At 47.5% G+C, this 144179-nt stretch overlaps 1 protein-coding gene across 1 annotated transcript; it reads right to left on the bottom strand.

Moving 5' to 3' along the window:
* Positions 1-970: 970 nt before the first annotated feature.
* Positions 971-5147, bottom strand: LOC144784256 (myeloid-associated differentiation marker-like protein 2). The gene has a single exon (XM_078662921.1). The coding sequence runs from the start codon at positions 4405-4407 to the stop codon at positions 3538-3540; it is 870 nt and encodes a 289-aa protein (XP_078519047.1). The 5' UTR covers positions 4408-5147; the 3' UTR covers positions 971-3537.
* Positions 5148-144179: the final 139032 nt, after the last annotated feature.

Here is a 144179-nt window from a genome sequence, read left to right as displayed (position 1 = left end):
AGCGGCGCAACCACATAAAAACACCCCACTGACTTCTCTGCTAACCCTCTCCTACCCCCTCACAAAAAGGCACGTCAGATTGGAGTTAGGAAAGAGTGCCGCGACCGGTGATCCTGTGTTTACAGGTTTGGGAAAACAGCGAGTAGAAGATAATCGAAGATATGAGATTTGCCGCCAGAAGAAGGGTCTTGGTTGGTGTTCGCTTTCCCTTGTAATGAGCTTTTGAACCCATGAAGTATTCGTGTGGATTTACCATCCAGATTTAAAGTTGGATGACAGATACTTTGATTTCACCCTCGTCCTGAGGAGGCCAAGATATCAGAAGGCCGAAACGTGTCTGCGTCGACATGCTTCAAATCCATTAGAGGAGTCTGAGGATATCACTTTAATTATGAGATTTTGAGTCATCACAATCGCTGATTTATTGTTCTTGATTGAGTAGAACTTATTGTGTTGAGACAGGACTTCCTCTTAGTGGACTCGCTGAATTAATAGGGGGGCACTGTTTTTTTTAGTACATCTTTTGGGTGAAAAGTGTTCATGTATTTAATGAAAAAAAGTATGCTTTTTTGTTTGTTGTTAGCTGTACAGATTGTTTGTAGATATTTGTGAATATATGTATAGATGAATTGTTATTGATTGAATTATATAAAAGCATTGATGTGCTGGATGGATTATTATAAATAAAATTGATAATCCTGTTTTCGTATTAGGTATGCAATCATTGATGTATATATATCTACCCGATGGAGAGACTAATGCTCTGATTATAAGTAAATTTGGAGTCCCCTATGATTTAAGTATCTGATGATTTATCCCCCCCCCCCCCACTTCCGCCTTTTGTAGTTCTTTATTGGAGAGGCCAGCGAGCCTTCTTCTTTGCTGTTCCTGCAATACTTAAAGTAACAATGTAAAAATGCCCCACAAAATACACACACTTATTTCAAAAGAAAACAATTGACTGCAAAAGTTTTTAAAAAACATTCTGTGCTTTATGTGCTTTTATCAAAAACATTTCATTTCGGCAGAATCCGACAGGACTGCACCTATACCCTCCACACAGCTGTGCACCACCACATACCCCGTGCCACCCGCGCAGTGGCAGTGTGTGATAACAGCCAACACTTAGTGGCGCAACCACATAAAAACACCCCACTGACTCTCTGTTAACCCCCTCCTACCCCCTCACAAAAACACACACACACGAATAGCACCCTAAGTTACCACAGTGAGGCTTCAGGCCACACATGCATTGAGGTCGAAGAAAACTCCGGTCACTGTGAGTTCACGTCAGGGTACGTTACAGAGCGTGGCGGCCCCGCCCACAATGCTCCAGGTCACTGGGCAGCCAGCCAGGTGAGGTTTCTGTGTGCCCCGGGCTGTGGAGTGTTTGACCCGTCCTTTGACTCTCGTACCGAGCCCCCGCCCACCCCTTACGCTGCTGAAGGGTGCGATGAAGGAGCGGAAGGGAGTTTCGGGAGCGAGCGGTGTGTCAGTCATTTTATGAACAAATAAGATACGGAAACATCACATAGAACTCTTACACAGGGGCGATGTGATAGCTGCCAAGCAATCAAACCTCGGGAAACGTTTGGAGACACTCAGGGCCGCTTTGACCCTGGTTGGCGTGCGACAAAGTCTGTTTAAGAAAACCGGATGTATTTCTCATATTGTTCTCTACTGAAGAACAGGCAATTTCAGTCGGAAGACATACAACAAAAAGAAAAATGTTTGCGTGTAAAATCGGGACTCTGACGCCTGAATGGGGTCTGCTGGCATATATGCCACCATTGTCTGTGTTTCTTTTTATACCATTTGTTTACACATAGACCCGTTTCAATGCCCGTTTTTATTAATCACTTGGGTTCTGAGACCCGGCCCACTTGAAAGTCCTGAGTGTGCTTACTACCTTACATGGACCCCCTGGAAATAACAGGGATCTGGAAAAAGCCATTGGCAGGACATGTAAAAAATACTTTGAAGGCTATGTAGTGTGGCAACTATTGTGAAAACGCTACTGACTTATAAGCAACCAGCACACAGATTATAAATGTAAAGTACTGGGTCTTCAGACTGATGACCTCGGCTAACAGTACCCGTGCTGGAGCCCACCTTCAAAATGATGAAAAGGTGAAACACCCCCTGAACTAGAACTGCATCCAGATGCAACCAAACCTGATATACATCATACTGAAGCCATTACACCGCCTCTATGGCCGGACGCCCCGGCCTGCATGCAGCTTGGCGTCCATGGCGTCTGGCTGGGAGCCACCTTGCAACAATCCAAGTATCTGCTGGCTATAATACCTTTCTCCGCGTGGCACTGACTCTGCCCCCTTCTCCTACGTATTCCCCTGATGGGGCCGCGAAGTAGTCCCGTGCCCATCTGCTCCTGTGCTCCCCCTTCCGAGGCATGGCTGTGAGGGTGTCTTAGCCGGGCACACCGAGGAGCAGACACACTGGGTGCGGTCACCAACAGCACAGACACCAAGGATCACTCACAAGAATACTGGAAGACGGTAGGTACATCAAGATGTATCCTTGGCACACAGACATATAGCGCTGTCACCCTGCGCATCCGCCGGATCACTGTTTCACATCACAAAAAGTCTAACTCAGCCTTCATCTCTCCGAGGTCGGCAAAATGTCTAGTGGGAAAAATGTGTTAATAATAGCGCTTAGAGGCCATGAACGTTGATACGTATGTATAATGGCAACATTAAATTATAGTAATTTAATAAAACACGAACACATAGAGAAAAACATCCTGGAGCAGTGACACAGAGCTATGTCGAAGAGTAGGCCGCCTGCTCCCGGCTAGGAGTAGGGACAGTGGTGCTAAACTTCACAGAGGCGTCCAGAGTCAGTCACATGCAAGTGACGCTACCATATCGCAGAACATGCATACACAGAGCAGTCAGACACAGAAACTCAGGGGCAAGTTACGCTAAGGTTTAACCCGGGGCACCGACAACCAATAAGCATCCACACATGCAAAGCAGGTAGCTGTAGCATCCAACCATAGAAAAAGACATACTCCCTCACACAAACCAGGCCATGGGGCAGTCACGCACAGGCACAATATGAACCACCCCTCCCCCATTGGCATACCTTTGAAAGCAATACGGAAAATATTCAAAGAATTTGTGAAGCAACCACACACCAGTTGGCAGGTGCCTGGAATTTTGCCACCATCCCATGTTGTCACCCTCTTCCACTGCAAGGGGGCAACATCTGCTGGCTCTGGGATCCCCCAGCTACCCTCTGCTGGCGGTGCCATGGAGGGCTACATAGGCTGCCATTATCCTATAACTAGCACTTGTTTCAAGCACACAGTAGCACCGTAGGCAGTCTCACATAGGGGCACGGTGGAGCTGCCACACATAGCAGAGGGTGCTATGAGGTCCAGAGGGCAGGGGTCGACGGGCACATTGTGGGAAGACAGAGGCACACAGGTGACGCAGCCGGGACCAGTGTGGCCTGGAGCTGGATCAAGAAGGAAGCTCCGGCCTGAGGCTCTTGGAGGTAGTCGTCCACCTAGGCCGGGGTGGTGAAGAAGACCATGCGAGTAGAGTACACCAAATCAACAATGTAGGCCACAAGGTTGATGTAGGTGAGGAAGGTGGCTCCCAGCAGGCTGTTCCATGGGCACTTGTAGTTGTCACAGTTAGGGGGTCTGGGGTAATCCTTGAAGCTGAAGATGGGCCAGACAATGGCTGCAGATATGTACATCAGCACAGCCAGGATGTTGTAGCCAATCAGGAGCTTGTCAAATGGCAGGGGGAGGCTGGTCAGCAGGCGCCCGATGGTCAACACGATGATCAGCACAGTGATGATGAAGCAGATACAGAACACCGCCATGCACCATTGCCGCCCACTGTTGATGCTGTACAGGTGATTGTTGTCGAGCAGGGAGAAAATGAGGCAGGCCACATAAGCCTCAAAGACCTTCAGCAGGCCGGGCACGGTGGACAGGAAGCCGCTGATTTCTCCGGGCTTGGCCCTGGTGAGGCCCACCTCCACCGCATAGGCTATGAAACACAGGATGGACATGGCAGTGGCAGAGCCCTTGCAGGCACAAGTGTGGCCAGAGCAGGGGCTGGCCAGGAAGACTGAGGGGTACATGATAGAAGTGGTGAAGATCATCAGGGTGGCCAGCATGGCGAAGGCCGAGGTGAAGTCCTCCCAGGACAGTGGAAGACGAGGGCCTACCTCGGTCATCTCCAGCACCACAATCAGCACAGACACAATGAAGCAGAAGCACCAGGTGAACATGCACCAGACACCATACGGGCCAGAGTAGCCATTGACACTCGCCACCAGGCTAAAGGCTGTGCAGGTCAGGAAGATCTGGAAGAAACGGGCAATGCTCACCGGGGCAATCAGAGACCGCCAGGCAAACCCCATAGTGCCTAGAGGCAGGCCGGGCAGGATGTATGCTTAGAGGTGAACACCAGCCTCTGAATCAGACCCGAATCGCGCCTCCGGAGCGAGCCCTGATGCCAGGATGAGATCCACCTCCCGCCTGAGATACACAATCAGTCCGATCAATGGCCTTTGGAGAAACTTGGGAGCTATGCAGGGCGTCCTTGCAAAACCGTCTCTTGTCTTGTCCTCTGGCACAGCACATGCAGTTCACATCTGGTATCGCAGCGCCTGGCACCTCCGATTCTTCAGAAACAATGCTGCCAGTCTCAGCCCCTGTGTTCTGCGGCTCTCAACTGATAGTGTTTCAATGCCAGTTGTATTTTCCTGCACTTTGGTGCTTCGCTTCGGAAGTTGCGGTGCCAGTCTCAGCCCCTTGCACCGTGTGCTATCCTGAGCTGGCGCTCCGGTGTTTGTCTCAGCCCCTGGCACCGGCAGCTCTTCAGACTCGGTACTCGGGGGGCAGTCTCAGCCCCGTGCACCAGGGACAGACAGGGCTGCTGTTCCAACGCCAGCTCGAGTCCCGAGGGATCTTGAGTCTTGAGAGCAGGGATAGCGGGGTGTATAACTGTTCCAGTGCCACCTCGGATCTTCTAGGGCTCGGTGGGATGTTAGAAAATACTCCCAGTGCTTGACATTTGTTCTTCTTCACAGAAAGTGACGCAGTGCCAATCTCACGGCCTTGCACCCGCGGTTATTCGGTATCGGTGTGAGCTCAAAAGTAGACTGAAACACCTGACACACGGGCTGATGGAAATGCTGCCATTGGCTGCGCGAGCTGAATGAGGTGTTGGCCCCCTGCCTAGCCCGGCCCTGAGCTGCCCTACCCTGCTCGACCTCACCCATGACAAGGTTCTGATTGCGCCATGCTCTCGGCCAGGCCCAGCCCTCGGAGGGGGAGGAATGGACTCTGAGGCACACTCACTCGGTGCGGTCACCACACTGCAGCGTGACACTCCCTCAGCAAACAGACACCAACCCATAGCAGGATGTGGCGGCTGGCGGCTCCCCTCACTCCAATCGTGCTCTCTGACTTTTCCGCGTCGAAGTGACTGCTGTCCAGTCCCGCAGATGCGGGGAAGAAGGGATAGAAAACAAGCATCGCGAAAGCGGATAGGTCTGGCAAATACAATACCTATTTGCTTTGGCAATGTGTATTTTGCCATGCTGTAGAAGCAGCGTGGCTGCTGTTAGCATGGCTAACGTTAGTGGTGTGGCGTGTTCCAGAATGGGGTGGGGGCAGTAGAGTGTTACAGACTGTTTTTGTTGGAGTAGAGTGTTATAGAGTGCTGTAGGGGAAGTAGGGTGCCATAGAGTTGAGCAGAGTTCAGTGTTTCAGTAGAAGAGAATGTCATAGAGTGCAGTGTCATGGAGTGGGATAGAGCGGAGTGGCGTGAGGTGGAGGAGGGTAAAGTGGGTTGTAGTGGATTGAGGAAGTGGGTTGGGTTAGATTGGATTGGAGTTGAGCAGGGTGGATTGGATTGGGGTACAGTGGGTTGAATTGGGTGCAATGGGGTGGATTGTAGTGGGTGGACTGTATGGGATGGATTGGATTGGAGTGGGGTGGGGTGGGATGGATTGAAACGGGGTGAGCTGGATTAGATTAGGGTGGAGTGGAGTGGATTAGATTGGTTTGGGGTTGGGTGGATTAAATTGGGGTGGAATAGATTAGAATAGGGGGTTTGGAGTGGGGTGAATTAGAGTGGGGTGGAGGAGGTGCATTGTTTTGGAGTGGGGTGGATTGGAGGGTGGTGGGTTGGATGGATTGGCTTGATTATGGTGGACTGAACTGGGACGAGGTGGATTAGATTGGTGTGGAGTGAGGTGGCTTGGAGTAGAGTGGGGTGGCTTAGAGTAGAGTGGGATGAATTGGACTGGAATGAAGTGGAGTGGACTTGATGGGGTGGATTAGATTGGAGTGGGGTGGGATGGATTGCAATGGGGTGGATTGGGGTGAGGTGGACTGGAGTGGGGTGGATTGGACTGGGGTTGAGTGGAGTGAGATGGACTGGAATGTGATGGAATGGCATGGAATGAATTGGGGTTGATGGATTGGTGTGGGGATGGTTGGATTAGGGTATAGTGGGTTGGATAGAGTGGATTGGGGTTGATTGCAGTGGGTGGACTGGGTGGGGTGGATCTGAGTGGGTGAATTGAAATGGGGTGTGATGGATTGGGTTGGGTTGAAGTCAGGTGGATTAAAATGGGGTGGGGTGAACTGGATTACAATTGGGTGGTTTGGAGTGGGGTGAGTTAGAGTGGAGTGGGGTGGATTGGTTTGGAGTGAGGTGGATTGGATTGGAGTGGGGGGGATTAGAGAGTGGTGGATTGGATGGGAGTGGGGTAGATTGCATTGGAGAGGGTTGGATTGGAGTGTGCTGGGCTGAATTGATTGTATTGAGCAGGGTGGGCTGCACTGGGGTGGGTGGATTGGATTGGGGTAGAGTGGGGCGGCTTGCAATAGAGTGGGGTGGATTGCACTGCATTGGAATGTGGTGGATTGGAGTTGGGTAGACTGGATGGGATGGATTAGATTGGAGTGGGGTGGATTGAAATGGGGTGGATTGGGGTGGGGTGAACTGGAGTGGGGTGGAATGGAGTGGGGTGAAATAAATTGGTGTGGGGATGGGGTAGATTGAATTGCAGTAGATTGGATTGGAGTCAGGTGCATTGGTTTGGGGTGGATTGGATAGAGTGAGTTGAACTGGATTGAGGTGGACACGATTGAGGAGGGTTGGGGTGAACTGGATTGGCGTGGGTTGGACTGGAATGCTGTGGATTGGATTTGGTTGGGTGAATGGGAGTGGAGTGTGGTGTATTTGAGTGGGGTAGATTGGATTTGGCTGGATGGGGTAGATTGAATTGGGGTGAGGTACATTGGATTGGTGTCGGGTGGATTGGATTGGGGTGAGGCGAATAATTGGGGGGAGGTGATGTGGATTGGATTGAAGTGGGTCAGATTGTTTTGGATTGGAGTGGGTCAGGTTGTTCTGAATTGAAGTGGGGCAGATTGTTCTGGATTGAAGTGGGGCAGATTGTTTTGGATTAAAGTGGGGCAGATTGTTCTGGATTGGGATGAGACAGATTGGTTTGGACTGGTGTGAGCTTTCTGTTTTGGATTGGAAAGGGGCAGATTGTTTTTGATTGAACATGGCGGATTGCTTTGGGTTAGTGTGGGAAGATTGGAGTGGGCCAGATTGAAATGGGGCAGATTTTGTTCGGTTGGAGTGAGGTGGATTATGGTGGATTGGATTAGAGTGGGATGGATTTAGGAAGGAGTGTAGTAGATTGGATTGGGGTGAGGTGGATTGAATTGGAGTGGGGCAGATTGGATTGGGATGGATTAGAGTGGAGTGGATTGGTGTAGGATGGATTGGATTGGAGTGAGGTGGATTGGAATGGGGTGGATTGTGGTAGATTTGAGTGGGGAAGATTGTTTCGGATTGGACTGGGAAAGACTGGAGTGGGATGGGTTGGAGTGGGGCCGATTGTTTTGTATTGGAGTGGGGCAGATCGGAGTTGGCTGAATGTGGCAGGCTGAATGGAGTGGGGACAATTAGAGTGGGGCAGACTGTTTTGGATTAGAGTGGGGCTGATTGGTTTGGGACAGACTGGAGTGGGGAAGATTGAGTGGGGCAGATTGTTTTGGATTGGAGTGGGGCAGATTGGAGTGGGATCGAAGATAGTATGGCAGATTGTTTTGTACTGAAGTGGGGCAGATTGGAGTGGGCAGATTGCTTAGGATTGGAGTGGGGCAGACTGGAATAGGGTGGATTAGAGTGGAGCAGATTGAAGTGGGGTGGATTGGAGTGGGGCAGATTGTTTTGGATTGGAGTGGGGCAGATTGTTTTAGATTGGAGTGGGGCAGATTGTTTTGGATTGAGAGGGGCAGATTGGAGTGGGATCGACGTTAGTAAGGGCAGATTGTTTTGTACTGACGTGGGGCAGATTGGAGTGGGCAGGATGTTTTGGATTGGAGTGGGGCACACTGGAGTAGGGCGGATTAGAGTGGAGCAGATTGGAGTGAAGCAGATTGGAGTGGGGTAGATTGTTTTGAATTGGAGTGTGGCGGACTGTTTTGGATTGGAGTGGGGCAGATTGGAGTGTGGATGATTGGAGTCGGGCAGATTGTTTTGAATTGGAGTGGGTAGAATGTTTTGGATTGGAGTGAGGTGAACTGGATTGGGGCAGATTGGAATGGGGTGGACTGGGAGGATTGGAGTATGGTGGCTTGTAGTGGACTGGATTGCGGTGAGTGGTTTGGATTGGAATGGATTGGATTGGATTGGTCTGGGGCGGATCGGATTGACTGGGACGGATTGGTGTGGTGTGGGGTGAGGTGAGGTGAGGTGGACTGGTGTGGATTCGAGTGTGGCAGATTGGAGTGGGGTAGATTGGGTGTACCATGCGATTATGGGTTAAAGCATGATTTCAGAAATTACAGATAAGGAAGAACAATGTAGCTTTTCAATAAAATAATCCTCATCTTTTAAGAACAACACCCACAAGCAAAAACAAAAGAAAACATGAGTGCAAAGTGAGAAAAGAAGACTTGGTACAATAAAAGAAAGTTAACTATAGAAAAATAAATCTTTACAATTTCATTTACCCTGCTGGGCACGTTTTTGTCAGTCACACACCTTCTCTTTGCAGGGCACTAGAAGTTAAAAGAACACTATAGTACCTCAATAATGTCTGGAGCAGGGGACCGGCATTGAGTAAATTGAATCAATCAGTGCTTAGTCCCTGTTTCACAGAGAGGAGCAGAAATTATGAGAGGCCTGCCTTGATGAATTACGGGGCTGTGAAGAATAGTTCCATGCAAGCCAACAATTAGTAAGCAACGGGAGAGCTTCTAGACCCTTTTTAGGTCGAGCCTGGGCAGCGCATGTGCTGAGAGGTGTGCTGTATTGAGGTAGGGACTTGAAGCTCCGCCCATTTTTTTAATTGACTTTTGTCATTGTCTACTATAAACTGTGGCTGCTCACAGGTCAAAAGGCTCAGTAGTCCCTCCTTAGTACCGCCTTGTCTCATTTTGTTACCTCCCATGGCTACACTCCCAGTTACGTGTGTTGTTACTCGGTAGGCTTTAATTACAGCCTCCAAGCACAATTTTCTCAGATAGTTTTGTCCTGCCTGCTGTTGCAGGCAGGCCATGCTCTCTTCTAAAGCATTTAAAAAGAATGTATGGCACGCATTTGCAATGCAATAGATCTTGCATTTGCGAGAGTTTAAGCTATTGGTATTGTAAATGACAATGCCTTTTATTTATATGTTTTAAAAACAACACATACATAAAAGTCATTGTCATTTCCAATACCAATAACTCAAACTCTCGTAAATGTGAGACCTATTGTATTGCAAATGCTTGTGTTAACTACAGTGTCTAGCAAATGAGACGCACGCATGCACTAGCGCCGGCTCTCACAGACTCGACCTAAACACACGTCTGTTCCTCCAGACAAAGCCAGTCAGGAGATTAAAAGAGACAAAGAGAAATGTAGAGAAGATATGAAGGCACAGAAAGAACAGTGGAGAGAGATAAAGCTGGCAGTGTTGGACTGGTACAGAAAATATGCCTGGCATAAAAAATAAGAGAAGCCCATTTGCTAAAAAATAAAAAAAAGTGGCCCACATTAGCGAATGAGGAAGTTTTGAACTTTGCATTTTGCAATGTATGGGACAATGTATGCATTTATGCTCAGTGCAGGCCATGTTTGTTGTAATATCAGAAAAATCAACAGTAAAAACCTGCCAACCAAATCACTAAATCGTCTCGCATACCAGCCTGCTATACCAGCGGCAGGGAGCTTGAGAAAAGGACAGAAAAATAGGAAGAAGACAGGAAGACAGAGAAGACACAGGGAATTCAAAGACAGGAAGAGCCATACAGAGAGAAAGATAATCAAGGGCAGACAAAGAGAGACAGGGAGAGGAAGAGATCTTTGGTGAGACAGGAGATAGAAAGATAGGAGGGGCAGAGACGTCAAAGAAATGGAGAGACATATAAAGATAGAGAGACATGAAGAAGAAGAGAAAGATCAGGAGAGGCAGAGAAAGACAATAATGGGTGAGGAGAGAGACACCAGGAGAGATATATAGTGACAAAAGGAGAGAGAGAGAAAGGCAGAGAGACACAGAGAGAGAGACAGTGACAGGAGAACAGACAGAGAAAGAAAGAGATCTATCTATCTATCTATCTATCTATCTATCTATCTATCTATCTATCTCTCTGTCTGTATCTCTTATTTTTCGTCTCTCTAAACCTCTGTCTCTGTCTGTCTCTCTCAGAGCCTTTGCTCAAAAGTGGCTCCCATCCTCTCTCTCCTCCCTCGTCCTTTAGCCCAATCACACTCTCTCCAAAATATTAGTTCATTTAAATAAAATCTGTCCCACTGTCTGCAAAGAGAGCAGTATATCCTTGGTACCCACTGATATTCTCACCTTCCTAGACAGCAGAGTGTCCTGTGCACAACTGAACCATTGTTCGGCTAGGGCAGTACAGCATTCTGGGCACATTTTAACCTGCATCTGCGGTGAAAGTAGTCTGGGTTTTCTCAATTTACTCTTCTACAACACTGTGGAGACCCAGCCTCCCTCTTGCACCTCGCTGTTTTCTTCCACACTACCTTACCTCACTGACGGTCACATGTATCAAATTTGGACATTGCAATTACCTAATTGCGATTTTCTGAGAATCGCACTTAGGTAATCACAATTTCCAATGTATGAAACTCCATGAGTTTCATATACCGATTCCTAGTGGATCGCAAATTGACCTACCTCATTAATATTAATGAATATACAAAAACACCCAGGAGCGGCTGACCATGGGTTTCGCACAACAATCCCTATTCAATTTAATTAGGAGTTCTGTGCAAAACACCTCTGGAGCCTGCCGCAGTGAGGCTCCACTGACATCCAGAGTAGAACTATTTTCGTTGTAGAGGGTGCACCAGAGAAGAAGTCAAAATCTCTAGAGTAAGTCCATGCAGTTTTTTTTATTCTTCACAATAATCAGAATTGGACATCAGTCAACGCGTTTTGTTCCTTTCGGTGGAACTTCGTGTATGGGCACACTTGCCGTATGAACGAAGGATAACTCCAAAGTATTATGGCTGGAGGTGACTGATTTGACCCAGGATCGTGGGACTTCTTCTTTCATTAAATGTTGAATTTTGCTTATCTGCATTTGGAGGCTTTTGAACATATTTTCCGTTATTAATCACCCTGACGAATTTCCACCAAATGGAACGAAACGCATTGGCTGATGTCCAATTCTGAATATTGTGAAGAATAAAAGAAACACAAAGAAAATATTATTTATGGGGTAGATTGCAATTTGAGAACCCCTAGGAATCACTAAAATCATGGGGATGGTGGCCTGCTGGGGTCAGCAGACCACCATGTCCGTGATTGCTTTTAAATAAAGCAATATTTTTTTTAAATGCAGCTCGTTTTCCTTAAAGAAAAACGTGTTGCAAAAAAAAAAAAGAAATGTTTTCTTTTCATTTGTTAAGTGGGACCACTGCCTGCTCCTAAAAAATGTTTTTACAAGCATTCCCAAAAGGGAAGGGGTTCATTGGCGACCCCTTCCCATTTTCGAATGGGTTACCACCTACTTGAAGTAGGAGGTAAAATCCAAATGTTTTGCGACCTCATTCACGGTCACAAAACATTCATACATACCATTAGGGTTCGCTATTTGGAAGGGACGCTCTAAACACGCCCCTTCCACATACCGAATCGCAAATCCATTGGTTACCGAATCCCAAAGTGTTTTTTAAACATGTAAAAAGCCTTTTTATGTTTGCAAACAGGCCGATTCTGCGAATAGGCCCATTTGCGAACGCAAAATTGGTTGATACATGTGGCCCTGAATCTCCTAATTCCTCTCCCCTGTCTTCCACCCTTCCCCATTCTTATCAAGCTGCTCTTCCACTCTGCTTCACCTTCATGTATTTATATATGCAAATTATACTGTGCAAACGTGGCCCAAGGGTGTTAGAGCAAATACAAAATAACCCATTGTAGGAAAGTAGGATCTGCTTTTATGGTTACCCCCACTTTTTGCCTGGTGCTATGCTGTTTCGGACTAGTCTGACTGGGATCCTGCTAATCAGGACCCCAGTCTCTCCGCTTTCTCCCCTACATTTTTATGGTAAGTACTTAGGCACATCCCAGATTGGATACTGGGGTACCCTTCTAAATCCCTAGTAAATTGTACTAAGGTACCCAGTGCATAGGTACCCCAGGGGTCCCCCATAGACCGAAGCATGTATTATGCCACATATGAGAGAATATTCAAACTGTCACTGTAGGCCTGCCATTGCAGCCTATGTAAGCTGGTGTTAACATCACTTACGCCAGATATAGGTTCCCTATATCTAGTGTCACTACACTTAAAACCTGTATGTCACCACTACAGCAGGCCTTTTCAATCCTGAAGGCAGGGTGCTTGGTTCAAAGTGTTAGGATGCCCCTGCATGAGCAGGACACCCCTACGGCCTTTGGAGTCCATTCTCCCAGGTTGTGAGACAGCCATATAACATATCGAGGGGCACACCGCCATTACGCAATGACCATCTCGAAACTGGCTGTAACAAACCCTGTCATGTTTGGTATCAAACATGTTGTAATCATACCCCCAGACTATGATTCCAAGCACTGTAAAGACCCTCCGTTAGTCCCTCAGTGCTCCCGGTACCAGTCTTCTAGACCACACAGCACAACATGGCTGCTGCCGACCAGAGACACGATTCTGCCCTCCTGCTGCTGAACCAAGCTCGAGCAGGGGAAGGCAGAACAATAGGTATCCAGTCACAGGGAGGTGTGACCACCTCCCAGACAGGGTTTAGTGTATTGGGGCCGAGTCGGAGCTCTCGCCAATGCCACTCTGGCATTGGCAAGAGCTCTAGGCCAGGTCTGGCGCCAAACTGGACAAAGGACAAGGGAGTAACCTCCCCTGGGAGGATACCCTGAATCTTCCCAACCCTTTCCTCAGGGTACGTAAGGGCTTACCTGAGGGTGGGTGCTTGGATTCGTCTTGGGACACAATTCAATTCAGATACCACTTCAACTTCGACCGCCTGGGCACTCTGGACTTCATTGGACTTCGCTCTGGGCATCAAGGCTGCAATGGGAAGAGTCCTGCTGCTCCTGATCTCTTCGCCCTGCTCGTCTGCTGCAATGTCTGTGCCTGTGCCCCATACAGGAAACCTTCCAAGGCCTGTGGGCATCCAAGACACCTGAAGGAATCTCCCTTGAAGTGAAGGAGTCACTTCTATGCATCTGCAGCACCACAACTAAGCTGACCGGTCTGCTGATCCTGGGCTCCAACAGACTCCAAAAGGCTCAACAACGCAGGTGGTGGTTCTTCACATCCCACTAGGCCTGCCCTGTCCTCTCACCAAGTTTGAGGCCAATATCCCTCGTCAGTGCCGCAGAAACCAAACCCGTGTGCACTGCGTCTACTTGCCATTGCAAAGGCTTGTTGGCTTCAACCATCAAGATCTTTGGGCTCCAAGTAGCCCCAACCTCAAGCATCTCCAGTAACCAGAATCTTTGCCAACACTATCGGTTGCACCGTGGTCCTGCTTCTTTGGTGAGCTGCTGTAGGTGACTCCAGTGCCTCCTGCCTGTGGGTCCTGTTGAGGGTCACCTTTAGATTCTTTGGGCTCCCCTGATTGCTCATGGATTGCTCAGGGACTGCCCTGATTCCTCTATTTGTGGTGAGTCCCCTTGACCTTGCTGGTCCTGACACTGCACCTTCTTCGCTTTCCACATTGTCGCAGTTGCCAAGGCTTGTTGGTGCTCCCGAGGGACACCGACCCCATAACTCTCGACATCTGACGTGGGACAGATTGTGAATAGGTCCTGGTCTTCAACAGTATTGCCTGATCCTCACAGCTGCAGCTCCAAGGTCACCGTCATCTTTCTTGCAACACCTGACATTGGTGGACATTACTCTTCTGTGCTCTCTGGTTACCTCCGAGTGACCTAGACTCTTTTCCCTCTACTTGCAGGTGCTCTCCACCTTGTTATGTTGTTATGTTAAGGCCATATTTTTTGAGCGCACGGCTGCCCAAGGGGGCGTCCCGGCGCTTTTGCAAAGAGGCCTAAGATCTACAAACACATAGAGGAGCAGCACAGTTGTCAAAAGAGTTACACAGAAAAGAGGAGAGTCTTCAACTCTTTCCTAAACGCCAGGAGGTTCGTAGCTTTGCGTAGAGGGAGAGGGAGCTCATTACAACATCGGGCTGCCACAAATTGAAAGGCTCGTTCTCCCATCCGAACACGCTTAGCCGGAGGCACCTCCAATTTAGCCAGATCGGCAGATCGTAGCACCCTCCGTGGCACATAGAAAGCAATCCGCTTCCTAATATAATTAGGACCGATGGAATGAAGGGCTTTAAAGGCCAGCGTAAGAATTTTAAATCTAATTCTTTTCGAAATCGGCAGCCAGTGCAGCCTATTCAAAAGCAGATGTGCGTTGGCTCTCCTTGGCAAGCCGAAAATAGCTCTGGCCGCCGAATTTTGCACAACTTGCAGTCTGGCCAGAAGATACTTGGGCAGACCTGCAAAGAGTGCATTGGCGTAATCTAATCTAGATCCCACCAACGCCTGCACTACTGTCTTCCGATATTGTAGGGACAGCAGAGGAAGAAACTTCCTCAACATCTTGAGGATGCCAAAACATTTCCCGGATATCCCCATAACATGGGGGCTAAACGAGAGAGCATCATCAAGCAGCACTCCCAGATTTTTTACTTGGGAAGATGATTGCTCAGGGGGAAACATGTCCTGGGGCCACCAGGACTTCCAGTCCGGATCAGGAGCACAGCCGAAGAAAAGCAGCTCAGATTTATCTGAGTTGCACTTCAGACTGTGCCTCAGAAACCACGCAAATACTGCACTCAAACAGCCCCTTATCCTGTCGCCGTCAAAAGCCTCACCTTTGCTGCAAGTGAACAAAAGCTGGGTGTCATCAGCATATGAGATGACCCGGGCCCCATAAGTCTCCGCTACAAGCGCCAGAGGGGCCATATAGATATTAAATATGGTGGGGCTCAGAATGGACCCTTGAGGAACCCCAACCTCTAGCGCTTGCATTTCAGCGGAGAACGGGGGAGCCCAGATCACCTGCCGGCGGTCCGATAGGAAAGACTTGAACCAGTCCAACACCGTCCCCCGCAGGCCGATCTCCCTGAGTCTTAAAAGGAGACCCGCATGAGGGACGGTGTCAAAGGCCGCCGACAAGTCCAGCAGGACTAACATAGCCTTCCCCCCCCGATCGAGCGTCTCCCTGATGGCGTCGGTCACCTCCACGAGGGCCGTCTCCGTGCTGTAATTCGCACGGAAACCAGATTGAGAATCATGCAGAATGTTATTCTTCTCAATAAAGGTGGTAAGAGTGAGTTGAACATGCTTCTCAACTACCTTCGCCAGAGCAGGGAGGAGGGAGATCGGTCTATAGTTAGCCCATTGCAGCGGATCTAACTGAGGCTTTTTGATAAGCGGCAGAATGAGTGCATGTTTCCACTCCCGCGGCACCGCTCCGGAACTCAAAGATAAGTTGAGCAGGGGGTTCAGCAAGTTGTTAAGTGCCGGAGCCACCCTGCCCAAACATCTCGCTGGACACGCGTCCAACGGTGAGCCCGATTGAAGCCGTGTCAGTAGCTACCTTGAATCCACCTTTGGGTTTCACCAGACACTTCTACCTTCTCCAGCAGCAGCACCATGCTGAAGTCCCCCATTGAGTTTGACGACGGTTTCCGACGCCACTTCACACCTATGCACCGGTGTCTCTAGTACAGCTAACCTGGTTCCAAGGGTATCCATGAGTGGGGTAGCTCTCCAACCTCTTGTCTTCCACAGGGTTTCTTGAGGGTCTACTGGGAAGGGTCCTATGTCTTTAAAATTGCAATTGTGACATGCACGTTGATTTGTACGGAGAACGCAGTTGTGCTCCTACACTACCAAAAGCAAGGGACCCCGAAAAAACGGATGTAGCCAGGGACTCTCGGGAACAACAATGAAGAAAAGTCCCCCTCAGGGGCAAGGGAGGAAGGTGTCACCTGCCACAGGATATTAGTAGAGCGTAATGACATCTCTAATAGATAGAAATGAACAATTCACTTTGTTCAGGGGAGAACCAAATGCATAGCCAAATGACAAACATACAAGGATACAGTACAAAAGGTTTTTATTTAGAAATAATGTTGATAAATCTTTTGAATTTCAAATTGTGAACCAAGGGAGCAAAAAGGAGGCAAAATACACAAAATATATACAATAGACATACAAGACAAATATGCCTGAAATCATAAGAATAATTAGGCTAACAGGCTAAGTCTCCCTACCCACACAATAGAGTTCTAAACAATAGAACAAACATCAAAAGGCAAAGAAATAAACATATACTTCCACCAATCTTACCATTCATACACTCCACATTCTCACAAAATAAAGCAGATTATATACAAGAGCAAAAAATTATATATAAAAGGCAGAATTCAAATACGTGTAGAGGGTGGGCAATAGTGCATCTTAATTGTGCTGTCGGGAATTTGTCACCCAGTGGTTTCTGTCTTGCACGGTGCCGGCACGCTTTTCGGTGCTGGGCTAACAAGTAGCAGTCACCTTCATCAGGGCACTGGTAACTTGAAGATCTGGGGGGAGCACTAGAGTGGAGAGGACCAAGGGGGGTACTGTTACAGGCTGAGCCCCAAAGAAGCACTCCTCACAAACAGTAGCTCTGTAAAAGTGGGGATTCAGCAGCAAATGGGTCCTAAGAGGTTCCTCTGCAGGCAAGAAGCAGAACTGAATGTCGGTCATGCATAGATCATGGTAAAGGAAGTCCAGTACCAAAGCGCCTATTTCAAGTTTATTTATTTGATTTAGTTCTTCACTGAGAACCACAAATATTCAGTACATAATATACAAATTTAAATCATTTTGTTAAAAGAGAGGTTCTCATTCTAATATAAAGTTAAAAAGGGTTTTAAAAATTTGAAAAAATTGTAGCAGACAAACTCGTTTGGCGGAGCCTTACATAGTATTATCAATTCCTGTACAGAGTTAATTCTACATTTTGTATAAATTGGTTGTAAAAACCTTTTTCTTGCCTTTACCACTGTCACTTTTGGGCAAGTGAACAACAAATGTTCCAAGTCCTGCTCCCCACCATTACACAGATTACAGATAATACTTGGTTTTTCTTTTGAATGCCACCTATATGTAACTGTTTTTACAAGTATCCCAAATCGGAGCAGCGCAATCGATCTCCTGACCCCATGCTTTAAATTAAAATTAATATACTGTTGTGTTTTCTTAAAGACTATAGATTCTGCGAAATTTTTATATAAAGACAATTTAGTGCAGTGCTGAGAGTCAAGATCAAAACTGAGTGTTGGAGTAAAATGTTTTAAAAAGAGCTTCAGCTGAGCAGGTGTCCGTGACTGTAACACATTAATATTAACATTAGATAACTTAAAAGCAGTTAAAACATTCTTTGAGAATACATGTTTCGAAGATTCTTTTTCAAATGTTTCTATTTTAAGTAGAGATTGACCAAAGCGCCTAAATTCAGAAGAATCTGAGGAAACTAATCCAAACGAGGCTATCAGAGGGTCCTGATAGGCCGAGAGCTATCGGCAAAAAGTGCTCCTCTAAAATAACACCTCTAGTTCATGGTGAAGTAAACACATTTCTCTGGTAAGGAAAATAGGAGTGCTACTGTCCCTGTGCTGACTCCAACAGGGCTCAGCTGGTGCAAGAGACAGTCACAAGAACAAGGGGGGACAGCGTCCTCCTCCAAGAGTGGCTGCAAGATTCCGGCGTCCCGGGCTTCCGTATGGGTGATGGAGCCTGTCTTCACAGATTGTGGAAGAACAGATTGTACTGTGTCCTTGTATGTTCGTAATTTGGCTATGCATTTGGTTCTCCTCTGAACAAAGTGAATTGTTCATTTCTATCCATTAGAGACATAATTACGCTCTACTAGTATCCTGTGGCAGGTGACACCTTCCTCCCTTGCCCTTGAAGGTGGACTTTTCTTCATTGGTGTTCCTACACTGCACACAACCTCCATGGAGATCCTAAATATCACCTTGGGGGGTACCTTGGGTTCCCTGCATTTCTACATCCTCTGAGCATTGTCTTGAGTCATGGTTCGCATCCCACTATTTTACTATATGGTTTGGTCTCCCACGGCGACCACTGTGTATTCTGTGCTACTTACCTGTTTCTATTGCAAAGTATTGTGTGCATTGTGTATATCTCCGGTTAGGAGCTATCTGTATGTGCTAGTGAGTGTCTTATAATAAATACATATTTTTATAACTACACTGTGTGTTTTTTCCACTTAATCTATCCCCATAAGAACATATTATCGTTAAACAAGCTGCTTTACACTCCTTCTGGACTAAGCCTGAAGGCTACTCTCCACAGGTACCACTTAGAGAGCTTTTTAGGGTTGTCTAGGACCACTAAAATCACCATAAGGGTTGTCTGGTTTAGTGCAATCTGTCCACTTACACAAGTGTACATCATATACTGAGCCAGCCTCTCACACCCATGTAGAGACATAGGTATAGGGTACAAAGGAATAAACAATCCAAACCATGGGTGAATGTATGCATCTTATCCAGTGTAAACAAAATAAGTGGGGGTTACTGTTAGACTTGGCATCTTTTGGCGTGTTTCTTCTGAGTTTTTGCTTTCTAACCTCCCTGTTTTGACTCTGTTTTTGCTGGAGTAACGTTTCTGCGCACTTTTTGCACTGCTGATCAGTGGTAAAGGTCAGGCGCTCTCTGTGTCAATTGTGTTATGGATTGGTGTTTCCACTATTGGATATTTGATTTACTTGTTAGTCCTTAGTAAAGTCCACTAAGTGTGCCAGGGCCTGTGAATCCAATGCTACTCATGGGCCTGCAGCACTGATTGTGCCACCCACGTGAGTAGCCCTGAAAAGGTACCTCAGACCTCCCATTGCAGAGTCTGCACGCAGTTTGTAACTGCCATGTCGACTTGGCCAGTGCACACACTTGCCAGTCCCTAACCTTCCCTTTTCTTACATGTCAGGCACCCCTAAGGTAGGCCCAAGGTACCCCTGTGGGCAGGTTGCAGTGTATGTGAAAGGTGGGACATGTCCAGGTGTGCATAGCATGTCCCGATAGTGAATTACAGCCAATTTTGTTTTTCACTATTGCAAGGCTACCTGTTCCCCGTAGGAGAGAATGGGAAGTTTGTTTATAACATCTTATAAACGTAACTGGCCCAAGGAATTAGGTAGAAAAATTAAGTATAGTATGCCTGAACTCGGAATCTAAAGGTGCATCTTTTAGTGGAGGTGATTTTTACATTCTGTGTTTAAAAATACCACTTTTAGAAAGTAGGTATTTTCTTGCTCAGTCATCCCGTGTGCCTCTGCTGGAATGTGGATTCCCTGTCTTGGTTTTTGGATGACAGAAGACTGTGGAGCCAGAGGGGCTCCAGATAGTCTAGGTAGGTCTGGAAAAGGCACAATAGACCTGGGCTGTGATGGGAAAAGGGGGAGGAGATTTCCTTGCACCTAAAAAGGCCTGGTCTGCTTTTGACAATGCTGTCTCCACCTCCTACCAGGAACTCACACCAGAGAAGGCCAAACTGGTTCTGGCCAGGCACAGACACCCTCTGCCTGCCAGAGCAAAGGATTTGTGTCTACAAATACTGGGGCCCAGACCCCTGAACTTTAGAACTCATCTGGATCAAGAAGACTGCCAAGAAGAAGACCTGGAGAAGCTGTGAGGAGGAACTACCACTTTGCTGTGTGCTTTGCTGGGCTTACCTGCAGTGGTTGCTTCTGTCTTGGGCAGTGAAGGGCCTGGATTGGACTTTCTGCAACCTATTTTGTGAGGCTCCCCAAGGGCTTGAAGAAGAGCTTGCCCCCTGTTCACGAAGTCTCAGGAACAGCAAAGACTTCATGCTCTTCTGCCCGCAGGGCTGGGGACTGTATGTTTTGTGCTGTATCAGAGGAAAAGCAACTCGACGACGTCTACGACACTGCTGCCTACTCAGTGTCCTGAAGGAACAGCAAAGGACACCGCCGCAATGCCGCACCGCAACCTTGGTCTTACTGACCATGCCCGTTGATGCTGCCACCGAGCCGCTGCTTGCACCGCGACCTGTGGGCACCCCACTCCGCACTGCCTCGCTTCACGCCGAAGCCTTGGCACCGCAGACAGCACCGCCGCACCGTAACCTTGGTCTCACGGACTGCGCCATCTGATGCCACCACTGAGCTGCTGCTCGCACCGCTACCTGGGGGCACCGCACGCCTCACCGCTGCACTTCGCACCACAGCACCTGACGCCTGCCGACGCCAGCGCTCCTGATTCCATCAGAGAGAAGCTTGACCTGCAATGCGAGTGGCTGTGAGGGCCTCATCGCCATGCATTTCTCACAGGTACTGTTTGCGGGTCTTCCCAACACTGTAGCAGGCCCGCGACCCCGCGACCAGCCAGAACTGTTGGATTTGTTGTTCATGACACTGTGGTAGTCCCGGACAGAGCTATCGACATCGACGGCCTTTGTTTGAAACTTATTTTGATAACTACAGACTGTTTTGACAGATAGTATTGTGGATTTTTGTCATTTTTGGTCTTGTTTTAATTATATAAAAATATTACATAGTTTTCTAATCTGGTGTGGTGTCCTTTTGTAATGCGTACACTGTATTACTGTGGGTTATGTGCAAATGCTTTACACACTGCCTCTAAGATAAGCCTGAGTGCTTGGGCCAAGCTACCAAGGGGGTGAGCAGGGGTTATTTTAGGAGTGTAACTCCCTTATCCTGACTAGAGTGGAGATTTTTGCCTGGATTCAGCACTTGCTCTAGCCTACCAGAAATCCCATTTCTAACAGTTACAAACTACGGCGAATGAAGAAAGTGAGACCACTCCAAGGTAAGAACCAGCCACAACAACATATCAGCACACAGAGGTTGGCAAGTAAGAGGAGTATGAAATTTAGGCACCCTGCGGTCTTTCAGATAATCAAAATGTCTATGGAACATGAGACATTTGAGCTTCATTTTAAAAGGTGCAAGGCATGGGGGGGTAAAGCAATCTCAGGAAGCGAATCACAAATGTTTGTGGTGCTACCTTAGAGTTATTGCTTCATACAACTTTGTGGTTAAGATGTAGGAGGCTCAAGGAGAAGGGATTGTGCATTTCTAGCTCTCCTGTCATCCTACACATGGTGCTATTAATTCCTACATCAGTCCTTCACTGCGCTTCAGCCACCCGTAAACCATCTCATTATACTCACCCACTGCTACACTCTCCATGTCTGTACTGCAGTGGCCCCTTGTGAACTTTGAAATTGGTGAGGTGGAAACACCTGCTACGAACTGGACAAGGGAGCACAATGAATGATCCCTTCTTGTAAGCTAATTTGTGAAGATGTTGTCCCCGAGTACATTTTGAAAGAAACAATTTCATTCAAATTGGCTAAAAAATACAGATGTTCTGACATTACGCTTTACTTGCTAGTTTTTAAAGACACACCATTTGCCATTCAAACATTTTCAGTAAGTGTAGAGAAGCTTTATTCCCAAAAACAAAAGCTTGGTATTTTAATAAAAAACAATATTTTAAACCAAAATCCCAGATTAAAATTTGTGGTAAATATCACAAACATCAGTTTGTAAGTTCCCCAGGCACACAATTTCAAACAGAGAAAGCATCCTCACATGGCTTTGGAGAGGGTAAGATTACTGCAGGCTGTGCTCTCCACTCATTTTTTAATTGCGCCGCATAATTTTTTAAAAATAGGTTATTTCAATTTGCACTGACTTTTAGGAATTGGGGGAATGTCGGGGAAATTGTAAAACCTACCTAGAACTTTGCCCTGCACCCCGGTCCATCGCGGCAAGTGCCGATCGAACAGAGGGTGAATACAGGGCACTACATCTCCTCCTCACTTCCTGTCCTCTCGGCTTCCAGCAGGTGAGCGGGCTAGTGCTCATGCACAGACAGCCTATTTAATCTTCTGCCGGGGCGGAGGCACAGTCGGACGCGGTAAGATTACTGCAGGCTGTGCTCTCTACTCATTTTTTAATTGCGCTGCATAATTTTTTTTAAATTGGTTATTTCAATTTGCACTCACTTTTAGGAATTGGGGGAATGTCGGGGAAATTGTAAAACCTACTATTGGACTTGGCTCTTTTGGCAGGTTCACCCCTGAACTTTTTGTCTTTTAATATGACACAGTGGTAGTGATTTCTGGTCTCTGTGCACTTTGGCACTGTGTGTCAGGACCTGAACGTTGATGGGTCGCTGATCGGCATTGGCAAAGACGCAAAACTTCGCAAACTACAGTTCCCGGCATGCCCGGGAAGAACGTTGCGTGCTTGACGTAAGGCACGCAATTCCCGGAAGTAAAGACGGCAACCGAGATGATGGCGGGCCTAAAATTCTGCAGAAGTCAGAGGCTGCGGTTGGTATATTCTGAACTGCCGGTAAGCGTTGTACCTGTGTACTATGTTTAGGCTTCTGTGAACCCCGTTTCGGATTGGGTTCAGGTCCTTTTGGATTACGAGGTGGAGTTTGCCTCGTGCGAGTTACTTTACCCGAGGTGCTATCTCGGCAGAGAGAGAGAGAGTAGCGGATCCCCGTTGGTGGAAACAAGCATCCTGCTGTTTCGTTGCGGGGAACATTAAGGCACCAACAGACCTCCCTATAAGCAGGAGACCAGTGCCGAACGTTCATTTCAGGATCATATGATGACCGAGTGAGTAGGATAAGGAACGGTTGGGGCTCCAGTCATACTCATTCTCCTACCTGTTGCCTGACATTGGAGTGCGGTCTAGAGTGTTCTAGATCACGAAGCGTTTCAGGATTATTTACCTACAGCTGACGAAGTTAAGAGTCGATTAACCCAGGCCTGCTATTTTACTTTCTTTATCTTCATTGATGTACATCTTTATATCCTAATAAGGAGAGACGAACTGGGGGAGATACAGAGGGATTTATCTAACTACAAGACGTGAACTCAAGTATATATAGGTATGTTGTAAATACGCTGACGGGACTGGAATTGTACTAAGGTTATGAGAGTCTCAACACCTGCCTTATGTTCTTCTATTGCAGTTGATGAATCTCTGGTCTCACCTCATTCTTCACCTCTGATTTACGTCCTCAGTATTTTCCTTTACAGGTAGGGACGAGGATAGTACAGGGTTCAGAAGTAGAGTGTTATTGTTGGTGCTATACTGAGTGTTTACTGGAGTGTATGTTCTAAGTGTATGCTCTTGTCATTTCAGATCTTCCTCCCTGCTGTCCCCTTCCTTTCCTTCCCTCGCCTGACTATCCTAGCAGTCTGTGTATTTCCTCCAGACTCTTGGGGACATCGTGAGGGGGAAGCCATAGGTAATTCAGCACAATCCCGAAGGAACAAGAAGGTGGAGCCTGACACTGTGGCCCAGTGTAAAGTGCATGCGCTCTCTGAGTGCGTGTGGTGAGATTGGCCTGCCCTCCCATAGGAATGCATGGGGGATATGTGTGTCCATGGTAGTTCCTGATGTGAGAGGAGTGCAGGGGCGAGTTTGGTATGTGCGAACTCGTGAGATTAAATGCTGTGCGATGGTGTGCGCAGATTTATTGTGTCTAGTGGAGAAGAGACACTTTTAAAAGTTGGCCTTTCTGTGTGCAGTGAATGTGAATTGACTGTCTGGCTTGTGATTGACAGGAGCTGGCTGGTGTGCCTGGCTCCAGGAGCCAGGATGGGTCTGCCCGGTGGTGAATAGGGAGATCTGCATGTTGATGGGAGGGAGGAGTTGCACCTGGGACCTGACTAGGGCTGGGCCTTCCCTCCACAATGCTGGCCCCACCCCCTGTGATGCGTCTGATGTCCCTGGCCTGTCCTGTGAACAGGGGAGAGGAGCTGAGCAAAACAAAGTGCTCCTGAAGCAGTGGTAACTGGTTCTCTCCTAGTCCTGTGCCGTGTCACAATGGGAAAAAGCTGTATAAATAAGGGGCTGTGACCCCAAGTAAATGTTCTTGTTCTGCTACTTGAATCTACCAGGGGCATGCTGCTGCTGGGGCCCAGGAGAAGGCTTGCCTCCCTGGGCCCTGCCCTGCCCCTGGATGCCTGGAGGACTTTCTGAACCTTTGGACCTGTTGCTCTTTATTTTTGCTTTAGCCAAGGTTTACTACAGCCTTCCAGCACCTGAGAAGTGCTTTATTCTGCTTGTAAACCTTCCCCCAGCAAGGGAGAGCCTGGGGTCCGAGCAGCACGGCGCTGCAGCCCTTGCAGAGGAAATCCCCCTGGTAGGGATTCCCCCCTCCTTGTGGTCTTTTGCTGATGCACGCCCGCTTTGTCGTGGTGTGTTACTTTTATTGATGCACGGGTGCCCACCCCGTAACTTTGCCCACTTATTGAATTCTTTTGATGCGCGGGTGCCCACCCCACGACTTTATCTGCATTGTTAAACCTGAGGGAGTCTACCCCTCATCCTCCCCCGAGATCGCCGTCCGCGGCCTGCCTGGTTGTGGGCGGGGCCGCCGGACAGAAGGGGAAGTAACGCCGCAGCTGGTTGACGCGGGGCTCCCAGGCAGAGGGGAGAGACCCGCGGTGACGGCAAAAGAGAAGAAAAGCCCAGGTCCCAGGAGGGGGCCCGGGTGAAGCGAAGCAGGCGGCCGAGGCCCCCAACGGCAGTGCGGTGCTCCCTGGAGTCGAGGGAAGCCCCGCAAGAGACGTACTGCCGCTGCCGGAGGAACCCCCTGCCAGAGGAGAGCAGCCCGGTAAGTGGAGATGGGCTGTGGGCTCCGGGTGTGTAGCATGGTGGGTGCTGGAGGCACAGTGTCCTGCCGTGCTCTAGGCGGCCCCGTCTTTGCAGCGGTCCGCCCCAGAAGGGGGCACATTGGCTTCAAGGGCCCCGAGTGACCCCACCAGCGGGCATGTTCTGTTTTCAAGTGCCAGTGCTCTCCACAGCATCTTGGGGGCATAATTGTTGTCCTGAGCCCCGTAGCTCCCACGTTAGGGGGCACGTTTATTTGTTTAAAGAGCCTGTGTGGCTCTAGCTTGGCCCTGATTTATTTAATGTCCCTGTGAGGGGCTTGGGGCCTCATTTGTTCCATGCTTTTGGCCCCACTATTTCTAGTGCCCAGGTGGCTCCAACGTTTGGTGCTATTTGTTTAAAGGGCTACTGAGAGCCCAGGCCGCATTTTAACTTATACAGCTGCCCAGCAAGTAGTGGGCAGCTGCACTGTTTAGGCGCAATTCTCCAGAGAGTCCATGAGAGGGACAGAAGTGGCACCAGGGTGCCAGGCCTTCCACAGCTGCGCAGCACTTAGCGCAAGCTGCTACATTTAGGCCCCATGTTATTGTTCTCAGCTGCTCAGCAAGTAGTGGGCAGCTGCAACGTTTAGGTTTTGCGCAGTGGCGCAACCTTGACCTTCGCTGCCTAGGCAGCAACCCTGACTCTGTGGACATGGGGCATTTGAGCCCCCTTTTTGAAATGGGCAGTTGGCCAGGGGGATGGTTACTTTTATAGGGTGCCAGGCCCTAATGTGATTTATGTGCTAATGCTTTTGGTGCTAGGAAATATATTGTGTGTATTATGTCTTGCGCACCCTGTTTAATACCTCAAAATATGGTTTATGATTATGAGGCTGGATTGCCTATTTTGGTTTGTGTTAGGGAGATTATACTGCCCTGTGTGATTTACACCCCTAACGTGATTTATACTTAGGTGGTTAGGGTCTAATGTATTTAGACTTGTGGGATACTGTGCATAATGTAGTTTATGTCACAGCTGTTGCAAAGTACAGTGATTACCAGTGCTTACTGGTTGTACGTTTTATGACCTATTTTACTTGTATGTTTATGATCTATTTTACCTTTACCAAGTTTGCTTTGTGATGGTTCTGACAGTGGTCCATGTGGGCCTGTCACGTGTACATAATCCCTTGTAAAAAATTTCCCAGTCCCAGTGGGCACAGTGTACATGATGTGATTACTATTCTAATGTGTTTTGAGAATACAAAGGCTATTTTTGGTATAGCCTTGTATTGAGTTCATTTTGTAGTGTGCCTGGGATGTTGTTGCTGTTGTGTGCGTGCGCAAATGCTTTACACATTGCCTCCGGGATAAGCCTGACTGCTCGTGCCAAGCTGCCAAGGGGGTGAGCAGGGGTTATCTTTGGAGTGTAAGTCCCTTGCCCTAACTAGAGTGGTGGTTTCTGACTGGCTTTGGCGCAAGCCTTAGCCAACCAGAGATCTCATTTCTGGCACCAACCTAAAACTTTGCCCTGCAACCCGGTCCGTCGCGGCAAGTGCCGATCGAACGGAGGGTGAATACAGGGCACTACATCTCCTCCTCACTTCCTGTCCCCTCAGCTTCCGGCAGGTGAGCGGGCTAGTGCTCATGGACGGACAGCCTATTTAATCTCATGCCGGGGTGAAGGCACAGTCGGACATGGTAAGATTACTGCAGGCTGTGCTCTCTACTCATTTTTTAATTGCGCTGCATAATTTTTTAAAAATTGGTTATTTCAATTTGCACTGACTTTTAGGAATTGGGGGAATGTCGGGGAAATTGTAAAACCTACCTAGAACTTTGCCCTGCGCCCCGGTCCGTCGCAGCAAGTGAAGATCGAATGGAGGGTGAATACAGGGCACTACATCTCCTCACTTCCTGTGCCCTCGGCTTCCGGCAGGTGAGCGGGCTAGTGCTCACGCAAGGACAGCCTATTTAACACCATGCCAGAACAAACGTGCTGCGGACGTGCGCAGCGGGCGTGCCGAAGGAGCCCTAAAGGCAAGCCTGTCTGCGCCCATCGGCACTCAGACAAGGCCAGAGGCCACAACCCCTGCGCAATCATATCCAGGTCTTAAGAGATTTAGCGCCCAGGAGCTCCACAAGCTCAACAGAAAGCCCCCGGTAAACTGTCAACAATTGTGGAATGTAGCAGAGAGGCACACTATTAGCCCAGACTGTGGGTTCCACCTTCAAACTAGAGGGACCAAATCTGATTACCTTCCTGATAACATTCAGCGAAGAAAATATCTTCTGAATTGTAGGTCACTTCCAAAGCACTCGACTGAAATCGCTTTGCTATTAGACGACCTTAAACCCAATGCCCTTCTTCTAACTGAGACCTGGTTAAATAGTGATTCAGCACCAGACATTATCTCTGCCCTACCCCAGGGATATCACATTCACCGCAAGGACCGTAAAACCGGGGAAAGGTGGAGGTATCGCAATTATTCTAAAGGACTCCTTTAATTGTCGCTGCTCCCCCAATCTAGTACCTGATTGTGAAAGCCTATCCTTCGCAATTGAGTTTCCCCCCACAAACACTTTCACCGGGATTCTTATCTATCGACCTACGGGGGCTCTTGGACAGTTTCTAAGTGCCCTCCCATCCATTACGGCCAACTTAGCGTCTACCCCAGCCAATTTTTCAATCCTTGGAGACCTTAACATACATTTGGATAATCCCTCTGACCATAATACCAGGCAACTAATGGCAAACTTGGAGGCCCTACAGTTTAAACAGTTAATACTTGAATCTACCCATGGAAAAGGTCACACTCATGATCCAGTATTTAGTAACTGTTCACATCTCACAGTAGGAACGCTCCGCCCGCTTCCTTGGACACATCATTTTCTGATCCCCCTTTCGTGGGAATTCTCTAATCTGCCTTCCCCATCAGCCCCAAATACCCATAAGCAATGTATTTGGTCCAAACTCTCACTTGAACTCTGGTTACCAGTTCTTGATGCCTCTACACCCTCCTCTAACACTAACCCCATAACAGCAAATGAGGAATATAATAGCTGGATATCTAGCTCTCTTGACACCACTGAAATCTTCTCAGGCCAAACGTAGTAGTTCATCGGCGTCATGGTATACTTCGAAGTTACAGTAACTGAAACGTAACTGCAGGAAGTTAGAGAGGAACTGGCAAATCGATAACTCCCCCCCAAGTAAAATGCTATACAGGGAAGCGATAAAAACATACAAAACGGAAATTAAAGCCTCTCAGGCAGCATTTTATGAACAAAAATTATAGCAGCCACCTCAGCACTTAAGGAAAGTTATCGCATCGCTAAAACTCTGCTTAAACTCCCTCAGATCCCTCCCAACACCACAGATATCCAAACCCGATGTAACAATCTAGCAGAATTTTTCATAGACAAAATACAAAGTATCTACACCTCTTTCCCCCTTCCCTAGCTTGCCCCTGCTTTGTTGCCCGATACCAGCTCTGGAGCAGTCCATGCAGTAACCTTGGATTCCTTTCCCCTCCTCGATTCTAGCACACTGACGTCCCTTATGTATAAGGTCAAATCTGGCTCTCCACTTGACCCAGACCCCCGCAAGCCTGTTGTCAGCTATAGATAATATCCTTACAACTGTCTTAAACCTGCTCAATGCTTCCATTTCATCTAGCATTGTCTCCCCCCTCATGGAAGCGGACTATGGTTAGGGCTTTATTAAAGAAGCCCACTCTTGACCAAGATAATCCTGGCAACTACAGACCAATCTCCTTGCTGCCTTGGTTGAACAAGATTTTGGAGAAACATATAAATATAACACTGGTGGACTTTTTGGCGAATAACAATCTACTTGACCCCTCTCAAACCGAGTTTCGCCCAAAACATGGTACTGAGACTACCCTTCTTGCAGTATCGGAAGAGGCTAGACATATCTTGGATCAGGGAGGCATCGCGGCAATTATTCTTTTAGACCTAAGCGCCGCATTTGACACGTTAAAGCATGAAATTCTGCTACACCGACTTACCACCTTAGGTGTCACAGAAAATGCCATCACATGGTTCCGGTCTTTCTTGACAGAGCGTACCTTCCAGGTCTTTGAAGCTGGCCATGTCTCTCCCAGTTTCCCGCTCGGCTGTGGCGTACCTCAGGGCTCCTCCCTGAGCCCTACATTGTTCAATGTATATATGAGCCCCCTACCTGAGATTGTCCGTCCTTTCGGCATAAATATCACCACCTATGCCGACGACTCTCAGCTGGTGGTGGCTCTGAGTCAGCCAAACGCCCCTTCATCCAATCTGAGTGGTTGCCTTGTGGAAGTGGCTAACTGGATGACTCGCTCCTGTCTGAAACTGAATGGAGAAAAAACAGAGCTGATGCTTCTGGGTCACGATCCTTCATTTAATGCACATCAATTGTGGCCTCCCTGTCTTGGACCCCCCCTCCTCCAAAAAGTACAATAAAAAGCTTAGGCATCTGGCTGGATAGCTCACTTAATTTCAACCAACAGGTGGTGGTGGTATCCGCCTCCTGCTACGGTCTTCTCAGACTACTACTTAAAATCATTCCTCTGCTCCCTTTTCAGGCAAGACAGAATATGGTACAGGGCCTAATCTTGTCTCACTTAGATTATGGGAACGGCTTGTATCTGGGAGGCCCTCAATCCACTATCCATAGGCTTCAAATTATGCAAAACTACGCTGTTCGAACTCTCCTTCAAATTCCTCGCCGGCATTCTTCTAGGCTGGGCCTGAGGGAATTACATTGGCTCTCAGTCAAGGAGCGAATCCAATTCAAGGCCCTATGTATCAACCACAGAGTTCTTTGGAAAACTGGCCCAGACATCTGCCACTCTCTGATCTCTCCCTATCGGCCCCCAGACAGCTCCGATCTGCTACCGCCCATCTTGCCCTTGTTCCTAAAGAACAGAGATCAAGAAGTGGCGGCCTCTCCTTCTCCTTCAAGCAGCTAAGCTATGGAATGCTCTCCCTCTCCACCTGCGGGCGGAATCCAACCTACTCGCCTTTCGCAAATATCTAAAAACCTCGGGCCTCATTTATGAAAAGTGATGCATCGCTGCGTGAAAACAGCGATGCGTCACTTTTCACTGCGCCCTCCTTGCGACTCCAATGATGCGTCATATTTACAGTATGACACATCATGGCGCATTGAGTTACAGATACGTCAGTATTTCTGACGTATCTGTATGGCGCAAAAGTGACGCATTGCTGGAGTGTGTCACAAAAGTGACGCAACTCTAGCAATGTGTCCTTTCACATGGGGCAAGGCCCATGTAAATGGGCCTGCGTCAGTCTTACGCCTGCTGTGAGGCAGGCGTAAGAAATTGACGCACTTGTGTCCTAGAAGTGGCGCAGTGAAATCTTATAGATTTCACTGCGTCACTTCTATGACCCTTTCTTGCGTCAATACGCCCCCCTTGCATACATTATACCTGGCGCAGGTATAATGTGGCGCAGGGGTTTACAAAGTGACGCATCTACCTAGATGTGTCACTGTGTAAATATGGCGCAACAAGGCGCATTTCTTACGCCTCTGGTGCGTCACAAAAAGTGACGCACCGGCGGCGTAAAAGTGACGCACAGCCTCATAAATGAGGCCCCTTCCTTTTAACTAATCTTTTCAGTGTTTAAACATCCTCTGCTCTTGTCTGTGTTCGTAGCGCTAGGACGCCTCAGGGTAGCTACCATGCTATACAAGAACTACTTTCATTTCAGTTCCCACAGCAAGTTGGTATGTTTTTGACCCCCACCTCTGCACACACAATCATTACATGTGCACAGATGCCTTTCCTCGATATGGGGAGAGACCCAGAGCAGGGCTCTGTGATCAGAGGGGCACACCTTTGGATGAGAGTGACTACTGTCACCTTACCAGGCTGCACAGGACTGACAGAGTCTGCACACAAATAAATATAGTAGAAGGACAGACCGTTTTACCTGTCGCCTTCTAGGAAGAACAGCCTTCTGGTCTCTCCTGTATTCTTACATTGCTTAGCCAGTCATCTGCAGCTGGGTCTTTTGCCTATCCATTTGGGACATGGATGTCGTGAGCCAGTAGCGTGATGAAACTTGCAGCCCTCCCTGGAAAGTGCATGGAGGGGGCCCCCATACTCCAGACAGGTCAGGAGGTCTCAGTGCTGCCCGTTCAAATTCAATAAGCTTTATTCGGTTTTTGAGTTTAAAACCATAAAAGCAACAGAAAGAAATACATACATGCATAAATACCTCAACAATTCATTTCAAGATTAAAAGAAAAACGACTATTTAAAACAAAAAAAACAAAAAAGTTTAGCAAATCAACTAATCAACATAATCAAAATAATAGCCCAATATGTACAGAGACTCCTTTTCACCAGGTATTATAATTCGGTGCTCGGGGTCCAGGGTAAAAGTCATGCAGGTCCCAGATACAGATGGGACCATCTCCAACTTTGGGCTGAGCAGATCGTAAATAAGGGGCAATATTGCTGTGTTTAAATTTAATTAGTATCAAGTCCCCTGGAATATCTTTGGGCAACATCCCTAGCCACCCTACCCTCCTGACGCTCAGGATCCCGCCATCTAGGGCAGGTGGTAGCGGTCTGTTGTTTTTGAGCCAAAAGATGGCTTTATTCAGCAAGTCCTGATGTAATTCACGTTTGCCCTGACTGAGTGGAGGGACCCCAGAAAGAACGGTGACGTAAGGGGCGGCTACAGGGGGTAGATTGATTCGATGTCTTCTTTCTTGAGAAATCCTAGGAGCTATGTTAGGGACATGTGCGGGATTAAAGTTAGCATTGCTGCCACTTGGATTGGGTGTAGTAAGAGGGGAATCAAAAGATTGAACTTTCCTAGGAGCAATAGTCGTAGGTTTTTCATGGTTGGTAGTGAGAGTAGAGCATATGGGTATAGCAGTATTTACAATTGATGGATAAATCCTATTTACAGTTTTTTCAAGACTGGTCAACCTGGCCCCCAAATCATTGAATTTCGCAAGCAGAGGTGACAAAGCGGAGTTTAACAATCGCTCTATTTGCGCCAGTAGGGTCAATTGGAGGGGAGATACAGAGTCATTTGTTCGAGTCCCAGCCTTATCCGACATAAATAGGGTTGGTTTGGGAGGGGATAATGAGGGGCTACAGCACAATTGGTCGGTGGAGGGGATAGCTTCGGGGGGGGTGAAGGTACCTCCTGGGGAATGCAGATTGTTTGGGCAGTGTCTCTGCCCACTATGGGGGGAGTTAATACATCCGGCCCATAGTTTGTGCCACACAGGGCATTCAGCTCCTCCCAGATGGACATAGTAGTTGGGAGACAGAACTCCAATAACAACAGTAGGCGGTCCAAAGTGGTAAAGATAAGAAGGATTAAACGTCTCTGTACCTCCTCCTTTGTTGCAGCCAAGTGGGGTGGCCCGTCCCGTCCTTCTCGGGTCCTCAGAGGGCCGTGGAGGGCCCGCCCTTTGCCCGGGCTTAGCCCCGGGCGCCGACCCGCGCGCGATCCCGCGACGCGGGGGCTGTTGTCCTTTTGAGGCGCCTCCTGGCGCGATTATCCTGTGACCGGCGAGAAGCGCCGCTGGGGCGTCTGGGGATCGTAGTTCTGACCCCTCGCGCTCCGGCCGCTGGTGTGCTTGCGGCGGCGAGGGGGAACTGGCAAGAAGAAATTATCCCCGGTTGAGGTGAGCCCAAGTGTCTTAATATTCCCCCGGTGCTGCTCACAGGCCCCCCGCTCCCCCGGGGCTGTTGTCCTTTTGAGGCGCCTCCTGGCGCGATTATCCCGTGACCGGCGAGAAGCGCCACTGGGGCGTCTGGGGATCGTAGTTCTGACCCCTCGCGCTCCGGCCGCTGGTGTGCTTGCGGCGGCGAGGGGGAACTGGCAAGAAGAAATTATCCCCGGTTGAGGTGAGCCCAAGTGTCTTAATATTCCCCCGGTGCTGCTCACAGGCCCCCCGCTCCCCCGGGGCTGTTGTCCTTTTGAGGCGCCTCCTGGCGCGATTATCCCGTGACCGGCGAGAAGCGCCACTGGGGCGTCTGGGGATCGTAGTTCTGACCCCTCGCGCTCCGGCCGCTGGTGTGCTTGCGGCGGCGAGGGGGAACTGGCAAGAAGAAATTATCCCCGGTTGAGGTGAGCCCAAGTGTCTTAATATTCCCCCGGTGCTGCTCACAGGCCCCCCGCTCCCCCGGGGCTGTTGTCCTTTTGAGGCGCCTCCTGGCGCGATTATCCCGTGACCGGCGAGAAGCGCCGCTGGGGCATCTGGGGATCGTAGTTCTGACCCCTCACGCTCCGGCTGCTGGTGTGCTTGCGGCGGCGAGGGGGAACTGGCAAGAAGAAATTATCCCCGGTTGAGGTGAGCCCAAGTGTCTTAATATTCCCCCGGTGCTGCTCACAGGCCGTTCAGAGTGCAGGGGGGGGGCACCGCGGGGCTGCGGGGGCTATTGTCACGCCACTGTCCTGAACATGTACACCACTGCATGTGTAGAGGATGCATATGAATAGTGTATGACAGGTGTGCCTGTGGTGATGCTGGGTTCCATGTTATATTTAGTAGAGTGTAGAGTTTCCTTGGATGGAGGCTTGGTGGGAGAGCCCCATATGAGCGCATGTGGAATGCAGGGCTTCCTTCCATTACATTGCAGCGATCCTCTGTGGTCGCCAGAGAGAAGGACATTGTTAAGGACGGAGAGAGAGCCTTTTTGAAGGCAGGGATTCTCCATCTACCCGTTTGGCCCCACTGTTCCGTGGGAGAGGCTACCACCGCAGGCTACAGGCTGTTGAGTGGGGACGCCTCCCTTACCTTTGTGCTTTTGTGTTGGATTTCTTCTCATTGGAGACTCCCAGCCTCTTCCTGCCTTCCTGTTCTTACTTGTGACAAAGATCGATTCGATAAAGCAAAAGAGTAAAACTGCCAAGAACCGTTGACAGAACTAAACTGCTGGAATACACAAGGTCTGCCCATGACTTGGGTAGAAAGATGGAATAGAAACTTCCAGTCAGCGTGCGAACATTTCCAGTCAGTAGCCTGGGGCCCTACAACAGTGGCAACCAGGAGATTCCTTTGAGTCAAGGGTAGGGGTGCTGAACACCTACTCCCCTTGCCAGGTTCATGAACAATAACTTGGAAAGAACTCGATTAGTCTGCCAGGAGGGGATGCCCGAACCCTATTTGTGGGAGAGAGCTGACTGACTGCTCATAAGGGGCATTGGAAGAGCCCTGGCATTACATGAAGAAGATTCATCTCTGAAGGTGTGGTGACTGCGAAGGAGCCCAGGTAAGGGGAATAGACAACGCCACTGGGACACAGGGTGGACATACACCGCCGCAATGCAGGCGAGGTGCATGGGCCTGAGGTGTCCTCACAGTCAGTCAGTCGACAAGCTTTATTCGAATTGAATTAACAAATTCATAAAAGCACACATAATAAAAAATCGCATTAAAAAAAAACCAACAACAGTTATATTCAAAAGGTGATCACTATTTGTACAATATAGATAAAATGTTAAGTTTATAAAAATGTAAAATTTGATTAAAATTCATTTTTGCACAATTCGGGAGTATTTAGTTATATGGTCTTTCTGAACTTCAGGATTGCTCGTAGGAGGGAAGTTACTGTGATAGTAGTATACTCGTCTTCTAAAGTTCTTAGCTTATTGTATGCCTCTCTAGATGATCTTAAGCCCCATGAAACAAGGAGGGGTTTTAACAATTTCCTCCTTGGATGAGTATAAAAGGAGCAAAAGAGGATACAATGAATATTCGATTGCATAGAAATATCATTACAAGTGCAAACTCTTTTTTCCCTCGACCAGTCATTACAATGTGGTAGAGATACAAGCCTATAAAATGTTTCAAGCCGGAAAAGAGTAAGGAGCATTCGATGATAGAACGGTTGTTCTAGCAACAAGTATTGCTGTATGCCCTGATATGGTGTTACCTCATCATGGTTCAAGACAGTTTTCTTTGCTCTTTGTTCCTTCCATCTTTTAGATTCAAGGTTTTCTTGAAGGGATTTTTTTAGAGTTGATCTTGATAACGATTCCATGGTAGCAGGATTGGAAAAATATTCCGGATGGCCCATTTCACCCAAAAACATTTTGAGGTAAGTAAGCCATTTAATGTTATTAACTCCATCTGTTGCCAGGCAGTCCTGAATTATGTCACTATTTAAAGTGGTGTCAAGATTGGTCCAAACATTGTGCCAGAGTAGAATCGGGGCAGCTTTTATAGTATCCGTGACATGCTGTAGAGCCACTTCCTCATGCAACACATACGCTGATGTACATTTCGGGGCGGCCAGCAAGAACCGCAGAAACCTATTCTCGATGCGTTGGATAGATTCTGCTGACTCAGACCCCCAAATGCCCGCCCCATAGGTTCCTATTGAGACACATTTGGCCTTAAATATTTGTAGTAACTCCCTAACTGGCCTGGTCTTTAACTTGTTGGCAAAATTTAAAAGTGCGCCTGTTGCTCTAGTAAATGCTAGAGCCCTAGCATTTATCGCTGGTTTCCATGAGCCCCTTCTTTCGAACTGTACCCCCAGATATGAAAAAATATCCGCCAGCTCCACCCGCCTGTCGTCCAGTGTAATCAAGCATGGTGCTCTGCGTTTATTTGGGTCACATGACATGGTAAACGTCTTTGACACGTTTACTCGTAATCCCCTTAATTTCATAAATTCTGAAAAATTTTGCACTGCTTTTTGGAGGCCTACCCGTGTCTATGAGAGTATAGCCGCGTCGTCGGCATAAAGGAGTATGGGGATAGGTTGCCCTTTTACTGTAGGGTAATCATAATATTGGTTAGGTAGGGAAGCTCCCACATTATTTATATATAAATTAAAAAGCAGGTGCGCAAGTATGCACCCCTGTCTTACGCCTCTATTGATGCGAAAGATGTCAGTACATTCCCCCATTTTACCGTGTCTTACACGAGCACCTGGGCTATTATACAGTTCTCTGATGAAGGTGAGTATGCGGTGGTCCAAGCCAATCTCCCTTAAAGTTTGCCTCAATATTTCATGATTGACACAATCGAATGCAGAACTGAGGTCTACAAATGTTATATACAAATTAGTTTTTTTTGACTGTATATACTTGGATGTTATTAGAGTTAGGTTTAGGGCCTGCTCAACTGTCCCTCTTCCTCTCCTAAACCCATATTGTAGGTTAGATATTATCTGTTGTTCATCTAACCAGTCCTGCATTCGAGCAAGAATGATCCTGCCCGCTATCTTCATAAGACCATCAAGGAGGGATATTGGCCGATAGCAAACAGGATCATTCCTGTCCCCTTTTTTATAAATGGGGACCACCACTGCCTCTGACCAGGTGGAAATAAAACCAATTTTATTTGCAGAGTTCAAAACTCTCATGAGAATTGGGGCCCAGAGGTCCGGAAGATTTTTAAAAACATCTATCGGAACACAATCGGGTCCTGGAGCCTTGTCCGCTGGACTTTCTGCTAGTGCTTTATACACTTCTTCCAACTGGAATTGTATATCCAGTGGGAAAGAAGTGTATAACTGTTCGTTGATGGGAGTTTCAGAAGTAGGACCTTCTATGGACGCTGGATTACTATATAGGGCCTGAAAATAATTCACCCATTCCTGTGATGAGATGGCATTATCTATCCGAGGGCCCTGGGAGGTTTGGAAAAAAGGGGCATTTACCGCCTTCCAGAAGGCAGTGTTGTCCTTTAGCTCCGAAGCTTCACGGAGAGCTGACCACGCTTGCAATTTTAAGTCTTTCTTTCTGGCTGATAGTGCAGTGCGATATGTACGCCTTGCGGTTTGAATATTTATTCTAGATAATGGTGAGGAATGCAGAGCAGATTTCAGTGCTGCGAGTGCCCTGTTACAATTTGCATCGAACCAACCAGGGGAGGCCTTAGGTCTATTTTGTGGCGTTCTAAGCAGAAGCTGTTTTATGGAGGAGCAGATTTTAGTAAAGGATCCGAGGATGAAGTGAAGATCCTCTTCAGGTGCAAGACAGATATTAATTTCCTCTTGGGTATTACTAACCAGATTTTTAAAGAAGTTTGTGGGTATAACCTTTTCCCATTTAATACAAAACCCATTTTTTTGGGAAAGAATGGGATTCGGGTCATATTTAGGGAGGTTTTTTTGACAAGAGTAACCAGACTTAAAATTAAAGGTCACTGAAATTGGAAAGTGGTCACTCAAACCAGTGAGGACAGTCTCCCAATTTTTCACCAATGAAGCATAACGCATCGAGAGTACGGTAAAATCAATAATTGACTCTGCCCCTCTCCCGTAAAAAGTAGGGGTAAATGTTTTTGGGGGACTGCATAGTTCATTTACAAAGCCTAAGGAGAAATTGGCCATTATATTATTAATCAAATCCCCTAACTTGCTATGAGAGAAATGACTCATGTAGCCCTGATTGCCTTCCTCCAAACCACAGACACCCTGTGAGCTACGGGGGCAGAGAGAACAGTTAAAGTCTCCTACCCACATCAAGAGCATATCTCCCGTGAAACTTTCTTCTATCTTGGTCAGAGTTTTTGAGAATGTTTTAATAACGTTCTCTAATTGGACCCTGGGGATATTATTATAGAAATTTACTATAACAAGATTTTTTAGAGGACCCCATGATGTAATTAGAATTTGGAAGAAATTATTATCGATGACACTTTTGAGCACAGAGGGACCGGTAGTTATTGAAATATACATAACTAAACCTCACTTGTGTCTGCCTCTCCTACTTGGTAATGCCGGTGTAAAATAAGTTTTGTAGCCTAGAAGATGGAGCTCTTTAGTTGCCCAGGTTTCTTGAAGGCATATAATGGAATGGGCCGTGGTCAGTGATTGCCAGCTAGCATCATTAATTTTTTCTGCAAGACCCGCTACATTCCAAGTTAAAAGGGTTCCCGGGTTTTCAGAAATAGGAAAAAGATTAGCTTCATTCGGTGTCAGTAGGGCAAATTCAGGGTTACATATTTGTGAAGCAGGAGGAGTCAGCACTATGAAATCAGTAACAGATTGATCATTTGCTAAGGTTTGTCCAATTGGGTCGCTGATTTGGTTCTGGGAGGATGTATTAATACCTCTACATTGACCAAGTCTATCTATTCCATCAAGTCCTGTCAGGGCAGTAAATCTATTGGCTACTGGTACTAAGTAATTGTGTGCCCCATGGGCTCCGTGATAGGGGTATTTCACGGCATGTTGGGAGAGTACTAATGACCTAGGGTAAAAATAATGTAGCAGGCGTATCTGTATCCCCAGGTTCTCAGTTGCCTGATACCACTCCTTTAAGTATGTGGTGACTCTGTGGTCTTTAAAATTAATTATTACCACGTCGCCATTAATGTCCTTTGGTCTCTGACCCAGCCATTTCGCTCTCCTCACCAAGAGGATATCCCCGTTGATATTAGGGGGTAGGGGTCGGTTAATTTTTAGCCAGTGGATGACTTTATTTTTAAGGCTCCTATAATCTTCAAACTGCTCAGTTGATAGTTCCGGAACCCAGTCAGGACAGCAATATATGGGGCTGATTCAGGAGGGAGATTAATTTTTAGGTTCGAGTGAGTATTACTACCTTTATCTATACAGGATGTTAGACTGTTATATTGGGATGTAGCTGTTACATTATTTGTTCCCATAATACTCTCCGTCCTTTTAGAGTTCACTCTAGTGGGAATGGTTTCGGGTGGGACAGACCCAATACTTTTCCCCCCAGCACTCTCTTGACCCGCTACCATATTTTTTTAGGTTAAAGCCTGAATATTATCCTCTAGAGTTTGTGGCTTCTGTGCATTGTTATTTTTTGTGCTAGAGTTATTGGGATTTGGGTGTTCTTTACCTTTTTTAGTGAGAGTTTTTGTTTCACTGCTTGATGACAATTGTGCTTCCTTGCTGTAATTTTTACCTAGTGCAATGGGTAGTGATGGCGCCTTTTTACAAGTATTAATTTGAGTGTGTTTTTTATGAGCTCTCTTGTCTGTTCAGCGTTTCTCTGTGTTGAAACTTCCAGCTCCCCTAATTTCTCTGAGATGATTTTTAATCTATGTACAAGGGGTAGTAGTAGTGCTTTGAGTAGGTGTTCAAAATTATCAGTTAATTCTTTTACGAGGGGGAGTTGCAAAGCTTGGTTTTCTCGCTCAGTGTTCCCAGTTGGTCGAGAAGTTATTAATGTAGATCCCCCCGTCCTCGAGATGGAGGGCATTTTTTTTTTTGAAACTTACCACTTCTGCCCTGCCGGATATCCCTCCTATGTTTCCTCTTTTTATTTCTTGTAGGCTGATCCTGTTTCACAATTGGAGGTGTGGATGTCAATAAGTTCACCAAGGATATCTCTTCAGATGAGACTTCCAATGGTGTTTCTACATGTGTATGTCCTTTAGTAGAGTTAACAGAAATATCTTGTTCCCTAAGCTGGAATGGGATGCTAGTGTCACCCTCGTAGGTATGGCCCTCAGCCCGTTTTAATGGGGAAGTAACTGCGTTGATCGTCCCTAAAGAGGAACGTTTATTGCTTAGAACGGGGGGCAAAGATAATCTGGAGGGGAAAGACTGTTGCTCCGCAGGGATAGTGCCTGTAGTAGGATAATTAGACTGAGTGTCTATTCGGGGGTAAGTGCCTGGGAGTAGTGCAAAGGATGGAGCAAGGTATGAGTCTTGAGAATTATTTGTGGTCATGGACATGTTAATTAATGAGGAAGGGGGATAAGAGCCAAAAGGAAGTGAAAGACGTCTCTCCGTATGCTCGATGGTGTTTACCATCACCCCAATAGTCTTTTGCAGCATACGATCGATTGCCGTTAGAGTGGGCAAGGTAGATTTAGATTTAGATGTTTTTTTAGCAGGTGGGGCAGGCATTTTGCTATGCTTAGTTACAACCAGATTTGCCCCCTGTTTAAATAAACACTAACAGATAACAAGAGCACAGTAAATCTTCAGATGTAAAAGTAAATAGTTCATAAGTAGTCTTTTATGGAATTCTTACTGTGTTCAGCAGAGAAGTAATAAGGTAAGCTCTCAGGGAGGCAACGGAGGTGGCCCAGCCCGGCCTCCCTGAGCCCCCGAACGGCCACAAAACGGCCCCACCCTTGGCCCGGGCTTCGCCCGGCGTCCCGCGACACGGGCAGCGCGGGCCTTTGTAGTGCCTCCTGTGGGCGGGAGATGTTGGTGGCGGCTCCTGTCGCAAAACCCCAAGAGAATTGTAGTCCCCCGCTCTGTGGCCGCTGATGTCAAGAGCGGCGGCGGGGGGACTACAGGAAAGGAGTTGTTCTCCGGGTGTTGGCAAAATCGCTACGGGGGGCACAGTCGTTGCGGTTCTCCGGCGTTGCAGGTACGGGGTCAGAAAAAGGATTACCTCACAGGTGTCTTCACAGCATAGTCGATTAAACCAACAACTGATCCTGAGGCTGTCTTTGCAATACCGAGGGAGAGTCCTGATGTGTCAAGCAGCAGCAAGAGGCATCTGTAGGGTTCGTGGTGGAGGGCCCTAGGCCCGCATGTTAGGAGCAGTAAATGACCTGACACAGACACCAGATGAGGGTAGTGGGAATGGCCCCAAGCACGTGCGCTCGGCCCCTTTTATTGCCAGCGTCATGTGACACCATGACGTCTGTGGTGGGTGGGTGTAAAGTGTAATACAGACACTTGAACACTAGAACGTGTCCATGCTAGGACACTACATCCCTCCCATTTTTTAATTGCAAAGACCCACATTCAGAAATCAACCTGTGGGGAAAATAACAGGTATCAGGATGCAGTAAAGTGTTCAGCTTCCGCAGTGTCTTTCAATCCGCCGCTGCTTGGAATCACAGATGGTGTTCAACCTGTTGCGGGTAACATCAGTTCACAGTGGCACCGGTTTGTGGTGCTCGATGGAAACAGTCTGCTGATGACTCTGCGACCAAATTGTCCTCACAGTCCTCCTTTTGCTCACTTCCACGGCGATGGGTGCAGTTAGAGTTCTGGTGGTTCGCCGGGGAATGATGCACGATTTCCGGCCTTGGCCTTAGCTTTATTTGTAGTCTGTGTCCTACTTGGCAAAAGGCAGATCCGTTGCAAGGCATCCCTCTCACTAGGATGACCCCTCTCGTCGGTGTTCCCCTGCCACGGGATATCCTTGAGGTCCTCTTCTCGGATTCGCGCTGGGCTGGATGTGTCCACATCAGTTGTTCCTGCGCCGCCGTCAGTGGGGGTATGGAAGAGACGATGTGTCTCACCTCAGATTCCGCAGCCTCGTCCCAAGGTAGCTGTTGGTTTCTGTCTTTGCTTGCGATGTCTTCGCCCTCCCCGGACCTTTCGGATGGGCGTCGGAGGACCGTCTCTCGTCGCGGGGACTGCGTCCCGGAGGCCTCTGCCCCTGGGTCACCACGGCTGGCATGTGTCCAGTGTCCGTGTGACCCCAAAGGTGGATGTCACTAACGGTCTCGCTTGCTCCTCTCCGCAGATCCTGGGTGTGCGGAAACATCGTCTGTCAGCTGGTCTTCTTTGCCACTGGTGTTCTTCCGGCCTCGTGTTCCTCTCACTGTTGTCCTGGCACTTGTCACCTTACTTCTCTTCGGGAGTGAGCGGTCTTCGTCTTCCTGCACTCCTCTCTGTCTTTCCTTAGTTGTTTCTCTGTGAGGACGTTGCTTCGCACTGACTTCTCCTTCTACTCTTAATTGTGGCAACAGGCCACATGGATATGCTTCCTTCCTTTTCACGGTGGCAAACGTGCCACTCAGATCTCTCCTTTTCATCCTTCCTTTTCACGGTGGCAAACATGCCACTCAGATCTCTCCTTTTCATCCTTCCTTTTCACGGTGGCAAACGTGCCACTCAGATCTCTCCTTTTCTTCCTTCCTTTTCACAGTGGCAAACGTGCCACTCAGATCTCTCCTTTTCTTCTTTCCTTTTCACAGTGGCAAACGTGCCACTCAGATCTCTCCTTTTCTTCCTTCTGCATCGCGACATCACTTGGACCAAACTTGTGTCTTCTCTTCTGACCTGGGTCCTCCATGCAGTGCGCGCACCCTGCATGTGCACCCCTGGTCTTGTCCTCGTCGGGGACACTTTCTCCTTCTTCCTCAGCATCCAGAGTTGGTGTCGCGAACCTTCTTTTCTTGATGCTTTCTTTCTTGATGCTTTCTTTTCTTGATGGTTGTTGGTGACGTTCGGGGGTCCATGTTTGTAGACCTGTTCATGGTTGAACGTCCTGGACCGATTGGTGGTCCACTTCTGCCGATGCCTGGCAGGTTGCTTTCGGTCGTCCTGTCGGACTTTGCGCTACAACAGTTCCTGGGGGACCCGTTGTGGGTCAGCACTTGATGGGCGATCATTCTGGGGATCGGCTCCTGGGAGGCGCCATGGATCTGTCGCGGGTCGGCACTTGATGGGCGATCGTTCGCGAAGATTGTTCTGCGCGATGGCGCTGCATGCATTCTTCTTTCTGCTGGCGGTGGCTGTGCGTCGCCACGTGGCGCGTTGTTTGCGCACTTACTGTTCAGGGTTCTGGGACGCCTGTGGCGTGACGTTGGGTGCTTGCTGCTTTGGCTGTCGTCGGGTACTTGATGCTTTGGACCGTTGACGGGAGTAGTTGATGATGCGGTGAGCGCCTGTGGCCACAAGGCGTCGCTGCTCTCTCCGTCCTTTGATCGCGGCAGTCGTTTCCCTGGACATTCTTTTAGTGCTTGGCAGCCGTTTCCTCCAGACGTCAGTGCTTGGATGCTTTGTGAGGCATTGGTGCCTTTTCCCACGTCACGTTGGAAGTGGCAGTCGCCGACTCCTTGCTGGTGTGTGTGTGTGTCGCTGGCGCTGTTGCGCAGTTACTTGCTGAGTGAGAGGTTGGACGCTTTCTTGCTGCGGGAGTTTAGACGCTTTCGCTGTCACTTGCGCTGTGGAGAACTTACTTGCTGCGTGAGTTTTCTTGCGTTGTGCAATGCTTGTTTTAGTCTTTGTGGAGGCAGGTGCACTTTTGCAGTTGGCCACTGGGTGGCAGTGTTGCAGGAATTGTTAGCAGTCTGTCTTGTCTTCCCCTGATGTGCACTCTATGGTCACAGTGCACAGGGGGCTGGAGCTGCTGCTGCTGGGAGCTGGTGAGTTTCTTTTGTTTTTCACTTTTGGGGGCAGAAAGGCACAGGCGCATTGTTTGGGCACATGCTGAGTGAGGCACCGTTATTTGAGATCAGGGGTCAATGCTCACATGTTTGTTGTGTGTGCCGGTACTTCCATGTGTGGTTCCTGGTATGCAGGAGAGTATGGGTGTGAGTGGTGAGGTACTGCTCCGTGGCTGTGCACAGGGTACCAGACTTTAACGTTTTCCTCTCTGCGTGGCACAGTGTATGGTTGGCGGCGCTGGCCGCTCACAGGCACTTCATTTGTTCTAGGGAGCCCACGAGGTGGAGGCTCATCAGACCGGCGGCGGCGCTGGCCGCGTGTATGCGCTTCCTTCTTTCCCCTCCCCGCCCGCTGCAGCCTCGGCAGTCCTCGCGGGGGGGGGGGGGGGGGGGATTCTTCCTCAGGCTGGGGAGCGCGTCGCTCCGGTCACTCTTCCTTGGGCGGGGGTGCTCGAGGCAGGCCGCGGGTAGGCTCCGCCGGCTCTGCCTATTTAAAGGTTCAACAGTTCTCCGGCACGGCAGGCTTCACTTTTCTCCGGTCTCCCGCCGCAGCAGCTTCACCTTGCTCACGCTGCGCGGCGGAGACCTGCCATGTACCTCGCAGGCCGCGGGTAGGCTCCGCTGGCTCTGCAGTGTCATTACACGCCGGGGTGCCGCCGGCAGGCCGCGGGTGGGCTCCGCTGGCGTTGCTGAGTCCTCCTTCGCTGGGGGCTACCGGCGGGCCGCGGGTGGGCTCCGCTGGCCCGGATGACGTGGCGAGGGGGGTCGGGAGGCGGTTAGCTACTCCGCTCCCTCCCCCTCGTAGTCGTTGGTGATTGCGGGTCCGGCCGCACGTCTTTCACCGCGGTCTTCCGCCTCTGTGCCCCTGCCGCTTCCAAGCACACACGCGGCGGGGGCGGGGGACGACTCGGGCAGGCCGCGGGTGGGCTCCGCTGGTCCTGCTTACTTATGGCACAGTTCAGGGCGGGCACTTCACCCGTGGGGCTCACCTTCGGCCGGCGGGCCAGATGCTCCGTCGCGGTCGCGGCGGGTGGGCTCCGCCCGGCCCGGGTACCTCTCCGGTGGGGTCGTAAGCCTCGCGGCCGTCGCAGGTGGGCTCTGGGCGGTCCGCTGTTGCTTGGTGCACTCGGTGGTGGCGGTCGACGCGGGTGGGCTCCGGTCGGCTTGCTGTATGGCGCCGACGTGCCTACCGGCCTCACGGCGCGTTGCGCCTCGCCACAGGGGATGCCCTCTAGACGGGCAGCTCTCTCCCCTATTTCTTGTAGATATAGCAGTGGGTAGTGGCACGCATGGGCTGCACTACCGGCCTCGTCGCCATTGTAGGGTTCGTGGTGGAGGGCCCTAGGCCCGCATGTTAGGAGCAGTAAATGACCTGACACAGACACCAGATGAGGGTAGTGGGAATGGCCCCAAGCACGTGCGCTCGGCCCCTTTTATTGCCAGCGTCATGTGACACCATGACGTCTGTGGTGGGTGGGTGTAAAGTGTAATACAGACACTTGAACACTAGAACGTGTCCATGCTAGGACACTACAGCATCCTAAGTCCCGGAGGACCGAGACTGCTGTCAAACTGTGAAGAAACAACAAATGCAGAGAGATGACTAGCCCATCGAAAGTCTGCACCTGCACAATGTGGTGACTGCTGCCAACCGGGTTTGGTACCTACCGTGCTTACGGTGTGTGTATTGTGCTTGAGCCTGAGGAAAATAAGTGTCAAGATCTCCAAAACTGCGAGAACCCTGATGCCGGCACAACCTCTTTGTGGTAGTGAAGCCCACAGGCATGGCCTGCTCAGAAGGACTTCAGCAGCTCCACACAAAGGACAGAGAGGTATGAAGGCATTGTACCGGAAACGTGTGGAAAGAGTGTGCACCCATTGAGGGAGGGCATCTCAAATCTTGAGAGAGTGAAGGAGAGTGACTGCCAGATTTAGGCCTTTTAATACCACTGAAATCCCACACAGGGTCAAGGGTCAATGGACGTTACCCCAAAACGCTTTCCCCATTGTGCATGTGTACTGTTCCCATTAGTACCATTAATGAAAGCCTCCTATATTTAGGATCTTGCCTGCGAGTGCATGCGCTAGCGCATGCTTCTTGCTTGCTAGGGGCTGCTGTATAGTGAAAAGGGCTTGGAGCCCTCCCATGCTCACCATTTGTGTGCTGCAGTGTCACTCTTCATTCCAGTGTCCCTCACTGGCTAATTTAGCTCAAACGTCACTTGTGGTGCTTGCAGTGGAGCACCGACCAAGCACAGATTGATCAAACTTAATCAAAGCTCATCTGCTGCTCAGACTCAATTGAGGTATTATTCTTTACCCCTCCTGCTGCTCCCTCTTTAGCGTTTTTTTGTCTTATTTTATTTAGGCACATTACATCATCTGCAGCCTGCTTCTCGATAGCTCGCATAAAGGTAAAGGTAACTATTCAATCGTTCATTCTTTTGAGGTTGGTAAGCTGATTACCACTGATGTATTTACTCGTTATATCTGTTAGTTACAGCGCTTTATTAAAAACAGCAGAGGGGCGGCGTATCGCACTGTGGGATATACTTGAAGAATCAATGCAATGATTTTACATTGCCCGCAAGATCCTTTCCGATGAAGTGTCTCTGCTTACCTTTTGTTCTTTAGCTCACTTTGCCACCGCAGTTCAGACACAGCTATATGCAAATCAGTCTTGACGCTGTGCCTCATGGGAACAGTCCAGCCCGAACTGCCAAGCCATGTCTTTACTGGACCGGAAACAAGCATCCTGGGACCGGTGTTGGGCTAACAGCCCTCATCAGCCAGGCTAGCTTGAATACAGTGGCAAAGTGAGCAAGGAAGACTTTATGAGATATGGAGATGCACTCCCTCTTCCAAGTACCTAATCTCGTTTGACTGAATTTTCTCTGAATTAATCCACTTTATCTAGCGTGCTGCAGGAGTGACACGTTTGTCCTTGGCCGTGTCTCTAACTAAACCTCCCTACCTCGAGACCATGGGTCCCGACCCCTACGCACAATCTCAATGGGAATTTACCACCAAAATATATTCAACTGTATATACATTAAAGAACAATATTTGAATTAAATTTAAACATTTATTTCCGACACCATAAATGTTTTTTCAAATGAATTCTTGTAGCAAATCGTAAAGCATGATTATAAAACATATGCAATCTTAAATTTCATTTACACATGTAAGGTTTTCAAATTAACAATTCATCTGTAATTTCTTGAAGATGCTCTATGCATTTCGGGTCACACCGGACCCTTCATCAGGAGCAAGTGCCATCTAAAAAACAATGTTACACAGCAATAAGCAATATGTACCAACTGGAGTGTGCAATGTATCAAAAGTTATTCGAAAAAGCAATACAAATTGCAGTGTAATCAACATAACCATGTGGTGCATTATAGTGCCCTTCACCTCAGTGTTGAAATAATAACCAAAATCTAGACTTACTTGATCCATCCTACTAAATACTCGTGAATCTGGAAAAAAGAACCAACATAGGATCTAACCTGCAACTTAAATACTGACAAACTTAAGTAATACTACAAAGCTAATAAAAACTTGGCCTTCAGGACTTACCGAAGGACTTCCACAAAATCTACTAAATGCCGCAGCCACCTTTAGGAATACTCTCGTGCTTTCAACTCCCAAATCGGAGCCTACGTCGGGGAACCCTGTAAATGTCAAATACCAAACAAGCCTTCATCAAACCTCCACTCGAGAAAACGCTCGAAAAAAGCGCACATCCAAAAATACTTGCTCTGTTTAGAGCTTACCGGGACTTCCTAGTGCTACCAAACAACTCCGCTTCAACGAACCTCCTTGGGATACGACTCTATGGTTCCTGACTGAAGATTGGAGCTAATACCCAGTCTCAATCGATAAACACTAAGAACGGACTACTATTCCATATCATATCTGTAGCCGCCATCTTTAAATGGTGGAAAGTGAAAACACTCCGGACTTTCTCCAATACACTAAAACTAATAACGTTACCCATACGGACTGGTGCACATAAAAACTAAATCCCAAGCCACACTGGGAGTCAAAACTATTATCACTCCTACGTAAACTAGACTCGCCCCCCAACCAAATGAGGGTCGTGAAAACCACAGAAAAAACCTTATTTCTCCTTGAATTGAACACTACCATCAGAACCACTGTGCTGACACCATATAAAAAGTGCTGGATGTGTGTAAATGTGTGAGACATGAAAAAATGAGCAAATGATTGCTTGATGATGTTACAAAGTCTATAACACATTGCACAATATTTACAATATTTACATAGGTACTAAGTCAACAATATACAGAGCAGTGAGCGAATTTACAAAAAACATGATAGATCAAACTTATCATTTAAACCTTTTGGTTCTTGGGTACCCAATTTTTTTATCCAAAATGCTTCTCTCTGGAGGAGGGATCTCGTGTGATCCACACCTTCAGGGAGAACTACCTGTTCTAACACTGAAAACTGTAGTTGAGAGATACTGTGCCTTTCCTGAATCCAGTGGGACGCCAAATTACTCTTTAGATTTTTATTCCTTGTGGTGCTCTTATGTTCTGAAATGCGCACTTTTAGTTTCCTTTCTGTCTTGCCTACGTAATTTTTCCCGCAGGGACATTTTATATAGTAGATCAGGTTCATGGAGTTGCAATCTGAATTATGATGTAATACGATTTCTTTGCCTGACTGAGGATGATGCAGTTTGTTTCCAATAATCACGTTGCTGCAATGGACACAATTAGCAAATTTTTTCATTCCTCTATTCACTGTAGTTTCTTTCCTGTACGTGGGAAATTTTAAAATTTCTTTGATGTTCTTCGACCTAGTGTAAGCAAACAAGGGTTTAACACAAAATAAACCTTGAAAATCCAATTCGTTTTCCAGAAGAACCCAATGGCGGTTGATTATATTCTTGATTTTTTGGGTGCTTGTGTTGAATTTGGAAACGAATACATGTCTTTCTTGTTTAACCTTCGGTTTCTGGATCAACAAATTTTTCCGTTCCATGGCGTGAATTATTTTGTTTGCCTGCTCAATTATATTAGTAGGATATCCCCTCTCCTCATACTTTTGCACCTGAATTCTTAATTGAACTTCCAGATCTGTTTTATCCGAACATATACGTTTTAATCTCATGAATTGAGAAAAAGGGAGATTTTTCTTCAAGCTCGGTGGGTGAAAACTTTGGTATTTGAGCGCATTGTTTACATCAGTATCTTTTCTGTGGAGGGATGTGCTGATTTGTTGATTTTCAATTTTTACTGAAACATCTAAAAACGATATTTGAGACTCACTGATGTCATGAGTGAATTGAATATTGTCATCATACGTGTTCAACTGTAAGAGTTTTCTCTCTAAACTTTGTCTGTCGCCTGTCCAGATGATGAATATGTCATCTATGAACCTGCAAAACAGTCTAGTGCTGGTACTCCTTTCCTGATCATTGAAGATGTTATCTGATTCAAATTTAGCCATGTAGGTGTTGGCGTACGCCGGAGCCCCGGCAAAACCCATAGACGTACCTTTCTGTTGAAGGAAAAATTGATTGTTCCAGGAAAAATAACTGTGGAACAAACAAAAGTGCAAAATCTCCAATATGAAGATTTTGTCTGCCTTAATGTCTCTTTGTTGGAGTAATGCCCACTCTACCGCCTCAATTCCCTTGAGATGGGGAATTGAGGTGTAAAGTGACTTAACGTCCACTGTGCATAACAACATGTTCTCTGTGCAAGATACTTCTTCAATCTTATTTAAGAAGTCGGTGGTGTCTTTGACGTAAGAACGCCAATGTTGTACAAATGGTTGAAGAAAAGTGTCTATGTATTGGCCTAATGGTTCAAAGATAGTTCCATATCCTGTGACGATGGATCTCATTGGAGGATTCTGTAGATCTTTATGAATTTTGGGTAGCATGTATAACTTTGGTTGCCTTGGTAAGTCTATTGTCAAAAATTGTCGTGTGGAGGTGGAAATTACTCCTTCTTCAAATGCCTTCTCCAAAATAATGTTTAGGGTAACCTTAAGATCTTTTATGGGATCCTCGTTTAAGTGAAGATATGTTGATGCGTCATGCACATGTTCGTTAACTTTTCCCATGTAAAAGGAGGCCTCCATAACAACAATGGCTCCACCTTTGTCCGCCTTTTGAATCACCAGTTGTTCATCTTGTTGAAGCGTCAACAATGTGCGTTTATCATGAAATGACAAATTTTTCCTCTTAGTTTTGTGCAGGTTTAATTGATGAAAATGATGTAAAACCGTTTTCTCAAATGCATCAAGAACTTTATGAGATACTGGAGCTTACAATTTCGATTTTGGCTTGAATTCCATGTAGTCTGGTTCTGGTTTCTGAGTTTGTTCAATTACAACGTTATTGAAAAAATGTTTCAAACGCAGTACTCTCATAAACTTATAAAAAGATACCTCTGTTTCCAGGATGTTCGTGTCATATGTCGGCACAAAACTTAGGCCTTTATTAAGGATCTTTATTTGTTGGCTTGTGAGTGTTTTATTTGAAATATTAACAACTAGGTTGGTCTTTGACTTCTCAGGCGACTGCTTACGGATGCTTCTTGTTGTCCTTCTTGTCTTTTGGATAAACTGGGTGTTTGACTTGAATCCGTAGCCTGTGATAAAAAATCTTTCGACTTAGACGTTACTTCTCCACTCTTTTCTGAGGAAACTTTAGCGCCAGCTTTATCCTCTATTTGTGTTTTTGCTGAAGGTCTACTTGCACTGACCTCAGAGTCAGAAACACTACTTTCCTCCGATGTAGTGATATTTGTTGCTGTCTTCTTTTTTGGATAAACACGTCTCTGGGCATAGACCTCAGCCCAGGTGTATACCTCATTCAATTTATAATCCAGGGTGTCCCTCTTATATTTACGAAGTTTTCCTTCTTGGACTTCTTTAGCATGTTTCTCTAAACGTATTTGCAGCTCTTCCAATTCTCTATCAAAATCTAGTCGTTCCATTCTTTCTGACAAATTTTGTTTAATCTCATTAATTTCAGTGGCTAATTCTTCGATGACTCTGGCCAATTCTTCCACCAATAATAAAATCAAGTCTAAAGAACACTTGTTTAAAATAGAATACCATTTTTCCATAAAGTCTTTGTTCAAATGAAATCTGTACAACATAGGTTTGATCGCCATTCTTAAGCCTCGTGGGATTCGCTTTGCTCTGTGGTACTGTATCAGAGTACTCGCATGTAATTTCTGACTCAGTTCTCTTTTGACTAGGAACTCCAGTTGTTTAAGCTGCTGTATTACCGTGCTGCCTTGTACATTAGATGTTTTCACTTCATTGATGAGTGAGTAAATATCTGTAGCTTGTTCAGCTGTGTAAGCTAAAATATTAGCTCTGTTTTCTGTCATACTAGTAATGGCGTCGAATGCCATGATTGGGTGCTATCTCTGGAAGACAAACAACTGAGACTTTATGAGATATGGAGATGCACTCCCTCTTCCAAGTACCTAATCTCGTTTGACTGAATTTTCTCTGAATTAATCCACTTTATCTAGCGTGCTGCAGGAGTGACACGTTTGTCCTTGGCCGTGTCTCTAACTAAACCTCCCTACCTCGAGACCATGGGTCCCGACCCCTACGCACAATCTCAATGGGAATTTACCACCAAAATATATTCAACTGTATATACATTAAAGAACAATATTTGAATTAAATTTAAACATTTATTTCCGACACCATAAATGTTTTTTCAAATGAATTCTTGTAGCAAATCGTAAAGCATGATTATAAAACATATGCAATCTTAAATTTCATTTACACATGTAAAGTTTTCAAATTAACAATTCATCTGTAATTTCTTGAAGATGCTCTATGCATTTCGGGTCACACCGGACCCTTCATCAGGTGCAAGTGCCATCTAAAAAACAATGCTACACAGCAGTAAGCAATATGTACCAACTGGAGTGTGCAATGTATCAAAAGTTATTCGAACAAGCAATACAAATTGCAGTGTAATCAACATAACCATGTGGTGCATTATAGTGCCCTTCACCTCAGTGTTCAAATAATAACCAAAATCTAGACTTACTTGATCATTCCTACTAAATACTCGTGAATCTGGAAAAAAGAACCAACATAGGATCTAACCTGCAACTTAAATACTGACAAACTTAAGTAATACTACAAAGCTAATAAAAACTTGGCCTTCAGGACTTACCGAAGGACTTCCACAAAATCTACTAAATGCCGCAGCCACCTTTAGGAATACTCTCGTGCTTTCAACTCCCAAATCGGAGCCTACGTCGGGGAACCCTGTAAATGTCAAATACCAAACAAGCATTCATCAAACCTCCACTCGAGAAAACGCTCGAAAAAAGCGCGCATCCAAAAATACTTGCTCTGTTTAGAGCTTACCGGGACTTCCTCGTGCTACCAAACAACTCCGCTTCAACGAACCTCCTTGGGATACGACTCTATGGTTCCTGACTGAAGATCGGAGCTAATACCCAGTCTCAATCGATAAACACTAAGAACGGACTACTATTCCATATCATATCTGTAGCCGCCATCTTTAAATGGTGGAAAGTGAAAACACTCCGGACTTTCTCCAATACACTAAAACTAATAACGTTACCCATACGGACTGGTGCACATAAAAACTAAATCCCAAGCCACACTGGGAGTCAAAACTATTATCACTCCTACGTAAACTAGACTCGCCCCCCAACCAAATGAGGGTCGTGAAAACCATAGAAAAAACTTTATTTCTCCTTGAATTGAACACTACCATCAGAACCACTGTGCTGACACCATATAAAAAGTGCTGGATGTGTGTAAATGTGTGAGACATGAAAAAATGAGCAAATGATTGCTTGATGATGTTACAAAGTCTATAACACATTGCACAATATTTACAATATTTACATAGGTACTAAGTCAACAATATACAGAGCAGTGAGCGAATTTACAAAAAACATGATAGATCAAACTTATCATTTAAACCTTTTGGTTCTTGGGTACCCAATTTTTTTATCCAAAATGCTTCTCTCTGGAGGAGGGATCTCGTGTGATCCACACCTTCAGGGAGAACTACCTGTTCTAACACTGAAAACTGTAGTTGAGAGATACTGTGCCTTTCCTGAATCCAGTGGGACGCCAAATTACTCTTTAGATTTTTATTCCTTATGGTGCTCTTATGTTCTGAAATGCGCACTTTTAGTTTCCTTTCTGTTTTGCCTACGTAAATTTTCCCGCAGGGACATTTTATATAGTAGATCAGGTTCATGGAGTTGCAATCTGAATTTTGATGTAATACGATTTCTATTTCTGAAGGTGTGGATCACACGAGATCCCTCCTCCAGAGGGAAGCATTTTGGATAAAAAAATTGGGTACCCAAGAACCAAAAGGTTTAAATGATAAGTTTGATCTATCATGTTTTTTGTAAATTCGCTCACTGCTCTGTATATTGTTGACTTAGTACCTATGTAAATATTGTAAATATTGTGCAATGTGTTATAGACTTTGTAACATCATCAAGCAATCATTTGCTCATTTTTTCATGTCTCACACATTTACACACATCCAGCACTTTTTATATGGTGTCAGCACAGTGGTTCTGATGGTAGTGTTCAATTCAAGGAGAAATAAAGTTTTTTCTATGGTTTTCACGACCCTCATTTGGTTGGGGGGCGAGTCTAGTTTACGTAGGAGTGATAATAGTTTTGACTCCCAGTGTGGCTTGGGATTTAGTTTTTATGTGCACCAGTCCGTATGGGTAACGTTATTAGTTTTAGTGTATTGGAGAAAGTCCGGAGTGTTTTCACTCTCCACCATTTAAAGATGGCGGCTACAGATATGATATGGAATAGTAGTCCGTTCTTAGTGTTTATCGATTGAGACTGGGTATTAGCTCCGATCTTCAGTCAGGAACCATAGAGTCGTATCCCAAGGAGGTTTGTTGAAGCGGAGTTGTTTGGTAGCACGAGGAAGTCCCGGTAAGCTCTAAACAGAGCAAGTATTTTTGGATGCGCGCTTTTTTCGAGCGTTTTCTCGAGTGGAGGTTTGATGAATGCTTGTTTGGTATTTGACATTTACAGGGTTCCCCGATGTAGGCTCCGATTTGGGAGTTGAAAGCACAAGAGTATTCCTAAAGGTGGCTGCGGCATTTAGTAGATTTTGTGGAAGTCCTTCGGTAAGTCCTGAAGGCCAAGTTTTTATTAGCTTTGTAGTATTACTTAAGTTTGTCAGTATTTAAGTTGCAGGTTAGATCCTATGTTGGTTCTTTTTTCCAGATTCACGAGTATTTAGTAGGATGGATCAAGTAAGTCTAGATTTTGGTTATTATTTGAACACTGAGGTGAAGGGCACTATAATGCACCACATGGTATGCTGATTACACTGCAATTTGTATTGCTTTTTCGAATAACTTTTGATACATTGCACACTCCAGTTGGTACATATTGCTTATTGCTGTGTAACATTGTTTTTTAGATGGCACTTGCTCCTGATGAAGGGTCCGGTGTGACCCGAAATGCATAGAGCATCTTCAAGAAATTACAGATGAATTGTTAATTTGAAAACCTTACATGTGTAAATGAAATGTAAGATTGCATATGTTTTATAATCATGCTTTACGATTTGCTACAAGAATTCATTTGAAAAAACATTTATGGTGTCGGAAATAAATGTTTAAATTTAATTCAAATATTGTTCTTTAATGTATATACAGTTGAATATATTTTGGTGGTAAATTCCCATTGAGATTGTGCGTAGGGGTCGGGACCCATGGTCTCGAGGTAGGAAAGTGAGCAAGGAACCCACGTCTGAGCATACCCTGCCAATTTAGGGCGAACAATGCAAACACAAGGAGATGATGGACGGAGCTCTGAAACTTTTCAGACACTCACCCTCAGTCACAGATCTGAGTTGAATCCATCATCATTCTTTAGCTCACTTTGCCACCCCAGTTCAGACACAGCTATATGCAAATCAGTCTTTAACCTGTGCCTCATGGGAACAGTTCAGCCCGAACTGCCAAGCCATGTCTTCCCTGGACCGGAAACAAGCATCCAGGGACCGGTTTCGGGCTAACAACCCTCAACAGCCAGGCTAGCTTGAATCCAACATCACAAAAATCAACCTGGGCCTTTGCCTTACAAAACTACAACCTCTCAATACATATTTAATCACCTATGATAAACTACCTCCCACCCCTAAAATGTCCCTCCGAACAGCAACAATTTAAATCGTCAATATCAGGCTTGCACCTGAGCTGGTCAACTGTAACTGAGACCTCTAAAATCCCTCCCCCTTTTCCCACCTCTATTAACCTTTTAACCCCTTCAAATCCCTACCTAACCTTGAACTTCCTAGATCGCCCAGGCGTGAACTTGCCTACCCATTCCCTTATAGCCTGAACTGCAGCTGACAACAATAAACTTCTATAAATCATGGCAACTTCTCAGCCCAACCTGCCCAGAAAAAGAGGGAAGGAAAGGGCTTCCCCCATTTCAGCCCCCCAAACTCCTAGACCCCTGTTTTGTCGAATAGCGATGGTCCTCACTGTGGAATTTTCAACACCTTCGCCAAAACCAACTTTAACTGTAGTAGGCATAGCTCCATGTCCATGAAGGACAGATGGACACCATCTCCTAAATTTTTTTTGACAATATGATAATGAAGATCCGAGTGGACTACTCTACCTAAAGCAGTGTCCCTGCAGAAAGTGCCCATCTTCTTATTCAGCTTTCTCCTGGCCTTGTGTATGGCTGAGGGCTGACCGCCCCATGACAAATCCTCCTGGGTATGAATACGGTCCAGAGTATGTGGCAAACAGCTCATTGCCTAAGAATCTCCTTCAAGTCTTCCTTCATGGATTTTATTAGCACAAAGCCCTTCTGGACAACCAGATTGTACTTTCCTAGAATCTGAAGCATACTGGACATTTTCCCCCAATCAAAAGTCTGTTCAGGCAGGTAAGAAGCTGGCTCCATCTTATCCTCCCTTTGCCCACTCAAGTGATGGGAAACAAAGCATTGTTAAACTCCAAATTTACCCAATGCCTGCTGGCCTTCACGTGACGCTCTGCACATTTAATGATGGAGTGGCTCACATTCCAAGTCTTCAGCCCTGAAATCTGAAGCCAGGGAACATAATCTGTAACAGAATCAAAGTTGACAACCTGCACACTTCACTGCTTCCAATCCCCCCCTTACGTATCTATTGAAACAATCTGATGACCATCTCCCCAATTCCATAATATTCCTCTGACCCCAGGCTCTTCTGCCCACTCCATGCGCATAACGGACAACAGTTCAAAATAGATCTTTGCTTACTGTCTTTATGTCTAAATACCTTCCACCCCATTGGTAAATGAGCCATAACGCAGGGCTTCACCCCAGTGTACTGTGCAAATGTGCACTACGGGATACATCCATAGGAGAACGCTCCTGCCCTTTCTATGGTCTATATTAGACCTGTACAACCTAACACGTATGCCCTCTTCAGTGCAACTTACCTCCTCCCAACATAAACACCTACTCCCCTTGCCCCCCAGCAGCTCTGAGACCAAAACGACCCCCAAAAACATCCACAACATATGGGCTGAAAATAAAACTGTTTCACTATCCTCCCTGAAAACTTTGTGATGGGCCTTGAGTGCCTCATTTAAAATGTCCAAGGTCAGAGGCCTCCGAGTGGGGTGCCATGACCATCTTCTCTTACCTAGCCCTATAACATCTGTCTTCCTAGTTCACAAGCCAGGGGTGCATAATCACACCAAAGCTTGCCCATAAGGGCAACACGGGCTAACTTGCCTGAAATAGACACCCTTGACTGGCCTCTGTCTATGAGGGACAGAATAAACTGCACCACATCTTTTACACTGTCCCAGTTCTTCAATTTCCACTTTAACCTGTGATAGGACTTCAGACAAAGCCTGATAAGACACCTTCCTTGTAGAAACTGCTAAAGAATCAGATATCAATTGAAGCATCTTCTCTTTACTAGGGACCAAAGCTCCTGCTGCATTCTTGTCCTCACTCAGCCCACCTCCGTGTCCAAGCCATGGAACCTCCCCTACTACTAGCAAGACAAACCATCAGCAATGTCATTGTATACACCAGGCACATGCCGGGCTCTAAAATTGATTTGAGTTTCAAGCAGTGCAAGACAAACACTCTCAGCTTCTGCCACAACTGTGGCTGCCTGGCTGACTGCCAGTTGACGACTTGCAGAACCGACATGTTGTGAACTCTGAAAAGCACATTCTTATGTGCCAACTGCTCCACCCATAGAACTATGCCACTGGCAAGGAAAACAAATATAGGAATGCAATGCTACAGCCTCCCTCCTTCTCTGTTGCTAGCTAATCTTCTGAACAACCATGGCCCTGCCAATAAAGGCCAACGCCATAACCACCAGCCGTGTCTGAAAACATGTGAGGGTCCCACTTCATGTCAGCCAAAGCTGCTAATGGAATCCATTTTAAGAATTGTAGGAAAGCTCTCCACATTCTCAAATCCTCTTTAACACCTGCCAACAACCTGATATGATGTGAGGTAACAGTAGAGATAGGAGGGGCATCCCTGGTCTTCTACAGAAGGTTCTCCCTGCTCTCACCACCCTACATGTGAAGTTGAGGTGACCCAACAGGACCTGCATCTCCTTCACCATCACCTTTCGTTTCCCCAACATTGTATTCAGCATTGTGATTTTTTTCTCCTCCAGTAAATGGGCTTCCCATGGCCCCTGAGTCAATCTCAGTACCGAGAAATGACAAGACTGTGCTGGGTCCCACCATCTTCTTTTCTGCCCATGGCACCCCAAGTTCCCTATGAAGTACTTGAAGCTGCCCAGCAGATGCCGGTAGTCCTCAGAACTACAAAAAAGAAATCCTCCAGGTAATGTGTTATCTGTTCGTTTCCTGTGCGCCAAATGAATAACCACTGCAAAAAGGAGCTGAGGAACTCAAAATAAGCCCATGACATAGAGAAATTCATTAGAAGTTCTTTGTTCTTGTACCATTTTTCCTCAGCAATTGAAAGTCGGCAGCAACAAACGGAAGGCAGACTTGATGTCGCTCTTAGCCATCAGTGCTACCTGTCCCACTCTTTCTACCAAAGCTAAGGCCATGCCCACAGATGAAGTCACTGAAACCTGCCCAGCTGGTATGAAGTCATTAACTGACTGCCTTTCTGGCCATGATAGGTGCTGAATTAGCCTAAACTGTCCTTACTCCTTTTTGGGCACTACGCCAGTCGGTGACAAAATGAGGTGCTTCAGGGGCTAATCCTCAAAGGAGCCTGCCATCCTACCTACCTACCTTCAATTTGTCTCTCACCACTTGTGCATGCTCGCTTGCTGACTTTCAAATTGGCTGCCCAGCAGTACACTCTCCGGCAAGCATAACCCAATCTAACACCGTACGTGAATTCTTGCAGTAATAGCCTAGCGCCACCTGTCCTGTCATAGTGGGTGAGCCACAATTTCAGTCTGTGTAGCTTAATGTGAGTATGAGCCCATCCTTTCAGATCCCTGTTCACCCCTACCTGCCCTAGAGCCCGTGTCCTGTCCATGTTGTTGCCCTGATGCAAACCCTTGTAGCCCCCCCCTGGATCCTCTTCCTGCTGTCCATAACCTACTGCATACCCGGATGATCTCCGTCCCAAAGCAATTGACCAATTGGTGTCTGCCTGAACATTTGGAAAACTTGTGTTAGAACTTATAAAATTCCCTTGAGCAGCATCCTTTATTGTAGTCCCATCAGGCCCCAGTCTGGCTACCTTGTAATTTGGCTGAAATTGCGCCCCCCCCCTGAAAGGGCTTATACACAATCAGCAATCTGCTAGCGGTTAAAATGATCTTGCAGAATTTTGCCGAGCACATAGTGTGTTTCCAGAAATCCGTGTCCAGTTCCCCCATTGTGCATCTGTGTCTACTGCCATATGTACTTAAAGAGTGCTACTGACATCTCCGGATACTTTTCACAGTAAACAATCATGTGTATGAGAAAATGTTGCAGTCCAACTCTCTATCGCCACCGGCACCTTTGGTTGTTTTGACAATTCCAATTCTTTCTCCTTAGAACCTTCCATGAACCTAAGTTCCCCGTGGAGTAGCTTCAGCATTTCAATTTAACCCCCCCACTTCCAAATCCTTTCTTTAGTAGGCTGCATGAGACGGGCCCTAAATTGCTTTGATGTGCCCAAATAGGCAACTTTTTGAATGTCACCTCTTTACTTTCAATCGCCTTACCCACCTCTGTACTCGTGTCGCTGTTTTGTTCACCACCAGCACCCAGATCTACCCCCGCATCAGTGCCCTTACTGGATGCCCCTCCCTGATCTGTGACTGCAGTCCTGTGGTCTTCCAACTTCTGTTTACTATCTTGCTTCCCTGTGGTGTTGTCTGTGCACATCATGTGGTACTCCATACCAACACCAGTGACCCGCACATATAAGCCTTCCCACCATCGCGAGAGTCATTTGCCTCCACTCCAATTAACACCATACAAGTTTTTTGAGAGCCACAACTCCAAATCTTTCCTAGCAACAAAGTCTGTGCCCACCGCTGTGCCACATTTTCTTGCTGCTAGGTCCTGGCCCACCCTTGTGGGTGCTGCTGCGCACTCAACTCCTGTAAAATACTAGGAGCAGATTGATTGGGTGTACCTTGCCCTTCCCACCTCTCCAGCGATGCAGGATGTATAGTCTATGATCCTTCTGGCCGAATGATGCTCCAAATACTTATGCCCATGGCACCGCCAAGGCCACAGCAGACCTTCTTGGGGCAATGATCTTGACGTCCCCCGACATATTCCAGCTAGCTGCAAGGAGCCGCACTGTCTCTTCTCCTCTGGGCCTTGAGTTGCATGTGGCCTTCCTGTGTCAGGACCCCCAGCCATCGGGTTGACCTGGAATATAGAAGCAAGGCCATGTGTACTGGTAAAAAAAACACCCCACTATAGATCTCCTCTCCTGCCCCCTCCCCAATTCCAAACTTAGCCTACCATCTTCTGGTTGACCGGCCTGCGGGAAAAGGCCAATTCTTTAAGACTACCTAACCTCTCTTCATCCTACCATAAACTCTGCTTGGGGGCTTCACTGCCAAAACGCTGGATGAGCTCTCCAGTTGTGGCTTAAAAGCCTCCTCACCTCTCTCTGAGCGTCTCCCTCACTTTCGCTCGATTCCAAGCTCGCTGTCACCACCGCCAGCTGTGTCTGACTAAAATGCTCTGAATATATCCCAGCTGGCTCCCCATGAGGTCCACAAAAGCCCACCTGCAACCCCCTCTCCCTTCCCCCAGCCATATGGCCCTGGCCCCCATAGGGGCTCTCTACAGCAAAGTATCACTGCTCCAGTACATTTTGTCAAGGCCTGCAGCATACCCTGAGCCTAGCTCTTCCTCCTGCTCCCAATCAAACGTCTCTCCCCTCCTCACCCATTAACTGGGCGTATACCTCCAGAAATTTCACAATGGCATGTACTTGCCCAGCTTCATCGCTCTTATGCAAAAAAGAGGCATCCTCATCCAATTCTCCCTTTTGCTGTCTCTTTTTCTTTGTGTGTGCAGCCTGCCAAAATGACCCCCTTTCAATATGCCCCCAACTTCCCTTCCATTTGCATGCAGCCACGCACATGTCCATGGCTGCGCCCCCCACCCTTCTGAGGTCTTGCCCAACTTTGGGGAGGCCTCACGTTGCCTGCCAGACTCTGGCAGCACCGAGCCTTCTCAACGGTGCAGCAGATCACCTGAGCTGCATGCCCACGCCCCCTGTCCGGGGCCGCTCTCCTCGTGTTGGAGAGGCCCCGTTTGCCTACCTGCTCAGATCTTTGGGATTGGGGCCGGTGCAGTGGTGAACAGACAATCGCCGTGGCTACAATCCCCTCAGCGCCCTTACAAGTGGCCCACCCCCTGTGCTGCTGGACCCCATCAATCAACAGGTCCAGGCTCCTGGTCTCAGCCAGCAGCCTCACCGCCTGGGCCACCTTGTCTTCTTCCTCACTCGTGGATGCTAGCCTACACAAATATAAAACATTATTAGCCAATACAGCCCTTACAAAAAAAGCTACCACAAAGGTACCAGCCACCATGTCTCCAAGACAAAATGGTGGCTGGCACCTTAAAATGGTTGAACATATACCCTCTTGGGTTACATATGTAGCTCAAATGTCATACAAACCCAGAGTAGTCTGTGGGCTGCTCCACTTCTCCAAAATACCTGGGGGCAACCTCCCTGTGGTCAGCTGCACCTGAAATCCCCCTTGTGCTACTGTTTGAACAAGTTACATGACGGTAAAGTCTGTGTGTTTTAAGAGTCAGTGTAGAGGTTAGAAGGCTTAGCTTACACTACTGCCATTACTTCGTATGTAAGTTATGAAATAGTTCAAAAATCCCCAAAGTGTTAAGTTAAAACTTATGATACCGTTTTCGCTACGATTTCTGCATTGTCCACAGCTCCCTTCAATACTTAAGGAATGCTTGCATTGATTTGTATAGCTCCCATAGGCTCTTTTCAAATCAAGCAATTCTGTTGACACTTACGCTGCAGCTCCTAGGTCGCCTGTATTTTAATTCTTCATGGGCAGAGTGGGCTCTGGCCCAGGGCCCAGGTTTTCGGGCCCCCTGATAGAGCCAGCTATGTTCTTCAGAGAGTTTTGCCCTGATGACCATGACTAATTCTTAAACAGGTGGTTTTAAATACAGTTTTCCTTTAATTTATTTTTTAATGTGGGTGACGTGTGAGAATCTATTACAGACATTTTGCAGAAAAATGTTATGCTTTATGCAATGTCTATAAAAAAAGTTTCTTTTAGATCAAAACAGGATCTCACATATGAGAAATGGGAAGGTGTCACAGAGATTAGTTGCAGTAACATTGATGAGCTTCTGCTGTGTTACAATATTGAAAACAAACATCACTATTCCTGAATATTAGATGTAAACCAAGTAAGAATTTGGGCCAGTGTGCCTGTGTGCTGTCAGTGACCTAGCCAAAGATGGCATGAAAGAGCTTAAAACTGGATCAGAAATTCAAAGCTGTTCCAAACAGGGGCCCCCAGAATACTCTTGGCCCCAAAATTCTTAAAATGTCCCTGGCTTTCAGAACTCTATCTCCCTATCTACCGCTACTCCAGCCTGTCCGCTTACCTTGTTCTTGGTTGCAGCCTCCAGCAGTCTTCGTCTCCCTCTTTTTTTCACCTTAAAACGGTGTTGTTATTACTAGTATATATAGACTACACTAATAATTCATGATCTCACTTGTGCTTAATTTGGGGATTTTGAAAACCGTTATTCTGAATAAGTTGACTCACAGTATTACTAAGTATCATATTTTTCTTTCTTGTTTTTTAAGCCTATTAGGACTCGACCAAAAAATATTTAATTTAATACTTGACACTAATTGAGATATTCCCTAATATGCATTAAAATTAAAAAAATATTAATAAAGGAAATGTCAGCAGACCAAAACCCCTGAAAGTACTGTTTTATACCTCTCTTACAGTACCATTTTGCTACCTTTCTTCGTATGAAAACCGCTTTCTATTCTACTCTTTATTTCTTAATGTTTGCTGCTCAGTGAAAGCTGGTGTGTGCAAGTATGAGCGGGGGTGAGGGTGGATGCAAGTGATGGGGTGAAGTGCCATCACGCTGCCCTAAAAACAAGCACTTACAGTGCAATAGGTCTCACATTTGCGAGAGTTTGATTCATTGGCATTGTAAACTATACTGCCTCTTATTTATGCATTTATAAAACCTGCAAGTGACGTTTACATTCTTCTTTTAGTTTTTTTAGGGGCCTGTAAAGTGCTACATTACAATATTATTAGTGAAAAAACCTACACATACACGCATACGGGTTGCAAAATAAAAACTACGCCTTGAGAGGAGTGACAATTATGAGACTGGTGCTGAATATCTGACAAAATATTGACAGACAGAGAATCGACCTACAAACATATCGACACAGAAATATCAAAGTCAAAAATATCGAAGTCCTATCTACATAAAGGTAAGTACACAAATATCGAGAGAAAAAATATCGTTGTCAAAAATATCGACATTTGAAATATCGTTTTTTAAAATGTTTTAATATTAATGTAAAAATAAATAAATAATACATATAATGAAAAAAATTCTAGATATAAATATTAAAACATATTTAAAAAATAATAAAAAATACATATAATATTAAAATTAATTAAACATCTACATATAAATTATTATATATACTTACTCCACATATTGCAACATTAGGGAAAGCGTTGGATAGTGTAATGTTAAAAAATACTATTTCCACTCCAGACAGTGCAACAGTAGGGAAAGTGCTGGATAGCGTAGGGGTAAAAATTACTATTCCCACTCCAGTGAGTGCAATAGTAGGGAAAACGCTGGATAGTGTAGGGGTAAAAATTACTATTCCCACTCCAGGGAGTGCAACAGTAGGGAAAGCGCTGCTTAGCGTTATGGTTGAATTAAAACGCTAAGACGGGACGCTAAGAGGAATCGCTGCTTTTCGCTACGAGGAACTCCCTGTTTGCACTTGCCTGTTATTGCTGCCACTGCTCGCCGGACCCGCTACGCGGGTCCCGCTTCGTTGTTTGGAGGAGAGTCTCTTGTGCACCGGGCTTGAGGCAGAGACTAGGAGGCTGTGAAAGCTGCAGGGCTGCGAGCGGTGAGTCAGGGACTCGGAATCCCAGGAGTCCCTGCAGGTCAAAACCATCTACACCTGGCCCGCTCTCCCTGCTGCCACGCCCCCTGCCCGAGGTGTACTTAGTTCCCTCTACTTCTGTACTTCGTGGGACGCTAAGAGGAATCGCTGCTTTTTGCTACGAGGAACTCCCTGTTTGCACTTGCCTGTTATTGCGGCCACTGCTCGCCGGACCCGCTACGCGGATCCCGTTTCGTTGTTTGGAGGAGGATCTCTTGTGCACCGGGCTTGAGGCAGAGACTAGGAGGCTGTGAAAGCTGCAGGGCTGCGAGCGGTGAGTCAGGGACTCGGAATCCCAGGAGTCCCTGCAGGTCAAAACCATCTACACATGGCCCGCTCTCCCTGCTGCCACGCCCCCCGCCCGAGGTGTACTTAGTTCCCTCTACTTCTGCACTTCGTGGGACGCTAAGAGGAATCGCTGCTTTTAGCTACGAGGAACACCCTGTTTGCACTTGCCTGTTATTGCTGCCACTGCTCGCCGGACCCGCCACGTGGGTCCCGCTTCGTTGTTTGGAGGCGAGTCTCTTGTGCACCGGGCTTGAGGCAGAGACTAGGAGGCTGTGAAAGCTGCAGGGCTGCGAGCGGTGAGTCAGGGACTCGGAATCCCAAGAGTCCCTGCAGGTCAAAACCATCTACACCTGGCCCGCTCTCCCTGCTGCCACGCCCCCCGCCCGAGGTGTACTTAGTTCCCTCTACTTCTGCACTTCGTGGGACGCTAAGAGGAATCGCTGCTTTTCGCTACGAGGAACTCCCTGTTTGCACTTGCCTGTTATTGCTGCCACTGCTCGCCGGACCCGCTACGCGGGTCCCGCTTCGTTGTTTGGAGGAGAGTCTCTTGTGCACCGGGCTTGAGGCAGAGACTAGGAGGCTGTGAAAGCTGCAGGGCTGCGAGCGGTGAGTCAGGGACTCGGAATCCCAGGAGTCCCTGCAGGTCAAAACCCTCTACACCTGGCCCGCTCTCCCTGCTGCCACGCCCCCCGCCCGAGGTGTACTTAGTTCCCTCTACTTCTGCACTTCGTGGGACGCTAAGAGGAATCGCTGCTTTTCGCTACGAGGAACTCCCTGTTTGCACTTGCCTGTTATTGCTGCCACTGCTCGCCGGACCCGCTACGCGGGTCCCGCTTCGTTGTTTGGAGGAGAGTCTCTTGTGCGCCGGGCTTGAGGCAGAGACTAGGAGGCTGTGAAAGCTGCAGGGCTGCGAGCGGTGAGTCAGGGACTCGGAATCCCAAGAGTCCCTGCAGGTCAAAACCATCTACACCTGGCCCGCTCTCCCTGCTGCCACGCCCCCCGCCCGAGGTGTACTTAGTTCCCTCTACTTCTGCACTTCGTGGGACGCTAAGAGGAATCGCTGCTTTTCGCTACGAGGAACTCCCTGTTTGCACTTGCCTGTTATTGCTGCCACTGCTCGCCGGACCCGCCACGCGGGTCCCGCTTCGTTGTTTGGAGGCGAGTCTCTTGTGCACCGGGCTTGAGGCAGAGACTAGGAGGCTGTGAAAGCTGCAGGGCTGCGAGCGGTGAGTCAGGGACTCGGAATCCCAGGAGTCCCTGCAGGTTAAAACCATCTACACCTGGCCCGCTCTCCCTGCTGCCACACCCCCCGTCCGAGGTGTACTTAGTTCCCTCTACTTCTGCACTTCGTGGGACGCTAAGAGGAATCGCTGCTTTTCGCTACGAGGAACTCCCTGTTTGCACTTGCCTGTTATTGCTGCCACTGCTCGCCGGACCCGCTACGCGGGTCCCGCTTCGTTGTTTGGAGGAGAGTCTCTTGTGCACCGGGCTTGAGGCAGAGACTAGGAGGCTGTGAAAGCTGCAGGGCTGCGAGCAGGGAGTCAGAACTCGGAATCCCAGGAGTCCCTGCAGGTCAAAACCATCTACACCTGGCCCGCTCTCCCTGCTGCCACACCCCCCGTCCGAGGTGTACTTAGTTCCCTCTACTTCTGCACTTCGTGGGACGCTAAGAGGAATCGCTGCTTTTCGCTACGAGGAACTCCCTGTTTGCACTTGCCTGTTATTGCTGCCACTGCTCGCCGGACCCGCTACGCAGGTCCCGCTTCGTTGTTTGAGGAGAGTCTCTTGTGCACCGGGCTTGAGGCAGAGACTAGGAGGCTGTGAAAGCTGCAGGGCTGCGAGCGGTGAGTCAGAACTCGGAATCCCAGGAGTCCCTGCAGGTCAAAACCATCTACACCTGGCCCGCTCTCCCTGCTGCCACACCCCCCGCCCGAGGTGTACTTAGTTCCCTCTACTTCTGCACTTCGTGGGACGCTAAGAGGAATCACTGCTTTTCGCTACGAGGAACTCCCTGTTTGCACTTGCCTGTTATTGCTGCCACTGCTCGCCAGACCCGCTACGCGGGTCCCGCTTCGTTGTTTGGAGGAGAGTCTCTTGTGCACCGGGCTTGAGGCAGAGACTAGAAGGCTGTGAAAGCTGCAGGGCTGCGAGCGGTGAGTCAGGGACTCGGAATCCCAGGAGTCCCTGCAGGTCAAAACCATCTACACCTGGCCCGCTCTCCCTGCTGCCACACCCCCCGTCCGAAGTGTACTTAGTTCCCTCTACTTCTGCACTTCGTGGGACGCTAAGAGGAATCGCTGCTTTTCGCTACGAGGAACTCCCTGTTTGCACTTGCCTGTTATTGCTGCCACTGCTCGCCGGACCCGCTACGCGGGTCCCGCTTCGTTGTTTGGAGGAGAGTCTCTTGTGCACCGGGCTTGACGCAGAGACTAGGAGGCTGTGAAAGCTGCAGGGCTGCGAGCGGTGAGTCAGGGACTCGGAATCCCAGGAGTCCCTGCAGGTCAAAACCATCTACACCTGGCCCGCTCTCCCTGCTGCCACACTCCCCGCCCGAGGTGTACTTAGTTCCCTCTACTTCTGCACTTCGTGGGACGCTAAGAGGAATTGCTGCTTTTCGCTACGAGGAACTCCCTGTTTGCACTTGCCTGTTATTGCTGCCACTGCTCGCCGGACCCGCTACGCGGGTCCCGCTTCGTTGTTTGGAGGAGAGTCTCTTGTGCACCGGGCTTGAGGCAGAGACTAGGAGGCTGTGAAAGCTGCAGGGCTGCGAGCGGTGAGTCAGGGACTCGGAATCCCAGGAGTCCCTGCAGGTCAAAACCATCTACACCTGGCCCGCTCTACCTGCTGCCACGCCCCCCGCCCGAGGTGTACTCAGTTCCCTCTACTTCTGCACTTCGTGGGACGCTAAGAGGAATCGCTGCTTTTCGCTATGAGGAACTCCCTGTTTGCACTTGCCTGGTATTGCTGCCACTGCTCGCCGGACCCGCTATGCGGGTCCCGCTTCGTTGTTTGGAGGTGAGTCTCTTGTGCACCGGGCTTGAGGCAGAGACTAGGAGGCTGTGAAAGCTGCAGGGCTGCGAGCGGTGAGTCAGGGACTCGGAATCCCAGGAGTCCCTGCAGGTCAAAACCATCTACACCTGGCCCGCTCTCCCTGCTGCCACACCCCCGTCCGAGGTGTACTTAGTTCCCTCTACTTCTGCACTTCGTGGGACGCTAAGAGGAATCGCTGCTTTTCGCTACGAGGAACTCTATGTTTGCACTTGCCTGTTATTGCTGCCACTGCTCGCCGGACCCGCTACGCGGGTCCCGCTTCGTTGTTTGGAGGAGAGTCTCTTGTGCACCGGGCTTGAGGCAGAGACTAGAAGGCTGTGAAAGCTGCAGGGCTGCGAGCGGTGAGTCAGGGACTCAGAATCCCAGGAGTCCCTGCAGGTCAAAACCATCTACACCTGGCCCGCTCTCCCTGCTGCCACACCCCCCGTCCGAGGTGTACTTAGTTCCCTCTACTTCTGCACTTTGTGGGACGCTAAGAGGAATCGCTGCTTTTTGCTACTTGGAACTCCCTGTTTGCACTTGCCTGTTATTGCTGCCATTGCTCACCGGACCCGCTACGCGGGTCCCGCTTCGTTGTTTTGGGGAGAGTCTCTTGTGCACAGGGCTTGAGGCAGAGACTAGGAGGCTGTGAAAGCTGCAGGGCTGCGAGCGGTGAGTCAGGGACTCGGAATCCCAGGAGTCCCTGCAGGTCAAAACCATCTACACCTGGCCCGCTCTCCCTGCTGCCACGCCCCCCGCCCGAGGTGTACTTTGTTCCCTCTACTTCTGCACTTCGTGGGACGCTAAGAGGAATCGCTGCTTTTCGCTACGAGGAACTCCCTGTTTGCACTTGCCTGTTATTGCTGCCACGGCTCGCCAGACCCGCTAGGCGGGTCCCGCTTCGTTGTTTGGAGGAGAGTCTCTTGTGCACCGGGCTTGAGGCAGAGACTAGGAGGCTGTGAAAGCTGCAGGGCTGCGAGCGGTGAGTCAGGGACTCGGAATCCCAAGAGTCCCTGCAGGTCAAAACCATCTACACCTGGCCCGCTCTCCCTGCTGCCACGCCCCCGCCCGAGGTGTACTTAGTTCCCTCTACTTCTGCACTTCGTGGGACGCTAAGAGGAATCGCTGCTTTTCGCTACGAGGAACTCCCTGTTTGCACTTGCCTGTTATTGCTGCCACTGCTCGCCGGACCCGCCACGCGGGTCCCGCTTCGTTGTTTGGAGGCGAGTCTCTTGTGCACCGGGCTTGAGGCAGAGACTAGGAGGCTGTGAAAGCTGCAGGGCTGCGAGCGGTGAGTCAGGGACTCGGAATCCCAAGAGTCCCTGCAGGTCAAAACCATCTACACCTGGCCCGCTCTCCCTGCTGCCACGCCCCCCGCCCGAGGTGTACTTTGTTCCCTCTACTTCTGCACTTCGTGGGACGCTAAGAGGAATCGCTGCTTTTCGCTACGAGGAACTCCCTGTTTGCACTTGCCTGTTATTGCTGCCACTGCTCGCCGGACCCGCTAGGCGGGTCCCGCTTCGTTGTTTGGAGAAGAGTCTCTTGTGCACCGGGCTTGAGGCAGAGACTAGGAGGCTGTGAAAGCTGCAGGGCTGCGAGCGGTGAGTCAGGGACTCGGAATCCCAGGAGTCCCTGCAGGTCAAAACCATCTACACCTGGCCCGCTCTCCCTGCTGCCACGCCCCCCGCCCGAGGTGTACTTAGTTCCCTCTACTTCTGCACTTCGTGGGACGCTAAGAGGAATCGCTGCTTTTCGCTACGAGGAACTCCCTGTTTGCACTTGCCTGTTATTGCTGCCACTGCTCGCCGGACCCGCTACGCGGGTCCCGCTTCGTTGTTTGGAGGCGAGTCTCTTGTGCACCGGGCTTGAGGCAGAGACTAGGAGGCTGTGAAAGCTGCAGGGCTGCAAGCGGTGAGTCAGGGACTCGGAATCCCAGGAGTCCCTGCAGGTCAAAACCATCTACACCTGGCCCGCTCTCCCTGCTGCCACGCCCCCCGCCCGAGGTGTACTTAGTTCCCTCTACTTCTGCACTTCGTGGGACGCTAAGAGGAATCACTGCTTTTCGCAACGAGGAACTCCCTGTTTGCACTTGCCTGTTATTGCTGCCACTGCTCGACGGGGTCCCGCTTCGTTGTTTGGAGGAGAGTCTTTTGTGCACCGGGCTTGAGGCAGAGACTAGGAGGCTGTGAAAGCTGCAGGGCTGCGAGCGGTGAGTCAGGGACTCGGAATCCCAGGAGTCCCTGCAGGTCAAAACCATCTACACCTGGCTCGCTCTCCCTGCTGCCACACCCCCCGCCCGAGGTGTACTTAGTTCCCTCTACTTCTGCACTTCGTGGGACACTAAGAGGAATCGCTGCTTTTCGCAACGAGGAACTCCCTGTTTGCACTTGCCTGTTATTGCTGCCACTGCTCGCCGGACCCGCTACGCGGGTCCCGCTTCGTTGTTTGGAGGAGAGTCTCTTGTGCACCGGGCTTGAGGCAGAGACTAGAAGGCTGTGAAAGCTGCAGGGCTGCGAGCGGTGAGTCAGGGACTTGGAATCCCAGGAGTCCCTGCAGGTCAAAACCATCTACACCTGGCCCGCTCTCCCTGCTGCCACACCCCCTGTCCGAGGTGTACTTAGTTCCCTCTACTTCTGCACTTTGTGGGACGCTAAGAGGAATCGCTGCTTTTTGCTACGAGGAACTCCCTGTTTGCACTTGCCTGTTATTGCTGCCATTGCTCGCCGGACCCGCTACGCGGGTCCCGCTTCGTTGTTTGGAGGAGAGTCTCTTGTGCACCGGGCTTGAGGCAGAGACTAGGAGGCTGTGAAAGCTGCAGGGATGTGAGCGGTGAGTCAGGGACTCGGAATCCCCGGAGTCCCTGCAGGTCAAAACCATCTACACCTGTCCCGCTCTCCCTGCTGCCACACCCCCGTCCGAGGTGTACTTAGTTCCCTCTACTTCTGCACTTCGTGGGACGCTAAGAGGAATCGCTGCTTTTCGCTACGAGGAACTCCCTGTTTGCACTTGCCTGTTATTGCTGCCACTGCTCGCCGGACCCGCTACGCGGGTCCCGCTTCGTTGTTTGGAGGAGAGTCTTTTGTGCACCGGGCTTGAGGCAGAGACTAGGAGGCTGTGAAAGCTGCAGGGCTGCGAGCGGTGAGTCAGGGACTCGGAATCCCAGGAGTCCCTGCAGGTCAAAACCATCTACACCTGGCCCGCTCTCCCTGCTGCTACACCCCCCGCCCGAGGTGTACTTAGTTCCCTCTACTTCTGCACTTCGTGGGACGCTAAGAGGAATCGCTGCTTTTCGCAACGAGGAACTCCCTGTTTGCACTTGCCTGTTATTGCTGCCACTGCTCGCCTATCCCGCTACGCGGGTCCCGCTTCGTTGTTTGGAGGAGAGTCTCTTGTGCACCGGGCTTGAGGCAGAGACTAGAAGGCTGTGAAAGCTGCAGGGCTGCGAGCGGTGAGTCAGGGACTCGGAATCCCAGGAGTCCCTGCAGGTCAAAACCATCTACACCTGGCCCGCTCTCCCTGCTGCCACGCCCCCCGCCCGAGGTGTACTTTGTTCCCTCTACTTCTGCACTTCGTGGGACGCTAAGAGGAATCGCTGCTTTTCGCTACGAGGAACTCCCTGTTTGCACTTGCCTGGTATTGCTGCCACTGCTCGCCGGAACCGCTAGGCGGGTCCCGCTTCGTTGTTTGGAGGAGAGTCTCTTGTGCACCGGGCTTGAGGCAGAGACTAGGAGGCTGTGAAAGCTGCAGGGCTGCGAGCGGTGAGTCAGGGACTCGGAATCCCAGGAGTCCCTGCAGGTCAAAACCATCTACACCTGGCCCGCTCTCCCTGCTGCCACGCCCCCCGCCCGAGGTGTACTTAGTTCCCTCTACTTCTGCACTTCGTGGGACGCTAAGAGGAATCGCTGCTTTTCGCTACGAGGAACTCCCTGTTTGCACTTGCCTGTTATTGCTGCCACTGCTCGCCGGACCCGCTACGCGGGTCCTGCTCCGTTGTTTGGAGGAGAGTCTCTTGTGCACCGGGCTTGAGGCAGAGACTAGGAGGCTGTGAAAGCTGCAGGGCTGCGAGCGGTGAGTCAGGGACTCGGAATCCCAGGAGTCCCTGCAGGTCAAAACCATCTACACCTGGCCCGCTCTCCCTGCTGCCACGCCCCCCGCCCGAGGTGTACTTAGTTCCCTCTACTTCTGCACTTCGTGGGACGCTAAGAGGAATCGCTGCTTTTCGCTACGAGGAACTCCCTGTTTGCACTTGCCTGTTATTGCTGCCACTGCTCGCCGGACCCGCCACGCGGGTCCCGCTTCGTTGTTTGGAGGCGAGTCTCTTGTGCACCGGGCTTGAGGCAGAGACTAGGAGGCTGTGAAAGCTGCAGGGCTGCGAGCGGTGAGTCAGGGACTCGGAATCCCAGGAGTCCCTGCAGGTCAAAACCATCTACACCTGGCCCGCTCTCCCTGCTGCCACACCCCCCGTCCGAGGTGTACTTAGTTCCCTCTACTTCTGCACTTCGTGGGACGCTAAGAGGAATCGCTGCTTTTCGCTACGAGGAACTCCCTGTTTGCACTTGCCTGTTATTGCTGCCACTGCTCGCCGGACCCGCTACGCGGGTCCCGCTTCGTTGTTTGGAGGAGAGTCTCTTGTGCACCGGGCTTGAGGCAGAGACTAGGAGGCTGTGAAAGCTGCAGGGCTGCAAGCGGTGAGTCAGGGACTCGGAATCCCAGGAGTCCCTGCAGGTCAAAACCATCTACACCTGGCCCGCTCTCCCTGCTGCCACACCCCCGCCCGAGGTGTACTTAGTTCCCTCTACTTCTGCACTTCGTGGGACGCTAGGAGGAATCGCTGCTTTTCGCTACGAGGAACTCCCTGTTTGCACTTGCCTGTTATTGCTGCCACTGCTCGCCGGACCCGCTACGCGGGTCCCGCTTCGTTGTTTGGAGGCGAATCTCTTGTGCACCGGGCTTGAGGCAGAGACTAGGAGGCTGTGAAAGCTGCAGGGCTGCGAGCGGTGAGTCAGGGACTCGGAATCCCAGGAGTCCCTGCAGGTCAAAACCATCTACACCTGGCCCGCTCTCCCTGCTGCCACACCCCCGGTCCAAGGTGTACTTAGTTCCCTCTACTTCTGCACTTCGTGGGACGCTAAGAGGAATCTCTGCTTTTCGCTACGAGGAACTCCCTGTTTGCACTTGCCTGTTATTGCTGCCACTGCTCGCCGGACCCGCTACGCGGGTCCCGCTTCGTTGTTTGGAGGAGAGTCTTTTGTGCACCGGGCTTGAGGCAGAGACTAGGAGGCTGTGAAAGCTGCAGGGCTGCGAGCGGTGAGTCAGGGACTCGGAATCCCAGGAGTCCCTGCAGGTCAAAACCATCTACACCTGGCCCGCTCTCCCTGCTGCCACACCCCCGCCCGAGGTGTACTTAGTTCCCTCTACTTCTGCACTTCGTGGGACGCTAAGAGGAATCACTGCTTTTCGCTACGAGGAACTCCCTGTTTGCACTTGCCTGTTATTGCTACCACTGCTCGCCGGACCCGCTTCGCGGGTCCCGCTTCATTGTTTGGAGGAGAGTCTCTTGTGCACCGGGCTTGAGGCAGAGACTAGGAGGCTGTGAAAGCTGCAGGGCTGCGAGCGGTGAGTCAGGGACTCGGAATCCCAGGAGTCCCTGCAGGTCAAAACCATCTACACCTGGCCCGCTCTACCTGCTGCCACGCCCCCCGCCCGAGGTGTACTTAGTTCCCTCTACTTCTGCACTTCGTGGGACGCTAGGAGGAATCGCTGCTTTTCGCTACGAGGAACTCCCTGTTTGCACTTGCCTGTTATTGCTGCCACTGCTCGCCGGACCCGCTACGTTGTTTGGAGGCGAATCTCTTGTGCACCGGGCTTGAGGCAGAGACTAGGAGGCTGTGAAAGCTGCAGGGCTGCGAGCGGTGAGTCAGGGACTCGGAATCCCAGGAGTCCCTGCAGGTCAAAACCATCTACACCTGGCCCGCTCTCCCTGCTGCCACACCCCCGGTCCAAGGTGTACTTAGTTCCCTCTACTTCTGCACTTCGTGGGACGCTAAGAGGAATCTCTGCTTTTCGCTACGAGGAACTCCCTGTTTGCACTTGCCTGTTATTGCTGCCACTGCTTGCCGGACCCGCTACGCGGGTCCCGCTTCGTTGTTTGGAGGAGAGTCTTTTGTGCACCGGGCTTGAGGCAGAGACTAGGAGGCTGTGAAAGCTGCAGGGCTGCGAGCGGTGAGTCAGGGACTCGGAATCCCAGGAGTCCCTGCAGGTCAAAACCATCTACACCTGGCCCGCTCTCCCTGCTGCCACACCCCCCGCCCGAGGTGTACTTAGTTCCCTCTACTTCTGCACTTCGTGGGACGCTAAGAGGAATCGCTGCTTTTCGCAACGAGGAACTCCCTGTTTGCACTTGCCTGTTATTGCTGCCACTGCTCGCCGGACCCGCTACGCGGGTCCCGCTTCGTTGTTTGGAGGAGAGTCTCTTGTGCACCGGGCTTGAGGCAGAGACTAGAAGGCTGTGAAAGCTGCAGGGCTGCGAGCGGTGAGTCAGGGACTCGGAATCCCAGGAGTCCCTGCAGGTCAAAACCATCTACACCTGGCCCGCTCTCCCTGCTGCCACACCCCCCGTCCGAGGTGTACTTAGTTCCCTCTACTTCTGCACTTCGTGGGACGCTAAGAGGAATCGCTGCTTTTCGCTACGAGGAACTCCCTGTTTGCACTTGCCTGTTATTGCTGCCACTGCTCGCCGGACCCGCTACGCGGGTCCCGCTTCGTTGTTTGGAGGAGAGTCTTTTGTGCACCGGGCTTGAGGCAGAGACTAGGAGGCTGTGAAAGCTGCAGGGCTGCGAGCGGTGAGTCAGGGACTCGGAATCCCAGGAGTCCCTGCAGGTCAAAACCATCTACACCTGGCCCGCTCTCCCTGCTGCCACACCCCCCGCCCGAGGTCTACTTAGTTCCCTCTACTTCTGCACTTCGTGGGACGCTAAGAGGAATCGCTGCTTTTCACTACGAGGAACTCCCTGTTTGCCCTTGCCTGTTATTGCTGCCACTGCTCGCCGGACCCGCTACGCGGGTCCCGCTACGCGGGTCCCGCTTCGTTGTGTGGAGGAGAGTCTCTTGTGCACCGGGCTTGAGGCAGAGATTAGGAGGCTGTGAAAGCTGCAGGGCTGCGAGCGGTGAGTCAGGGACTCGGAATCCCATGAGTCCCTGCAGGTCAAAACCATCTACACCTGGCCCGCTCTCCCTGCTGCCACGCCCCCGCCCTCCCACCCCTCTTTATAACGGACATTGCAGCCCGCGGCGCGGGAGCGTCCCGGGAGAAGCCCGGGACAAGGGCGGGCCTTCTGTGGTCGTCAGAGGCTGAAGTAGGCTGGGCTGGGCCCGTCCCTTTGGCTTGTCCTATCAATCTGTCATACTGACTGACTTGCTCCATTTCTCCGCCTGGCACTGGTCAAGAGTGTTATATTATTATCTTTTTTTTCTGTTGTGCTCCCCTGTTCTCTAATATGACGGCAAAAAAAAAACTTCGCTCTGGCCGAGTATTAGTTGGGAGGTCATGTTCTAAAACGAAATCGAACCCCCTGCGGAATAAAATTAATTCTACTCTGCAATTGAAAGGTCAATGCCAACTGTACAGTTTATGGGAAAGGGGAAAGGATAAAGTCGTGTCCGATAACCAAAATTCTGATGATTTAAAGGGCAATGAGCCAGAGACAGTTTCTTTCCCTGTTAAGGATATTATCACTCAGATTGAGGCCTCCTCAATGCCTCCCCCTGGGAAACTTTCCTCTGAATCGGTGGGGGGTCCTGGCTCACCTCATACCCCCTTAGTCACGGAGGGTGATTTTACATTACCTGATATTGATCTAGAGTCCCATAAGCGGTATTCGGAACTTGCCCATGCCAAAGCTCTGGTTAATACTAATGTTCATGAAGCCCCTTTAACCCCTAGGCTTCGTCTTTATAGCAGCACTCCTTCTAAATTAGATTTTTCATTATCACAGTTAAACCTCATTTCTAGCCCTGGTATTAATATGAATAATATTCTCCCTAGTTCCCCTATTGGCAATGATAATTTAATTTCCAAATCCCTGTCTTCTTTAGAACACTTGTTATCCTCCATTCTACTTTTTTTTTTTTTCAGAACAAAATTTTATTTTCAAGTACTGACATCACACAGAGCATAAGGACATCGTCCCGCATCACAACGCAGGACCAACGAGCATAAGCATATAGAAAAATTATATGCATTCAGTACAAGCATTATTGCATTAAACACCCAACCCCCCAACTCCCTAACTCCCCTGACCCAACCCCGCCCCCCACCCAGTGTCTGCTAATCTCAAGGCCTAGAATATAATAATAGCCAGTGTGCGTACTCCCTGTCGCCCAGGGTACAGTAGTTAAAGGTCTTCCCCAGTGTCCTGGGCCATCGGTGGTTCCAGCCACAGTCCCCTGTAGTCCGCCCATCTTTTCCATATCTTAAAATGTTTCCGGGGGCAACCCCTGGCCTCAAAGATCGGGCGCTCAAGTCCCATGCAAAAGTCCAATCCTCGTCTCCAAACCTCCAACAAAGGGGCCCTGGGGTCCTTCCAGGCCCTGGCTATGTCCCGCTTGGCTACAGTAAGGCCCAGGACCAGTAAGTGACGCTTGTAAATGTTGCCCCCCACCTGTTCCATAACATGAAGCAAGCCAAGTTGCGGTGATCGGGGAAGGTCCCAGCCCAGAACCTCAGCCAAACAGTCCCAGACCCCCACCCAGTACCTGGCCAAGTTCGCACACGACCACACAGTATGGACAAACGTTCCAACCGCCCGGCCACATCTCAAGCATTCGGGGGAGGCAATCAAACCTGCTTTCCACAACCGCTCTCTGGTAAAGTAGGCCCTATGTAAGTATTTAAACTGAATAAAGCGGAGGCGCATCGCAATGGCCGCCCCCTTAGGGGCCTCCAGGGCTTCTCTCCAGTCCTCTTCTTCGAACGCACCAAGATCTCTCTCCCATGCAGAACGTAAGCCATCAAGAGAGGAGGAACAGTGCGTGACCAGAGTTTGGTATATATTGGAGATCTTTTTCTCCTCTAGTTCCCCCATGAACACCTTGGCCTCCAGGGGGCTAAACTCGGGCAGAGATTCCAAGCCCACCAGGGAGGGAGATAGTGCATGACGTAGTTGCAAATATTTAAAGAATTGAGTTTTGGGCATGTCATATTCCTCCCTCAACATCTGGAAAGACTTAAGGGTGGTGCCCCTCATGACACTGCCGAGCGTGGAGATACCGATATCATCCCAGCTCCTGAATCCCTGTAGGGACGCCAGCTCCGGGAGACGGCCGTTCTGCCACAGCGGGGTCTCCCTCGTCAATCTGTTCCACCATCCCATACGGCGCAAGGCAGCGCGCCACACCCGGAAGACCACCTGAGTGACCATGGGGAGTCGTTTCCTGATAGCTGCCGAATAAAGAATGGTGTGGACCGTGTCTGGGTCCATCAGGTACCGCTCCAGGGCATAAGTCGGGTCGCCCCGATCCCCATACCACCAGTCGTTAAGCACTAGCAGGTGCGCCGCCTGATAGTATGATAAGATGTCCGAGGTGGCCAGGCCCCCGCAGTACGTAGAAAGGAAGCAGGTGCGGAGAGCCACTCTCGCCACTCCCCCAGCCCAAAGGAACTGACTGAGAGCGGCGTTCACTTGGCGAAACCACTGCGGTGCAATGGGGTACGGGTGGTTCTGTAATTGGTATAGAAGGCGCGGCAGGGCCACCATTTTAAAGATCGCCGACCGGCCATATATGTTCAGTGGCATTCTGGACCAGGTTTTTATGTCCGAACGCACCCTGTCCCACACAGGCACCACATTGCGCTCCCATGCCAAGTCCGGAACATCTGTAAGAAAGATACCCAGGTATTTGAGGCCCCCCACCGCGCTCTGCAGTGTCAAGGCCCAATCACCCGGCCTGTCTCCGCCGCCCAGAGCCCACAGCTTGGACTTCTGCACATTCAGATGCAATCCTGAAATCTCCCCGAAAACTTTCATTATCTCCAGGACCCTGGGTCCGGACCGATTGAGGTCCGTGAGGAAGAACAGGACATCGTCGGCGTAGAGCGCAATACGGTCGGAGGGCCCATGTCCCATTCCAGTCCCCGGAGTTGCGCATCCATCCTCACCCACGCCGCCAGAGGCTCCATGGCCAGGGCGAATAGGTAGGGGGAGAGAGGGCATCCCTGCCTGGTGCCCCGTCCGATGGGGAAGGACTCGGACGCCGCTCCCGCCACCCGCACCGACGCGGTCAGGTCCGTATAGAGCAAGCTCAAGTATGAGAGGAAAACCGGCCCGAGATTAAGGCGGGACAGCAGTGCCCTAAGGTACACCCAGCTGAGAGAGTCAAAGGCGCGGTCGATATCTGCCAGGAGGAGCGCCGTTGGGATCCCGGCGGCCCGGGCCGTCTCCACCACCACCTGCGCCCGGCGAATGTTGTGCCGAGTTGCTCTATGGGGCATGAACCCCGCCTGGTCAGGGTGTACTAAGTCAGTGATGTATGGGAGAAGGCGGTTGGCCAAGGCCTTGGCCAATATTTTCGCCTCGAAATTTAAGAGGGAAATCGGTCTGTACGAAGAGTGCTGTTCCGGGGGCCTCCCTGGCTTACAGAAAACAACAATTTCTGCGTGTCGCCAATCCGCTGGTAGGTGTCCACTCTCCCTGGCCGCCTCCAGTGCCAACTGGTAGCGCCCCTCCAGCTGGATATGAAAGGTCTTCATAAACTCGCACGGGAATCCGTTCGGTCCCGGGGCTTTGCCGGTGTTCAATTCCCCAAGTGCCGTGCCCAGTTCCTCCAAAGAAAGGGGAAGGTCCAGCCGATCCCTGGCCTCCTCTGGGAGGGCGCGCGGCGGGATATCTGCCAAAAAGTTGTCTATATCGTCCGCTGAGAGGACCTCACGGGGGGCATAAAGATCGGCATAATACCTCGCGAAGCTGGCAGCTATGGCCTCAGGGGCCGCCAACTGGACACCTTGGTCATCCCAAATGCCCGGCAGAGCCTGGGGCCGGAAGGTGTGTTGGCAAAGTCTATATAGCATGGTACTGGATTTATCCCCCCATTGATAGATCCTGCTCTGAGTGGCCAGCCAAAGCTGGCGCGCCTCATTGTGTAGCAGGGAGGAGTACAACTGCTGTGCCTGCAGGAGCGGCCCCACCGCCTCGTCCGTGTCACTCGCGGTACAGTCCCTCTCCAGGTCCCGAACCCGCCCCGCCGCCACCTCCACCTCGCGCAGATGGGTCCTGCGGGCCTCCACACACCAGGCAATGTCCACTCCCCTGAGCACCGACTTCATCGCCTCCCACTGGGTGACGGCGTCGACCTCTAGCCCGCCATTCTCTGTCCAATAATCGGAGATAGACTCGCGCAAACGTGTGCGGTAGCCATCCTGCTGTAGGTGCCACGCTGATTGGCGCCAGCGGAAGGGCTGTCGCCTCCTGTCCAGCAGCAGGTCAAGGGACACGGGGGAGTGGTCTGAGACGCCACGGGGGAGTACGGCCGTGGTAGCGACCCTCGACAGCCAAGGAGTCGGTACGAACAGGTAGTCTAGCCTAGAGAAGGACTTGTGCACAGCCGACACATAGGAGTATTCTCGGCTCAAGGCACGCTGGTAGCGCCATGTATCGGTCCAACCCATGCCCTGTGCCAGGCCATGAAGCCTCGTCGGCGCCGCTGTCTGGGGTTCCCTACCGGGCCTGTAGCGATCCATCCGCCCATCCATCACATCATTCCAGTCTCCTCCCACAATCGCCAAAACATCCGGGATACCGATCCACACCTCGAACAACTTCTCAATAAGGGCATCCTGCAGCGGGGGCGGGGCATACACGCTACCAAAGACCATCGGCTCATTCCCAATCATTCCTTTAACAAACACGTATCTGCCATGTGCATCTACCCAATGAGTTTCGTGTACATATGAGAGCCTTCGGTGTATCAGAACCGCCACCCCCCGGGACCCCCTTGCAAACCCGGCATGGAACACCTGTTGATAGCCAAACCTCTGTAAACTAAGGGTTTTGGTGCCTTGAAGGTGCGTCTCCTGGAGGAGGAGGACATCCGCCCCCTCCCTCTTCCCTAGCTGCAGCACCGCCCCTCGCTTAATTTTATCCAGCATCCCCCGGACATTCCAGCTCACCACTCGCAATTTTGCCCTTGGGAGGCCTGACCGTTGGTGATCAACCATAGTCAATGGGGAGGAGATGTAAGGACCCGGGCTCTCGGAGCCACACACACACACAAGAAAGTAGCCTAAGTAATGCAGACACTGTGCCACCCTCCCCCACCCCCCCAACTACCCCAACCCCAACCTGTCCCCCAACCAAGCTCCCCCACTGCCCCCCTCCCCCCCCCTATACCTCACCAAACATTGAAGTACCTGTCGCGATATGGGCGGCTTCGGGCCCAAAACAGAGCGCCCAAAGCCTACCATACCAATGGATCCCGAACACCCACTGACTCTAAAGCTTCCCCCCTCCCCCTAACTACTCCCAACTATGCAGGAGGCTAGCAGCCCCTGTATCGGAGCACCCCAAACCCGTCCCAGAGTCTGAACCTGTTGTGGGACAGTTAGAAAACGTAACAGTTAGCACATGATGCAGTCGTCGGGTATGCAAGGCACCAGTGGAACCACTGCCATCGCTGGAGCGGCTGGTATCCGTAGGCGGTCAGGACCACCCATTGCACCTCATCCAGAGCCCCCCGAAGCGTCCGGATCAGCTGGCTCAGCGGTACTGCGCCCAGTGTTGGAGGCGTTGCGGCGCCTGGACCTGGACTTCCTACTCTTCCGGCTACGGGCCTGGTGGTCACTCTGGGTTTGCGAGGAATCACTCGTGTGGCCTGGATCAAGGCCCGGTTGGGGATGCGGCCTGACCCTCACTGTCTCATCTGTCCACCTGAAAACATCTTCCGGCTTCTCAAAGAAGTGAGTTTTAGACTGGAAGACCACCCGCAAGCGGGCCGGATAGAGTAAGGAGTACTGTATCTTTAGGCCCCGGAGTTTAGCCTTGGCGTCCAGGAAGGAGCGTCTCTGTTGCTGCACCATCTTGGTGTAATCGGGGAAGACCATGATCTTGTGGGATTCAAATGAAAGAGAGTCCTTGGTCCTTGCCTCTCGCAAGATAACGTCTCGATCGTGGAAGTTCAGAATCCTGGCGATCACCGGCCTGGGTCGTTCACCTGTCGGCGGTTTCTGCGTCAGGGCTCGGTGCGCGCGTTCGACTACGAAGCATCTGGACAGGGTATCCGGAGGGAGCCAGCTCTCCAGCCATTGAGAAAGGAAGCGTCCCATGTCCCCCTTCTCACAATCCTCCGGAAAACCTACAAAGCGAAGGTTGTTCCTGCGCGCCCGCCCTTCGGCGTCCTCCACCCTAAGTGCTAGACCCTTCTGGATATTCTCCATCGCCGCCATTTTCCTCTTCAGGGTCCCGACATCGTCTTCCACAACTGAGACCCTGGACTCCGCTTCAGTTATGCGCTCCACTGCATTGCGCAGGTCCTGCCTTAGAAGTGTCACATCGGCCCCAACAGCCCCAATCTTAGCATCCAGCATGTCTCTCGACTGGGTGATGGCTGCCATCAGCGCCGCGTTGTCCGGCCCCGGTCCCTGGCCGCCCTGCGCTCCGGGCCCGCCATGCGGTTCCGTGAATTTGTCGATGGGCCCCTGCTTAGCGGGCCCTCCTCCCCCCCTGGTCATGGCGAAGGCTGAGTCCGGCGGAGTTGTCCCCAAACGCGCCGGCAGCTGCTGACGGCGGGGCAACCTTCACTCCAACAGCTATCAAGAGCAGGACACCCTCACCAGCGATGGCCTCCTCACGCCCCCGACTGTCGTACACTCCAGGTGATAAGGGGGGGGGTGTTCCCCAGACGCGACTCCGCTGACCCCCGCAGGCCAGGTCCCAGCGCGTGCAAGCCTCTCCCGGGGCACCCTCCGCTCTATGCCAGCTGGCTTCGGCGTACCCCTCGTGTCCCAGAGGCTGCCAGGGGATCCCCCAGGTCCGGCAGTCTGGGCCAGGCCCCCAATGACCCCCCCAGGCACAGCGTCCCTCAGCAGTCACAACAGCACCAATTGTGGGGGGGGGGCGGCCAACACTCACTGTCCGTCGGGTCTCGCTGAGGGTCGGCACCAGGTCCACGCCGGGCACCCCCAATGCAGCACGGGCTGCTGCAGTCCAGGCCTCCGGGCCCCACAGCTCCGGCAATCCCCGGATTGGGAGAGACAGCAGACCAGACAGGGCTCGCCCCTGGCCCCTCGGTCCCCGGGGCTCCCAGGCGCCTGCACCTCCGGGCCAAGGATCTGTGGATGCGAATTCGGGCAGGGGTCGCCAAACTCGAGGTCCCGGCTCCTCCAAGGCCAGGTAGGCCGCAGCGTCGCCGAGGCGCCCCTCAGCGCTAGTTCTCCTGGCTTGCTCCGCGTGGAAGGGCAGGGGGGCCCGTGATGGTCCGCCCGCCGCAGGCTGCGCCGGATCGTGGCAGGGAAGCGGAGCCGCGGACCTCAGGACGGGCTCTCTGATCCGGGTGCGCCAAAATCGAGGCCCCGGCTCGTCCGACTGGCTCTAGGCCGCCCGCCGCTCCAGCTCACTGCACCACCAGGGAGGGTCACGGCTCGCCAGTCCCGGCACCGGAATGCACCCTGAGTCGTCCGCTACCTGTGCCCCAACTCCGATATGCTTTGCGGGTCCGGGGCCAGGAGAATTGGTAGGATAATCATCGGGCCGGCGGGAGCTCTAAGAAGCCACGTCCGCCATGATCGCCCGCTAAGCCACGCCCCGCCCTCCATTCTACTTTTACTGGAAAAATTTGTTGGAGGCTCAGATTGCGTCCTTGATATGGTAACCCAAATCCTTAGGGTGTTATTACACAATAAAGGTGGGACCGATCCTGGGTCGCATCGTGATCCCCCCAACTTAATTGTGAATACGAGTAAAGACAAGAGGTCAACATAGGAGATGGAAACTCTAGACCCAGTTCAATCGGACCTGAATCTTGTTTCCAAAGGTCTGATTGGAAATAAGATAGCGGCTATTCCGGCGAGTCTCTCAGTCGATAATGCAGTTTTAGCTGGGGGCAACTGTATCGCTATTATTGATGAAAAGATAGAACCCTTGTTTGACTCGGTTGATAAGCAAAACACGGAAATGCCTCCTCTATTTCCCATATTTACCCCTCTTATAAAAAAAGAAATAGAGGCATGTACCGATCTCCCAATTAAGGATGAAAAGGCAATACCTCCAATGCAAAAAAAGAATAGAGGTAAAAAAAGGAAACCTATTCGAAGATTCTATAAAAAAAGACAGAGAAAAATTTATTTTGAAAGTAATTTAGAGGCCTCGCCAGAAAAATCCTGCCTTGAAGAGTTGTCACCCAACTTATCTGACACAACTAGTGCATCTAAAGGCAATCATGTGAATATTACTTCTGAATCTGCAGGACCCTCAAGCTATTCTAGAACTATTGATTCGATTCCCAATAAAAATGTTCTACTCCCAACCCTCAATCCTCTGGCTAAGCCATTTCAGGATTTACCTATAAGTGAGCATGTCCCCATTCTCCCTGTTCAGGAGAGAGACATTGTAGATACCATCTTTTTGGATTTTACTCCTCTCTTTGATACCGATCTTATCTTAAATAGATCGGTACTCCTTAAATGTTTCCGAGAGATCGAAAGTTTAAAATTAATACAAACTTCGGATCTAGATCTGGTATCGTTTCTGAACTCCTCTACAGGGAAAATAGCCAGGGTCAAATTTCACTCTAAATTGGTATTAAATTATATCCTTCACTGGGCGGAGGAATTACAAATAAGAGGGATAGATGTTGCTCCTTTCTTTGAGGAACAGGGTAACAAATTATTCACTAACTTGTCTACAATTCATGGAGTAAAACCGGTCTCTATAAACTGGTCCTCAGCTAAAACTGAGGATCTTAAAATATGTATATTAAAAAATGAACCACAAGTAATTTATAAAAAACCCTGTTCCTTCAAACCCAGTTTTAATGGATGATATATCTAAATGGAGTTGGTTGCCTGGCGTGCTTTCAAGCAAATCCACATCTTCCCTTAAACCGCATTTACAATTTTAACATTGATTTAAAAATTATCTCTTGGAATATTGCGGGTTTTAAGAGTAATCCGGAAAAATTGTCATTTTTGCATTCCCTAGAAGCTGATGTTATTTGCCTTCAGGAGACTTGGGTGGAGGGTAAACTAATGCTGGAAAAAGAGTATTATGTTCTAGATGGTAGAGCACTCCCCTCTAGGAGAGGCCATGCAAAGGGGGGATTAGCCTGTCTACTTTCCAATAAGATTAATTGGAATGCCTCCCATTATTTGGAGCCAAATAAATTATTTCAGGCAGTAACTTTGAAAAATTTGATTAAGGATGACCCTACTAAATCGCTTGTCCTGATAAACTCTTACATTCCCCCTGATATTTGTTTTAATGTTGGTCTAAAGTCACTTTTCTCTTTCATACTTAAACTAATGGACGCTGCTTCACCTCCACATATATTGTTATTAGGGGACTTCAACTGTAAAATTTCTAATTGTGGCCTTGATCTTTTTAGGAATAAGCTTAAGGAAGAATATCTCCATATTCCGCAAGCTCAGTTCCCTGCGAATATTAAGTCCAACAAAAGAGGGAAATTGTTTTTGGAAGGTCTATCTAAGGCGGACTGCCTAGTATTAAATTGCAGATTCCCCTCTGATACCCCTGCAGCTTTTACACATAAATCACAAAATGGAGAATCAATCATTGATTATGTAGTAGCAGACAGCTCCTTCTTCCCTTTTTTGAAGGATATTTTGGTGGTTCATTCGGATCTAAGTGACCACAAGGTGCTGACTGTCACTGTTGGTCTTGAGCCGCTCCTGTCGGATTCCTGGCACATTGATACTGATTTGGTGAATTTTGGAGCTAAGTCGGGGAAATGTTACCGGAATCTTCGAGCAATCAAGAGCCTGGGAGGGAATTCCTAGGTTTTTTCGATTTTTTGAAATTAGTAACCCTAACAGCAAAGAAAGCCCTTCCTGTTAAAAAACCTACAGTATTCCCCATACCCCTTCGGCAATTAAATATTGAAATAAATAAACTAATAAGGGATCAATATTTATCATTTAACCAGGAAAGGTACCATAAAATTGTCCTGCTAAAAAGAAGGAGAACAAGGTTGAAGGCCAGACTGAAAAGAGATAAAGATGACTCTCTATGGATTAAACTCCGGGAATCCTCTCATAAGGGTCAAGCCAGGACATTCTGGTCATTAATTGGCGAGGGTTGTGGTTCTAGATCCAGACCCACACCAATATGTATTGAGGAGCAGACTTGGGAGCAATACATTAAGCATTTATATAGCAGTAATGGCACGTCACGGGATCATGATTCTCTTTACGAGGACATTCTTCCCCATGATTCCCCGTCCGAAAAGGACATAGAATTAGCTATTAAGGGCATGCGCTCCTCTGGCGCTATGGGTACCGATGAGGTTCCTATTTCTGTTCTAAAAGATCAGAGCGAACTATGGAGCAAAATCCTTTACCCTGTGTTTAAATTTTGTTTTATTAGTGGCACCATTCCCCCTTCTTGGAAAGGGAGCATTCTAGTCCCCCGTTTTAAAAAAGGGGCAAGAGACCTCCCTCAAAACTACCGCCAAATCGCCCTATTAGATGCTATCGGCAAGGTCTTTGCTAAATGTCTTCTTAATTTAATTAACGATTGGTGTCTACGGCCAAAATTTTACCCTATCAACAAACCGGCTTTAGACAAAAGCACGGTACCCTTGATAATCTGACGGCACTTCAGGTCATAACGGAGAAATATGTCAAGGTTCGTGGAGGGCGAGTTTATGGGGCCTTTATCGACTTCTCCACAGCCTTCGACAAAGTAGATAGAACAACGCTGTGGGGAAAGTTATCCGCTTCAGGGATGCCATCCACTCTTCTTAGATTAGTCCGCGCCTTGCACTCAGATACCTGGTGCAGAGTGCTGTTGGGAGGGGAAAGAGGACTGTCTGGAACTATTCCCACAGCTAATGGGTTAAAGCAAGGTTGCCTACTGGCTCCTTTGCTGTTTTCTCTATATATAGCCGATCTACCCCAGGTTCTTTCTGCAAGTACAGGTATTGCTCCGAGCCTGGGGGGCTACCCAATCGTATGTCTTATGTATGCTGATGATATTTTGATTCTTGACTTAACGCCTTATGGGTTGAATAATCGCCTGCATGCATTGTACAATTATGCTGGAAAGCATAATTTGCTGATAAATATCGCAAAAAGTAAAGTGATGTGCTTCTCGGGTAGGAAGAAGTCGAAATATGTTTACTTTCATTGGACTGTGGGGGGCCAAAAGTTGGAAGTAGTGCAATCTTACACTTTCCTTGGCAAAATTGTTATGAGCAAATTAAGTGAAAAAGCTCATATAGCTAATAACACCCGGAAAGCTATTGTCCAGGGAAGGAGTTTGATTTCACTATATAAGGCTACAGGCAGAAGGCATTTCTCAATACTGCTGGAGGTGTATCGAGCAAAAATTCCTGTCTCCTTACTCTATGGAATGGAGTTAATCGATATGAAATGCTGGAGTTTTTTGTACTCCTCTGAAGGTAAAATCCTTCGTAACCTCTTATCTGTCAACACGGCTAGCTCTACAGCTGCTCTTAGACAGGAATTTGGATTACGAAGTAGCTGGGTCCAAGGTTTAGCGGGGAGTGTGCGTTGGGTTTTTGGCCTGGCAAATGGTGAGCCTGGCTCATTAAGACATCTTATAAAAACGGAGCTGCTGGGAAATTTTAATGATTACTCTTTAATTCTAATTTTTTTTAGATTTGCCGTGAGCCAATTACATCTAGACAAAGCTGTTTTGTTTTCGTTATCTGCATACCAGCTGAAAACCCTCCTGAAGTCCGCATCTTGGGAATTAGGGTTTAAACTGGATAGAGAGAATTGTACTCTAAAAAAAGGTACTACTCCAGTTACTGATTCCTGTCTGGTGGGGAAGGCGCAACCCTATGTTTCTTGGAACATTCCCCATGGAGTCAGGCGTCTATTGTTTCTAGTAAGGCAGGACTTACTTCCCCTGAATTCTCTTCTATCTAAATGGTATGCCTCATCAGCCTTATGTGATCTTTGTAATATGAATAACCAGAATTTGCTCCATGTCATCTTTATTTGTCCAGCTCTAATGTCGTACAGGCGAAAGTGGCTAAGACCCATTTGTCTCAAATTAAATATTCTCTCTGCTATAGATTTTATTTCGGCCATGAACAACCCCCCTAATTAAATGTTCTGTTTTAAATTATATAACTTCTTCAAATGTTTCTTGCCATTGTATTAGTTGGGAGTTTCTGCGTCCAGTTTACTCTGTATTTTTATTTCCCAATTTTATGTTTTTGTAATATTATCTTTTCATGATTTTAATGGATTGTAATACTATGTCTTTTTATGTGGATCTCATGTGAGTTCCGTAAACATAAATAAATAAAACTTGAACTTGAATTAAAATACTTATCAATTAAATAATTTTTAATAAAAAATAACATATTCATAATTAATTTACAAAAAAATATTAATAAATACCAATAAATTAAAATTAATATTTAATTAAATAACATTAAATTACACCCCACACTATTCACCCTTTAGCACACAACACACTACACATACAAAAACACAATTAATTTAACTATCAATTAATCAATCAATTACAATTAATAATACATTAATTATACTTAATATAATTATAAATTAACTAATCAATAAATATTAATTACCAATTAATAATTAATCACCAATTAATTATTAAGTAAAAATTAATTAATTAACAATAACATTAAATACCACATATTAATAGATTAATTATAATAAAAATATAATTAACTAATTAATACCAATGAATTACCCATTAATAATTATTTAGCAATTAATTAATAATAAATACCAATAAATAAATACAATCTAATTAATGAATTACATTTAAATACTTCCCACCCTATTCCCCTATATACTCACAACACATACAAAATCACATATTTAATTAATTAATTTATTTATTTATTCTTTTTATTTATTTAAAAAAAAATGTGTCCTCATTTACCACCATGGTTTCCAGTTAAGCCAACCATTGGGGTTACGGCATGCTGTCTCAGTTATACACTGGTAGGGAATAAGTATGATGGAGAAACATCATCCCTCAGCAGTGGCGACCACCCCTTGGTGCCAGACCTAACTAAAGAAACCATAAAAGAGCGGAAGATCGGTGGAAAATAAGGCCGATAGGAACCGGGCTTGGTACCGGAGAACGGCTCTAGGCATAACATAAGCCACAGTAGCGTAATCATCGGACCCGGGAAAAAAAAAACCCGGATCTCTCAATGTTCCCAGATCAAAAGGTGCCAGAATGCCTTTTTACTTTGACTGCCGGCCCTAGCCAGATCTAGCTTAGAGACCTGCAAAACTGATGCGTACCAGCCATTAAAAGTAGGGGGTAGAGAGTCTTTCCATTTTTTGCAGATCTCCCTTCTGGCCAGTAGAGTGGAATAGAAGATTAAACTTTTTGCTAGATTTTGGACTCCTTCCGCAATTCCAAAGATCACTAATGGAAGATCAAGGGTTATTTGAAGGCCCAAAGATTTAGTGAGAGTGTTACTAATCACATTCCAAAATGAGGCCAGGTGGGGACATTCAAAGAACATATGGGCATCTGAAGCAGCTACTAGGCCACACTTAGCACAAGCTACAGACTTCCCTTCGGAACATTTTTAAAGCCTAAGGGGAGAATAATATGCTCTATGTAGGGTAAAAAGATGGTTCCTACGAAGCCATGCAGGTTTAACAATATCCCACAACAGTTTACATGAGGAGGTCCAGAGGTCTTGTATATTACAATTGACAGTGAGAGAACCCCACAGCTGGTCAGGTAGCCGAAATTCGCCATCCACTTCATCCAAGATAAGATTGTACCACAAGGAAATTTCTTTCTTAACAACAGGATTATCTATTAGGCGAGTTATTAACTGACTATGACCACCAAGGGGAAATTTATTCTGTCTAAGGTGCGAAGAGCTGTATGCATGGGACCAGCTTGCAATTTGCATGTACTTAAATCTAGCAAAATTTGAACCAATCTTAATCTTAAAATAGTCCCATGAAAATAATTCTCCCTCCAAAAACAGATCACCCCAAACCTCCAACCCTGCATCCTTTAGTGGGATTGCCAGGCTATCTCCCAACCAAACAGGGCTTTCGGGAAGGTCCCAGAGGGGTGTTCTGCTGCTACAATACCCCAACCTAATAGCTCCTGTTAATTCCGACCAAGTTTTAGCCATCCCCTTCAGGACCTTTAGTTTAATAAGGCAGAATATAAAGTCCCTACCCCATATTCCGAAGGCACCTTTAACAACATGCGGGCATGAGACATCTGAAACACCCATGCGTACATTTGAAGATCTGGCGCTGCCAACCCGCCCTTCTCCCTACTTCGCATGAGTTTCTTCCAGGCAATCCTTGGAAGATGCTTGTTCCAAATAAAAGATGTAATTTCTGCCTGTAATTTTACTAACCAAGATGGCTCAAAATATAACGGGATAGTATTAAATAAAAAGGAGACCTTAGGTAAAATAGACATTTTAATCAAATTAACTCTCCCTATTAAAGAAAGAGGAAGATGAGACCAAGCATTCATAAGCTTACGGCAATCTTTTGCAACAGTTGAAAAATTTAAAGAGGCAATTTGATTAATGTCTTCCACAATGTTAAGACCAAGATAGCGCATACTGGAACCAGCCTGAATATTACTAACCCCCTCATCATCATTCCAAACAATCATCTCGGTTTTTGCAGCATTAATCTCGTAGCCCGGGACTCCCCCAAATTCTAGAGCAGCTTTAAAAACTGCAGGAAGTGCAGTATGAACCTCGGATGAAAAAATTAGGAGATCATCCGCGTATAGGGCCACTTTCCTCTCCCATCCCTTATATCTAAAGGGTTTAATATCAATATTCCCCCTCAGCCGTTGGGCGAAGGGTTCAATATACAAATCAAATAGGAGAGGGGTGAGTAGGCAGCCCTGCCGTGTCCCCCTTGAGATGTTGAAGGGGTCTGATAGATCTCCGTTAACCAAAACACACGCCGTGGGGCTTTGATATAAAAGACTAACAGTTCGCCGAAACCCTTGGCCCACACCAAATTTGGCCAAGGCCCCCGACAGGTACAACCAATTGACTCTGTCGAAGGCCTTAGTTGCATCCAACGTGAGGACAGCAAGAGGAAGGGCCTCGGCCGATGCCATGTCAATTGCCCCTATTAGGTCATATATAAGTTCATATAATTGGCGTCCCTTTACAAACCCCTTTTGATCGTGGTGTAACCATCCGGTGCCACCAATGCCAATCTTTTTGCGAGAACTGTAGTAAAAATGTTGTGATCTACGTTCAGAATGGAAATCGGTCTGTAAGATCCGCAAGCTGTGGGTGATTTCCCCGGTTTCAAAATTAGTTTTATAGAGGCACTATCCCAAGATAAAGGGGGGCGCTGGCCATCCACCAGTATATGATTAAACAGAATGGTGAGGAAGGACACAATTTCTTGTTCCAGGGCTCTATAGATTTCGGCAGGGAGCCCATCGGGACCTGCTGCCTTCCCCTTCTTACTATTTTGAATGGCCATTTTGACCTCTTCTTCGGAGATATCACTATCCAAAAATGTTTGCTGTTCAGCAGAGAGTGCCGGGAGTGGAATACCACTCAACCAACCCTCAATGAGCTCTGGATCGATCTTATTATCCTCATGGTAGATTGACACACAGAAGGCCCATCTAATATCTTCATCTGAAGAAAGTATAGTGTCATTGACACTAATTGATTCTATATTGTTACGGACCTGATCTACTTTGGTCTTCCAGGCCAATAATTTTCCTGCCCCCTCACCGTACTGAAAGTGGGCCAACTTAGTAGCCTCCCACTTCTGCTGAATTCTTTGATTCAGAACCGAGCCCAATCGTCCCTTCAGAACTAAACGTTGGTTACGGAGCGGGTTCAACACGAAGTCAGGTGTAGAATTGTTAGCGTCAATATCTGTTTGTATTTTTGTTATGTCTGCCTCAATAGAGGTGACTTCCTCTTTATGTTGTTTCCTACGATATGTTACCTTGCCCGTGATAAGCCCCCTCAGAACAGCCTTGAAGAAGTCCCAAACCACTCCAGGAGCTGCCGAGCCGATGTTAACCCTCATAAAGTTGTGTGTTTCAGTTTTAAGAAACAAGATGTCATCTGGATCAGAGAGTAAGGAGCGATCAAAGGACCAACTCCTGGGAGTAGTTTTAATAGGCCCCACAAGATCCTTACAGACCGCTGAATGGTCAGATAGGTGTAGGGGAAGATATTAAATACTCTTAACAGAAGCTACCAATCTTTGACTGATTAGTACATAATCAATTCTGGACTGATGATGGTATTTATAGTTCCGGAAGGAGATACCCTGTTGCACACCTGACCTTACTCTCCAAATATCAACATATCCATATTGCTTCATTGAACTGAGCAAAAAAGTCCTAGTTTTAGAATGGACTTGGGGACGGCTATTTGGAGATTTGTCTAAGACAGGATCCAATACTATATTAAAGTCTCCTACCAGGATACCTGGTTCAGGAAAGGAAAGTAAGTGTGAAAAAATAGTCTAGAGAGTTGAGGGGTCATCTTGGTTTGGCCTGTAGTAATCTAGAATTGTGAGCCTGGCTCCAGCTATAATGACCGAGGCTAAGGCCCATCTGCCACCTGGGTCAACCATTTGAGAAACCAACCTGGCTTTCAGTTGTTTCTTAAAGATAAGAGACACTCCTCTAATGTTCATAGTTTGAAAAGTTAAGATTGAAAAATCAATCCACCTGTTCCTCTTGACTAAAGCCAGCATTTCAGTCTGGATTAAATGAGTCTCCTGGAGTATAATGACCTGTGCATCAGAGTCTCTTAAATACTGCATAATTTTATCAGCCCTTGGTTTAGTGCGGAGGCCATTGACATTCCACGAGATATACTTTATACTAGCCATATTCAATGTCCCAAACACAGCTCCACTGCCCAAAAGACAAGAAGAAGCGTGCCAATATGCTGACATATCTGAACCGAAGGTCACTATACATTATCTGTTTAATACTAAACCCCGAAAAAATCAATTGGAAAATGAGGACATTTTTAAATTTCTCCCAAAAACCTACCCAAAAGCCAACCCCACACCTACCCCCGTACCCCCGCAAACCCCCCCCACCCACCCCATGGGAAACCCTTGCTTTATCTAACCGGATCAAGTCCAGTAGATAGCACCCCTCGCCGAGCCCCCCCACCCCATGTCAAAAAAGCCAGAATTACGATGGTTGACCATATGTTCAGTGAAGAGGGTAAGAGATCAGCCATACCTGCTTGCATGAAAAGGGGGTGAAAAGGGGTAAGGGGAAATCGACCAAAAGCTAAGCGAAGGGTAAAAAAAGTTAAACAAGGATACATTTAGGAGGGAGGGATTTTTTTTCCCTTTTTATTTCTTTTTTCTTTTTTCCTTCTTTATTTTTTTTATTTTCTTTTTCTTCTTTTAAAATACACTCCTTTTTATGTACACCTTGTATAATATGTACATTTTCCTTCTTTTGTTATATATATATATTTTTGGGGGATATCAACCCTTTTCTCTTTCCCCCATTTTTTTGTGTTTTTTTTTTTTCAATTCTCACCACCTCTCCACTTCTCCCTCCCTTTCTTCACCACTCTCTCTCATCAAAATTTATTTAGTGGGGGAGAAGAAGAGAAAGGTGAAAAAAAATAAGAAAAGAAGAAGCCTACTAAGTAGTGTCTTATTGACCACAGCCCTTATTGCCCTTATCACCTTTATTGCCCAAATCTAATAGTAAGTCATCAGCTGCCTGCACAGATCTAATATTAAACATTCTATTATTGTGCATGATTTTTAAGGCAGCGGGAAACATTAGTTGGGCAGTCCCTCCCAGTTTCCTGAATGCTTCTAGCCGCCTCCCAAACTCCCACTGCTTCTCCAAGGTAAATCTGGAGAGATCTGACCTAATCAGAAAGTTAAAGCCCTTCCCAGCCAAGGACTTTTGTTTTAAAGCCAGGTTAAGGATCTGCTCCTTAATAGAGTACGTATGGAAGTTTACAAGAACCTTGCGGGGTTTGTACCTTTGGGGATTTCGCCTAAAAGGGTCTCTATGAACCCGTTCGATGTCAATTGCCAAGTCCTCCAATGAATGATCTAAACATAGGGAGTCCTTCAATAATGCGGTGATAAATTGTTTAATGTCTGACCCCTCTGAGCCTTCAGGAACATTAAGGATGCGGATATTACTATGTCTGGCATTATTTTCCAACGTTTCCATCCTTTCGCTCAAGGCTAAATCGTCTTGTCTTAATTTAACAATATCCTCTTGCGCCTGGTCTAAGTGGGTAGAAAAAACAGCTACTGTTTCCTCCAAGGCCCCTGTTCTTGATGTAAGGCCGTCGATCTTGTTATCCAAAGATTCACAATAATTTCTAATCTCGGCCTGATTTGCAGAGGACTCGTTGAAACCTTTCTTAATATCCATCGATAAAGAGGAGAACATAGCAAGCAGGGAAGCGGCAGTGACCCCAGAATCCACGCCAGAATCACTAGCATCCAAGTAGACTTAGGGGGGATGCTAGGGCAGCTTTCTTGAGGCTCCCCTTGAGCTCCCAACTCCATTACACCTGTACTTAAGGTCCCCCCTGCATCTGCAGAGATCCCAGCCTCAGCTACTGTCCCTTCATCAATGGCGGGTAGACCACTAACAGATTTCACGGCCCCAAAAGATGGCCCAAGCAGAGGTATACTCGCAGGTGATGGGATCAACTCCTTAGGTGATCCAATTACTGATTCAGAGGAGACAAGGGAAGCTGATTCAGCGCAGTAAGGGGTCACAGTAGACACAGAAACGCTAGATGTTGACAATAGTACTGGGTCAACAGCGCCGAATGGATTAGGCGCAGAGTCCAGAGAGACTGGCAACAAGGCAGAGACTGATGGATCGACAGAGGAGATTGCACAATCCACCGAAAGATCCAGCACCTGTGGAACTGCTTTAAAATAAGAGCGTAACAATGGAGTGATTTTGGAGCCGGAACTGCTTTAAAATAAGAGCGTAACGATGGAGTGATTTTGGAGCCAAGACTAAGGACAGCCTTAAGATTTTTTGCAGCCTTAAAAGACCTTGTTTGCTTAGATTTTACTTCTGCAGATAGGTAGGATGAAAGTCTCTTCTTTACTGAGGAATCCACAGACACTTCTAGACTAGGCTCTGAAAAGGCTGTCTTCCCAGGCACCACTTTCTTTTTTCACCCACGTTTATTTTTATTTTGGGGAAAGGGAAACTGAGGGGGGACAGATGTTACTAACGCAGAAGAAACTGCATCAGATGCCTCAGATGCCGCAAGATGACATGCAGTACCCACTTCCTCGCTGGTCTCAAGCAAGCTATTCTCCTCCAAACCCTCTACCCCCTCCACTGTTGCGATGTATGCCGCCTGAGCTGTCTTGGTTCTCCTTGCATGGCTCCGAGTCGCGGCCGACACCGCTAGCACTGCCGAGCCTGCTGTACTACAGGAGTCACGCATGAGACTCTGTGCCCTTCTCCCTCTCCTGAGCTCCAGCGCGGCCGCCGCCCACAACCGCAAGTCCCACGAAAAGGAACACTGACCTGAAAGTAAAGTTGGAGACGCCAGCGCTGGGTCCCGTAAAAGATAGTGCTGCAGCGGTGCTCCAAGTCCAGCTTCAAACAGGGAGAACCCTACAAACATGGAGACGGAAGAAAGACTACACCGGCTTCGGGAAGGCAGGCAGGCAGATAGAAGGAAACGCTACGATCTTACCGCAAAACCGGCGAGGCGCCAGCGCGTGGGCTAAAAATTGTGAAAAGGCATTTTCTGGCGGCCCCCCTCTCCTTACTCATTACTCCGTGACCATATCTCACGGATTTTCACGAAGAGATGGCCCAAAGCGAAATTGGGGCGACTCAAGGTAGGAGCTCGGTTACGGGACGCTGCAGCAGCTCAGCCGGCTGCCGCCATGTTTCCCCCGTGCGCCCGTCCAATCACATATTTAATTTATCAATTAATCACTCAATAAAAAATAATCCCCAATTAATTATGGATTAACAATACATTAATTAACAATAACAATAAATACACAATAATAATACATTAATTATAATTATTATAATTATTATAATTAACTAATTAATAACAATTAATTGCCAATTAATAATTATTTAACCATTAATTAATAATTAATACGAATTAATAAAAAACATATTAATTAATTAATTATAATTCAATTACTTCCCACCCTATTCCCCTATAAACCCACAACCCGCTCTGATACTAAAACGCAAAATTTACTTTAACAAAATTACTAATTTCTAAATATTTATTTTAAAATGTATGAAAATACATTAAAAAAATTAAACATGCATATAAAATACATACTAAAATACATAACACACATTTTTTTTGTTGATATTATTTTTGCTTACGATATTACTTACTTCGATATTACTTACTTCGATATTAAAAAAAACGATATTACTTACCTTGGGGTCGATATTCTGGTCAACGATATTCTTGACTTCGATATTCTTTCCCTGCGATATTAAAAACTCAATATTAATGTAGGTCAATATTTAAAAATAAATATTTTGACTAACCACCTCTGGTAGCCGCATGCCCACTCACATGACTTTACATTTAATGGTAAGGTTAATCTGTCCCTTGGGCTCTGGTGAAAACGCTCAGCTTTTTTAGTAGAAGTAGACAACACCCTGTGATACGTCACCAAGTACCTATGAACGACAGCTATGTTTTTGGGTCCTTTTTGTAGTTTTTTTAATAGCGCAAGCTCAACCCGACTGTATTGGAGAGCTGGTGGTTGTGCCTGCAAATAACGCAATGTAGTTTGGAAGGTAAAATGGCTGTGTCCTGGGCGTAATTTATGCAAGAAGGTTTGTAAATAACTTCTTGTACCACATATGCAGGGGAGGAGACAGTAGGAGGAAGAGAGAGAAAGAGTGAAGGGGGCGGGTGAGGTGCCAGTAGAGGGAGATATATTGCAGCTATAAGAAACAGTACACAGGCTGTTTACTGCAGAGCCATCTGTTGGGAGTGTGGGAGGGCTGCTGGGTCTGCCTCCTGTTACAATGGTGGGGCTGGTGTGCTTCCTGTCTGGGCAGCACAAGGGCACAAATGTTGCAGTGGCCCCTTGTTATTTACCGTTTAAACAAATGGCGACACATGGTACGAAGCGCTAGATAACAATATTATTAGTGAAATAACCGAACCAAACATCCATACAGGTTCCAAAATATGGACTGCACCTGGAGAAGAGTGACAGTCATAAGACAGGGCCGATCACTTCAAACACTACTAATATTAATAATAAATTCAAATACTGAAAGTTTTTTTTGTTTAAAGTCCTTTGACTAACATGACCTCACTTTTAATAGTTTGATTAGTTTGTCCCTTGGGCTCTGGTGAAAACACTCAGCTTCTTTAATAGAAGTACACAACACCCCCGCAATTTGTCTCCATGTACCTTTGGACGACGTCTCTGTTTTTAGCCCCTTTTTGCAGTTTGATATAGCGCGAGCTCAACCAACAGTATAGGAGCGCTTTATATGAACACCAGTTATATAACCCAAGGACACATTCATTTTTGGTAGACACAGGAAAGAGTGAGTGATTTACTCAGAATCACAGGATGTTGAGCCGACACCAAGACTCAAACCTGCCTTACATTGCTGCTGTTGAAACTGTACTGGCTCATACTGGTGAAAGTATGCTCTTACTTTACTTTAGTTAAGAACCACACGTCTCTGATTGATAAAAAGTGTCTTAATGCTCAGTGCTAATGTGTGCACTGGTACACCCCGGCTTGAATTAAGCCCCCAGCAGGGACCTGTAAAGCTCTACCTAACAATAGTATTAGGGAAATAACCCACACAAACACGCATACAGGTTCCAAAATAAAGACTGTGACTTGAGAAGTGTGACATTTATGAGACTGGTGATACAAAAGGGGATGATGGACGGAGCGTTTGAACAAATCAAACACTCACCCCCAGTCAACTGATCTGGGTTTAATCCATCACCATTCTTTAGTTCACTCAGCCACCCCAGTTCAGACATGGCTATATGCAAATCAGTCTGACCCTGTGTCTTATGGGAACAGTCCAGCCCGAACTGCCAAGCCATGTCTTCCCTGGACCGGAAACAAGCATCCTGGGACCGGTTTCGGATTCATAATCCTCATCAGCCAGGCTATCTTGAATCCAGTGGCCAAGTGAACAAGGGACTCACGTCTGAGCATACCCTGCCACACTTAGGGCGAACAAAGCAATACAAAAGGGGATGATGGACGGAGCGTTTGAACAAATCAAACACTCACCCCCAGTCAACTGATCTGGGTTTAATCCATCACCATTCTTTAGTTCACTCAGCCACCCCAGTTCAGACATGGCTATATGCAAATCAGTCTGACCCTGTGTCTTATGGTAACAGTCCAGCCCGAACTGCCAAGCCATGTCTTCCCTGGACCGGAAACAAGCATCCTGGGACCGGTTTCGGATTCATAATCCTCATCAGCCAGGCTATCTTGAATCCAGTGGCCAAGTGAACAAGGGACTCACGTCTGAGCATACCCTGCCACACTTAGGGCGAACAAAGCGATACAAAAGTGGATGATGGACGGAGCGTTTGAACAAATCAAACACTCACCCCCAGTCAACTGATCTGGGTTTAATCCATCACCATTCTTTAGTTCACTCAGCCACCCCAGTTCAGACATGGCTATATGCAAATCAGTCTGACCCTGTGTCTTATGGGAACAGTCCAGCCCGAACTGCCAAGCCATGTCTTCCCTGGACCGGAAACAAGCATCCTGGGACAGGTTTCGGATTCATAATCCTCATCAGCCAGGCTATCTTGAATCCAGTGGCCAAGTGAACAAGGGACTCACGTCTGAGCATACCCTGCCACACTTAGGGCAAACAAAGCGATACAAAAGGGGATGATGGACGGAGCGTTTGAACAAATCAAACACTCACCCCCAGTCAACTGATCTGGGTTTAATCCATCACCATTCTTTAGTTCACTCAGCCACCCCAGTTCAGACAAGGCTATATGCAAATCAGTCTGACCCTGTGTCTTATGGGAACAGTCCAGCCCGAAATGCCAAGCCATGTCTTCCCTGGACCGGAAACAAGCATCCTTGGACCGGTTTCGGATTCATAATCCTCATCAGCCAGGCTATCTTGAATCCAGTGGCCAAGTGAACAAGGGACTCATGTCTGAGCATACCCTGCCACACTTAGGGCGAACAAAGCGATACAAAAGGGGATGATGGACGGAGCGTTTGAACAAATCAAACACTCACCCCCAGTGAGGCACAGGGTCAGACTGATTTGCATATAGCCATGTCTGAACTGGGGTGGCTGAGTGAACTAAAGAATGGTGATGGATTAAACACAGGTCAGTTGACTGGGGGTGAGTGTTTGATTTGTTCAAACGCTCCGTCCATCATCCCCTTTTGTATCGCTTTGTTCGCCCTAAGTGTGGCAGGGTATACTCAGACGTGAGTCCCTTGTTCACTTGGCCACTGGATTCAAGATAGCCTGGCTGATGAGGATTATGAATCCGAAACCGGTCCCAGGATGCTTGTTTCCGGTCCAGGGAAGACATGGCTTGGCAGTTCGGGCTGGACTGTTCCCATAAGGCACAGGGTCAGACTGATTTGCATATAGCCATGTCTGAACTGGGGTGGCTGAGTGAACTAAAGAATGGTGATGGATTAAACCCAGAACAGTTGACTGGGGGTGAGTGTTTGATTTGTTCAAACGCTCCGTCCATCATCCCCTTTTGTATCGTTTTGTTCGCCCTAAGTGTGGCAGGGTATACTCAGACGTGAGTCCCTTGTTCACTTGGCCACTGGATTCAAGATAGCCTGGCTGATGAGGATTATGAATCCGAACCAGTCCCAGGATGCTTGTTTCCGGTCCAGGGAAGACATGGCTTGGCAGTTCGGGCTGGACTGTTCCCATAAGGCACAGGGTCAGACTGATTTGCATATAGCCATGTCTGAACTGGGGTGGCTGAGTGAACTAAAGAATAGTGATGGATTAAACCCAGATCAGTTGACTGGGGGTGAGTGTTTGATTTGTTCAAACGCTCCATCCATCATCCCCTTTTGTATCGATTTATGAGACTGGTGGCATCATGCCTCCACGTTTAATGGTAAGGTTAATCTGTCCCTTGGACTCTGGTAAAAATATTCAGCTTTTTTAATAGAAGTAGACAAAACCCTTGCGATATGTCTCCACGTATCTTTGGATAAGGGCTGTGTTTTTGACCCCTTTTTGCAGTTTTATATAGCGCAAGCTCAACCCGACAGCAGGGGCATGTGAAGCGCTACATTCACAACGACCGGGGGGGGGGGGTATTTAGGAGCATTGTTGAAAAAGCGGCCACTATAATAAAAGCATGCCCTAATTACAAAATAAAATATTCTACATTATGTTTGTGACGTGTAGATTATTCGCTTTAGTGCACCAAAAGCTTTTACACTTATGCGAGGTGAGGTGGTACACATGTGCTTCGAGGCTATGGGGGGTTTGCTGAAGCAAGGAGAGGCACCCCGAGTGGCATAATCAGTATGTAAGCAACAACAAATAACCGGCCAGCGTGCGTGTCTGACCAACCATGTGGTTAACAAACTGTAACTTCGCTTCTGGAACAACAACGAGCGCACCTCCGGCCAGCGTGCCTGTCTGGATACCGATGTGGTTAACAAACTGTAACTTTGTCAATGGAACAACAACCAGCGCACCTCCAGCCAGCGTGCCTGTGTGGCTGCCGATGTGGGAAGCAGCGCCGCTGCTGAGCAGTGTGCGACTGAAACAAAATAGTGCTTACCGCCTACATATTGTGGACAGTGTAACACCGCAAGCAAACAATCCTGTCCAGATGGGCCGCCTAAAAAGGAGACAGGACGGTAACAAAGAATCCTCATTTTCAATCGGAGGCCACTGTTTAGCATAAATTATAATGCCAGCCAATGACAATGATGAGCGGGGCTTCAACCCCACTTCCGAAATCTCCTCGAGTACAAAAAGCCTTGCAGAGCGAGAAGCGCCTATGTGCTGCAACGCAGGTCTGCGAGACCTAAAAATTACCACCCGTGACTGACCCCCCCCTAGCTACGCCACTGATGCAGAGTGCGGGCGCTGTTTGTTGTTAGGCTTTGTGGCTGCAATGCTTCCACTACGTGAAGCACTTCATTTGAATCAAGATAAAATACATTTTCCGGGGCACCTCTTAACTCTCGAGATTTGCAAGGGTGGCAGTCATTTTGAATCTATTAAACATTAGGTCCTAGTGTATCAGAGCATTTCCTGTTAGGCACCTTGTAGGTTATCATTATACTTAGTTTCTTCAGCCAGAAACATGTTTTTTTTGTAAGTCCTCATTGTGCATCCAAGGAGGGCTAGGAGCCCCGGGGGACACTTTACCTTCTTACTTGCCATTATCAGGCTAGCCAGCTCGTATTCATATGAGACTTCTCCCCGGTACCTCCCTTGCAATACTGACTGAAATTAGGAGTTTTAAATAAATGCAGTTGAACCGACTCCATTTCCAGACTTGTTGCTTTAGATGTCTAATCATTGGACCTTCAAATAATAATAAGGGAGGAAAGAAAAGGAAAGTTCAATCTACGTTTCAATTATTTATATATGCCCAGATTCACAAATAAGTACATCTCATTACTGTTATATTGTGAGTTATGCTAAGATTCCCAATTGGCCCAAAACTTAGTTCTTTAAGAAGGACCCCCACTCTGATCCAAACTATATACCCTATGTGTTGATAATATTCATTCTTTCAATTTATTTATTTATTTTTAACATTTATAGAGCGCACTGTAACCCTACGGGCATCCTGGCGCTATGACATTGGGAAGGAGACTGATATAAGAAATTACAAAGCTAGGCCAGAGGATCATGCTTTGGGGAAGAGCCACGTCTTGACTTTCTTGCAGAACGTCATTAGGTCCTGTATTCTCCTAATTTCCAAAGGAAGACGATTCCAAAGGCGGGCAGCTGCCACGCCGAACGCTTTTCCCCCCAGAGTTACTTTCTTTATCCTGGGAATCCTAACCAGACTAGCAGTTGACGAGCGAAGATTGCGTGCAGGTTCATACCATTTGAATCTACCTAGAAGCAGTTTGGGCCCCTGTCCATGAAGTGCCTTAAACACCTTGCATAGGGATTTGAAAAAAATCCTTTGAGTCACCGGAAGCCAGTGCAGGTCTGCCAGCGCTTGGGTTGTTGAAGTGCAGCGTGCCCAAGTCGGGGCAAGCTTTCCTGCTGCCGCCTGGATACTCTGGAACCTAGCAATCAGATATTCCAGAGACTACAAGAGCAGGGCATTGCAGTAATCCAGGCGACTCAGAATAATGCTCCTTACTACCGTAACTCTTGCCTGGGCTGGCAGTAATGGTAGCACTTTCCGGAGTCCCCGGATAAGAGTATAACAACCTCCCACCAGTTTGTTAACATGGGATTCCAAATTCAACTTCTCATTGAAACTGACCCCCAGATTGCGTACTGTGCTCACTGTTACCAGAGGGACATCTGTAGGTATGGGCCAGAAGTCAGCTGGTAGTCCTAAAGGGACACCACCCACCTTACGGTGCAGAATCTCTGTTTTCTCACTATTAAATTGAAGCAAGTTATTCCTCAGCCAATTCACCATTTCTAGCATGCACGCATGAACACTTTCCTGAGAATCCGCATGGTCGCCGGCCAGGGACACCACAAGCTGGGTGTCATCGGTGTAATTGACCACGCTGATATTATGAGTTTTAATGATATCGAGAAGTGGCTGCATATATGCGTTAAACAGTATGGGGCTGATTAAGGACCCCTGAGGTACCCATGTTTGGTTTAAAGAATTCCAATTGATACGGGGAAGCGCTACTGCCTGCCATCCATCAGATAGATAAGAGCGCATGCAGCTCAATGCCACACCTGTCACTCCCAGAGTTTTCAGCCTTGTAAGAAGAATGGTCTAATTGACCATATCGAATGTGGCAGACATGTCTAGCAATATTAAAGTTGCCGATTGACCCCTGTCCACCCGCATTCGAAGGATATCCAAGACGGTCACCAAGGCTGTCTCTATTCCGTGGCCAGGCCTAAACCCAAATTGCTCATCTTCCAATTTAATATTTGTCTCCAAAAAAAGGGTCAATGACCTGCTTACCAAACATTCCACAATTTTAGCTGGGCATGGTAATAGGGCGATTGGCCTATAGTTCTTATGGCAACATGGGTCCAGTGTGGGTTTTTTCAAGAGCGGTGTTATAAATGCCTGCTTCCAGCCGGGTGACACCACTCTGCTACTGAGAGACTGGCCACACAGCTGATGTAGAATAGGAAAAATCTCTGATCCTGGTTCTTTGAATATCTTGTGGGGGATGGGATCCAATGGTGACCCTGAAGAGATTCCCAGAGCCACTCAAACAAACTCCTCTTCCTAGGGCATCTTAAATTCATCCAAGGTGAGCTTGGGGATAAATGAACTGAGGTTGTTATCCCTGTCGAGTTTGGTCTTTGATGTTTTTCCCTTGTCCCGGGCCAAAGAACCGGGTGGGGTCACATGTTTCAGACCTTCCACAATCTTGTTAATTTTCTCTTGAAAGACAATTGCCATCCATCACATAGCTCCTGAGTAGGTGGAATTTTACTGTTTATACAGTCAGGGTGGGTCATATCTCTTACTATCCTAAATATGTTCTTGGAGTTATTGGATGACTTAAGGATGTAGATGGAAAAATATTCTGCTTTAGCAATTACTATTTCTCTTATGTATTTAATTAAGGTTTGCTTCCAGCTGACTTTATCGTTTTTAGCTTAATACTTTCTCCACTGTCTTTCTGCCATCTTACAATCCAGCTTATAGTTCCTTAATGCCTCCCTATACCATGGAGCTGAGGGTCTTCCCCTTTTCTTAATATCCTTTAAAGGGGCAAGTTGGTCGATTGTGCTGATTAAGTGCTCACAGAGAGCTGTTTAATTCTCTGTTACCTGTTTCTCAGGGTTGAACAGAGTCTCTGTCTGAAGTAGAGGGGCCATTTTTGCCTTCCTTAGCAGTCCTTTCCAAGTCCTGCCCAGATAGCTCCTCTCTTCCTTGGTCAAGGGCCTCATCTTACTTATAAGTGCCACGCTAAAACTGGCCAAGTGATGATCCGACCAGCCCACCGGCAAAACTTTCCCCATTATGATCAGGCCTTCCTCGGCGAATATAATATCTAGAATGTGTCCTTCTATGTGCGTTGGTTCTGACACCCATTGCATCAGGCTCAGGTTTGTGCAGGACTGAATGAGATTATTGTATGCTGTGTTAATTTTCCCATTTGCCCACAAATTAAAGTCTCCCAAAACTAATAACCTAGTATGGGTAAGGGCCATATTGTTAATTGCATAGATTAAGTCCTTCTTTTGTTGTGCGTTGGCTGCCCCTGGCGGTTCATAACAGACCATGCCCGTGAGAGAGTGTCCCATCTGATCTTTGATGGAAAAAAACTGTATTTCCATACAGGTGATCTCGTCTATGTCCAAGGGAGTAATATTCCAGGCCTCTTTAAAAATAACTCCAATACCTCCACCACGACCCCTGGATCTCGGTTTATGAAATGCCTTATATCCCGCTGGACAGGCCAGTCCCAGCTCTAACTCCAGCCCTGCCGTTGTCCATGTCACTGTCATAAACAGAGCATCAAGATTATGTACTTCTAGCAGTAGCTGAATCTCCGTGGAGTGCTTGGGAAGCGATCTTACTTTGAGTAAACCACAATTTAGTCTATCATTCTTTACAATGCCAAGATCAGCCAACAATGCCAACTCAGGGGGGTTAGGACTAATCCACTTCAGTTAAATCTCTCTTCAATCTAATTAAATTAAGACAAAAATAAAGAAGGGATTTATGTGCCCTAGTTAATTTTGGGCAGGACTCCTCCCCAATGTGCACCCCGAAAATAACTGTCAAGAGGTTTACCTTTATCTCATTACCTATTATTTCCGAAAGGGCCATGTTTAGTTCTAGCCAAAACATCATGGACAACATCGACCTCTTCCTCGCCACACTTAGTGCACCTTCTGATCCCTCGACTTCTCATTCTGGCCAATGTTTTTTGTGTATAATATGCCTCATGGAATGTAAAAAGATGATTTTCTTAAAAGGTGCAGATTTAACCGAAGACCAAAGAAATGACATAGATACTTGCCACAGAGAATCTATATTGACCCCTGGAAGGTCATTCTTCCAGATCTTTGACGGTAAGTTAAACTCCTCTTCTTCTGCTTGTATCAACATCATATACCATTCTGCTACTTCTTTTCACTGTAATATCTTCTTATGTATCTTGTCTTCCAAGATTCCATCACCTTTTCCATCTTTACTGAAGTCTCTTGCCCAGCTTGCTACTTGATAGTACTTAAATCTTGATAAGTTGCCTTCCGTTATTTCTACCAACTCACCCCATGGACTTAGGTAATTGTTCTTCAAGAGCTGCCTCCATTTAAGAATACCCCAGTCAATCAAGCTTATCCTTAAAACATGTTGGGGTACCCGGAGAGTTCCACACTGGAGCATGAGTGGTATTCCCAAGGCTCGTCTAATGTGGTACCATGTTTTACAAGGATCTGCCAGGATCTTAAGTCTTATTTTTTTTAAATATTTTGTTTGGCCATACTTGTAGAAAGGAAAATGGCCTACCATTGTCAAGGCTCTCAACAGTGGAGAGAAAGAGGATTCATCCCAAAGCAATGCTCTAATGTTCTTCAGATTAAAAGCACAACAGTATTGATAAAGATATGGAGATACAATACCCCTATGCTCTTTTTTCCAGCGTATTTTGCTCCAGGCAACTCTCACACCCTTTGCCCTCCATACAAAACTAATAAATTCCCCCTGAAACTTATTCAACCCTGTTGTTTTAAACTCAGAGGGATTGCAGTAAAGAAAAAAGTTAATTTTGGTAAGATCAACATTTTCAGGCGGTTAGATCTATCTAAAAAAGAGATCGGAAAGGCCCCCCCACACTTTAAGCAACTTTTTAGCCTCTGAGGCTACCTTATCAAAGCTTACCTGGACTAATTTCTCAAGATCTTGCACCACCTGAATTCAAAGTATCTTATTTCTCTGTTTGTCAATGGGTTCACAATTTGGCTATTCCACTGCATGACTTCAGTTTTCTGTTGATTCACCGAGTATCCTGATACTTTCTCAAAATGTCCTAGAGTATTCTATATACCGGGAAATTAAGTATCGATATCTCCTGTATAGATCATTAAATCATCCCCATACAGGCCTACTTTTTTCTCCCAACCTTTAGCAACAAAAGGGGGAATACCTGTTCTCGCTCTGATCTTATTGGCTAAAGGCTCTATATAAAGGTTAAAAAGCAGGGGAGATAATGGACATCACTGGCGGGTTCCTCTTTTAGTATTAATTCTTTTGCAAGTAAGATTCCCTTACACTAGAATCTTAGCCATGGGATTTTTATACAGTAACTAACTGCTCTCAAAAATGTCTCCCCTGGATCATAATAATTAATGACACCCTATCGAAGGCTTTGGCTGCATCAATCGTTAGGACTGTCAAGGGGATTCCTTCTTTAATGGCCAGATCAATTGCTCCTACTAGATCGTGTACTAACTCATGTAATTGCCTCCACTTAACAAAACCCTGGTCGTTATGGATCAAAAGCTTCATTATTGGTTCTAGCCTATTTTCCAAAATACGGGTAAATATTTTATAATCGCTATTCAAGAGTGAGATTGGCCTATATGATTCGCAGCTCTTCGGGTTCTTATTAGGTTTAAGAATAACATATATGATGGGTTCATCCCAAGACTGCGGAAGCTCCTGCTTTTTAAAGAGTGCCAATTTAAAGACGTCTGTTAACAAGGGTGCCAATTCTGTGCTTAAAGCGATGTATATTTCATTTGGCAACCCGTCCGGACCGGCTGCCTTCCCTCTTTTTAGGTGCTGAATAACACTGGTAACTTCTTACATAGTGAGTTTTGCATTCTGCTCATCCTTATAGGCCTCAAAAAACGATGGACATAACACCTCACTAAGGTACTGCCTAATCTGCTCTTTATCCTCCTCCAGATCCTCTGTGAATAAATCTTGAAAGAAACGTATAAACTCATGACTCTATTTCGCTATCATCTACATAGATTGCCCCTGTGGTTTCAATTTAATAGCCTAAATGGTATTCCGTACTCGATCAGCTTTAGGTTTCCAGGCCAGCAGTTTTCCGCACCCTTCCCGTACTCGTAGTGCGATGATTTCCTGGCCTCACATCTTCACTAACCTTCAATTCTAAGAAGTTTGTCTATTCCCATTTTTCTTCTTTTAACTACTCATTTAAATAACAGCTTTTGGGAGTCATGCGTAATCTTTATCTCACTCACCAGGGTCTTAATGTCAAGCTCACAATTAGTTAATTCAATTGTTTCTTTTTTTAGTTTTAGCTATGCTCCAACCTGTCCAATCCCAGACTATGTGTAGAAACATTGATCACTTATTTATGAAAAAAACTCCTTTGTTATTTCTCTGAGGCTTTCTAATGTGGGTGGATATGCACGAAGGGTTCTATCTATAGCCCATCTCCCCAGAGCAGGTTTGTCGCCTATTCAAACCTCCACGATAACTGCTGAGTATTTGGACTGATGTGTTACCTTATGTTTCACCCCGACAGCTCCTGTAGTTATGGAAGCGTCGACCAGGAGGAAGTCCATCCTAGATCTTTGGCCATATTTTTTATTAAGATAATATAACCGTTTATCCTCCATATATCTTCTAACCCAAAGTCACCCATCAATTGTTTCAGCAGACCTCTCAATGTGGGAGAGCAGGCCCTCTCTCTTCAAGTGGATTTATCTAGCAGAGGGTCAATTACAATGTTATAATCCTCTCCCAGTATAATCAGATAGTTTATTCCTAGTAGTTGGTTCTATAACCCTTGTAGGGGGATACATAGTCTACGCTTCACCAATAATATCCTACAAAGGTAAAGCAGGTTCCATATATTTTTGCGCTAACACTTAACCACCACCCTCCCTTATCGACTGCCCATTCCCCCATAGTGGCTTTATCAGATTTTTCAAAGAGGACTGCTACTCCCTTTACACAGCAAGTCTGATCTGTACAAATGCAATGCCCTACCCACGTTTGACCTTTTAAAATTTCTTTCCATTCTTCTCTCAGATGGGAAGTTGTTTGTAGAATTAATACCTCACTATTAGAAAGTTTTAGATATGCTAAGATTCTTCTCCTTCTACTTTTGACCCTGAGTCCACTCACTTTCCAGGTTTATATTCACCACTACCAATTGAGGACCCTGTATTTTTCCCTCATGCATCCCCACCAAGTGCATACAAACTGCCTTAACTTAATTTCAATGTATTCTCCCCACCCACCCCACCCAGGGGAACTCTCCCTACCTACTATGGGTACTGAGTTGAGCCTATCTATTCAAGCTCCTTCTGCTCCACAACACAAACACTTTTTATTTATTTGTTTATTTATTTTTCATGTAATTTAATCTGTTCCAGTAGTACATCTACCTCCTTTGGGTCGCTAATGTTGTACGTTTTGTTGTTCCATATTACCCGGAGGGAAGCTGGAAAGCGTATCTGTGCAGTAGTCCCTAACGTCTTGAGCTCAGGGATATATTTTCCCAACAACCACTGCCTATCTTGTGTGGCCCGAGAGATGTTGGATCTTATACGAAAGGACCAATCATCTTTTAAGTAGCTTCCTGTTTTTAACGCCGCCAAGAAAATTATTTCTTTGAAGGAGTAAGATTTAAAATGCACCAGTATTTTTCTAGGCGTCCTCCTAGCCGGACCTCTGAAAAATGGATCTCTATGTGCCCTCTGGATATCTTGTTCTAAGTCATCTACCTCTATACCAGAAATACATTCTTTCAGTAGGTTCACAGTGAAAACTTTAATATTATCTCCTTCTAGTCCCTCAGGTACATTTGGGATCCTGATATTATCTCTCCTCGCATTATTGTCCAGAGTTTCTATCTTCTCATAAAGATCCCTATCTGCGGACCTTAAGCACTGAATCTCCTTCTTGTTCAGGTCTACCTCCTTCGTAAGCTCTACAATAGGTGTTTCCATTAGGCAGACTCTACCATTAGGGAGTTCAGTTTCATTTCCATCGTCTTGTATGCCTTCTGTATCTTTTGCTGGTTTTCCCTTATGTTGCAAATGTATCCCTTATCTCTCCAGTTAGGGTTCCCTCCATATGTGTATGCTTCTCCCCACCTGTGTGGTGCTAGCTGGCTCTGAACTCTGGGCAAAGTTCTCCTGATTGGGCAGCCCCACTAAAACCTGGAATCAATGTTGTACCTCCACCACTTGGTTAAGTGTCTGCACATTTGTTTGTAACTTGTTTCCGGATTCTAGCAATTCCTGCATCATGCCTAGCTCTTTATCCTGCCCTTAGTCACCCTGCAAGGTGTTGTTTTGACTAGTGGAGGGGGGTGGGTGGAGTTGATCTTCTTTTGATTGAACCCTAAAGTAAGAGAGTAGAGAGGGGGTATGTTTAACCTGGTTTAAGGGCTTGACACCTTTCTTCCCAACCACCTTTATTGACTCCCTTCATAGATTCTGTGCTTGAACACGGGGTGCCAGAGGTAAAATGCAATTCTTCGTAGTAGGTTGATCTTTAACAGGAGGCTCCTGTCAACTTGATAGAATAATACCTTCTGAGTAGGGAGGTAGTGCACTATTTCCTTATACTGGCGTCCCTACATCACTTTCTGTCCAGATTCGCCTATTTCTCAATGCATACCTATTTGGCTGGTCACTTAAATCATTAACTGACACCAACAAGGGACCCTCTACACTCCCCAGTTCAACCGTACCTCTTATCTTAATTTTTAACTTAGGCAGTACACTCAAGGAAGCCCCCCTCTGCGATTACCGCTTGCGGTTTTCTTTCCTAGCGGGCTAATACGGGCTCTGCCATTTACTTGATGCTTGGCTTCTTCTCCTTCTCCTTCCCTCTGCTGTGCCCGGGCCAGCACTCTGCAGACTCCATGGCAGAGACCACATATCGATCCCTGGAAGCCTCTTCTAACAGTCGCACGGCCTTCCCTTCCAAGCCATATCGCTTCCTCGACGCAAACGCCTACTCCGCCTTGGGTGGAAGGATGCCTCCATACACTTCAGATAAACTAGAAACAAATGGTCCTTGACAAGAGAATTTCTAACCTTTATAATAATTATAGGCCACAATGAGCTCTATAACAAAGAAAAAGTCCAGCCGGACTTTGAAATTTATTCAATGTATTGTAGATATACTTAATCAGACGAACAAACAATAAAGCAGTGGGACACAGTCCTGCATCCACAATGCTATACATACAATCAAAACATACAAGTACTAGGGTATTTCAGGCATTTAGAAGGCATGAGCAAAGAGAGTATTTAGAATGCATTTGCTTCACATATGTGGGAAACATACACTTTTTGGCACATAATAGTACACTTATTGTTTAGCCCACATATTGTGTCGACGGCGTTTCGATCCAATTGTTAATAGTGGATCATCATCAGGACTTCCAATGTTAGCCTGAATGTAGAAAGCCTCAAGAGGTGAGTGTGTGGATGATACTGGTCGTTGGGAGGGGATATTCCAACAGTTATCTGGGTGGGGTTGCTCCCAATGTAAAGAAAATTGTTCTTTTTGGGCAATTGTCCAGTATCGGTACGGTATTGGTGATTCAATTAGTCTATAATTAGGTCTTGTGTCGACCTACTTATCAGCAGGGTGAGGGGACAGGTACGGGCAGTTTTCCGATCCCAAGGGAATCCGGTGATAGTCGCTGTAAGTGCCTAGGATTAGGTCTTGGACGGGAAGCCTTTTAGTGGGGCTCCTTAGGTTCACGATGGAACCAAGTACAAAAGTCCTGGTGCACAGTCGCGCCATACACTTCAGAGCCATGGCTCCGAGGCAAAACTACTTCGCAACTTTCCGTATCGGAGCGCCGGCTAACAATTAATTGATCCCTTCTCAGGGATTTCAGGAGGCCTTCAAAGGTAGATCTACAAGGTTTCCTCCACCCTTTTGTTCCATCAAAATAGTTTTTTTGCAAATGTGTTACTGGAGCAGAGTGGAGATCCTGACCGCCACTACCTACCGGCTGCCATGTTCCCCTCAGCTAGAACCATGTTGCCAGGACTATCAAATTCATCACGCTTTCATCAAGGGCCTCATCCAGCCAAGGATTACTAATCTATAACTATAGTCATCCCTGTAGAATTACAAACTGTTTTGCACCTATTCCCAAGAGGACAAAGTGAATCCTCTATTTGTACAAACTTTATTTTTATCTTGAATCATGTTTAGTATTAAGGTACTGCCAGAGGCAAATAAGTGAATTTATATTGCCAGGAGTAAAAGCAGAAAACAACTGAGCTTTCCTTATTTTATAGATGATGAGCTATGTTTAAAAATGCACCATCACTTCAATCAAGAAAGGGGGGACATTTCTTCCAGGAAGAGGGGAGGGTGTACTTTGCTCTTGCCATTGTTTGCACAGGAGTGAGAGCCAGAGAAAACAATCAGGCAGCTACAAGGAAGGTGAAGGCATGTTGGCATCTAACCCCCGTTTGCTATTAACAGCTGGCCAATGGGCAAACATTGATTGACACCACTCTATATCTAGCAGGATTTGTTACAGTAGGGTTTAAACCAAGTATAATTGTAATAGCTGTTTAGGTCGAGCCTGAGTCAGCGCACATGTGCTGCTCTGGCGAGCTGCTGTAGTGGAGTATGGAAGAGAAGCCCCACCCACACTCCACCCATATTTGTCATTGGCTTCTTTATTTGTACTTCGGAAATGCAGGCTTCTGATTCAGTAATCGGTTTGTTACTCCCTCCTTTGTACCGCCTTTTCTTCATTTGTAACCTCCCATGGCTACTGGCCCCTGTACAACTGTTGTTACACAGTATGTCTTCTTTAGTCTGTAAGCACTACTTTTATTAGTGAGTTTCTCTTACTGCAGGCAGCACATGGGCGCCCTCTTACCCTTCAAACCGGGCACCCGGCATTATCTCAATCCGCCACTCACCCCTCGGCACCAGTTATGTTACACAAGGACACATTAATTTCTTGGTACGCACGAGGAGATTAAGATCACAGGATGTCGAGCCGAAGCCAAGGCTTGAACCTGGCTCCCCAGCTCCAAAGTCAGCAGCTCTGGCTGTTACGCCCCATCTCCTCCTGAAGCTATGCCCATGACTTGATGGTTAGAATAAACACTAACTTTTCACTAAGTATTACGGGTCAGCCGGTCTGTTCTGGAGTCATTCTTTTCTTTCTTCTTTTTATTTATATAGCGCTTACTACCCCCTTTCAACACGATACAGTTGAAAACTAAGCGCCATAGACGTTGATTTCGTCTGCATATTTCCACAGCAAATGGTCTGGGCAGCGCAAACCTCGCAGGAGAGGGTGGGGCGCTAGCATGCATGGTTTAGACCTGCATTAGGAATGCTAATACTTACAAACTAGAAAGTTAGCTCAGTTGGAGAATGTGCCAGCGGCTGGAAGCCACGCGCCACCTTCAGCCACGCATCCAGCAGATCAAGAACTTACGGACCAGCCTGGCTGCCGAGGCTTTCCACTCTTACAGACTAGACGACTTCCTGCCCTTGGCGCTTACGGGTCCGACCTGATTCCTACTATGTGGAAGCCTTAAAAAAAGTCCCATATTTAGGGGGACCAGAAGGCTCCATCACATGATACTTGTTTCCATTGCTAGACTTTGTTTTTACATGCCATTTTGAGCTGTGTTAGTCCAATTGGCTCAATGAAAATTCAATTCCCAGAATGCACCCATATGCTAAATAAAAATACAAAACTGATAAAGTTGTCTCACGCTGACGTGGAGTGATCTTGTCGCCCTAGCCAGGCTTATTGTGCATTAGGGTTTGAAACACTTGTGAGCTGATGTTACCCCAATATGATCTTTAACACAATAAATATATACTCATAGCATCTGACTTTCTGACCAGAATAATTTCAACAAAGTCCTTCCCTTTATTATCATTTGTTTTGTTTTCCTACTCATGTTATTGGGTTGTTCTCACAATGCGGAAAAAGCTGCTCCTGGAAAGGAACATCCAGTTGAACCCAACAGGTCAAAGGTCAGCCCTTTGATCGCAGCACCTGCTTGCTGTCAGTCTGGCATGTGCTCTGCTCTCAAAATAATGTTTTGAAGAATGAGGGCAGGATATGGGGCTCCCAAAATCTCACCACACATGGGTGGTATATTTAATCACATCTGTCACAGCATGAGGCTCCAAGCAGTGTAATGTAACACCGCCCACCATTATTGTGTATTAGCAAACAGCTTTCTGGGAGATGTAGTTTTCTCTATACAGCCGACAGAATGGCATACTAGCAGCATGCTGCTAGGTAAAAAAATGGGGCAAATATTAGGTGTCACACATGACTTTGGAGCACCGTAGCTGACCAAATAAGACAACCTTTGGGGATTGAAATGTATCCATGCCACCGCTACATTATTACCATGTTCCAGTTTGTATGATTTTACACACAGCGGGGCATTTTCTCAAGGATTTATCGCTGAGTTATCAGTGGTGATAAACTAATCGTCCCATTCACAAGCTGGTGTTAACAGCCGATATCACCAGTTTCCCTGCGATAGCAGCCGCAAAAAACATCGCCACAGATGACCCCGACAACTAACGCTAATGGGGGAACATCGTTTACAACGCGGTTTTTACACCGCAGTGCCTTTACCCCGCAGCTATTACAACGCAAGTCGTTACTACGACTTGCGCTGGATGTCGCTGTGGGATAAGGAATCTTGCAATTTTATATTCCATCACCTTCCCTACTGTTACGGGGACTGGTGTTGGAATATAAAATTATAAGATTCCTAAATCCACGCCCTCCAACGCAAGTCGTTGTAATGACTTGCGTTGTAAGACTTGCGTGGTAAAGGCATGCGTTGTTACAACATGCGTTGTAACAACGTATATCCACGCTAATGATGTGCAGAGGAGGCGTTCCCATGCAAAAAGCCGTGACAACACCACGTCACAACATTCTCAACGACCAGCCAGATCTGCAATAAGATCACATAACAGGCGATAAGGTGCGTTAGCAGCTGGAATTTAACACCTCCTCTTACCTGGTGTAAAGTCGGACGACAACCTGCACCATAAAAGGGAGCCCAGCCCAGAGCCACACCTGAAGAACAACAGATGCCATGGAGCCAACGATCATGCAGCTCGGACAACCAAGAGGGCCACAACACCCACCGCCAACCCCCCCCCCCCCGAGAGTCCTCTACCCCGGGCACCTCCACAACCCCCCCGGAACAAGATATTTCACATCAACTGCACGAAATCATGAACAAAACCATTCGCCTGATGTCGCACAATTACAACAATTAACATACATGGTTGTCAGAAAAAGGAGAATCATTCATTTACCATTGAAAGTCCAAATAAAATATCACATTCAAATTTGACTCTAAACAACCATTTGGAAGAGTCATGGCGAGTCAAACCTGGACAATCTGTAAGTCACAGCCTGCAAGATAAATCTCAAGATAAGAAGGTGTGTCATGCACTCATCAAAGGACGGAGAGAGAGCGAGAGAGAGAGAGGGAGAGAGAGGGAGAGAGAAGGAGAGAGGGAGAGAGAGGGAGCGAGAGGGAGGGAGAGAGCGGTAGAGAGGGAGCAAGAGGGAGAGAGGGAGAGAGAGGGAGAGAGGGAGTGAGAAAGAGAGATAAAGAGAGGGAGAGGGAGAGAGGGAGAGAGGGGGAGAGAGAGGGAGAGAGAGGGAGAGAGAGAAAGAGAGCGAAAGAGAGAGAATGTACAAGGAGCGCAAGGCCAATCGGGCTCTTGGCTCATACATGCCAACTGTTGTGTGTGTATCACTATTGGCGCACCATAAGCCGAAGGCCTGGCATCAAGTGCAGCGCGAAGGCCGCATCACATTTAAAAAATGTTAGCAGTAGTCAGACTAACATTAGGGATGAAAGCTCCTTTGTCTCAATACATAAGGCGGAAGGACATCTGAGGGAGATACCATACCAGATTTTGACAACTCCCACATCACGAACTGCGCTAATGAAAGACAAAACTTGTCCACACCCCACACACAGTAATCCCTGCTTGAACTACTCTTGCATGGGATACACTTGACACTTAAGTAAAAAACAACCCATACATCCAAACGTTGCACATACATATGACTCATTGATCCGAGCTGTGGCATATCATCCACATTACTGCCGTCGTTTAGAAGAGCGCCGGTTCTACGAGAGCAACAAACGCAATGGAAGGCCATCCCGGGCATATGCACAATCCCTGTCACGTGGAACTTTACTGTGCACGTATGCTGCATTTGTTGGGAGCACTGCCACTGGCAGTGTTGCGCATCAGTAACCGTCTGAGCTTCCGTCTTGTGTACTGTGGTAAATAAATAAATAATACCTCTATTTTTGAATAAATATATGAATAACAGATAGCTCAATAAATAAGAGTCAAGATTCGAGGTAGTAGGAGTTTGCAGGTTTAATACAGCATAAAGGACAGGAACAGGACAACCTGCACGGACAAGATCTGGGATGGCTAGCTAGCACGGGACAGGATTGGACTGGCGTAAGGGAATGGGGGTAACATTTAATAACAGTGCACAAGCATATATACTAAAACAGTTGCATTACAGTGAATTACAGTAGGCGGAGCAGTGGGTGTGGTCAATAGCAGTCGCGAAAGATAAGGGTGAAAGTGGGTGTAACAAGAGGCGTATACATAGACATGTGATGTAAACGTAACAGAATATGTCATAAATGGGGCGGAAACATGGAGGGGGCTACCTAAGGAGCCGGGACCTCTAACCTAATGGTGCGCGCAAACTGACAATGACGTGTTACTAGGAGAAGCTGGGGGCTATGAACTCTGTGCTAGGAGTAGAGACTGAAGTCTGGAGAGTCAGGGCGACGTGTACCTAAACCCTATCTACTACCTGATGTTTAGAGGACATGTTGATATAAACTAAGAGTCAGGAGGGGAGAGGCTAACAGACTCTAAGACTGGTGCATGCATTATTCTACATGTAGTGCGTGATGAAGAATATTAAATGACCAGTAAATGCAGTATTTCTCTTACATGGAGACGTAAAGGCTAGACAATGACGGAAACTATTGATGCGATTCAGTAGCTTAGGAATGCAGAGAAGGAGGGCTGGACTGATAACTAGAATCATAACATACTCTTGGCAGACTCGGAGGCAGAGCCAGGCCGAGCCGGGCACTGTGAGGCAGGAAGTAAGTGAAGGGTCGAGGATACAGGTGGGGGCTGTATCGCTCCTCAGCGAGGGTTCAGGAGACAGGAGCTGAATCTGGTGTCCGGGCCCTTTTGAGGCCTAGAAACGGGGACTTTTCAATGAAATAACGTGCACACTGAGAAACGTGGCAACGTAACTTTACATAAGCCTAATACTCGTAGCTTTCACGAGAACTGGAAACTGGCATACTAGAGATGGACACAACTGTAATTGCGTCTTTAATCGAACATGGGGGATACATATGCATATTAATCATGCACACATAACATAAGATGGAGGACACGTAGGGACACAGAACATGGCAAAATTTACTTTTCCACATTCCCTCCTTGTCACTACGTTTCCATCAGGAAACATCAATATTCATGATACCATCTATCATTTCATACAGTATCATTTGCTCGTCTCGAATATTCTTGGAACGGGATTTAGAACGGGACTTGGGGCTAGGAATACAAGAGGTAGCACAAATGCCGCAAATCGCAGGGCCACATTGTAAACAGAGGCAGCAACTGAATATGATCGCTACTGCAATACCCAGAAATGACAATACTTTCCATCCCCAGGCGGAAATTGTATTCCAGAACCAACCGGACCATGTCCAGGTGCCTGGATCTTGGTGTAACATATGGGCAATATTATGGAGTCTGGTAATAGCTGAATAAACAGACGGTGCGTTATTAGGAATGAAAATGCAGCAACTAGATCCGATGACTCTACATGCCCCGCCCCTATCGGCCAGTATGACGTCAAGGACGAGACGATTCTGGAGCACGACAATTCTCATAAAGGATTGCTCCTCGGTTAAATTACCTAGAGCAGAAGTAGTCTCAATCACTACTGCTTCGAGGGTTCTGGTTAATCTACGTATCAGTTTACTATTTACAACAGTACCTAAGTAGGGGAAGACACCTTTATTGATATCTATGTATTGTTCTAGAGCAGTTTCAGTATAATCGACAATCGGGAGGTCTCTCTTGTGTCTAGTATGTACTAGGTGGGAATTCCTATGATAGTCAGGTGGGGCTAGAAAAACTGGTGGCAGTAGGAAGGCAATGTAACAGGTTCCCTCCCAATCGAGGGGCAGACGAACATATGCGGTCTGACCACAAACAAAATAAGAATGACGTGAAGCTTTGAAAATAGATTTCCTACTGTCACTATACTTGACAATAGTCGTACAATCACTATGGCCTACATGTACGGAACCATTATTTCGGACACATAATTCGCCTTTGACTGGTAATACTGACATAGCAGGTAAGTCTGGAGTAGTATCAGACTGAACATTCAGGACCATAAAATTCGAAGAATAATTACCTAAATTATAAACTTCATTTTCTAGATCTAACCCTGTTCTGTGTGGAAGACCTTGCTTGTCTGGAAAACATGTACTGTTCAGAAAAGACATATCTGTTGAGGATGACGTTAACGTGGACCATGCTCCACACGAACCATTATGTGAAAATGGATAAGGAAAGAGTGGCAGAACTCCCTTCGGTGTCTGGAAAGGGGGGAGTCGACCACACACCCAACAATTAGTGGCATTGCTGGTCTGGTGTGAATAATGTAACATGCGGATAAAGGAATTATTACGCATAGCAAGACGACATGAGAGTTCATGAGGAGGCAGATCACTAAACGTGTGCTCTACTGTAACATTAGCAGACTTATTTACATGAGGAACTGGAGAATACAAATAAAAGGCATAACTTGTGCAGGAAATCATAATGCTAAAATATAGCAGAAAACATAAAATAATAATGCAACTTTTAGAGTTCTCACTAACTCTCTCTCTGTGGGGGTCTATTATATACATGTCAGAAACCGGTCTAACCGTTTCACCTAGGGGAGGACTTAGACAATCAAACTGGCTGACTTATTTTACTAGACCTTAATTTAAGCTTATACTCCTGCTGCGGAGTTTTCTCTAACGGGGAGGAATCTGTATCATAGTCTTTTGCGGGACAGTCCTTAAGAATAGTACTTTGGCAGTCTTTACAATCCTCAGAAATGTTCTTGGTAACAGGTTTTAGTCCAAAAAATCTTTTCACATGTGACAGGTGGACCCAGCCCTTCCTGCCTTCCAGCTTGACGGCAGTACGGGTGGCCAGGAGGACCTGTTTGGGTTCTTTCCAGCGAGGCTCCAGCGGACTTGAACGATCAAAGTTCCTCACAAGAACCATGCATCCGGGAACGATTTCATGCGGTGCCACCTCGGTATTGTCTGGAAATGCGGCGGCAACCTGTGAACGACAAGAGTGTAGGGCAGACATCAAGGAAGCTAGGTAATCTGTCAGCATATTACTTGAAACATCGGTAATACTTCGAGGTCTAGGTGTACCCCACATGTTAGGGGGGCGGCCGAATACGACCTCGTACGGGGACAGACCTGATCTGGAATGTGCGACCATGCGCATATAAAACAGAGCAACTGGCAGAGCTACTAGCCAGTCCACACCTTTCTCTTTACATACTTTTGCAATTCGAATTTTCAGGGTCTGGTTATGTCTCTCTACTAGACCGGCTGCTTCAGGATGGCGTACACAATGGAACTTCCACTGGTACCCTAACAGAAGGGAAACATGTTTCATGAGTTCAGATGAGAATGGCTGGCCGTTGTCAGAATATACGACTCTAGGGAGTCCGTAGCGGGGGAAGAATTCACGAACCAACTGCTTGGCAGTGGTCGCGGCTGTGTAATCTGGAACTGGATATGCTTCTGTCCATCTGGACAAAGCGCATACAACTACAAGGACATACTTGAAACCTCGACATCGCTCCATCTGAATATAATCCATTTGGAGGACTTCAAAAGGGTGGTCAGGGGGCTGGAATCCACCTTGTTCCACCGGGACACTTTTACCTGGATTAAACTGGCAACATATCATACAAGTACGGACTTTCTGCTTGGCTGCAGCTCGTAAATGCTTGTTAAACCAAATGTTCTGGATACTATCTAACATAGCTTTTTCTCCTAAATGTGCTGGACTATGTGCGGTATTGATAATGACTTGAACCATAGAGTCGGGGAGCAACCATGTGGCTTTACCCTTCGTTACCCATCCCTGATCTGTCTGGACCCCTCCTTGTTCGGACCATTTCTTGATTTCATCGGGAGTAGCATGTAACTGGATATCTATGACATCTTGAGTGGGGTCCTTAACTGTCATACAAGTAGTCGGATCTGGAGTATGTGTCTGTGTCGGATTAACTGACATGTCTGGAGTCTGTGCTGTAAGCTTGGCTGTGCGATCTGCTAGATCATTACCTTGAGAAATAGTGTCAGTAACTTTCGTATGTGCTTTGCACTTCATGATAGCAATAGATGTCGGTAAGTGTATGGCATCTAACAGAGCTTGAATAAGGAGACCATGCTGAATCTTGGTTCCATGAGAAGTCATGAAACCTCTCTCCTGCCAGAGTACTCCAAAGTCGTGTACGACTCCAAATGCGTAGCGTGAATCTGTGTAAACATTAACTTTCAGGTTCTTGGCGTGTATGCAGGCTTGTGTCAGAGCAACTAGCTCTGCTGCTTGAGCAGACAGGGTGTCAATACGGTGTGTTTCTATAACTTCAGTGTCAGTAGTCACTGCATAAGCGGCTACTAGTTCTCCTGTACTTGTTCTCATACATGAACCATCCACATAAAGTGTCAGGTCGGGATCTGGTAATGGAATATCTGTCAGATCTTGTCTTGGCTTTGTCATAATATTAACTACTTCCACACAGTCGTGTGTGGCAGGATTTGAAATAACTGACGGTAACAGTGTAGCAGGATTTAGAACGTTGCAGCGTCTGATTTCTATGTGTGGCTGGAACAGTGTCAGTTCATAACCTGTTAAACGTGCAATTGTCAAGTGCTGAGTCTGTGTTCGGTTTAAAAGAACTTCCACGGAGTGTGGAACTTGTACTGTCAAGGAGTGTCCTAATACTATGGAATCACTTTGTCTGATAGCTAGTGCTGTGGCTGCAACTGACTTGAGGCACGCAGGCAGAGCCTGGGCTACAGGATCTAGTGTGCTCGAAAAATAAGCACAGGGCTTGTATTGTCCTGCTTGATCTTGTGTAAGAACAGATAATGCTGTACCTTCACGTTCTGTGACGAAAAGTGTAAAAGGCTTACTGTAGTTCGGTGTAGCTAGAACTGGAGCTTGGCATAGAGCTTTCTTTAACTCATTAAAACTAAGTGTATGTTCAGATGTCCAAGGGAGGACAGTCGATACGGCTGCCTCCTGTGTCGTTAACTGTATCAGTGGCTTGGCTAGAAATGCATACTGAGGAATCCATTGTCTGCAGTAAGAAGTGAGGCCGATAAAAGCACGTACCTCCTTCTGGGTCTTGGGCTGAGGAAGACTCGCTATTAGCTGGATACGGTCGGGTGTCAACTGCCTACCCCTCTTGGACAGTAAGTGGCCTAAATAGATCACTTGCTGGACACAGAATTGAAGCTTCGAAGGGGACACCTTGTGCCCCATCTCGGCAAGGAAATACAAGACTGTAAGTGATGCTCGCTCGCAAGCACGTTCAGAACGGGCTGTGATCAGTAGATCATCGACATACTGGAGCAGGGCAGTGTCAGTTGGCATGTGAATATTGTCTAGTTGTCTCTTAAGTGCTTGACTGTAAATACTAGGACTTTCTGTGAAACCTTGAGGAGCGCGTGTGAACATATAGCTCCTTCCATTTAAACAAAATCCGAAAAGAAACTGGCTGTCTGGATGAATGGGGACACTGAAAAACGCGTTCTTGAGGTCTATGACTGTAAAAAATGTGGCTTCAGAATCAATGGCTGTCAATAGGGAAGAGATATCTGGGACAACTGGGTACTGGGGAATAATACATTTATTGAGTTCTCGAAGATCAATCACTAATCGATATACTGGGGGTGCATTTGGATCAGTACGTTTCATGACTGGAATGATCGGAGAATTACATACATTGGAGTCAGTTTCTACAACTACTCCTTGAGCCATGAGCTCGTCAATAATTTTGGATAAGGCTGTTACAGCCTCAGGTGGCAATCTGTACTGTCTGATTCGTGGCAGGACTACACCTGGCTTGAGAGTCACACGATGGGGTGTGATTCGCATATAACCAACATCAGTTGGACCTTGTGCCCATAGATGCTGCGGAACATTGGACAATCTCGGATCAAAATCTCGTAATACATAGTGACCCTTGAAGTCACGTAGGAACAAGCGTATTCCCTCTGGGGAACAGCAAATAACTGCACCTAATTCTTTCAGTGTTTTAATACCTAACAGATTTTCTGGACATGACTTTGTAAGTAATAGATCAGTAGTGCGGGACAATGGACCTACTTCTAGAGTAACTGGCTTAGATATCTCGTTTACAATAGGCTTTCCTGAAAATCCAAGGGAAACATTTCTAGAGCCTGAGAGCGGAGCCCCTGGAACTTCGGCGTGACTTATAGTGGTCCTACTTGCCCCTGTATCAATCAAAAACTTTCTGTCTTTCCCTAATACTTGACTGTGAACATAGGGACCCTCTTGATCTACAGGAATCTCGATGAGAGGCAAGCCTACCTCCCTCTCTAGGCTGTTTCATGAATATGGCTGATACTCTGGATACTCGGACTGTGCATACTGGTACATCTGCTGTGTAACATGCTGTGTTGCAGCAATAGACTGCGGTGCTGGAACTGTCTGTTGTGCATTCTGTGGCTGAGAAGTCTGTGAAACTTGTTCTTGTCTAGGCGGACGTGGTCTTTCTTTAGTCTTACCGGTAGCTATATTGTGTTTCAGAACTGCACACTCGTTTATAAAATGACCTGGCTGTTTACAATAATTGCAGGTCCCTTTAACGGGAACTGCAGGATGACTGGCTTGATTCGTACCCCTCTTCTGACTGTCTTGAGGAACAGATTGTGCAACTAATACTTTCATTTTCGTGTCTTTCATACGTTTTCTCTCATGATCTTGCTCTTCTCTGATTCTATTCTGGTGGTATTGAAGCATCTGTAACATTTGGGACGGGGTATTAGCTTGCCAGGTACTTTCGACTTTCAAAACTCGATTCTTAACTTGTGGACTTGAATTCTCGACTAGTTTAGTAACAAAAAGATGAGGGTATGACTCGCTACTTGTCTTGAGGCCACTGTTAATACTAAAGCATTTCTCAAATCTAGAATAAAAATCACTAGTGTCTTCATCTTGTTTCTGTTTACAGGCTGAGATTGCATCCCAGTCTTCCTTTTTAGTGGCTAATAACCTTGGCAAAACTTGTATTAGCAGTTCTGGTAATTCTTTACATTTCTCTCCTAGACCGGTACCTGGTACTCGTATCTTATCTTCAGCTTCTAGAACTGCCCAATCGATCTTTTTCTCTCCCACCTCCCATTCTTTTTCCTTGAGTTTTTCATATACCCCTGCGGGCAACAGGACTTTTAACATTTTAATAATATCTGGATACGTGTATTCTCCCATACGGAGCATGTCCTTTAATTCTCGGTGGAACCCTGCTGGATCTTTGTCATGACAGGGAATTAATTTCTTCATCTCTAAGAGTTCCATCTTTGTAATCGGGGTGTAAACAAACACTCGTTGCATTTCACCATCCGTTGTCTTAACTGGGTGTACTTCTCGTAACGGATTCTGTCTATCTATGTAAAAGGGTTTACTTTCTGGGGGTGAGACATGAACAAAATGCGGGTTCAAAAACGTACTATATTTGTGGCGCTGTTCTAGGATGACACTAATTAAATCGGTACCTAGACCTTTCCATCTATACTGGAGTAACTCGTTCAGGACATCGTGTAACGGACCTGGATCAGAATGTTGACCCTCATACAGAGTAATGAGGTGTTGGATCATATACATACCCACCAGTCGTTGCTCGGCTGGGGGCAGTTTCAGAAACATTTGTGCCACTATTTCATCTGGAAAAGTGGTAGAATCAGTAATCCATCGGACTGCTGATCGGACTAGTTCTTGTTCATGCATAGTACTTAATTCACTATAACCGATTCGTGATTTCAGAATGTGATCGGTAGCTTGAAATACTTGTTCTAGAGAACCTTGTTCTGGTGCTGGATGAGGAACAGTTTTCTTGTGCTCTAGGCGTAAATGGCGGTCTGGAAATCTAGATTTTCCTACATACGCTATTCTGGCGGGATTCTCGTCCTCTACCTCTTCAGTAGAAGAGTCATTTTCTTTCTCGCTTACTTGTGCTTCTTTGCGTTTCTCGTGTAACCTTATTATTTCTTTACGGATTTTCTTGTACATACTCTCTATACTACTGATGGTTCTGTGCTTACCCTCGGCTATATTATCACTCCACCTTGTCAGGATTCTCATTTCGGCCGGATCTTTGGTCGGGTAATCTTGTTCTCTTATTAAACAATTAATCAGAAACTTTAATAACATGAGCTGGATCTCAGCTTTCCTTTGAGACATGGCTTCACCAATACTTTCTGGATCATCCCCTGTACGGATGAAACGATATATTCTGTCTAGATCTTCTTTCATATTCGGTAGGGTGTCCAAATACCCGGTCACCCGTCTTACACGGATGGAATATATAACTGTACTATCATCACCTGCAACTGGATCATAGCGGCATTCAGTAAGAGCTCGTCGGATATCTGCAACGGACTTATATTTGGGCGTACGCTGTAACGCACATTCATGTAACTCGGCCAACGTTCTACGTTGGTGTGGTGGCGGGGTACCAGGAGGACCTCCTCCTGCGGCCCCTAAACTGGAATCGTCGACTGATACTCTTCGTGCTGGCAGAGTGGGAAATTGTAATGTAGGCTGAACCGGGGGTACCGTGGCAGGTACTCCGGTGACTGGAGGAGTAGGATTTACATTATTTACAGGGACTGGCGGAACAGGATTCGCATATTCTGGAACTGTGTCGTCCAAATAGGACGAGATGAATATATCAGCTGCGGTCGGTTTGTGACGTAGCTTGGTCGGAACTAATGGTGGCGGAAAATTACTGGATGCCTTCGGGGTTGCCTTTGGCAAGCCCTCGGCAAGAAGAGGGTACATACCCTTAATAAGGGCATTCCTCTGTCGGTCTGACTGTTCGGTTTTAACTCGTTCACCTATCTCGATTAGTTCCCTTTCTTGGGCTCGTTCTAAGGATTCTCTACTTAGTTCTGACTTTCTGATTTCTTTTTCGGTTCTTTTATGAGATTCTTTGCGCCATAACTCGATGGCATCTTTCTGTGACTGTCTGGCTTTCTTTTTCCATAATGCTTCTTCTACTCGCATGATGCACTCGGCATCCCATGTGCCTGATACGGGCCATCTATACTTTTCCTCTAACTGTTTGGTATACTCTACCCATAAATCTAGATATAATATGGCACTTATGCCATGCTTCTGATACATAAAATGACCTGGACTGTCCCTAGGCGGGACAGGAACTGCTGCTTCTAGCAGACCTTTTCTGGTTTTTAACTGACGTAATTTCGAGAATAAAGGCATGACTGAACTGTAATCTAGACACAATACAATACACAATGAACACGATAATTACTCCACTCTCATACCACGACATTAAAAATACATGAAGAACATTTAAAATAACAGTTCGAACAGAATACTACCTGGAATACTGAAAACAGAATACATGAATCTTCTCGAGAACAGAACTGACTAGAACAGAAACTAGATGCACTGCTAAAACAGTACGAAACTTACCGGTCTCATAAAGAGACACGTCAGGACCCGCATCCACCGAAGTGGACACTTCGTTTTGGGTCTGTGTACCACCAAAACCCACGGACCAGAGTCAATTAGATTGACCCTGTCTAGATACTACCCCAGCAACGGTACTCACCGGGCAGCAAGAACGGAAGGCCTCGGACTGGACTGGACTGCTTCGACGCCGGACGGACGAACTTCGGACTTCAGTTACGGGTGGGCCTCCGGATACCTCGGACCTTGGACTCTCGGCTTGGGCTCTGGTCGGGACTCGCCGCGTTCCTCCACCGCCTCGTCTGGATGCTGGACCGCCACCTCCGTCTCCTCCGTGGGCCTGAGGGATACTTGAAGCAGAAATATCTGCACGTGCACGGTATGGTTCCGTCACGGCTGCAGAGGGTCAGGGGGCCGGCGTGGCTTCACCGGCGCGTGGGGAAAGGGCAAGTCCCTATTCGGGCGCCATTATGTGGTAAATAAATAAATAATACCTCTATTTTTGAATAAATATATGAATAACAGATAGCTCAATAAATAAGAGTCAAGATTCGAGGTAGTAGGAGTTTGCAGGTTTAATACAGCATAAAGGACAGGAACAGGACAACCTGCACGGACAAGATCTGGGATGGCTAGCTAGCACGGGACAGGATTGGACTGGCGTAAGGGAATGGGGGTAACCTTTAATAACAGTGCACAAGCATATATACTAAAACAGTTGCATTACAGTGAATTACAGTAGGCGGAGCAGTGGGTGTGGTCAATAGCAGTCGCGAAAGATAAGGGTGAAAGTGGGTGTAACAAGAGGCGTATACATAGACATGTGATGTAAACGTAACAGAATATGTCATAAATGGGGCGGAAACATGGAGGGGGCTACCTAAGGAGCCGGGACCTCTAACCTAATGGTGCGCGCAAACTGACAATGACGTGTTACTAGGAGAAGCTGGGGGCTATGAACTCTGTGCTAGGAGTAGAGACTGAAGTCTGGAGAGTCAGGGCGACATGTACCTAAACCCTATCTAGTACCTGATGTTTAGAGGACATGTTGATATAAACTAAGAGTCAGGAGGGGAGAGGCTAACAGACTCTAAGACTGGTGCATGCATTATTCTACATGTAGTGCGTGATGAAGAATATTAAATGACCAGTAAATGCAGTATTTCTCTTACATGGAGACGTAAAGGCTAGACAATGACGGAAACTATTGATGCGATTCAGTAGCTTAGGAATGCAGAGAAGGAGGGCTGGACTGATAACTAGAATCATAACATACTCTTGGCAGACTCGGAGGCAGAGCCAGGCCGAGCCGGGCACTGTGAGGCAGGAAGTAAGTGAAGGGTCGAGGATACAGGTGGGGGCTGTATCGCTCCTCAGCGAGGGTTCAGGAGACAGGAGCTGAATCTGGTGTCCGGGCCCTTTTGAGGCCTAGAAACGGGGACTTTTCAATGAAATAACGTGCACACTGAGAAACGTGGCAACGTAACTTTACATAGGCCTAATACTCGTAGCTTTCACGAGAACTGGAAACTGGCATACTAGAGATGGACACAACTGTAATTGCGTCTTTAATCGAACATGGGGGATACATATGCATATTAATCATGCACACATAACATAAGATGGAGGACACGTAGGGACACAGAACATGGCAAAATTTACTTTTCCACAGTACGTCACCTGCGTCCAGCCCTGGTTCCACTGTCGATCATGCACATTTGAGTGGCCCATGGATGTCTGCTTATCCAACACAATGATAGCTGAACTGGATTATGACTTGTGTGTGCGCCCTCTGTTGGCCCACGACCAGGAGTGCAACCGTGATACCCGTGCATGGGATGCCTTGATATTTGGACCCGCATTGTTGCTGCTGGTTACCTGTGAGGAGCTGTGGTAGCGTTGGAGTGTTCCTGCTCGGGGACTTGACAGCTGCTCGCCAGCTGGGGACTCTGTCGGTTTCAGCTCCTGGACTCGTGCTGAAGTACTGTGTTTGGGGAAGGTGAGGGTTGCAAAGGCGACAGGGCTGCGAGCGTGAAAACAGGGACTCCGTTTCCCAGGAGCCCCTGTATGACCTTCTCTCACCACCTGGTCCGCTCTCCCTGCATGGCCGCCCCGCCCCCTGACCACGAAGGATTCAAAGTTTGCCTTTGCTTGTGACCCCGTGGGACCCGCATTGTTGCTGCTGGTTACCTGTGAGGAGCTGTGGTAGCGTTGGAGTGTTCCTGCTCGGGGACTTGACAGCTGCTCGCCAGACCCGCTCCGCGGGTCCCGCTTCGCCAGCTGGGGACTCTGTCGGTTTCAGCTCCTGGACTCCTGCTGAAGTACTGTGTTTGGGGAAGGTGAGGGTTGCAAAGGCGACAGGGCTGCGAGCGTGAAAACAGGGACTCCGTTTCCCAGGAGCCCCCGTATGACCTTCTCTCACCACCTGGTCCGCTCTCCCTGCCTGGCCGCCCCGCCCCTAATCACTTCCCTCCCTACAAATCAGGCAGATATTCCGCTGCGCTGGAGCGCGCGGGAGCGTCCCTGGAGAAGCCCGGGACAAGGGCGGGACCGTCTGTGGCCGTCAGGGGCTGCAGGAGGCTGGGCTGGGCCCACTCCCTAACATCTATTCTTTGGGGTTATCTTCCACTGTTGCCTATAGTTTGATGTAATCTGGGGTGCCCCAAGTGTTTGGGATGCCCACAGAAATGTCTAACTCTCTACCCTCTAGCGTTGGGGTGTCTATACTTGGTCCCTTAGACAAATATTTTGCAAGGGTAACCAAAGAAATAGATAAAGAACTTTTGCTAGCGGAGAAACGTGCAGAGCGCCGTTTCTCAATAGAACTTCTCAAAAAGAAACCACTGATTACTTCTCAAAGGTCACCCATCACTCTAGACTCAGGTAATACATTTAGGTTGGAAACTGATGCTGAGCTATTTAGCACCGACCACATTCCTCTTATTTTTCAAGACCATAGCATAACCCCTGCACATTTTGATATCACCAATGATGGTAAGCTAAATTGCCCTTCTATTAATTCCAATTGTCTTATAGATCTAAACTCCCCTGTTGGCTTGGATCCTGCTTCGCAACTACAGTCAACCTTTTCCACCCAACCAATTGACATTGCTGCACCTACAGAGTCCCTTCCATCAGTTATTGTTAGCAAGAACAAAGACAACTCTAAGAATCCCCGGAGGGTAGATTACTCTCCACCAAAGAAAAGAAGGAGAAAAGGCGGGGAACAAAAAGGGGAACATTTTTCTAACACAATCCCTTCTCTGGTAGGCCCCAAAGTCAAACCACCTGCCCTTCTAGAGAGGGATGTCTTAATAGGTACCCAAACACCATCTATCCCTGGAGAATCAACGCTATTCACCAAAGAGACAATGGAGATGTTTGAACAGCTCCTAAAATCCTATATGCTCCCTCTTATAGAGAGAGTCAGAACCTTAGGGGAAAAAATGGACTGCATCCTGGCAGCCTTTTGCCCAAGTACAAATCCTGACCCCGAGAAACCCAAAGATCCGCCCCAGTTAAAATGCCAGCCAAGCTCTAAAACTCCAAACATAATTAGATCTCATAAAGAGAAGGAAAAACCAATATCCAATAGTATAACTGCTCCCCCAAACACTACTAAGCCAAAGGATGTACATGACCCACCTAAAGAGAAGCACGTGACAGCCCCTAAAAAAACGCCTCTATCCATTAAAGTTCCAAGTATGATCCCGGGGACAGTTAAACCACAAAGAGTTTATTCAAATCGCAGGAATATAGTGGATTTACCCCCAGAGTCAGCTAATTATGTGATCCTTCTAACAGGTGTTCCAGTTATTTCTAAGGGACATACTGAATATAATGATAATCTTAAAAACAAAGTTATTTTCTGGTTGCGCAACAACAGACCCCTCCCCCCTCATCTAAACGGAGATATAATCTCCGTTAAACGATGTCAATGGGTGGGTCCTAGACCCAAAGACATTGAGGTGGATGTTGTGACTGTAAACTTTAAGGACCATAGAGTGGTCACACATATTAGCGACTGGTTCCCAGGAAGTAGTGAGGGGGGAGTTTCAACTCGTAACTTGAGTTACTTTTATCCCGAGGCTTTGTTTATTCTTCCTAATCATCTTGTAACTCGCAGAAATGTTATTCCCTCGAATTTAGCTAATTGTCCACCACATTTCTCATGTCCTGCCAAAAACCCAAATAATCTTTTCCCTGCTCCCTTATGTCAACGCCCGCCCAGATATTTCCCTCCATCTAATAATTTTTTTAACCCTTCTAATCCTAACGAGTTTTGGAACATTCCGTTGTATAACCTATATGATCCCCTTTCGGGATTGGAATCAAACGATTGACTTGACCTGCCACTTTCTGATACGGAGGACACACAAGATCGTTTGGGTGTCTTTGTCACATTAGACAATGTACCAACTAATGTTGAGGCACAGAAAGAAATGGCATGCCAGGTTGGGAATGTGGAGCCAGATTTAAATAGAGGTAATCATGACATAAGCTTGGTAACAGATAAGGCTGTGGTCCAGGATGTAACGGCATCCCAGGTTGGAAATGGGGAGATTGATATATCTAGAGGGAATCAAGGCAGAAGCATGGCATTTGGGATGGTTGTCTGTGGGGATGGTGAAATCAATAATATCCTTCCCCACCCTAGGAGGGATGATGTACTAATAGAGGCTATTTTAAGCCAGAGAGAGGGTGACCCTTTACCATCAAGCACGAATGCCTCCGGACGGGTGGAATTGGCCAACCATCCAACATCATTGAAAGTCATTTCATGGAACCTAGCTGGCCTAAGTAGTAAACTACAAATTGAGGAATGGCTGGAGCTAGTGAATAACCAGGATATCTTAATCTTTCAAGAGACCTGGGCGATTGACCCTATATTCCACCATGGGTATTTAAACTTCTATAAACCAGCTCGTAGGACAGGAGTGGGTAGACCGTCAGGAGGTCTATGTGTTTGGCTAAGACAGTCATTGGATTATTATATTACTGAGGTGCCCACCACAAATCCTGATATCCTTGTGATCAAGCTTTCAAGACCTGGCTCCCAGGCGATAGTTGTTATAAATGTTTATGTATGGGGAATCCCGGGGGGACGCAGCCCAATTGGTATGTTTAATGATTCAGAGCTCATCCTTAACCAAGTTGGAAGGGAACCCTTTATCATTCTGGCAGGTGACCTAAATTGCACTTTTGAGCCATACCTTGGAAATGAGATGGACTTCCTGGTAGAAGAGGACAAACTTTGGAAGATTCCATCCCTAGAACTTGCATCTATTAAGAAAGGGACAGAAGCAGCTTTCCACTGGATGGGGTTCTGCCTAGAATGGGGACTGAGAGCCGCGAACGGGCGTACCCCTTCAGACAAACACGGGAAGCATACATTTGACAATGGTCATAGGACGAGTAGGATTGATTATATCCTTATTAGGGCTGAGTGCTGGTCCTCTCTGGTAGATATGACAGTGGTGGATCGCCCCGAGAGTGATCATAATCCACTAGCACTCAGACTCGCACTTGATAGTAACCATCGGAAGGGAGCACCGCACAAATGTGCCACGGCAGATGTGTTTCTGGAGAACGATAGAAGAAGGGTACAGTGGTGTAGGGTTGTGGAGGAGTTCGCCACCCTAAAAATAATCTCAGGGAAAGTCGTGGAGGTTACGCTCGCTATGGAGAATTCAACTGACCCTGTTGATATTTGTGGCTTACATGATAACCTTTTTAAATTTTTGAAATCTTTCTTTCTCACTCCTAAAAAACCCGGAAAAAAAACCCAAATACCATTGGGTGGGGGAAAGTGGTACAATCGACTGTGTCGCCAAGCCCATACAGACCTACTAGCAGCACTTAAGTCATGTGATAGAGCAGCAATACGGAAGAGCAGGCAGGTTTATAAAAAGTGCCATAAGGAGGCTAAATCAGCCTGGGACGACAAACATTGGCAGGATCTTTATGAAGCGAGTTTATCCCCCAACCAATCGAGGTTCTGGCATGTTCTCAAGTGGGGGAATTCCTATGAGTCTCAACTCCCCTCCAACTATGTAGCGGAAGAAGGATGGGTTGCACATTTTGGGGCTCAATTCAGTAACTCTGGTCCCCTAGTTGCCCCTGTAGCAAGTATGTGTGTAGCAAGTATGTGTGCGGCCCCGCTAAGAACTCCAGCCTTAGTTCCCCTCTTTGATCGTTTAGATGTAGAGCTGGCATTAAGCATGACCAAAGGGGGGAAAGCTCCCGGCATAGACTGTATTCCTTCAGATCTTTTTTAATTTGATCGAGCAGCATGGGTCCCCTATATGTTGAAAGTTGCTAACGCGGTGGCAGATGGAGCCCCGATACCTGACTCATGGCAGGGGGCGGAAATCCTTCCTATATTTAAAAAGGGTGATCGCTCCCAGGCAGCTAACTATCGTCCAATCAGCCTCATTGACGCCATCCAAAAGATCATCTCCCGGATGGTGCTGTTTAAGATCTCAGCTTGGATGGACGAAATGTCAATACTGTCACCCATGCAGGCCGGCTTCAGGCCCTGCGTAAGCACCATAGATCAGATCTTAAGATTTATTCTAATATACTGGAAGGTGGTGGTCTTGAGTGGAGGTGTGATCTATGCGACCTTCGTGGACTTGAAGTCCGCTTTTGACTTGGTTCCAAGACCCAAATTGTGGGAAGCTCTGATACAAATGGGACTTCCGAAGGACCTGCTGGACATAATTATAAGACTCCATGATAAGAACTATGCCCAGGTCCGATGGGGTATGCAGGGCCAAGTCACCAAAAAGTTTCCGGTGACATGAGGAGTCCGTCAAGGATGTCCTTGCTCCAACCCTTTTTCTTTTATTCATTAATAGAGTGGTTGCATATTTTTTGGATACTCCTACTCCTACTGATGCGCCTAGTTTGGGTGGTATGAAGTTTCCTCTTCTCATATTTGCGGATGACACGCTCATACTCTCAAAAAACACAAAAGGGGCTTCAACTGGCTCTCAGCAAATTTGTAGAATTTTGTGATGCCAATGACTTGAAATGAAATGAAATGAAATGAAAATGAGATTTATAGAGCGCTGCAGTTGCCCTGAGGCGTCCAGGCGCTGAAGAAAACAGAATGAGCCCTCAAGGTTTTTATTTGTTGAAGAGGAGGGTTTTTAGCTGTTTGCGGAAGCTGGTTAAGTTGGGGTTGTTTCACATCTGCGGGGGGAGAGTGTTCCAGAGTTTGGATACATTGTAGGAGAATGAGCGTCCTCCTGCTCTGGCTCTGCAGATTCTTGGAATTTTGGCTGGGAATGCCGTTGAGGAGCGAAGAGTCTTGTTGGGTTGGTATGGAAGGATCAGGGAGCAGTTAATATCTGGGCCCATTTTCCAGAATGTCTGGTGGGCAATACTGAGCGCTTTAAACTTTACTCTGTCCCGAACAGGCAGCCAGTGTAGGGTTTTTAGGCCAGTTTTTATTAAAGTCCTCCGAGGGACTCCCAGCAGCGCCCGGGCAGCGCAGTTTTGGGTGCGTTGAAGCTTTTGTAGGGTGTAGTCTGGTGCTCCCAGATAGAGGGCATTATTAAAATCCAGGCGGGATTGGATGAGGCCCTGTATAATTATTTGTCTGGCCTCAAATCGAAGGAGGGGAAGGACTTTCTTAATCACCCTAAGGAGGCCAAAACAAGTGGCTGATACTTTAGTGGCCTGTGTGTTAAGGCTCAGGGATTTGTCGAGCCAGACTCCCAGGCTTTTGATGTTGTCTTTGGGGGGTGGGGCCATACCCATGCTTGAAGGCCAGATCAGCTCTATGGTGGAGGGAGCCACCGGGCCCAAGAGCATGAGCTCAGTTTTGTCATCATTGAGCTTAAGGCATGAGCTCACCATCCAGCTCTTTACATCCGCCAGACAGGCCGCTAGATCCGGTGGGGATTGGAGGCCGCTCTTTTGTGCAAGGGAGACCACCAGCTGGGTGTCGTCCGCATAGGAGATGATATTAACACCATGCGGACGAACAATTCCAGCCAGTGGCCTCATGTATGCAAGTTACTTATAGGTCAACACAAGCAAAATCAAGTTTATGGTTTTTACCAAAAATAGACCAAGATCAGGCCAGGTAAGTCTTAATGGCATTAATCTGGAACAGGTAAACGAGATGACCTACCTAGGGGTAGTACTAGATTATAGATTATAGATTATTATGGATTCAACCAATAGTATCAGGTTGTGATTCTATCTTTGCGCCAGCAGGACAATTGATTGATCACTTTCTGCAAAAATGTGTGCAGTCCTGGCGAAGTTACGTGAAGGATACTACCCATTTTCTGAATTTGTTTAAATCCGTGCAAAACAATTACGACCCCAATTGGTTGATGTGCACCATAGACGTGACTGCATTGTACACGTCGATTCCATTGAAAGAAGGAGTTGAAGCCTGTGAGTGGGCTTTGTTACAATTGCCAGAATTGCAAGTGAACAAAGTGTTTATTTTGGAACTATTGATTTTTTGTCTTCAACATAGTTACCTGATATGGCAAGACAATTTTTTCTTCAAGTAAGTGGAACCTCTATGGGTTTTTCCGGAGCACCGGCGTATGCCAATACGTTTATGGCTCAATTTGAAGATATCCACATTTTCAGTCAAGAAATCTGGTCTAAGAATCTAGTGTTTTACACAAGATTTATCGACAACATCTTTCTAGTGTGGAGAAATTCCAAAAACGCGTTGGCAGGGGCAATTGGTGAACTAAACAACAAGCACAAGAGAATCAAGTTCACACATGAGATCAACCAACTCAACATCCATTATCTGGACGTATTGATCAGCCAACAAGATGACAAATTGGAAACATTGATATATACAAAGCCAACAGATAGAAACAACTTGTTACTATACTCTAGTTTCCACCCACCTTCATTGATCAAAAATTTGCCCTACACACAAATGTTGAGGGTGAAACGAATCACTTCCAACAGAACGAAATTACAAGAGGCATTAGAGAAACAGCAAGCAAAATTCAATGAGCGCGGCTATCCCCCAGTAATTTTGTCAGAAGCATTGAGCAAAACTGAGTCTAAAGAACGTGAAAATCTGTTGACAACTAAACCCAAAGAGACAACCAATCGACATGTTTTTGTTTCAAGATATTCATCCAGATCTCATGTTATCAAGCGCATAATCAAATCAAGATGGGAATTATTGAAACAAGAACCTGATTTCAATGGCTTATATGAGACAGAACCTCTATTTGCGTATACACGCAGTAAAAATATCAAAGAAATTCTCACTACCAAAGTCGAGGCTACACCACAATACCACGGCATGCGCAAATGTTACAACTGCGTACATTGCAACAACGTGATGGTAGGTGACACAATACACCATCCACATACAGGGAAAGCAATCTCATTGAAGTATAATGGGGATTGTAACAGGTCTAATGTCATTTACACTATCAAATGTCCATGTGGACTATTATATGTAGGCAAAACTTCTAGAAAGATTAAGGTACGAATAACAGAACATAAAAGCACTTTTCGCACAAAATCCACCAAGTCTCACTTTTCAGCACATTGGCTAGAACACCAGCACACCAATGCTCAGTTACGGTTCACTATTTTGGAGAAGGTAGCAGTCACATCAGATTTCAATCACACTACACGACTAGCACAAAGAGAAGCTTGGTGGACTAAATACTTGCAAACGCTAGTACCAGGTGGGCTTAACGACCGAATAGAACTGCAATGTTTCCTATGAGTACCTTGTCTGATCTGTATCAGGGTGCCATTCAACAATTTTGTAAATGAATTTATTTACAGGTCAACAGACACGTGGGGTGCACAGTTCTGTCAACATTGTCGATTTCATTATTCAACTTTACTTTAAACAGCATGTTTTCATAGTTCTTTTCACGATTCAGGTCTGTTCCCTTTCATTGATCTCATACTCAGGACGTGACCCTCTGGTCACACTTCACATACCTTTCATTAGTTAGGTAACAGGTTCATTTTTTATTCATATTTTATTTGTTGTCTTTCACAATGGGGGTTCTGTTACCTCCACTTCTTTGACCATGCCTTTATGGTTCCTTTCATGATGCCAGGTCTTGTCTTATTGATCTCACACTCAGCACGCGAGTCCTTGTTCATATTTCTCAGTCCAATCATCATTTAGTCTACAGGTTCATTTTCCTTCCGTTGTCACTAAATATGGAGGCCGATAGCCCCCTTTAGGTATTTTTTCGCTAAATAGTTTCCTTACTGAAACATTCTCATTGTCCTATGATTAACTGGTCCATTGGTTTCGTCAGTTCTAGTAGAAATACGGGAACATGTAGTCTTCACCATTTCAACATGGCGGAGGAGTCCAGTCCTCTTTTGATGATTATGCAGGATAGGCGGGTTCATTTAAATCTGGTGGTTTACGAGTCACACGTTTGGCGTTCTCAGCCGTGGACTAGAAGACGCAGATCTCAGTTTTTGCCGTTTCGGTGAGTACACGATTCACGGCACAGAGTGAAGCAGTTAGCGGTTTTAATAGGCATCAATGTTTGAAATGTTCAGACAATTCTCAGTCTTGTGTATCTTTACAGGGACACTTCACTAATTGGGAATACACCACGTCGTCTGTGGACCCAGCGTTTCATATGGAGGTGAGTGCTAACTGTGACACAACAAGTGCATTAGTAAGATCTAAGTTATTTTCTGGAATCGAGCAAACGCTGGCATAGTGACAGCACTCCTATCATATATTACAGACCAAGATTGAATAGTACAGATCTGGAGCAGGATCTCTAAATCCTGGGCTAAGAAAAGTGATAATAGCATCTCTTGGTGAGTAGGGAGTAACCTTTATTCATTATAAACCAGGGCGCTAATGACACAGGCTCACTTGGTTATACCGGAATACTGTTTTTTTCAGGTCGTCTCTCGATTTTATTACAATCTCGGGTCGCGGACCAGCGTTTTAAACAACCAGAGGTTGACAGAGTTTCATCCAAACGGCGTAAGTTCACAGAGTGATTTTAACATAGTCATGATAATTAACACACGACGGTCTCTCTGTTGTCCAACGGTTAATTAGGCATTTATCTTTATTACTCTATAACAGTAGAGCAGAATTCGAAACCCGATCCAGTTACACAGTTGACGAAGATCAGCAAAAATGGTCAGGCGATTTAGTCGATGTTTCTTAAATAATTTTGCCCGGCGTTAAACGCCTCTAATACCTTATGAAGATTATCAAATAAAGAGGCAGGCGCTGGAGACAGGAAGACAGGAAACACGTTTTATTCCGACGGAGCAGAACACATCAGATCGGACAACAAGGTATCGTCTCGAGGTGCTCTCTGACAGCCTCTCTGAGACCTGGTCTTTTATACACTGGTTTATGACATGTGACCGTTCTTTATTACAATAAAGACATTGTGAAGCAGTGAAAGATGACATCCCCGGTACCCCCCCCCCCCAGTTCCGGCTCATTCCAACACGTGGCTACAGTAGAGGTCCTCACCCCCCATACAACAGGAGGGGGCTATCACTCAGCTGAGTGTTTCGCCGATTCCTTTGGAATGTGTGCGCCTGATCGAATCTCAAGGGGTGGGGAGGTCATGATCAATAGTAGCTCCTTTGAAAAGGGTCGAGTGCATACAGTAGTGGGCAATAAACTGTACCCTCAGGCCAAGGGATGACCAGCGGTTCGTACAGACAATCGGGCTCAGAGGAAGGGGTCATCAAAGGAGAGGTATTCATGGAAGGAGAGGATCAGTGTGATTGGTGTAGATAATCGGAAGGAGTTGTTGGTCAGGCGCGGGGTGTGATTCCTAGAGACAAAGTCATGTGGAAGAGGAGGTCATGACTTGTGCATGTGAGAGCGGGGGCAGCCAGGGTGCATGGGGGAGGCTTGCAGGGACAGGGAAGTGTGCTGAGGATCGATCGTGAACAGGGAGATCATGGTACCTAAAATGGCTGTCGTGTATGTTCATACGTGAGTCTGAGGAATGGACAAGATGGCGCAGATGATGTTTAGTTCACGATCTAAAATTCCACAGTCCTCCCTTTTAACATGTCTCGCCAGTTTGTCAATTCGGATCTATCCCCATAAGACCACGTATTTCTACCTCATAGAGGGGGCTCATGTGTTCAGTTCGAAAGTCCAAAGTCTTAGGGCACATACAGTTAGAAATGAGTGAACACAAAGGTGGCAAACATTGAATACCTAAGCAGCATCCACACAGTACCACAACTGGTATCAGTATAAATGTAAACAATCTCCATCCCCAGTCCTTCAAAGTGTCCCAAAACCAGCTTCCAAGCGACCATCCTTCTTGCTCTTGGTGAACCTCTGAGGATAGTCTGTGGAGGTGTTCAATTGCTTTGTAGACTGAAGGCGAGTTATCTGGTACGTAGGTGCAACAGCTGGAGCCGATGATGCGGCATGCTCCTCCACGGTCGGCCAGAATCACATCTAGAACAAGGCGGTTTTGGAGAGCCACCAGGCGGACTGCCTGAAGCTCAGCCGTGTTGTTAGCAAGGATGCCAGCCGTGATGTTAATGGTTGTTTCTATTGCCTGAGTTAGGTGTCGGATAGCACGGCTGTTTGCCATTGGTCCCCACAGAGGAACAAGTCCCTTTGCTGCATCCAGGAACTGTGCTCCGGTGGAGTCGGCTTGTTCAATGTCTCCGGCGCGCTTTTGCCGGTGATGGTAGGCTGAGGCCACATACGTGGGAGGAAGAATGAAGGCGATGTAGCACGTACCCCTCCAACCTTTCGGGAGCCAGGTGTAAGCTTTGGTGCCACAAACAAAGTACATATTCGGAGAAGCAACAAAGGAAGGAGGATCAACTGAGACCAATGTTCTGGTGATGCGGCAGGAACTGTGTCCCACCAGCTGGGTTCCCTGGCCTTCGAGACACACAAGTCCTGTGACATTGATGACAGACAGAGCCACGGTCAGGGTGGCAGCTGTTTGCTTCCGCAGGTGGGAGAAGGTGGGTCTGGCTGGATTGTGGAGTACTTGCACTTCGACTCTTTCTTTGGCAGGGATGTTCATAAGGAAAGCGGAACCTGAGACCGCAGGACAAATGGGGGCAGAAGTTCTTCCTGTTTTGTTCAACCAGAACCCATAGTAGAAGTGTGACACTGTCTGACCAGAAGCAGCGTTGTCCTTGTTGCTCTCCTGCAAGAGGATCAACCAGGCGAGGCAGGAGCCGTGAACCGAGAAAGGAGAAGGGATGAAAGGCATAGAGTGTTCAGTGGCATGCGGGAGCAACCCGCAGATCCAGCAGTTCGTGGCATTTGTAGCAAGGTTGTGCTGGTGCAGCAGTTGCACGAAGGAATTGTTCCAGAACTCCGTACGCCTCTCTTGGAGCTGAGGCGAAAGGGGGATCAAGTGATGCTCTTTCATGGTGGTTGGCTGTACAGTGGCCAGCAATGTCTGGTGAGCGGGTGTGCTGTCTTCCAAGATCCAGAAGGAAGTCATGAGGAGGCAAAAGAGGAAGACAATGAAGAAGGCGATCGTCTTTGATTTGTGCAAATTGTCAGTCTTTGGGTTCCTGTAGTGGGTATTTCCTGTTGCTTTCATTATCTTCTTATCTGGCGCTTCCATCATCTTCTGATCTGGCGCTTCCATCATCTTCATCTTCAAGGTGCTCGGTAGTGGGCAGAACCACAGACTTCGTTTAGCTTCTCTCCGGGTAACCCTTGGTTGGTTTTGGGTCACCGTTCTGACATTTTAACTTAGTCAGTGGCCTACTTAGCCGAAGCTCCCCCCTTTCGACGCAGGAAATACCCTTCCCGGGATGGCACAGTGGGATCAGAGAATTTTGCAAGTTCAAGTGCCTCTGTATCAGGATAGCAGTTCAGTGATGGCCGGTCTTTGTTCAGGAGCTCTTCTTGGGTGTCGACATTTTCTGTCGTGGCCAGGGTCGAGGAGACGTTCTTGCAATGATGGGCGTGCAGCCAGTGCTTCTTTCCCTCGACTCGAAGAGCAGTCCGAGTGGTAATCGGTACTTGCCAGGGGCCCGTCCACCGGGGTTCCAGACTCTTCGCTCGTTGAAAGTTCCGGACTAGGACGTAATCTCCCGGTTGGATATCGTGACCGGGGCCCCTGGAAGCATCGGGGATAGCCTGCTGCACCTGTTGATGAATGACAGTCAACGTTTTAGTTAATTTGCACAAATAATCTGACAACAGGACGTCGGGGACGTCGTGAATGGAGGTTGGTTTGGGGGCAGTCCAGAGGTTCATTGGTCGTCCAAACACCACCTCGTAGGGGGTCAAGTGGTGCTTAGTGGGAGTGGAGCGCATCGATAGCAATGCCAGTGGGAGGGCATCTGGCCACTTGAGTCCTGTGGTGGCCACTATTTTTGACAGTTTCAGCTTCAGTGTAGCATTGTGTCGCTCAACTAGGCCAGCGGATTGGGGATGGAAGACCGCATGGAACCTTTGTTTTACTCCCAGCCCCTTCAGAATTAGTTGGATAACTTCAGCTATGAAGTGGGGGCCATTGTCGCTCCATAAAATTCGACAAAGGCCGTAGCGAGGGAAAAACTCTTTCAGTAGTACTTTGGCAGTAGTCATGGCAGTGTTATCACGGGTAGGATAGGCTTCCACCCATTTGCTGAAGGCGCATACAATGACTAGTACATACTTCAAGCCTTGGCATCTCTCCAGCTGGATGTAATCCATCTGAAGGACTTCGAAGGGGTGATCGGGGGTCCCAAACCCTCCCCGGGGTACCACAGTTCCTTTCCCGGGGTTGTGTTGCAGGCAGATTAGGCACTGCTGGACCAGACGTTTGGCTGAGTCGGGGATTTTGTTGTTGTGCCAGACTTTGGAAATGAGTTCAATCATGGGGGCAGAACCTATGTGTGCAGGGGAGTGTGCCATAGTCAGTATGGGGATCAAGTATGAGTCAGGCAGCAACCATTTGTTTGTGTCTTTTGTCCGCCAGCAGCCTTCGTCGTCCTTCAAACCCACCCGTGCCCACTCAGTCAGTTCGTGAGGTGTGCTGGCCGACTGGATGTCCCTAATCGTTTCCCTAGCGTCAGTCCATTTTTCTGCTTGTGACCTGGTCACATACACGCGTGTCGTTGTCCTATTCTCAGCTGTGGTTCGGGCAGTGATGTCGGCCAGTGCGTTTCCCTGTCCAACTAAGTCCGTCACCTTCTTGTGTGCCTGGCATTTGATCACCGCTAATCGTTCGGGGAGGAGAACTGCTTCAATCAGGGCGGAGACTAGATCTCCGTGGAGAATGGGTGTGCCATGGGACGTCAGGAATCCCCTTTCCCTCCACAAGAGCCCAAAATGATGAACCACCCCGAAGGCATACTGGCTGTCCGTGTAAATGTTCGCTGTGGTTCCTGCCGCTATGATACATGCTCGTGTGAGGGCGATTAGCTCTGCCGCCTGTGCGGATCGTTGTGTGATGCGGGCTGTTTCAACTACTGTTCGGGCTGTCATCACCGCATAGGCAGCTGAGCTGGTGCCGTCTGGGAGTTTGATACAAGAACCGTATACCCATAGTTCTCCATCAGGGTCTGTAAAAGCAGTGTCTCTAAGGTCAATTCTACTTCTGGTCTGTTCATCCGTGAGGGTCACACAGTCGTGTATAGGGGGCACATCGGGGTCATTTTCAGGCAAGGGCCGCAGTGTAGCAGGTTTCAAAGTCGTGCATCTCTTAAGAGTGATATGGGGTGCAAGCAGAGTCAATTCGTACTCCGTCAGTCGTGCACTAGTCAAGTGTTGAGTCTTGGTCTGGTTCAAGAGGGTGTCAACTGCGTGGGGTACTAACACCGTGAGAGAGTTCGAAAGTACAATTCCCTCACTCTGACGGATAGAGACAGCAGCAGCGGCTACTGCTCGAAGGCAGGCAGGTAAAGCTCTGGCGACTGGGTCAAGAGTGGCAGAGAAGTAGGCACAAGGGCGTTGTTTGGAGCCAATGGGCTGAGTTAGAACAGACAACGCGCATCCCTCCCTTTCGTGAGTGAAGAGAGAGAAGGGCTTGGAGTAATCTGGTGTTCCTAGGACGGGTGCCGAGCAAAGGGCATCTCGCAACTCCTTAAAGGACGCTCGGCATTCGGGGGTCCAAGGGAGTGGGAAAGGAACATCTTTGGCCAACAGGGAAAGTAGGGGTTTTATGATGAGACTGAAATTTGGTAACCACTGTCGGCAAAAAGAGGTAAGGCCCACCAATGAACGGACTTGCTTCTGCGTTTTTGGGATGGGGGTGTCTAGGATGGTCTGGATTCGGTCGGGTGTAAGTTTCCTCCATTCTTTGGACAGGAGATGGCCTAGGTAGGTTACTTGAGGTTGGCAGAACTGCAGTTTCTTCATGGAGACTTTGTGCCCATTCTCCGCAAAAAAGTGCAATAGTTGGATAGTGGCTGCGATTGCAAGAGGAGTGGTGTCGGCCGCCAAAAGGATATCATCGACATATTGGATCAACACCACTCCATCTGGTAGCTGGACGGCGTCCAGCTGTCTTTTGAGGGCCTGGCTGTAAATGCTGGGACTTTCTGTGTAGCCCTGAGGAGCTCTACAAAATCGGTACGAACGTTTTTTTAAGATGAAGCCGAAGAGGTAGCGGCTGTCTGGATGGATGGGGATAGAGAAAAATGCATTCTTGAGATCAATAACGGTGAAGGTGGTGGCAGTGGACGGGATGAGGGTCAGGATGGTGGTGATGTCTGAGACTACGGGGTACTGTGGTACTACCACTTTGTTGATTTCTCGCAGGTCGATGATGAAGCGGTACGCTTTCTCATCTCCCTCACCTTGCTTCTTAACAATGGGTAGGATAGGGCTGTTGCAAACATTACTAACCACTTCCTCTACCACTCCTGCATCTACCAGGGACTGAATAATCGCTACCAATGCCTTCTCGCCTTCGGGCGATATCCGGTACTGTGGGAGTTTCGGGAGTATTGCATCTGGTCGAACAGTTATGTGTACAGGATCGATCATCATTCGTCCTACATCCGAGTCGTTTCTGGCCCATAAGTACAGGGGTAGGGTATCGAGCAAGGATAGGTCAGCATCTGTTATGGTGTACATATGTCGTGCGGGGTAGGGTCTGGTCATGCTCGGGTTGTCGTACAGGATGACTCGGACTCCCTCTGGGGAACACCTAATGGTAGCTCGGAAATGTTTTAGTAGATCAATACCCATAATGGCGTCAGGGGAGTTGGAGGAGAGCAGAAATGTTGTGTCCGTGGGATTGTTTCCTAGGTCAAAGGAGATAGGTACAGACAGGGGGTTAGTGGAGGGCGTTCCATCGAAACCTATCGATGTAATGTGTGAGCCAGACAAGGGTGCCCTTGGAATCAGTCGTTTTGATAATACACAACGTGTTGCTCCAGTGTCTACCAAAAATGGAGACTTTGTACCCAGGACCTTAGCGGTGACGTAAGGACCTTGCTGGTCAACACAGAGCTCGACTGGATCCCTCCCTCGCCCTTGGCAGTCCTATGCAAAGTCGTGAGCATTGTCGCAGCCGGACTGTTGGCACTGATTCTGTCGGGGGCGGTCAAATGTGTTCGGTCTGTCAGGTTGGTTACTGTTGGCATCGTGGGTGTGTCCTCGTCCCTGTCCTCTTGTCCTGGGGCCATTTGCCATGTCCCTTGTCTCGTTATTCTTGATCGCTTCTCGGAGGACCGGGCATTGAGACTTCCAGTGGCCAAATCCTTTGCAAAACGCACACTGGTTCTCATCGAGGTCTGTTCGTGGAGCGCCAGGTGTGGGTGTGCGGTCTCTAGGGGGTGGATTTCTAGGGGAATTTGACTGGTAGTTTCTCCTATACTGCTCCCTTCCTCGAGTCACTCCCTGCAATTGAGCAATCATCACTCGTTCTTTTAAATCCTTTTTCTTTCTCTCAGTTGCCCTCTCGTTCTCGTTCTTTTGGTGTTCGTAATACTGAGCCATCTGAAGGATAGCTGCAGGTTTGGAGGCCCCCCAACTACTCTCGCTTGTCTGTAACTTCTGGGAGACCTCCTGTAATAGCCCCTTTACGTAGTTTTGCACGAATAGGTGCTGTCCGGTTGCGGTGGTCATGTCTTGGCCACTGTAATCGGAGAACACTATCTCAAATCGGGAGAAATATTCTGATACGTCTTCCTGGGGTTTCTGACGGCAAGCCGTGACTATCGACCAGTCTACCTTTCTCTCTGGGATCAATGTTTTTAACTTCTGCACTATTTTGTCCGGGAGTTCCAGTATGTCTTTTACAGGTTTCTTACCGGGCTCTCGCTGCCTATCTAGTTCACCGTGTTGATTCCAGGTATGTCCAAACAGATCTGTGTGGTTGGCCTTCCGGATTTGCTTCCACACGTCAGCCGGCAGACATAACCCAAAAAACAAATCAATGTCCGCTAGAGTCATTATGGTTGAGCCCAAGGCTGTACTTAGTTCGGTATAAAATGCTGTCGGGTTCTTTCTTAAATCGGGCAGGGTTTGCCTAAAGGTTAAAATATCTTGTCGATCCCATGGTTGATAAACCCAGTTGTACACAACCCTCCCTTTTGCATCTGCGTGGTTAATATCGTCGTTTGTTCCCTGACCTCTTGGGGGAACCCAGTAGGGGGCGGCTTCTCTGATAGGCATCATAGTGTTGGCTACTTCTAATGGGGGCTCAGCCGTTTCAGAGACTGTGAGCTTAACCTCTGGTTTCTGTTCAGTGAGGTGGCGGAAGACCTCAAGCGTTTGCATGAAGAGGTCCGTCACATCATGCTCAGTCCCATCTCCAACATCGATCTTTCTATATAGAGTCGTCAACTTAGCAGGACCCTTAGTTTGATACCTATCCTCATATGCGTTCAGGGTGTGGAAGCTGAACCGTAAAATGAAATGCCGTTTGTGGCTACCAGCATGTGAATTGTACATATCCATCGCATATTCTTCGCTCTCTTTCCGTTCTACCAGTGTCTTTGCTATCTTATCAATCCCATCCCGCTCATCTTTGCTCAACCTATTCGGTCTTGTCGTTAGCTGCTTGCTAGTCTCGGGTTCATCTGATGTTGTTACCGATGTGGCCGGTGCGAAGGCCGTAAGGGCCGGGGCACTAGCGCTAGAGTCACCCTCGCCCGTGCTCAGGACTGGTAGGTGCTGTGCCAGTGGCTGGCAGGGGGCATAAGGAGGGGGCATGTAGATGATCGGAGGACCTAGCAGTAACTCGTCGTTTGCCCGTTGTTTGGAGGGCATCTCTGGGTAGAGCGTAGAGGGGGTCCTAACAGGGCATTGGCCTATTGACCCTGATTCTTGCGTTTGTCTAACTTCCTCTCTCCTTTTAATCTCTTCATCTAGTTCCTTCGCTGCCAGGTGGGCTGCCTTTCGTAATTCTTTCCCTATTTTTGTTTCTTCTCTTTTCCTTCGTTGCTCTGCTTCTTTGCGCCACATGCCGATACTATCGAGCATAGTGGGTGTTGCCTTATTTATTCTAACAGCTGCTTCTAGCGCTTTTATTTTATGATCATCAAAGGAACCTATCAGTGGCCACTGATTTTTGGGGTCCCTTTTCGTATATTTATGCCATAGCTTACTATAAGCTATGGCGACTAGTCCTTGTTTAGTGAACATGTCCTTATTAGGGGTGCCTTCCAATGGAGCTGGATGGTTCATCTCTAATAAGCGGTCCGGGTTGATCCAACTACTGACCAATGTGGAGAAGAAAGGCATGACGGGTTACAACGGGGACAAAAGTCTGCACTACCTACCCTTCACTACTTCGCGAAGACTAGACAGAATACTTCTATTCTACAGTATTCGCAAATAGGGAATACCCAAAGAGAGAACCAATATCGAACAATTAATGTTCGTTCAATCAAACAATCAGTGGCGAGAAAGAAATAGGCGCGACGGGTTACAACGGGGGCAAAAGCCTGCACTACCTATTCTTCACTATCCGCAAAGGAGGACAGAATACTTTTTACCCTTCCCCGTTTGTAGACAGAGAATTCTCGAGAAAAACAATCCTCGAACAAACACTGTTCGGGCAAACAATCAATCAGTGGGGGAGAAAAGATAGGCACGACGGATTACAACGGGGGCAAAAGCCTGCGTTACCTACCCTTCGCTACATGCAAAGGAAGAGAGAATACTTTTATCCCTCTTAGTTTGTAGACAGAGAATCTCCAAGAGAACCAACAATTCGGAGAGTAATACTAGTATTTTCAATCAAACAATCAAATATTTCTTAGTTTGTCGTGTTACACGACCTTACCCGGACCGTATGGGCAGTTTCTTGTCTTCCGTTTCCAGCGCCCGATCGTCCTCTACTCTCTGCTGCTACCGTGGCACTCCTGATGGTTCCCAGTCAGGACCGAAGATCACTCGGGGAGAGGTCTGCTCGGAACCAGTGAAGTTCAGATGATCGGTTGTCAGACGAGGGTCTATTGGACAGGAGCTCTTCCGATCGTTGCAGTCGTTCACTCTGTCGTTGGGACCTCTCCCACCGGATCCACGTGTCGCTGATGGGCCCCACACGTTGGGACGCCAATTGACGAAGATCAGCAAAAATGGTCAGGCGATTTAGTCGATGTTTCTTAAATAATTTTGCCCGGCGTTAAACGCCTCTAATACCTTATGAAGAATATCAAATAAAGAGGCAGGCGCTGGAGACAGGAAGACAGGAAACACGTTTTATTCCGACGGAGCAGAACACATCAGATCGGACAACAAGGTATCGTCTCGAGGTGCTCTCTGACAGCCTCTCTGAGACCTGGTCTTTTATACACTGGTTTATGACATGTGACCGTTCTTTATTACAATAAAGACATTGTGAAGTAGTGAAAGATGACATCCCCGGTACCCCCCCCCCCAGTTCCGGCTCATTCCAACACGTGGCTACAGTAGAGGTCCTCACCCCCATACAACAGGAGGGGGCTATCACTCAGCTGAGTGTTTCGCCGATTCCTTTGGAATGTGTGCGCCTGATCGAATCTCAAGGGGTGGGGAGGTCATGATCAATAGTAGCTCCTTTGAAAAGGGTCGAGTGCATACAGTAGTGGGCAATAAACTGTACCCTCAGGCCAAGGGATGACCAGCGGTTCGTACAGACAATCGGGCTCAGAGGAAGGGGTCATCAAAGGAGAGGTACTCATAGAAGGAGAGGATCAGTGTGATCGGTGTAGATAATCGGAAGGAGGTGTTGGTCAGGCGCGGGGTGTGATTCCTAGAGACAGAGTCATGTGGAAGAGGAGGTCATGACTTGTGCATGTGAGAGCGGGGGCAGCCAGGGTGCATGGGGAGGCTTGCAGGGACAGGGAAGTGTGCTGAGGATCGATCGTGAACAGGGAGATCATGGTACCTAAAATGGCTGTCGTGTATGTTCATACGTGAGTCTGAGGAATGGACAAGATGGCGCAGATGATGTTTAGTTCACGATCTAAAATTCCACACAGTCACTCACAACGACACAGCTTAACATAACAAGTGAGTACGAGCTACGTTAGCATATCGGGATGAGGCATTATTTTGGGTTGCATCTTGGTACAGTCCCCCCTTGGTCATATCATGACATCGTTGAAAATTAAGGATTTCTCATTAGTATGAATGTTGTGCATTTTCACACACTAAGGTGGCGGTCCAAACTAATTCTATCTTCATTTCTCGTTTCTGTTTACTTTTGCTTCTCTTGACCTTAAAATAAGTTCATAAGATAGTCTTCTTGCTGTAATAGACATTGTTTCCAGTTATTTTGATGAATTACTACAGCGTCATCGCATTTAAGTATTTTCTTGCATTTAATAACAACATGTGGCATTG

The sequence above is a fragment of the Lissotriton helveticus genome, chromosome 10 (genome assembly GCF_964261635.1).
Source record: "Lissotriton helveticus chromosome 10, aLisHel1.1, whole genome shotgun sequence".
In the NCBI taxonomy this organism is placed as follows: Eukaryota; Metazoa; Chordata; class Amphibia; order Caudata; family Salamandridae; genus Lissotriton; species Lissotriton helveticus.
Note: the sequence above shows the minus strand (reverse complement) of the source record. Positions and strands in the feature narration are given on the sequence as shown.

Coding starts and splice junctions, on each gene's coding strand:
- LOC144784256 (XM_078662921.1), bottom strand. CDS start 4,407: ATGGGGTTTGCCTGGCGGTCTCTGATTGCCCCGGTGAGCATTGCCCGT.